The sequence below is a fragment of the Martes martes genome, assembly GCF_963455335.1.
Source record: "Martes martes genome assembly, chromosome: 14".
NCBI lineage: Eukaryota > Metazoa > Chordata > Mammalia > Carnivora > Mustelidae > Martes > Martes martes.
In genome coordinates this window covers 86,210,729-86,354,606 of record NC_137902.1, presented here as the reverse complement: position 1 = coordinate 86,354,606, position 143,878 = coordinate 86,210,729, and the positions used below count along the sequence as shown (strand labels likewise).

General features: G+C 48.1%; 1 protein-coding gene across 2 annotated transcripts; it reads left to right on the top strand.

Annotated features, from left to right (window-relative positions):
- The first annotated feature begins 52,771 nt into the window (after window positions 1–52,771).
- On the top strand, window positions 52,772–131,436 carry NID1 (nidogen 1). 2 transcript variants are annotated; one of them, XM_080822693.1, is made up of 20 exons: window positions 52,772–53,108; window positions 77,759–78,058; window positions 79,590–79,816; window positions 82,002–82,351; window positions 84,730–84,879; window positions 89,475–89,726; window positions 91,940–92,140; window positions 94,461–94,706; window positions 95,566–95,709; window positions 100,659–100,784; window positions 105,440–105,589; window positions 106,596–106,718; window positions 115,451–115,669; window positions 117,771–117,943; window positions 121,522–121,648; window positions 125,251–125,422; window positions 126,322–126,479; window positions 127,592–127,715; window positions 128,370–128,482; window positions 129,418–131,436. In XM_080822693.1, the coding sequence occupies exons 1-20, from the start codon at window positions 52,896–52,898 to the stop codon at window positions 129,537–129,539; spliced, it is 3,690 nt and encodes a 1,229-aa protein (XP_080678819.1). In that variant the 5' UTR covers window positions 52,772–52,895; the 3' UTR covers window positions 129,540–131,436. The 2 variants fall into 2 exon arrangements, with proteins under 2 accessions (XP_080678819.1, XP_080678818.1); XM_080822692.1 differs by having other exon boundaries at window positions 91,940–92,164.
- The last annotated feature ends 12,442 nt before the right edge of the window (window positions 131,437–143,878 follow it).

Here is a 143,878-nt window from a genome sequence, read left to right as displayed (position 1 = left end):
ACATCGAGATCCAGGACACGCAGAGAACCCCCAACAAAATCAACCCAAGTGGATCCACACCAAGACACATAACAATTAAAAGGATGAGAAGTAGTGATAGAGTTTCAAAAGCAGCAGGAAAAAAGAAAACAAATTACATAAAGGGAAACCCCATGAAGCTATCAGCAGAGTCTTCAGCAGAAACTTTGCATGCTAGAAGAAAGTAGCATGATATATTCAAAGTGCTGAAAGAAAAAAAAAGAAAAACACTGCAACCAAGAGTACTCTACCTATAGCAGGGCTGTCATTCAGAATAGAAAGAAAGATGAAGAGTTCTCCAGACAAATAAAAGTTAAAGGAGTTCATGACTACCATGCCAGCCATACAAAATGTTAAAGGGAATTCTTTGTGTGGACGAAAAAAGACCATAATCAGGAGTAATAAAGTTAGGATAGGATAGGAAAAAATTCACAGGTAAATGCAAACATAATAAACAAGGTAGATTAATCATTTACAATACCACTTCAAAGGATGAAACATGAAAGCAGTAAAACCAATTGTATCTATAAAATCAGTCAAGGGATTCACAGAATAAAAGAATGTAAAGTATGATACCATAAAAACATAAGAAGGGGAATAAACATGTAATGCTTTAAGAGTGCGTTCAAACTTAAGTGACCATCAATGTAATATAGACTGTTAAATGCATAAGACGTTATATATGAACCTAATGGCAACCACAAACAAACACCTGTAATAGATGTACAAAAAAAATAAAGATCCTACCATATCACTAAAGAAAGCCACTAAATCACAAAGGAAAAGAATGAGAGGCGAAAGGAACAGAGAATAACTACAAAAACGATAGAGCAAGTTACAACACAGCAGCAAGTACACGCCAATCAATAATCACCGTGAATGTAAATAAACTAAATGCTCCAGTCCAAAGGCAGAGTGACTGAAAGTAAGACCCATCTACGTGCTGCCTACGGGAGACTCACTTCAACGTAAAGACACATGCCTACGGAAAATGAAGGGATGAGAAAACCTTTATCATGAAAATGGAAGCAAAAAGAAAGCAATATTTATATCAGACAAAATAGACTTTAAAGTCTATTTGTCACAAGAGATAAAGGACATTATGTAACTACAGTCCAACAAGAAGATATAACAATTACAAGAATCTATGCACCCAACATGGGAGCACCTAAGTATATAAAACAACTACTAACAGACACAAAGGAAGAAAATGACAGTAATACATGATAGTAAGGGACTTTAACACCCCACTTACATCATCCAGACTAAAAATCAGGAAGGCAACAGTAGCTTTGCATTTGGACCAGATGGACCTAACAGATATATCCAGAATATTCCATCCCCAAATGGCGGAATACATACTCTTTTCAAGCACACATGGAACATTCTCCAGAACAGACCACATGTTAGGCAAAGCAAGTCTCAATAAATAAAAAAATATTGAAATTACATCATTCTTCTTTTCTGAACAAAATAGTATGAAACTAGAAATCAATTACAAGAAGAAAATATGGACAGGACACAAATACATAGAGGCTAAAAAACATGCTGCTACCTAACAATTTCTTTCAACCAAGACATCAAAGAGGAAATCAAAAATACATGGAGACAGATGCAAAAGAAAACACAACAGTCCAAAATCTTTGGGATGCAGCAAAAGCTGTTCTAAGAGGGAAGATTATGGCAATACAAGCCTACCTCAAGAAGCATGAAAAATCTCAAACAAACCACCTAACCTTACACCTAAAGGAGCTAGAAAAAGAAGAACAAACCAAACTCAAAGCCAGTAGAAGGAAAGATAAAATAAAGATTAGAGCAGAAAAAAATGAAATGAAGACTTAAAAAACAACACAACATGAAAGCAGCCCGGGAAAAGAAGTCTGTAACATACAAGGGTAAAAACATTAGATTGGCAGCGGACCTATCCACAGAGACCTGGCAGGCCAGAAAGAACTGGCATGATATATTCAGAGCACTAAACGAGAAAAACATGCAGCCAAGAATACTATATCCGGCTAGGCTATCATTGAAAATAGAAGGAGAGATAAAGAGCTTCCAGGACAAACAAAAGCTGAAAGAATTTGCAAACACCAAACCAGCTCTACAGGAAATATTGAAAGGGGTCCTCTAAGCAAAGAGAGACCCTAAAAGTAGTAGATCAGAAAGAAACAGAAACAATATACAGTAACAATCATCTTACAGGCAATACAATGGCACTCAATTCATATCTCTCAATAGTTACCCTGAATGTTAATGGGCTAAATGCCCCAATCAAAAGACACAGGGTATCAGAATGGATAAAAAAACAAAACCCATCCATATGCTGCCTACAAGAAACTCATTTTAGACCCGAAGACACCTCCAGATTTAAAGTGAGGGGGTGGAAAACAATGTACCATGCTAATGGACATCAGAAGAAAGCTGGGGTGGCAATCCTTATATCAGATCAATTAGATTTTAAGCCAAAGACTATAATAAGAGATGAGGAAGGACACTATATCATACTCAAAGGGTCTGTCCAACAAGAAGATCTAACAATCTTAAATATCTATGCCCCTAACATGGGAGCAGCCAACTATATAAACCAATTAATAACAAAATCAAAGAAATACATCGACAGTAATACAATAATAGCAGGGGACTTTAACACTCCCCTCACTGAAATGGACAGATCATCTAAGCAAAAGATCAACAAGGAAATAAAGGCCTTAAATGACACACTGGACCAAATGGACATCACAGATATATTCAGAACATTCCATCCCAAAGCAACAGAATATACATTCTTCTCTAGTGCACATGGAACATTCTCCAGAATAGACCACATCCTGGGTCATAAATCAGGTCTCAATCAGTACCAAAAGATCGAGATCATTCCCTGCATATTTTCAGACCACAATGCTCTGAAGCTCGAACTCAATCACAAGAGGAAATTTGGAAAGAACGCAAATACATGGAGACTAAACAGCATCCTTCTAAAAAATGAATGGGTCAACCAGGAAATTAAAGAAGAATTGAAAAAATTCATGGAAACAAATGATAATGAAAACACAACAGTTCAAAATCTGTGGGACACAACAAAGGCAGTCCTGAGAGGAAAATATATAGCAGTGCAAGCCTTTCTCAAGAAACAAGAAAGGTCTCAAATACACAACCTAACCCTACACCTAAAGGAGCTGGAGAGAGAACAACAAAGAAAGCCCAAACCCAGCAGGAGAAGAGAAATCATAAAGATCAGAGCAGAAATCAATGAAATAGAAACTAAAAAAACAATAGAACAAATCAACAAAACTAGGAGCTGGTTCTTTGAAAGAATTAATAAGATTGATAAGCCCCTGGCCAGACTTATCAAAAAGAAAAGAGAAAGGACGCAAATAAATAAAATCATGAATGAAAGAGGAGAGATCACAACCAACACCAAAGAAATACAAACAATTATAAGAACATACTACGAGCAACTCTATGGCAACAAATTTGACAACCTGGAAGAAATGGATACATTTCTAGAGATGTATAAACTACCACAACTGAACCAGGAAGAAATAGATAACCTGAACAGACCCATAACCAGTAAGGAGATTGAAACAGTCATCAAAAATCTCCAAACAAACAAAAGTCCAGGACCAGACGGCTTCCCAGGGGAATTCTACCAAACATTTAAAGAAGAATTAATTCCTATTCTCCTGAAACTGTTCCAAAAAATAGAAATGGAAGGAAAACTTCCAAACTCATTCTATGAGGCCAGCATCACCTTGATCCCAAAACCAGACAAGGATCCCACCAAAAAAGAGAATTACAGACCAATATCCTTGATGAACACAGATGCGAAAATTCTCACCAAAATACTGGCCAATAGGATCCAACAGTACATTAAAAGGATTATTCACCACGACCAAGTGGGATTTATTCCAGGGCTGCAAGGTTGGTTCAACATCCGCAAATCCATCAATGTGATACAATACATTAATAAAAGAAAGAGTAAGAACCATATGATACTCTCAATAGATGCTGAAAAAGCGTTTGACAAAGTGCAGCATCCCTTCCTGATTAAAACTCTTCAAAGTGTAGGGATAGAAGGCACATACCTCAACATTATCAAAGCCATCTATGAAAAACCCACCGCAAATATCATTCTCAATGGAGAAAAACTGAAAGCTTTTCCGCTAAGGTCAGGAACACGGCAGGGATGTCCGTTATCACCACTGCTGTTCAATATAGTACTAGAAGTCCTAGCCTCAGCAATCAGACAACAAAAAGAAATTAAAGGCATCCAAATCGGCAAAGAAGAAGTCAAACTATCACTCTTTGCAGATGATATGATACTATATGTGGAAAACCCAAAAGGCTCCACTCCAAAACTGCTAGAACTTATACAGGAATTCAGTAAAGTGTCAGGATATAAAGTCAATGCACAGAAATCAGTCGCATTTCTTTACACTAACAACAAGACAGAAGAAAGAGAAATTGAGGAGTCAGTCCCATTTACCATCGTACCCAAAACCATAAGATACCTAGGAATAAATCTAACCAAAGAGGCAAAGAATCTATACTCAGAAAACTATAAAGTACTCATGAAAGAAATTGAGGAAGACACAAAGAAATGGAAAAATATTCCATGCTCATGGATTGGAAGAACAAATATTGTGAAAATGTCTATTTTACCTAAAGCAATCTACACATTTAATGCAATCCCTATCAAAATCCCATCTATTTTTTTTAAAGAAATAGAACAAATAATCCTAAAATTTATATGGAACCAGAAAAGACCTCGAATAGCCAAAGGAATATTGAAAAAGAAAGCCAAAGTCGGTGGTATCACAATTCCAGACTTCAAGCTCTATTACAAAGCTGTCATCATCAAGACAGTATGGTACTGGCACAAAAACAGACATATAGACCAATGGAACAGAATAGAGAGCCCAGAAATAGACCCTCAACTCTATGGTCAACTAATCTTCGACAAAGCAGGAAAGAATATCCAATGGAAAAAAGACAGCCTCTTCAACAAATGGTGCTGGGAAAATTGGACAGCCACATGCAGAAAAATGAAATTGGACTATTTCCTTACACCACACACGAAAATAGACTCAAAGTGGATGAAGGACCTCAATGTGCGAAAGGAATCTATCAAAATCCTTGAGGAGAATGCAGGCAGCAACCTCTTTGACCTCCACCGCAGCAACTTCTTCCTAGGAACATCGCCAAAGGCGACAGAAGCAAGGGCAAAAATGAACTATTGGGATTTCATCAAGATCAAAAGCTTTTGCACAGCAAAGGAAACAGTTAACAAAACCAAAAGACAACTGACAGAATGGGAGAAGATATTTGCAAACGACATATCAGATAAAGGGCTCGTATCCAGAATCTATAAAGAGCTTATCAAACTCAATACCCAAAGAACAAATAATCCAGTCAAGAAATGGGCAGAGGACATGAACAGACATTTCTGCAAGGAAGACATCCAGATGGCCAACAGACACATGAAAAAATGCTCCACATCACTCGGCATCAGGGAAATACAAATCAAAACCACAATGAGATACCACCTCACACCAGTCAGAATGGCTAAAATTAACAAGTCAAGAAATGACAGATGCTGGCGAGGATGCGGAGAGAGGGGAACCCTCCTACACTGTTGGTGGGAATGCAAGCTGGTGCAACCACTCTGGAAAACAGTGTGGAGGTTCCTCAAAAAACTGAAAATAGAGCTACCCTACGACCCAGCAATTGCACTACTGGGTATATATCCTAAAGATACAAACGTGGTGCTCCGAAGGGGCACGTGCACCCGAATGTTTATAGCAGCAATGTCCACAATAGCCAAACTGTGGAAAGCGCCTAGATGTCCATCAACAGATGAATGGATAAAGAAGATGTGGTATATATACACAATGGAATACTATGCAGCCATCAAAAGACATGAAATCTTGCCATTTGCGACGATGTGGATGGAACTAGAGGGTATCATGCTTAGCGAAATAAGTCAATCGGAGAAATATAACTATCATATGATCTCTTTGATATGAGGAAGTGGAGATGCAAGGTGGGGGGGTTTGGGGGGAGGTAGGAAAAGAAAAAATGAAAAGATGGGATTGGGAGGGAGACAAACCATAAAAGACTCAATCTCAAGAAACAGACTGAGGGTTGCGGGGGGCAAGGGGCATGGGAGAGGGTGGTGGGGAAATGGACATTGGGGAGGGTATGTGCTATGATGAGTGCTGTGAAATGTGTAAACCAGACGATTCACAGACCTGTACCCCTGGGGATAAAAATACATTATATGTTTATTAAAAAAAAAAAAAAAAAAAAAAAAAACAACACAACAGATCAATAAAACTAAGAGCTAGTTCTTTGAAAAATTAAACAAAATTGATAAAACTGTAGCTAAATTCATCAAGAAAAAAAGAGAAGACTCAAATAAATAAAATCAGAAATGAAGGAGAAATAAAAACTCACACCACAGCAATACAAGATATTATGAGAATACTATGAAAAATTATATGCCAACAAATTGGACAACATAGAAGAAATGGATAAATTCCTAAAATCATACGACCTTCCAAAATGAGTCAGGAAGAAATGGAAAATTTAAACAGACCAATTATTAACAATGAAATTAAATCAGTAATCACAAAACTCCTAACAAATAAAAGTCCAGGACCCAATGGCTTCACAGGTGAATTCCATGAAACATTTAAAGAAGAGTTAATATCTGTTCTTTGAAACTATTCTGAAAACATAGAAGAAGAAAGAAAACTTCTAAATTCATTCTGAGGCCAGCATTACCCTGACAACAAAGATACTACAAAAAATGATACTACAAAAAAAGAGAACTACAAGCCAGTACCTCTGATGAACATAGATGCAAAAACCCTCAACAAAAAATTAACAAACCAAACCAAGCAATACATTAAAAAAAATCACTCGATCAAGTGGGATTTATTCTAGGGATACAAGGGTGGTTCAATATTTGCAAATCAATCAACATGATACACCATAGTAATAAGAGAAAAGAGAAAAACCGTATGACTATCTCAATAGATGTAGAAAAAGCATTTGACAAAGTACAACATCCACTCATGACAAAAACTCTTAACAACGTAGGTTCAGAGAGACCACCTCAACGTAATAAAGCCAGATATGAAAAATCCATAGCTAACTTGATATTCAATGGTGAAAAACTGAGAGCTTTCCTTCTAAGGTCAGAAACAAGTCAAAGATGTCCACTTTCACCTTTTATTCATCATAACCCTGGAAGCCCTAGCCACAGCAATCAGACAAGAAAAAGAAATAGGAATAACTGGCAAGGATGTGAAGAAAAGGGAGCCTTCATGCACTGTTGGTAGGAATGCAAATTGGTGTAGCCACTGTGGAAGACAGTATGGAGGTTCCTCAAAAAAATTAAAAACAGAATTACCATATGACCTACTACTGGATATTTACCAAAAGAAAATGAAAACACTAATTAGAAAGGATATATGCACCTCTGCATTTACAACAGTGTTATTTACAATAGCCAAGGTACAGAAGCAACTCAAGTGTCCCTTGGTACATGAATGGATAAAGAGAAGTGGTGTATATATACAATGGAATACTACTCAGCCTTAGAAGAGAATGAAGTCTTGCCATTTGCAACAACGTGGATGAAACGAGAAGCCTCTAGGATTCTAATACTAATGCTAAGTGAAATAAATCAGGAAGAGAAAAACAAATACCATGTAATTTCATCCATGTGGAATTTAAGAAACAAAACCAACGAACAAACAAAGAAAAAAAGAGAAACAACAAAAACCAGACTCTTAAATACAAAGAACAAACAGTGGTTGCCAGAAGGGACATGGGGGTGGGGTGGGGACTGTGGGTGAAATAGATAAAGGGAATTGAAAGTACATTTATCTTGATTTATCTTGATGAGCACTGAAAAATGTAGAGAATTATTCAATCATTAAATATTGTACACCTGAAACTAATATGACACTGGGTTAATTATACTTGAATAAAAGAATAATTTTAAAAAGAGATGCCATGAGAAAACAGCAAAGTAAATCTATGTCCAATGTAGTAATCTAGATGCAGGTCATGGTCACTGGTGAATGGAGCATCTTATCTGTGACAACTGTTTCAAGGAAGAAACTTTTAGCATGTCAACATGTGACACTTAATATGCCCAAACACATATCTTTGGGAGACTTTTTTCCATGCAGAAAAAGTCAAAGATTTACTTTGTACTTATTAGAAGTACTACAGTGAATGTAGACCCCAGTACTCCGAGATTGACCCCTATCAACACTAGAAAGAGAGGATGTTGTTACGCCAGAGGCCATTTGACCAGGAGCTTATCAGGTAAACACACACACACATGCACACACATGCCCGCGCGCACACACACAATCAGGACTTACTGTAGGGGAAGAAAGAATTTTCTTCTACTCATCATAGACTCTCAGATGACACTGTACAAGGACAGACAGGTTAACAAGGCAAAAACAAACAAACAAAATACCCCAAAGCCCAAGTTTACTAACATATATCTCACATCTGCGTAGGAAAGAGTGATTCAAAGAGGTGGCTTAGAACTCTGATTTATATGACTTAAAGAACAATACCTTTATAGAGAAATTAAAGAGAGAGAGAGAGACCACGAGAGGGAATAATCGAGGGTAACCCTTGAGATTGGGGTGGTCAGGGAAGGCTCCGGTAGAATAACATTTCTGCTCTAAGAGGGTCTGTGAAACATGAGCATGATTGTAGGAAAGAAAGAGAAAAGTCATTCCACAAGTCAAAAATCTGTGGTCTTTGAACAACATGTCATTTGTGGATTTCTGTGGGACCCATTGACTATCAAACATGTAGTCACGTGCTCCGCTTGGTATCTAGTGGTTTGGATGAAAAAAGAAGTAGGAAACATTCTCCTTGACCTCAAGAAATTACTGGGTGGTCAGTAACTCATGAAATAATCACAGAGTCAGAGAGACTCATGAGATTGCGTAAGACAGAATGAGGGATGGACCTGGGTGTGATTTGTTTGGCAGATGGTAAGATCGAGAACGCCATTTGAAACAGGTGGATCCAGTTGTAAGAGAGGCAGAGCGTGGTCTTGGGGTCAGGCATGGTTTTGGATACCCAGTTGCATAATAGCGGGTGAGTTCTTTATTTCTCTGATCCTCAGTTTCCTAAGCTGGAAATTAAATTTTATGTTTTCTACTCCTTTTGTGGTTGTGAATATTAAATGAAATAAGATCTGTGTGGGACTTTGGAGAATGAAATGCCTCGCCCATAGCCATCTAGGACATGGAAGTGGACCATCTCCCCAGGATGGCACTTGGTGAATTTCCAGTGTTTTTTTGCTCCTCCTGGTTAATAACCAGGTTGGGGGCTATAGACAGCAGTCCAGATCTGTGCCCCCTAATTAACAGTCTTGACTAAATGATAGGTGGATTTTGTGGAAACTACTCACAACCTCTAAGGAAACCATCTGTGTTTGTAAAAGGAAATCTCCCTGTCTCTCTCTGTTTCTCTGTCTCTCCTTTCCATCTCAGCGGTGGCTCTGGCCAGACCTCTCATTCAGTAGAGCCATCTTTCTAAGAGCTCTTAGCAGGTTCTATCCCATCCAGATGAATCAAAAACATCATTTACCCCAACTCATAACATAAGAAAATAGTTTAAACCAAGAGTGCAACTAAAGTTCCTTCTTTTTTTTGAGATTTTATTTATTTATTTGACAGAGAGATCACAAGTAGGCAGAGAGGCAGGCAGACAGAGAGGGGGAAGCAGGCTCCCCGCTGAGCAGGACCCAATTCCAGGACCCTGGGATCATGACCTGAGCCGAAGGCAGAGGCTTAACCCACTGAGCCACCCAGGAGCCCCAAGAAGCACTTTGAATAAATTGGGCATTTATATCAGCAACAGTAGTGGAGAAGCAGTGATAGCGATGGGCACATGAAGAAAACCTGCGACCACCTGCCCCAGGAGAGGATTCCGCCGTCACTTTGAAGCTCGGAAAATGTGGACCAGTTTAATCTTAAAAGTGTTCAACAATCCCTAACCGCAAATATTTTCCTCTTTCTGAGTTTCAGAGTTGAACAGATCTAAATATCCCGTCCTTTGACACATGAAGGAGGCTCTTGGGCATCATGAGATCATGTGGCCTAGCGTGGCAGACCTAGAAGAAAACAGGACTCGAGGGCCCTGAGGGAGACAAGATCTCTTTCAGCTGGACCTCGTGTGAGCTCGTTTGAGCCAGCAAGCTCTTGTGCGCTGTCGTCTGGAGGTGAGCAGAGCCCCTGCCCAGCCTGGGGGAGGACAGAGCAACACCACTCCCGACCACACACTGCGAGCTCTTCTTCCAGAATGTACAGAGCTCCCGTCAGATGCCAAACTTCATTATTGCGGCGCGGCTCTGTAACACCAGCTGTATTCCTCAACTGGGTTGTTCGTAAAATGTCTGTCTACCCTCATCCAGGATTGTAACCCTCACTTTTTTTATGTTCCTAGGACCACAGAGGGACTGCATCCATTTCCCATCAGCATCTTGTCCCTGGACCTCCCAGGTCGCTCAGTTGTAAGAACGTTTACAGTGGGAAGGGACAGGACTTTTGAGGACCAGGCTTTCAGTCCTAACTGTACCCCTTAATGATTCTGAGATCTCCATCAAGACATCAATCTACTTTCTGGAGCTGCTTATATTTATTAAAATACTATCCAACTATAAGAGATATAAAGAGATGGGGCGCCTGGGTGGCTCAGTGGGTTAAAGCCTCTGCCTTCGGCTCAGGTCATGATCCCAGGGTCCTGGGATCGAGCCCCGCATCGGGCTCTCTGCTCGGCAGGGAGCCTGCTTTCCTCCTCTCTCTCTGCCTGCCTCTCTGCCTACTTGTAATCTCTCTCTCTCTCTGTCAAATAAATAAATGAATAAAAATATTTTTTAAAAAAGAGAGATATAAAGAGAGCAAGCAAGATAGATCCCAGCCCTCCAGGAGATCGCCCAGTGGTAGGAAATAGGGAGCCACACAAACAATTACAACATTATGTTCTAAAATAGAACAACTACACGTATGCAGATGAACCAGCAGCCTGGTTCTCCAACACTGGAACTACGAATAGTTCTATACTGCAGACCTTAAAGGGTGACCGTGAGGGTAGTGTTAGAGATCACTGAGAGTCAGATTAGAAAGAGCATTTGCTATCTAACTAAGGAGGTTAGACTTTATCCTGTCAATTCAAGCCACGCTTGTAGACTCGAGGCAGGATCCAATTTCCCTTTTAGAAAGATCATACCGGTTGGCAGGGCAGGCCCAGAGCAGGGTAACCAGACAGGTGGTTCTGGGAGGGGAGGGGAGTTCCTGAGCCAGGATGGGAGAAGCCAGAAGAAAAGATCCAAGAGGTCAGAGGAAACCCTGGAGAGAGGGTATTATAGGAATTTTGGAAGAGATTAGAAAAAAACAGGATTGTCCAATCCTGCAGACCAGGAGTAACACAAGACCAGGTAGCAGCCCGTGACACTGGGCCACCAGGACGTGTGGACAACCCCAGGCACCAGCTCCCGGGCAGTCGTGGGCAGAAGCCAGATTGCAAGGGTTGAGAAGAAAATGGGAAAGGCCAAGAGGGAAGGAAGAAAGTCTCAGCTTCTCCATCTGACCATTAGGACAGGAGTCAGATGTGGGATGAGACATCCATTCACAATCACTTAAGAGGGGCTGGACGAAAACGTCCTGGAGGTCGGGTTGGGAGGTGGCCTCTGCTCGGAAGCGGCCCGGCTGTTCCCACTCGTCGGACAGGCATGCACAGTCCACTTCATGGCAGCTGGAACTCAAAGCTGCCTTGAAAGTAAGATAAAATGCATTTCTTTAAAAAATTTCTATTTCTGCAACAGACATCTCAGTGAACACATCTCTATCTTTAGAGCAGGTCCTCCGACTGGAATTCCCGCCTCCAGGGTTTTGGTCTCTCCGGGGAGCTGCAGGGAGGGATGCGCACGGACTTCTGGAAGCTCAGTGCGTTTTTCACTCACCAGACTGTTTGACAAGGGGACACGATCTTTTTTTCAACAGGTGCAAAAGTGCTTTAAAATATATTTTGACTCCGTGTTGAGTGATATTACAGAAGAGGGAGAGAAGGCAGAACCACGTGCAAACAGGGCACAGAGAGGCTCTGCAACCACCCGGTCCCTCCGCCTGCGTGAGCCTCACCCGGTGCTGGGGCGCACGCGCACGCCCGCCAGACCGTGCTACAGGCCGGGAACGCCAGACCGCCGGCCACCACCAGAAGCTGGAGAGGCAAAGACGGTTCCTCCCTTAGGAGCGTGGCTGTGGACACCCTGTTTTAAGATTTTCGGCCTCCAGACCGCATCCCCGGCAAACTTACACACTGAGCACTTTTCCTCGCTTTCTTTCTTCACTTCTAACTAGAGCACAGCTGTCCCCTGAAACACTCGTCGCATTTGTCCTTCATGTATCGTTTTATCACTTAACTGACCCCTGCCCTCCCCGTGCACCCCCCCGTTAGGCTATAAGCTCCATGAAGGCAGGGACACCTTTCCCTCCCCAGGGCCTGGGGTGTAACATGGGAACAGTTGGGAATGAATCGGTCACGGGGCAGGGATCCCGGACCTGGCTACGCGCATGTGACACAGGACGTGACTTGGAGTCCGTATGCTTCCACCCACTCGTGGTCCTGAACACCCGGCCATGTCACTGCTCTGGTGACAGTGACACCATCGGGCATTCCTGATTCAGTCTTGGCCGGGTACCAGCTCCTCTGCTAAGCGCTTGGCCGGTGTCGTCGCGTTGACGCCTCACGACAGCTCCATCGAGGCGGTCCCGGCTAGTTTCCGCTCCACAGAAGCAGAAGCTGAGTCTGGCCGAGGTGGCACAGCTAGAAAATAGCAAAGCCAGAACTCGAGCTTGGATTTGTCTGACCCCAAACCCCAGCATGAACACCAAGCACCTCCCAGAGTTCTTGCTTCATTCTGTGGACCGGGCAGGTCCTAACCTCTGGGCTTACCCTCTCTGGTTAGACTTGAAATTTAAATATACAAAAGAAATGTGCAGGTGGGGTTGTACCCAGGCCGGGTCATTTGTCCTCCATCCTGTGTCTAGGATGTGGAGCCATATAAATCAAATCCCTTCATATCAACCACCTGCTTAAAATCCCACAGCCCTTGGGGTCCAATCCCTCAGTTCTGTGCCCATCACCGACTTCTCCTCTGTTCTCAACTCACATACCTGCCCCAGCACACGCGGGCCCTGTTCTAGCTGCCCGGAGCCATCCGCAGTCCCTAAAGGGCCACCTTGACACCTCCCTGCGGCCTCTCTCTTGGTTCCATCACCGTCAGCAGACTCAGGAGGCTTCAAGGGGCTGTCCCTAACCCGGTCGGAGCTGGATGCTGTTTCTTGGTGTCCCCACATTGGCCTTGAGCAATCTTACCATGCTTGCTTGTCTCCCACCAGACATCCAGGACATCTGTGTGGTTGGAAAATAGGGCAACATTGAGGGTGTTGGGGAGGGGAAGCCCCTGGGCTCTGGCAACAGACAGACCTGGGTTTGCGTCCTGCCTCCTCCACTTGCTTGCTGGGGAGGCCTTAGGTAACCATCTAGACTACCTGAGTTTCAATTTCCTCGTCTGTAAACTGAGCATCCTCTTATCATGTTATAAGGCTGTTGGGAGTTTTAATGTATATGCAAAAATAATTGCGTATATTCATAATGCCAGGTATATAGTTAAATTTCATTTCCTGTATCCAGTTGTGTATAGGGGACCACTTTAATAAGGTTAAATCCACTTACAAGTTCCGGCATGATTTTATACATCTTACAAACCTTGGCAAGCAGTGTAGATACACCTAGATCTGTGCTCTCCATGGTTGCCACTGGCCACATGTGCCCGCTGAACCCTTGAAATGTCTAAATTGAAACACCCTCGGTGTGGAATGAACACTGGATTTCAAAGATTGATAGGAACAAAATAACGTAAAATATCTCAGTAACGATTTTCACTATGGATTACATGTGAAAATGATAATAGTTAGAATATATTGGGTTAAATAAACTATATTACTAAAATTACTGTCACATTCTTCTTACTTTTTTAAGATAGGGCTGCTAGGGGCGCCTGGGCTGCTCAGTCAGTTGAGCCTCTTTCTTCAGCTCAGGTCGTGATCTCGGGGTCCCAGGATCAAGATCAAACCCTGGGAGTTTGCTCCCCCCCCCCCGGGCTTTGACCCTCCCCAACACCGGACACCCGCCCTCCGGCACTCGCTCTCACTCTCTCTCAAACAAATAAATAAAATATTAAAAATAAAATAAAATGAAGCTGCTAAAATACCTTGAAATTACATATGTGGCCTCCCTTTGTGGCTCAAATTTTTATTATTATTTCTACTTGACAGGGTTACCCTGGACTCACAGAGAAAACCTGGAAGGTTACATCAATTCATTTACTCTGTGCGTGTGCGTGCGTGCGCGCGTGCGTGTGTGTGCGTGTGCGTGCGTGTGTGTGCGCGCGCGCGTGTGCGTGTGTGCGTGCGTGTGCGTGTGTGTGCGTGCGTGTGTGCGCGTGCGTGTGCGTGTGTGTGTGCGTGCGTGTGCGTGTGTGTGCGTGCGTGTGCGTGTGCGTGTGTTAAGTTTCACGAACGGCCACAGATAAGGGAACAACCAGACTGTAGCCGTAGGTGCCCTGAGCAGGAGAAGCCGGGCGGGACATCAGTCCGAGAAGAGGCTTTAGTTTAAAAAAAGAGAAAAGAAAGAAAGAAAGAAAAGAAAAAGAAAAAGAAAGAAAGTCAAATTCACGCGCTCTGACATTTGGCTCTAGCGCTTTGGGCTTTCCGCGTGCCCAGTCCGGGCTCCCCGTCCTGAGACGCAGCCTTGATGCTCTGGCTTCTCTCACAGCCTCCGGCTCAGATTCGCTCACGCGCGTGAGATCCGACGGGCCGAGGGTCTGTCGGTCGCGGCTGGAAGGGCTTCGGATTTTTCATGATGGTTTCGGTAACAGTCACCTGGTGAGTTAAGCAAACATCTACTTAGCAGATGGAAACGCTGAGGCCCAGAGAGCAAAAGCCTGTGTGTCAGATAATCCTGTACACTCTGTACGAAAAACTCTCACTTCAGCCGACATCAAATAAGGAAAAAATTATTCTGATTCCAGGAATGGTGTTTGAGGAATTATGATTCACCCTTGGAGATTCCTGAGAAAATTAGTTGGTGGAGACCAAAGGGCAAATGTGAGAAGAAGATAATTAAGATGCCTACTGATTGCGATAAAATGCTTTTTTACCTCAAGAGTCTTTCAAAGACAAAAGTCAAAGAATCCAAGCAGCCACTTGAACATTAAAAGAGAGAGAGAGAAAGAGAGAGAAAGTCAAAGAAAAACTAGCATATTAGGGTAATCAGATACATCAAAAAGTCAGAAAGATCCTTAAAGACGAGAATCTAGTTACAGAGCACATAGATTTAGACTAATAATCAAGAGCTCTGCAAACACACCTGGAAAGAGGAAAGAGAATGTCAAATTTGGAAGTCCAACTAATTCAGGTACTTAATTTCTTTGGAACTCAGTTTCCTCATTGTAAAGCTCTATAAGCTCCTTTCAAATCTAAATTTAAGATTTCACAAAATAAATAGATTTAGGTATTATAAATAGTAGCTACAATATTATACAATAATAATATTATAAATAAATAGATTTAGTTATTTATTTTATGAAATCTTACATGTATACAGGCAATATTTGTAGAAAAAGTAAAAATAACGTCTGAGCAAGAAAAATCAAAATCATCCATCTTACCACCTAGAAAAACCTACTGCAAATATTTTAGTGTATATGCTCTCAGATTCACATATATACATGTGGAGATAATTTTGTACAAATCTGGTTATGACATGTTTCCAGTCAACGAAATATTTCGAGGGTGTTTTCTTGTCCCAGTTTTGTTTGCATCCGATCATTTGTGACGGCTGCCACGTATTACCATTTAAACGAAGGCGTCAGAGTACAATGAGTTGCAGGTTGTATCACAGGGCAAATGGGAGTGTGTCCAGATTAGGAGGGATGCAGAAAGTTGAGAAAAAAGATAACAATGTGTGATGCCCTCTAATTTATAAAGGACTTTTGCACAAAAGCCCACAAAGTATTTTTACATCTTATGACTGCCCAGCTAACACACTGTCTCGCAGAGAGGAAACCTCAATAAACATTATTGAATAAGTGACAAAATATATATGATGTATTATCTTATGTATTCCTCATAAAACCAGGATGAGACACACATCATCATCATTTTACAAATTTTACAGATTACTCCTGCACCTTGATGAAATCCATTATGATTTATGTAGCATTTTACACAAATCCATCTCAGTAGAGCGTAGGATTTCACGCCCGTTAAAGGAAGATGGAAACTGAGCCCAGGGTCAGATGGTCACCATGCGGGAGAGCTTGACCTTGAACGCAAACCTGCAACACTCTCCATCGCTTCCCAGCCTCGAAATGTCCTGTCCCCTTTTATTGAAGGCGTTTGTGCTGTGAGACATACCTTCTGTGTGCTGGTGAATGGTTAACACTCAACTCTGGGGGAGGGGGAGTCCTGATCTGTACCACTTACTGATTTCTTTGGTGTAAATACTCCCCCCAGGGCTGATCTGAGGCTGCTGACGAGATGTTACTGAACACAGATGTGGGACATGTCCACGATTAATACTCACAAGCGCCAGCCGGCTCTAATGTGCTCCTGGACACGATAATCTTTCCTTCCACCCAATTATTAATTCCTGGGGACTAGATCTCTTTTCAGTTTTCACCATGCCACATACCTAGACAGTAATTAATAGATGTTTAGGCTTAGGGTACCAGGGTGGCTCAGTCAGTTAAGCGTCTGACTTGATTTCCGCTCAGGTCCTGATCTCCAGGTGGTGGGATCAAGCCCTGCACCGGGCTCTGCCCTCAGGGGAGAGTCTGTTTGAGGACTCTCTCTCCCTCTCCCTCCACCCCTCCCCCTCACCTTGATTGCTCATTCTCTCTCTCGCTCTTTCTAAAATAAATATATACATCTTTTTAAAAAATAGATGTTTAGGCTTGGCGTAAATGTTTAGCCTCGCTTTGCAATTTCAGTTTCCCATTCTCTTTGATTTCCTCACCTGTACAGGCCTTTTCCCCAGACTTGGGAGAAGGCATAGAGACAATTCTGCCACTTGGATGGTTGCCCTTTCTTTAATCCCGACGTGTGCCTTTGTCATGGCCTGGGACACAGTCATGACCCTACAGAGAGATACAGCAGCCATGGGGGCTCAGAATCTCCAGGTTTGTATTTCCAGTCTTTTAATACTGAGTTTAGAGTCTCATTCTGCCCGGGGGTCCCAGTACCTCACGTTAACCAAAACACCTGGTTTGTTGCTTCAAAGAGAGCAGTGGGAGGTGGAGGTGGCAAACAGGAAGTGAGGCTGACCTCGCTGGTATATTTCTTCAAACCAAAATTGGTACAAAATCCATAAACAATTCAGAATCAGAATTCAGAATCCCAGACGTTGTTAATGACACCAACCAAGGCTACAGCTCTTGGGCCATTTCTTCCCCCTCAACATCTTACTGGTAATGTTTTGTTGTGCATCTTAACTGGAGTTGGTCTGTGCTGATACAGAAACTTAATTTTCCGAGAGTGAAACGTGCGGACTCTGGAAACAAGAAGAATGAGGAGCAAAGTGGAGAAAAGACACACGTTAGCACCACCTTCTGGAAGCTTCTGGTTCTCACATGCCGTGTATGAATTTAATAAAAATGAGATAGATATTTTGTATTCTGTTCTCTGATACACGGTCAATTTTGAAATTTTCTTAAAAGAAGAAATGTGGAAAACAAATTTAATAAAACATTACTTAAATACTAACTTCTCCCATACTAAAATATTTATCAAATCTGCTGTTAGACTAGATTTTAACTCTATGTTTTTTAATATTTTATTTTTAAGTAATCTCTGTTACCTAAAATATTTCTTTTTTTTTTTTACTATATTACTACACTATTACTGGGGCTTGAACTCACAATCCTGAGATCAAGAGTCATGTGCTCCACCAACTGAGCCGGACAGGTGTCCTCGATTTTTTAATTTTTTAATTTAAATTCAATTGATTAACATACAATGTATTATTAGTTTCAGGAGTACAGATCTGTGATTCATCAGTCTTATATAATTACATCATGTGCCCTCCTTAATGTCCATCACCCAGTTACTCCATTCCCCAACGCCCCTCCCCTCCAGCAACCCTCAGTTTGTTTCCTATGATTAAGAGTCTCTTATGGCTTGTCTCCCTCTCTAGTTTCGTCTTGTTATATTTTTCCCTCTCTTCTCCTATGATCTTCTGTTTTGTTTCTTAAATTCCACATATGAATGTGATCATATGATAATTGTCTTTCTCTGATTGACTTATTTTGCTTGGCATAATACCCTCTAGGTCCATCCATGTCATTGCAAACGGCAAGATTTCCTTTCTGATGGCTGAGTAGTATTCCACTGTATACGTACACCACATCTTCTTTTTCCATTCATGTGTCGATGGACATCTGGGTTCTTTCCATAGTTTGGCTATTGTGGACATTGCTGCTATAATATTGGGGTGCAGGTGTCCCTTCAGATCACTACTCTTATATCTTTGGGGTAAATCCTTAGTAGTGCAATTGCTGGGTCGTAGGGTAGCTCTATTTTCAACTTCTTGAGGAACCTCCATACTGTTTTCCACAGTGGCTGCACCAGCTTGTATCCCCACCAGCAGTGTAAGAGGAATCCCCTTTCTCCTCATCCTTGCCAACATCTGTCATTTCCTGACTTGTTAATGTTAGCCATTCTGACTGGTGTGAGGAGGTCTATCATCATGGGTTTTTTAAAAAGATTTTATTTATTTATTTGACAGAGAGAGACAGCAAGAGAGGGACCACAAGCAGGGGGAGTAGGAGAGGGAGAAGCAAGCTTCTGGTTGAGCAGGGAGCCCAATGCAGGGTTGATCTTGACCTGAGCCAACAGCAGACGCTTAACTGTTGAGCCAACCGGAAACCCCTCATCATGGTTTGATTTGTATTTCCCTGATGCCGAGAGATGTTGAGTGTTTTTTCAAGTCTATTGGTCATTTGTACGTCTTCTTGGAGAAATGTCTGTTCATGTCTTCTGTCCATTTCATGATTGGATTATTTGTTCTTTGGGTGTTGAGTTTGATATGTTCTTGATAGATTTTGGATACTAGCCCTTTACCTGATATGTCATTTGCAAATATCTTCTCCCATTCTGTTGGTTGTCTTTTAGTTTTGTCTACTATTTCCTTTGCCGTGCGAAAGCTTTTTATCTTGATGAAGTCCCAATAGTTCATTTTGCCTTTGCTTCCCCTGCCTTTGGAAACCTGTCTAGCAAGAAGTTCTTGCAGACGAGATCATAAGGTTGCTGCCTGTGTTCTCCTTTAGGATTTTGATGGACTACCGTCTCACATTTAGCTCTTACATCCATTTCTTGAGTCCATTTTTGTGTGTGGTGTAAGAAAATGGTCCAGCTTCATTCTTCTGCATGTGGCTGCCCAGTGTTACCAACACCATTTGTTGCAGAGACAGTCTTTTTTCCATTGGATATTCTTTCCTGTTTTGTTGAAGATCAGTTGACCATAGAGTTGGGGGTCCATTTCTGGGTCCTCTACTCTGTTCCATTGATCTATGTGTCTGTTTTAGTGCCAGTACCATACTGTCTTGATGACTACAGCTTTGTGATGGAGCTTAAAGTCTGGGATTCTAATGCCACCAGCTTTGGTTTTCTTTTTTTTCAACATTCCTTCAGCTATTTAGGGTCTTTTCTGGTTCCATACAAATTTTAGGATTCTTTGTTCCAGCTCTGTGAAAAAAGTTGATGGTATTTTGATAGGGATTTCATTGAATGTATAGATCGCTCTAGGGAGCATAGACATTTTAACAAGATTTGTTCTTCTAATCCATGAGCCTGGAACATTTTTCCATTTCTTTGTATCTTTCTTAATTTCTTTTATGAGCATTCTAATGTTTTCTCAGTACAGATACTTTGCCTCGTTGCTTAGATTTATTCCCTGGTATTGTATGGTTTTTGGGTGCAGTTGTAAATGGGATCAACTCCTTAATTTCTCTTTCTTCTGTCTCATTGTTAGTGCCTAGAAATGCGACTGCTTTCCGTGCATTGATTTTCTATCCTGCCACATTGCTGAATTCCTGTGTGAGTTCTAGCAATTTTGAGCTGGAGTCTTTTGGGTTCTCCTCATAGAGTATCATGTCATCTGCAAAGAGTGAGAGCTTGACTTCTCCTTTGCTGATTCAGATGCCTTTTATTTCTTTTCGTTGTCTGGTTACTGAGGTTAAGACTTCTAGTACTATGTTGAACAACAGTGGTGATAGTGGACATCCCTGTGATGTTTCTGACTTTAGGGGAAAGCTCTCTGTTTTTCCCCCATTGAGAATGATATTTGCTGTGGGCTTTTTGTATATGGATTTTATGATTTTGAGGTATGTTCCCTCTACCCCTATACTGTGAAGAGTTTTAATCAAGAAAGGATGTTGTACTTTGTCAAATGCTTTTTCTGCATCTATTGAAAGGATCTTATGGTTCTTGTCCTTTCTTTTATTAATGTACTATATCACATTGATTTGGGAATGTTGAACCACCCTTGCAGCCCCGGAATAAATCCCACTTGGTCGTGGTGAACAATCCTTTTAATGTACTGTTGCATCCTATTGGCTAGTACCTTGGTGAGAATTTTAGCATCCATGATCATCAGGGATATTGGTCTGTAATTCTTTTTGGTGGGGTCTTTGTCAGGTTTTCTGAGCAAGGTAATGCCTGCCTCATAGAAAGACTTTGGAAGTTTCGTTTCCATTTCTACTTTTAGAAACAATTTCAGAAGAATAGGTATTAATTCTTCCTTAAATGCTTGGTAGAATTCCCCAGGGAAACCAACCAGCCCTGGACCCTTGTTTGTTAGAAGATTTTGGATGACTGCTTCAATTTCCTTGCTGGTGATGGGTCTGTTCAGGTTTTCTATTTCTTCCTGTTTCAGTTTTGGTAATTGATACATCTCTAGGAGTGCATCCATTTCTTCCAGATTGCCTAATTTGTTGGTGTATAGTTGTTCATAATATGTTCTTATAATTGATATTTCTTCGATATTGGTTGTGATCTCTCGTCTTTCATTCATGATTTTATTTATTTGGGTCCTTTGTCTTTTCTTTTTGATAAGTCTGGCTAGGAGTTTCTTGATCTTGTTAATTCTTTCAAAGAACCAGCTCCTAGTTTCGTTGATCTGCTCTAATCTTTATGAATTCTCTTCTCCTGCTGGGTTTAGGCTTTATCTGCTGTTCTTTCTCCAGCTCCTTTAGGTGTAGGGTTAGGTTGCATATTTGAGACCTTTCTTGTTTCTTGAGAAAGGCTTGTGGTGTTACATACTTCCCTTCTTGGACTGCCTTTGCTGCATCCCAAAGGTTTTGAACAGTTGTGTTTTCACTTTCATTTGTTTCCATGATTTTTAAAATTCTTCTTTAATTTCCTGATTGACTCATTCATTCTGTATTTAGCCTCCATGTATTTGAGTTCTTTCCAAATTTCCTCTTGTGATTGAGTTCCAGTTTCAAAGCATTGTGGTCTGAAACTATACAGGGAATGATCCCATTCTTTGCTACCAGTTGAGACCTGATTTGTGAACCAGCACGTGACCTATTCTGGAGAATGTTCCAAGCACACTCAAGTAGAATGTGTGTTCTGCTGCTTTAGGATGATCTGGTCCAATGTGTCATTCAAAGCCCTTATTTCCTTGTTGCTCTTCTGCTTAGATGATCTGTCCATTGCGGTGAGATGGGTGTTAAAGTCCCCTACTATTATTGTATTATTATTAATGGGTTTATTTAATTTTGTTATTAATTGGTGTATATAATTGGCTACTGCCATGTTAGGGGCATAAACATTTATAATTGTGAGATCTTCTTGTTGGATAAACCCTTTAGTTATGATATAGTGTCCTTCCTCATCTTCTATTACAGTCTTTGGTTTAAAATCTAATTTGTCTGATAAGGATTGACAGCCCAGCTTTCTTTTGATGGCCATTAGAATGATAAATGGTTTTCCATCCCCTCACTTTCAATCTAGAGGTGTCTATGGGTCTAAGATGAGTCTCTAGCAGACAGCATATCAATGGGTCTTACGTTTTTTTATCCAATATGATACACCATGTCTTTTGATCGGGGCATTTAGTCCATTTAAATTCAGAGTAACTATGGAAAGATATGAATTTAGTGCCATTGTGTTATCTGTAAAGTCCCTGTTTCTGTATATTGTCTCTGTTCCTTTCTGGTCTATGTTACTCTGGGCTCTCTCTTTGCTTTAGGATCCCCTTTAGTATTTCTTACAGGGCTGGTTTAGTGATCACAAATTCTTTCAGTTTCTGCTTGTCCTGGAAGATTTTTATCTCTCCTATTTTGAATAGGAGAGATATTTTATCTCTATTTTGAATTGATATCCTAGCTGGATAAAGTATTCTTTGTTGCATATTTTTCTTATTTAGCACCCTGAATATATTATACCAGTCTTTTCTGGCCTACCAGGTCTCTGTGGATAGGTCTTTTGCCAGTCTAATGTTTCTACTCTTGTAGGTTTGGCTCCCTTGTCCTGAGCTGCTTTCAGGATTTTCTATTTGTCTCTGAGATTTGCAAGCTTCACTATTGTATGTGAAGGTGATAACCTATCTTTATTGATTTTGAGGTGGGTTCAATGTGCCTCCTGGACCTGGATGCCTTTCCTTTCCAAGATTAGGACAGTTCTCCACTAAAATTTTCTCCAATATACCTCTGCCCTCTCTCTTTTTCCTCTTCTTCTGAAATCCCAATTATTTTAATATTGTTTCATTTTATGGTATCACTTATCTCTTGAATTCTCCCCTCATGATACAGTGGTTGTTTGTCTTTCTCAGCTCCTTTATTCTCTATCATTTTGTCTTCTACATCACTAATTCTCTCTTCTGCCTCATTTATCCTAGCAGTTAGAACTTCCATTTTTTATTTCATGTCATTAATAGCCTTTTTGATTTTGATTGATTAGATCTCAGTTCTTTTATTTCTCCAGAAAGGGATTCTCTAGTGTCTTCTACAAGTCAAGCTAGTGTCTTCATAATCATTATTCTGAACTCTAGTTCTGACATCTTACTCACATCCATACTGATTAGGTCTCTGGCAGTCAGTACTGCCTCTTGTTCCCTTCTTTGAGATGAATTTTTCCATCTTGTCATTTGTGCAGAAAGTGGTTGCTTTTCTATTTGTAGTGTTGCAGCTATTATTTTCTTAGATCTCCTACTGAATTCGCAGGTGTTCAGAATAATTTAATGGCTATCTAGCTGAATCCCTGGGATCAGACAAAACTGAAGTTTCCTATTCCTCTGCCACCTGGGACTACTAAGATGTCCTGAATTTTGACTGTACTTACTTTCCTTCTCCAATCTACTCTCCCTTCAAATACTAACATCTAGTAGAATAGCCAAAGGCTAGCAAAGGGAAAATAAGAAAAGCAAAGTCCACTGGTCTGATGAAATTGAGAAGTGATTCTACATGCAAAGCCAGGACAACCCTCTCCCTCAGGAGAGAAATGTACCTCCAGCAACTACTAAAATCAGATAACCATAGCAAAATGAAAATAAGAAAAGATATGCGAGCTGCACGCAGCAACAAGCCGCACACCAAGCAGCAACATGAGAACTAAGGAAGTAATTTCAAGGGTTTGGAAGTAAACTACAGTTCCCATTTTTATGTTACAGGCTTCACTGAGGTTAATAAAATGTTCTATATAGGAGAAAGCAAAATCATACCTGTCTATGGTCTGTGAACGTTCTATCAATTGGCATCATGATCACAATGATTTTATCTGGGCCTTAAGCCAGGGCCCTCTAAACAGATCATGGAGGTCCACTGCTGCCTGCGGAGTGCTGGTTCTGAAAGTGTGCTTTGGGGTTTTGGAATTCTCTGTGGATGTTAGTTGGAAAGCAAGAGGTCAGGCTCTTGAGAGAGATTTTATCCTCACTCCTCGCTTCTAGTTTCGATCCAAAAATTAGACGAGAAGCAGAATTGAAGTTCATTCATTCACTTGACAAACATTTATTTTACACTTGCACTGAGCTCGCCTTATATTAGGCATGAGAAATAAATATGTGATTAGAACCTGGTCCCTGCCCTATGAGATAAGATACATAATAATAAAAGTGCATTTAATGCGAGCTCAGAGCTCTTCAATGCGTGGTTCCCTGTCTTACTATTTTCCATCCCTTGCACTTAGCACAGTATCTGAGATTTAAGAAAAGGAGCTCAGTAAGTCTTTACTGAATGAGTAAGAGTCAATGATTAATCATCTACTTGCAACAATGGCAACGTGTCCACTTTAGAGGAGAGGTGGCAATGGTAGGTTGTCAGCAAGGACTCTATGGTAACATGCAAATAAAGGAATTATTGCTACAGCTTATTAAAGAAATAAAAAAGTAACATAGGCACGGAGGAAAGAACATTTAATTCTGCCTAAGAGGGCTGCGATGTTGAAAGGGGAAAACTCATCGTTTCTCCTTTATTTACCACTCTACTCTCAATATTTCTGGCAACAAATGTTGGAGGGAGGAGAGGGGTGGTTCGCACACCAAGCCATTGTCCAGCACCAGCTGGATGTCCTACAATTCAACTCAATGCTGACACTGTCTACCTGGAGATAGTATCAGATCCCACAGGTTAAGGGCTCCGTCCCACAGGACTGCCCTCACATCAGACGTCAGTTGCAAGCCCTCCTCATCAGCTGTACTACTGATCAACCATAAAATGAGAAGTTCCCACCACCCCCTTCTCAAGTTTGATAATTTGCTAGGATAGCTTGAACAATAGGAAAACAGGTCGCTTATTATATTTCTGCTTTATTCTAATAGAATACAACTCAGGAACAGCCAGATGAAAGAGATGCTCAGTACAAGGTCTGAAAGCTTCCGCGGCCACTCTAGAAAGGCCACCCTCCCAACACCTCCAACCCAAAAGCTCTCTAAATGCCTAGTATAAGGCATGTTCAGGGCAAGTATTAAATAAACATTTGTCAGATGAATGAAGGAACACTAATTTAGGCATTTTTATGGAGGCTTCATTATGTTGACATGATTGATTAAATCACTGGCCCCTGGTAATTAATTCAACCTCTAGCCCCACTCCCATCCCCAGAGGTCTGAAGAGGGGAGTGAAAGTTCCAACTGTAGTTATAGTTGCTTGCCCCGGCATCCAGCCCCCGATCTTAGGTGCTTTCAAAAAGTCACCTTATTAACATAAACTCAGTGGAGTTCAGAGGAGTTTATTATGACTAACAAAAGAGATCTTTATGGCTCTATCACCTAGAAAATTCCCAGGGTTTTAGGAGTTCTGTGCCAGGAACTGAACTTTTGCAGTGCCAGGAAAAGACCAAATCATATTTCTTGTCATAAATCACAGCATCACAGACGTCTTCATAGGGAAGTTGCCATTTGAGCTGAATTTTTTTAAAAGATTTTATTTATTTATTTGGCAGACAGAGATCACAACTAGGCAGAGAGGCAGGCAGAGAGAGAGGAGGAAGCAGGCTCCCTGCTGAGCAGAGAGCCTGATGCGGGGCTCGATCCCCGGACCCTGGGATCATGACCCGAGCCGAAGGCAGAGGCTTTAACCCACTGAGCCACCCAGGTGCCCCTGAGCTGAATTTTAAAGGACAAGTAGAATTCACAAATGTCTAAGGTGGAAAGGCCAGTCCCCATTAAAGAACAACATGGACAAAGTCCCTAAGAAATGAAAGATCATGACCCATTGTGGAAGAGATGGTTACAGGATACGTGTGGGCAAGCAGAGAGGTGGTAGCAAAAATCTGGGCATAGGGTTTTGTTTTCCCTTTGCCATGCTTAGGAGGTCCGGCTTTCTCCTACAAACAATACCAAACCATTGAAAAGTTTTCAAATTCACTGTGCTAGCAACATGAAGACACAGGCTAGAAGCCACAGACAGCAACAGGGGGTAGCATTCGTCCATGTGAGAAATAACACAGTACCCAAAGGGCCAGTCCAGGACAGGGGGCTGGAAAGATGCAGAAGTGAGGAATGTTTAAGACGTATGATCAAAGGTGGCACTCAAAGAACTCAAGCTTTAGAATTGAACAGATCCAAGGTCCAGTTCTGCTATCTATTCATGGTATGATCTCGAGCAAGCAACATGGGCCTCGGTTTCTACATCTATAAAACACGGCTGAGAGTACCTACCTCATACCGTTGGTACATTCAATTAAAATATTAGGGATTCGTATAACGTCTGGCACATAGGACCTTCTAAACAAAAATTAGCTATAATTATTACTACTGATTAGGCATGGGGTGGGGGGAGATGGAAGAAGAGGAATCGAAGACGACTTGGGTTTCTAAACAAAGCAAGTAGGGAACGTTGGTTTCGTGGATCTAGATAAGGAAGCATGAGGAAGAGCCACTTGCAGGAAAGAATTTCGATTTCCAGTTTTGGAAATGCTGAATTTAAGATGTCTGTGAGGGGCACCTGGGTGTCTTGGTGGGTTAGCATCTGCCTTCAGCTCGGGTCATGATCCCGGGGTCCTGAGATTGAGGCCCGCATCAGGCTCCCCACTCGGCAGGAGGTCTGCTTCGTCTCCCTCTGCCGCTACCCCTGCTCTGCTCTCTCTCTCCCTGTCTCTCAAATAAATAAAATCTTAAAAAAAAAAAAATGTGTCCATGTGATAGCAGTGGAAATGTCCATTGGGCATTCAGTAGAGGGATCTGGGCTGGAACTGGAGATTTTGGGGATTCACGGCATAAACAAGGACACTGAAACCAGTAGAGGACATGCATTCATTTGTAGGAAGAGGAAGAGAGAAGAGGAGAGACTCGTTCGTAGGAAGAGGAGAGAACTCAGAGGATACCAGCAGGCAGAGGGGATACTAAGAAAGGCGCCCGAAAAGGACCCTGGGAACTTTAGCAGGTGGCAGAGGAGGCTGTCCGCCAACGATGCTCCCATCACGCAGAACCCACCGGGTGCCTGCTTTCTGCGGAGGAGCTCACAAAGGTAAGTGAGACACCAGCTTGGCCCTCACAGAACTTACGAGAGAGCTCCAGGAGCTTCAAAACACTACCTGTAATGAACTACGATTCTGTCTTAGTTACCTCTTTCCTTTCTTCTTTATGAATAAATAATTTTCCCTTGTAATTTCTCTGGCCACCCCTGCCTTTGCTTACAGGGTAGAGGCTGTGCGATCCCAGGGTTTCAAGCCCTGTGTAGACAGCAGGCCTGCTGAGACGTTATTTTGGCCAGGCCGGGTCAGACCAGATGTCCCGTGTCGCCGTCCTGCGCTGCGGGGCTTCCTCCCACGCTGCCCTGGCACCTCGCTTGGGCCAGCCGGTCCTTTAAGAAGCGAGTCAAACCCTCTGGCCAGGAAGGAAGGAAGTGTTGGAGGTTGCAGCTACTTTAACAATCTTGGGCTTTGCCAAAGATACGTGCATTTCAAGGTAACTTTAAAGCATGTCTTGTTCTGCAACAATGTGCTGTACACGTCAGGGTGTGCAAGAAGCTGTATCTGTGAAATTCCACGGATCAAAGAGAGCCACATGTTGGAAGACCGAGTGGGAACTAGTGGACGGGCACACAGTATTTGTCCACACTCTCGGCTCAGTGTAGAGCTGTACCTCCGAGGCCAAATCCTCCCCCACTGTGAGGAAAGGGCACAACGGTGCAAATCTGCAAACAATGCTCCCAACAGCTCCCTCTATGGATTAGACAACTTTGTCCCAGAATCAAAAGCTGGGGTACTTGCCCTAGGATAGCTCTTCTCCCCTGTTCTCCTGAGGCTACCTACTCTGTATATAATCAGGACAGTTATTTTTGGTACCAGGCAAGAAAATCCGAGTGCCAGTGAAATCCAGTTTAGTTAACTTATAGGTACACAGTGACGAGTGATGAAGATGATCGTGAAGGGAGAGCAAACACAACCCAATACTCAACGGACCGGACATGGTTTTAAGTAGTTTACATGCAGTCACTCAATCCTTGCAAAAACCGTGGAAGGTGAGTGTTATTATTAGCCAATTTAACAAATGAGGAAACTGATACAAAGCGGCTGAGTGGAAGACTGGATTGACTGTGGGGAGAAAAACCCACAAAGGATCTTTCGGGAGTGTTGGAAATGTTCCACAGCATAATGGTGATAGTGGTTACATGATTGTATCCATTTGTTAAAATCTGCCAAATCGAATACTTAGGGTCGGTGAATTATACTGTATATAATACGTCAATAAAGTTAATTAAGAGAAGGGAAAATGAGGAACGCTTCCAAGAAGAGGCAGCAAAGAGAGGGGAATGAGGCCTTACTAGCTGGTGAACTCGACAAAGTACAGAACAGCTCTATGCCTCTATTTCCGTACATATAAGGTAAGATGATAATACCTAATCTGCAATAAATATCAGGTTTCTTCTTTCTTTCTTTTGTCCCTGTTCCATGCTCTCCAACCGAGCCGGCTATAAATGAAGCCTGTCATTTACGGGCGAGACAGGGGTTCACGCTACAACCCTTCTCCCCGAGGTTGTCAGACGGAAATAGTTTTCCCTACAAAGGAGAGTTTTCTCCTCTGTAGATAAGAAGACTGTCATACATGATTGAGGAAGCCCAAATGGACACAATGTTTTCAGAGTGGAATTTTATAGCATGTAACAAAGTTTAAACCCACATGTTTTGCCTTAAGGACTCACTTCTATAAACCTACGTTGCAGAAGCGTTGGCAAAAAATTGCAAACACACCTCCATAGAAGGGTGCACATGGGAGCTTTGCAAGGACAAAATCAAAAACAATCTCGGGTTTCGTCCGGTGAGTTGTGAGACCTCCATTCCCTGGAGTGCGAGGTGCTGACGGGCAATGTAAATGGGACGTGCGCATGCTGACATAGGGCGACCCACCCCATATGTGGCTAAGAGAAAAATCTCTGTGTGAAGCAATATGCATGAAGTGATGCCATTAAAAAAAGAAAGTGTGCGGACGAGCTTGCCAGTTGTTTTTCAGTATCCCTGCTTTATTTCATTTGGTGATAGAATTCTGGCCTCCTGCCCCTCCTGTCCATTCTAAGTGGGCACCTAAAGACTACATTAGCTTGGGTGGGTAGGAAGACCCCAAGGGGCAACGTAGTTCAATCCTACATGGACATGGACAGCCAGAAGCTCCTTTTTAGCCAGGTTTGGCGGGGGGGTCCAAATTCTGGACAATGCGATGTGAGCACAAGCAACACGTGCAACTAAATGGTCACATCCTTCAAAAGGAAGTTTGTCGTCATTCTCGTCCCCTGTTCCCTTCCTGCAGCTGGACCCCAGAGATAGCATTTTCATGCAGACAAGGACCCCTTCTAGGAGATGAAACTTCATGGAAGGGAAGTTACTTGCCCAGTCCTCTCACTGCTTCTAGAAAGAGAAAGAAACTTCTATGCTGCTTGTGCCATTGTAGTCTGGAGTTTCTATTATAGCAGCTAATTCTAGATCCTAAGTAGCACAGTATGGGCGTATAGTCTTACCACTACTGTTAATCACAATTGTCACACATCGAGTGCTTATTATGTGCCGGTCACCGTTCCAGACACTTCACATGCCATAACTTGTTTAATCCTCACAACGACCCTCTAACGTGAGTTCCATAATTGTCCCTATTAAGACACCAGGAGGTCAAGGAACTTGCCCAAAGTCTTCCAATGAAAATGGCAGAGTTGGGACATGCACTCCAGAGGCTACGATCCTAATGTAAATCCCCAATTACCTCTGGATATGGAATATACACATGGGGAAGGAGAAAGTTTCCTTTTTATATTATACATTTCTGAATGTTTGAAGTTTTTATAACAGTCAAGCATTATTTTTCTAATTTATAAAAGAAAGGATTTTTTCCTAAATCTAGATATTTTGGTGAAAAATTGCCACAATGAAGAGTGGTACCATTAACTTAAAACACAACTTTAAAAAAAAGAAAAAAATTCACTTTTCAGGCCTAATTGCTCAGCCTCAGAGAGAGCAGGAAAGCTGCCGTGTGGTGAGGCCTACCATTACAAGACAGTGGGAAAGGATGCGTTTGATGCAAAGATAGCAGAATAGGTCTGAAAATACTCTGCAGATAGGCCAAACTAGCCAGCCGCTGCTGCTGTCCGAACAACCAGATGGACACATTTCTCATTTTTCATCATTTGTTTTGCCATAATATATCTTCAGTGTAAACCTAGAAAGGAAAAAGGACCCTCTCCGTCAGCCTCTCCTCCCTTGAGAGGGTCTCAGGCGTACAGTCTCTCCTTACATTTGTAAATATTTAGCCCTCTAGTTCCTGGAAGAAAATGAGTCTTGACTTTCGTAAACCTTCCTGCTCTGCCTAACAACCCTGTGGGGGTGTGCGCTGAGCCAAAATGTCGCACCATATTTGAACTGAAATGAGCGGCTTGCGGACTGTTTCAGTTTCCGCTCTTGCACCCGGGATGAAGGGTATCGGGTCTACGCGATACACGGTTTGCAAGACTAAAAGGACTCGGGAGTTTCTGTCCATTTACTTATCCCGGAGATCCCAGGCTTAAAGGAAATGTGTGTGCATTACACAGAACCCCGCGCAAGCCCCGAAGCCGGCAGACTTCAAGTAAAAAGTGCATTTTGCACCTCAGGCCACTTATAGAAAGTATTTTCTTCCGTATTAGGTTAAAAAAAAATCTACCCATAATACATTATGTCCCATTTTTATTTTTTTTCCATTTTTAAAAGTTTTTATTTATTTATTTGACAGAGATCGCAAGTAGGCAGAGAGGCAGGCAGAGAGACGGGAGGAAGCAGGCTCCCCGCCGAGCAAAGAGCCCGATGTGGGGCTCGATCCCAGGACCTGGAATCATGACCTGAGCCGAAGGCAGAGGCTTTAACCCACGGAGCCACCCAGGTGTTCCAATTTTTTTTCCATTTTTAAAGATAATATGTTATTAACAGTTTCATAACCGCAATATTTTACTCATTTGCTTTTTTTCCCTTTTAACAATATGACAACCAGCTGTGTTTTTTTTCTTAGTATTATCTGTGGAACGATGTCTTCTGAATGAATGAAGACTCCATTTTGTGGGCAACCATGAAAAATTGTGCTTGTTTTAAACATGTGTCTATAGCTATCATTTCCCTCCCAGGACCTTTTTGAAAACAGAATAATGATGTTATCTTCCATGTGGTATTTGATGCTAATACCCCAGGTTCTGTTATCTAGTTGGTTCATGTTCTCATTAAGGAGACTTTGCTTTGTTGTGCCCGAGTTTTCACGTCCGAGAGACCACCAAGGAGCCAACACCGATGCAGTCGCATGAGGGTTTATTTGACATGCTTAAGCTTGGGCCCAAGTACACCCGACGCAGCGGAGTAGGGACTGGGACCCTGAACCAGACTACAGTCAGAGTTTTTAAAGGCAGAGTAGGGGTGGACTCGGCGGTGGGCGAGGACAAAGAGGGTGTTCAGAAGGGCTGTCAGGGTAAAGAAGCCTGTCAGAATATTGGAGGCCTGGTTATTATCAAGCCAAGGCCGTTTTCCCTTTAATGAGGCACTAACATGAAGACCGTTGGGAGTTTCCTGGTGGAATGTCACATTCCTCCTATCAAAGCGTCCTTGTTGGTGAGATCTAGCACTGGGACATTTGTAAACCGAGGGAGACTCCTGTCTTGCAGGATTGTGATTTCTACAAGTTAACTCTTTGTTCACACATATTACCGAGGGGAGGGGAGCGGGTGGAGAGGGGGTGCAAGGTGCCAGCTTTTGCTTTCCAAGATGGCTGTCCTTATGTCAGGGCTAGACTCGAGGCGAGTACAGCCTTGTTTTTCTTGGCCTCCACGGCTTTGAACAGGATAGCTTTTGCCCAAAACCGGCTGCTTTGTAAGAATTTCACGAGCACCTACTATGTGCTTTGTTCTGTGGTAGGACCTAGAAGTAAACCAGGAATAGTGAGTCTAGTAAGGAAGAAGGACTCTCTTTTTTTTATCACCACAATGACAAAGATATAAAAGTGATACTATTCCAGGGCATGACTGATAAAATCTGTCTTTTTCCCCATCTTTTAATTAGTTTATTCATGTAATTTAAAATAGATGCTGATGGTTTCCAAGTACTATCAAATTCAGATTTCTCTCATTACTTTTCAAAGAGTCATGTAACATTTTAGAATGCCAACATTTATGGTACTCTGGATGTTACATACTTTGTTACTATATACATTTATTATCAAAGCTTTATGGTTATTTTCCTTTTGTTTTTACAGAGAAGATCAACTTGTATTTTATTTTGTCCAAAAAGGGGAACAGAAATCACCTTAATATAACATTGCCTTTCCTGTCCTTGCGGTCACCGTCCATCAGCAGGCCAGAAAAGTCATCCCGTTCCTGAGGTAGGCACTTGTGAATGGGGAAAGGGGGCCAATCTTGTGGCCGTAGCATCAAACAGCCTCTCTGATGTGGCAGGGCTGGATGACACCGCTGTTCAACCTCAACACCGCAGGCCACAGTGCTCTTTTTTCTTTGGTTGGTTTTAGCTGACTCTTGTCCAGCACTCCCATTCCCTAGGGATCCTGATGTGGTGTGGGGTGTTTTTGTTTGTTTGTTTTTTGTTTGTTTGTTTGTTTTCCTGAGTGCTGCGACCCAGATGATGGAGCTATTGGTGTAGGAGGAGGTGTGTTCTCAGGAGACTCTAGGATTCATACAAGACCCCCCAGCAGAGTTGTGATACTGAGTGAGGGTTGCAGAATGGCATGTAAAGGGGTCTCCTGCCTTGGTTACCATGCCCTGCCTCACAAGAAGAGACAAGCCCACGAATTGTGCCACTGTTTCATTTGCAAAATATACCCAAAAAATGTGCAATGAGGTACGCAGTTTTGTATAATTGTTTTTTGAAGTATGCAGGCATCCCATTACTTCCAGGTTGTGAAACACAATAGGTTCCAAACATGCATATTTTTTTAGAAGATTTTATTTATTTATGTGACAGAGAGAGAGAGATCACAAGCAGGCAGAGAGGCAGGCAGAGAGAGAGGAGGAAGCAGGCTCCCCACTGAGCAGAGAGCCCGATGTAGGGCTCGATCCCAGGACCCTGAGATCATGACCCGAGCTGAAGGCAGAGGCTTTAACCCACTGAGCCACCCAGGCACCCTGAAACATGCATATTTTAGATGATAAAGAAATGATACCCAAAAACTAGTCATACTGTAAAAAAGAAAAAGCTCTTTGTTCTAACATCCTCGAAGAACGTTACACTCATATAAAAGCCTTAATGCCTGACTCGGGACGTAGGTTCCCACCCCTGGTGACACCTCGAGGTGCTCAAAAGCAGCACCAAGATGGGAGGGAGGAGGAGAGGCCTCGCGTCGTGCTCCGCGAGGTCCTCAGTTGGTTTGGGGGTGTCAGCTGCTTGCCGTCCTCACGTGTACGGAGCGCGCCGGTGCCCACTGCGCAGGGCTGCGCCGCTAACGACGGAAGGTCCGTGCGCGTTTCTCGGTGGCCAGTGGACTTGGGCCAGCACCGCCCGCCGAGCCGGACAGTTACCGCCGGGAGCTCCGGCCCGCGGGTTGCGGCCGCGTCCTCTCACCGCAGGCGGCCTGGGGAAGGGGCGGTTCGGGGGCAGCTGGGAAAACCGAGGGCATTTGCGTGGCGGCGCGTCCAGCGGGGGCGGCCGTGCTTGCGGCTCGCGGGTCTGCCCCAGGCGGGCAGCGTCCCGGGGAACCGCACCCGGCGGCGGCGGCAGGACCGGACAGGCCCTGAGTTTCCCGGGAAGCGGGTCCAAAGGCCGTCGCTTCGCGGGGTTGGGCACCAGCCATCCGCCTGGACGGACACGGCCCTGCCGGTCCGCGGTAATGTCGCGGGCGCGAGGTCTGAGCCGTGCGGATGCAGGCCTCGGCGCTCTTGGACTCGGCCCGAAAGCCGCGGGTGAGACGCGCGCTCGGGCAGGACCGCCGGACGCAAGGCGCCGAGACCCAGCCGCCCCCGACGGGACGCGCAGGCCGGGAGAACCGCAGGCCCGGAGCGGCCGCCGCACCGTGGACGTCGTCTCGTCCGCGGAGACACACGGAGGTTTCCGATCGCCTAAGGGACTCCTGCCACGCGGCGGGAAGTTTTTGGTCCTACAAGGTTCTTGCCAGAACGGTCATGGCTATCTCCCCCCGTGGGCGGTGGAGACCACAACATAAACAGAGTCTAACCAAGCCACCGGGCACCTAGGACAGAGGTTGGAGAGGAGGTTGCACGATCTGCACCTGCGGCTCTTTGTCTTTTAGGCCTGGGGTCTTGGAAGCCGCAAGACCATGGTGTTGAGGGGTCTTGGAAGCCACAAAGTCAGAAGTTGTGTCCCCGAACTACTACTGTGTAACCTCTTAATCGCCATCCTTGCCTGCAGCTCGTGTCTAATTGCCTGCTCCGGCAGTAAGATTGTCTAAGAGCAGGTGCGTTATACTTGCATATTATATGCATACGAGCACAATCTATAATTACACTTACAAATATGAAGTGAATTTTGTATAAGGCATATTTATATAAAGTGAGTTTTTCATAGATAATCACGTTCAATTAAACCATTTTTTATTCTGAAACTATGTCACTCCTACATTTTGGTGTTAAAATGTCTCATCGTTAAGCAATAGTAACAATAAAAAGTTGGCAATTCAATATAGGCCCCCTCAATTTTTACTTAAAATCTCATGGGTCTAGGGATTCCACAGTTCTGGGAGTCACTAAAAGAGACAAGAGAGGGGGCGCCTGGGTGGCTCAGTGGGTTAAGCCTCTGGGTCGGCTCAGGTCATGACCTCAGGGTCCTGGGATCGAGTCCCACATCGGGCTCTCTGCTGTGGGGAGCCTGCTTCCCCGACTCTCTCTGCCTGCCTCTCTGCCTACTTGTGATCTCTCTCTGTCAAATGAATGAATAAAGTCTTTAAAAAGAGAGAGAGAGAGAGAAAGCGACAAGAGGGAATCGGACTGTCCTTTCTGGAAGTTCACACAGGCAGTAGTTTGGAGGATGGGAGGTAGCAGGCCCGCTGGAGAGAACCGGGGATCGAGACGGGACTTACGGAGGCCTGCCTCCCAAAGTCGATTTCTATTTCTATTTCAGCACGGAATGCACCGTCTTCAGCCTGAATTTTGGCAACCCAAGTCACAGCTGACCTGGATATGCCTGAGGGCGCCCTAGAACGGAGTCACCTGCATTCCCTTCCTGATTGGGGGAGGGTGGGGAGGAAGTGCTTTTTTCCGTTCTTTCCCCAGGAAGTGCTTTATTTTGCAGTAGAGATCCTGAAAACAACCATCCCAAATATCCAGCCCTTTCTGATGTGGTCCTTTCAAAGCCGGAACCTTTCAACGCTAACAGGAAAGCCTTTATTTTTTTCCTTCCTTTCAAATCTGAGAGGTTACCCGAATGTGCTAGCGGAGTTTTCAGTTCTCCCTGAGAACCAAGGCCATGAGCTGCTTATCAGCCTGTATTCCTATCTCTGGTTAGGAGCAGTGGCGGACAGCAGTGACAGACAGACTGACAGCAGTGGCAGGCCAAGACTCAGGTGGAATGACTCTGGACAGGGGCTGAGAGCAGATCCTTTCTGGTTTTATTGGGAGGAACAGAATGGAATCAGGCTCAGGACATGAGGCGGAGTTCAGGGACCAGGGGATGCCCCTGAACTTTCCTTAGCAACAGCTGCTGCTTCCTCATATCCCAAACACCACACAAGTGCACATACACATGTACAACATACAACTACACACACTGACCCCACCTACGGCTCCCCTCTCTCACTCTGTCTTTAACCCCACTGGCCACTTCACATACAGGCATATTCTGACCTCAGGACCTTTGCACTGACTGTTCCCTCTGCCTAGAATACTCTTCCTCTGCACAACGTCATGGATCATTCCTTGACTTTCTTCTAGTGTTTGCTCAACTGACATCTTTTTCATCGGTGCTTTCCCTTACCACTCCTCCTTCCCTCCCACCATGTCCCCACTTTCTTACATTTTCCCCGCAACCCTAAGCCTTTCTTGCAGATCAGGTAATTATATGTATTTTCTGTCTCCCTCGACCACAGTGTAAGTTCGGTGACGGAAGGAATGTACATCTATTCCATTCAGTGCTGTATGCCCAATGCCTAAAACCAGGAGTCAGCAGACAACAGCCCAGGGCCAAATCCAGCTCAACCTTAGTATTTGTGTAGCCAACAAGCTAAGACCGCTTTTCACATTTTAAAATGTGAAAAAGCACCCCAAAACCCAAAAATCATTACTAGCTTTTTGGCGAGAGAAGCTGCTTTAAGAGTTTATGGGGAGTTTATGAGGACCTTTCTAGGGCGCCTGGCTGGCTCAGTGGAGATACAGCATGTGACTTTTGATCTCGGGATTGTAAACTCAAGCCCCACACTGGGTGTAGAGATTACTTAAAAATAAAAATCTTTCTAAGAAAAAGAGTTGAGGGGCACCTGGGTGGCTCAGTGGGTTAAGCCTCTGCCCTCGGCTCAGGTCATGATCCCAGGGGCCTGGGATCGAGCCCCGCGTCGGGATCTCTGCTCCCCAGGGAGCCTGCTTCCTCCCTTCTCTCTCTGCCTGCCTCTATGCCTACACGTGATCTGTCTGTCAAATAAAAAATATATAAAAAAAAAAAAAGAAAAAGACTTGAGAACATTAGTTCTTGGTCTGCAAATCCTAAAATATTTACTATTTGGCCCTTCACAGAAAGATTTTACCTGTCCCTCCTGAAAACAATGTCCAGCACATAGCAGACCCTGAAGGAATAAAGGAATGAACGAGTGAATGACGACCGCTTCACTTTCAGTTGGAAGAACTCAAGTCGGAACTGTGTGGCTGTGTTTAGGAAGAATTTAATTGTCAGTGTTATGTGGACTGAAGGGGAAGTACATGGGTTTTCTCTGGTTTATCACAGGATATAGGAGGAAAGAGAAGGTATACATAGGACAAAGTAAAAGGAAAACTAAAATAGGGAATAAATAATAGTGATATTATTATTTACTGGCAAGAGGGCAAGGAGAAGTGAGAAGAAAGTAGGAAACCAAGGCTTCACTATTCCTCATGGAGGTTGGGGTGAACAATTCCAGCAAAGAGAAGCGTCTACTCTGTTTGGTCTAAAGACATTCCTTCATCAGCTAATGTGTGCAAGACCCTACACCAGTTTCTAGAGGAGAACTTAGAAACGATCGCCCAAACGCCATTTGACCAGAGTCTTATGGACATATGTAGGGGGTCTCGGACTCTGGCCAGCATCAGGATCCCCTGAGGGCTTGTTAAAACACAGATATGGGGCCCACCCCAGGGTATCTGATTCAGTAGGTCTGGGGTGGTCATGAGAATGTACATTTTAACAAATTCGTAAATGCTGCTGACGCTGCTGGTCCCACATTTTCAGAACCACTGGGCTAGTTTCCTGTCATTAGAGAGGTCTTCCTCAAGTGGTTGTTATTATCAGATGGATGCAGAACGGGGTATAACAAGCAAATGAGCCACATGAGAGTCATGTAACTGGTAGGGACTCCAACGGGAGTTTGTGTTGGCTATACCCTGCAATGGCCACACAAACATGGGTAGTTTCAAAGGAATCCTTAAGCTCTACTGCATTCCTTCTTTTTATTCTTTTTAAGATTTTATTTATTTATTTGGCAGAGAGAGAGAGAGATACAGTGAGAGAGGGACACAGCAGGGGGAGTGGGAGAGGGAGAAGCAGTCCCCACTGTGCAGGCCCCCCCCAACGCGGGGCTCGATCCCAGGACCCTCGGATCATGACCCAAGCCGAAGGCAGACGCTTAATGACCGAGCCCCCCGGGCGCCCCTATTGCGTTCCTTCTTTAAAATGATGCACCTAGGAGGGCCTGGGGGGCTCAGTCAGTTAAGCACCCAACTCTTGGTTTCAGCTCAGGTCGTGACCTCATGCATCATGAGCTCACGGGTCCCATGGGCTGTGAGATCGAGCCCCGTGTCCGGCTTCACGCTTCGTGGGGAGTCTGCTGGATGATTTTCTCCCTCTGCCCCTCCTCCCACTCAGTCTCTCTCACTCTCTCTCCAAAATAAATAAATACATCTTTAAAAAAATAAATAAATAAAATAATCCTCCTATTTCTTGTGCGTCTCACCTATTTCAAAATAAAAGTGATTGAAAAATGGGAAAAAGAATAGAACTATGTCACGTTCTTAAAATAGAGGATACAAAAGTCATTTGTGATAGAATCATCCTAATGCATGTATCGTTAGCATGTTTCTGACTTCCTTCCAGTCTTTTTTTGCCTGGGTGTGTGTTCCTACATAGTCATAAACATGATGCACAGACTTAAAAAGAAAAATACGGCTGAGAAAACTCAGAAATCTGAGGCGTCCCACTGTGCCTCGGTCTACTAGGGTTACCACAACAGAGTACCACGCACTGGGCGGCTTGAACAGCAGACGTTTACATCTCACCGCGCTGGAGGCTGGATGCCCACGTTCACGGCATCCGCGGGGCTCGGTTCCCCCCGAAGGCTTTCTCCTTGGCTTAAAGATAGATGGCTGTTGTCCTGATGCCTTCCAACTTGGTCGTTTTTTTCAGTGCGTGTGCACCCCTGGTATTTCCTGTGTGTCCGGATTTCCTCTTCTTATAATGGTCTATCCTAATGGCTACACTTCAGCTTTTTTCTTTAAAGGTCCTGTTTCCAAATATAGTCACATCTGATGGACGGGCGCTGAGGACTTCAACATATGATGTTCAGGGAAGATACAATTCAGCCCACACACCCTGTTGTCCTTTTCTAGCAATCTTTTCAAAAGTACCCCCCCCACACACACATACACACTTTACTAAAGAAATGCATTCCCCTCACCCAAACCAAACCCTGCTTGGGGCATTGACTGGGAGCGTGGACACCTTCTAGGCGCGCTCGTGGGGTGTGGAGAAAACCGGCAGCTTCTGCTACAGACAACAAACCCATTTGCCCACCAAATGGTTTCTGATTCTTTGGTAGAGGACGCGCTTCTGCTGTTCCCCTGACATCTTTCTTCCTTCCCCTCCCAACACCAAAAAATACCTCTTTGCCCTCCATACATCCTTAAGGCTCCCTTGTCTTTATGAATTATTTTTTTCTTTCAAACCTGCCCTTGAATTTCATATTAATCTGATTCCGTCTGTAGTCAGACAATGAAAAGAAGGCTCACAGATATGATTTGAGGAGCTTTACAATTAAAATTACAACGCATTTCAAAATGGAGAAGGAGAATAATATAGAGGGAAGTAGAGGATCTAAGAACGTCAGCAAATTGCTTTCCACTCCACTGCCTCCAACAACTTGGGGAAAACTAACCAGCAGTGACCTTTTCAAATGACTTACGCTTATACAAACATTGTTCAGGGTAAAAATTATCTAAAGCAGAATTATTCACTCTATCTAGACTAAACGTTTCAATTAATATACATATCACACCCATAAAATTCCTTGGGGTATAAGTTGAAAGTCCATGCTACCCAAAGTGTGGTCTACAGACCAGTGCTAGCCTGTGGATTAATACAGACTCAGCCAGGCAAGTACAAAATCTGAGAGCATCTGTGATTAGAAAGTTTTATAGCAGTCTGATAGAGTGATTTTATGTCTGTTCAATCTAATAATTAGATAATATGAGATTTAGCATTTCGAAATTTTTAATTTTAATTGTATTTTTCATTTTAATTTGATTTTTAATAGGATTTTTTTATTTTTTTTAAGATTTTATTTATTTATTTGATAGAGAGTGAGAGAAAATGACAGGGAGAAGGTCAGAGGGAGAAGCAGACTCCTCATGGAGCTGGGAGCCTGATGCGGGACTCGATTCCGGGATTCTGGGATCATGACCTGAGCCGAAGGCAGTCGCTCAACCAACTGAGCCACCCAGGCGTCCCTTAATTTGATTTTATAAAAGTATCAGTCCACGACAAATTGGGCGAAATCCTTCATGATGGGCAGATTGAGAAGCACGCCCCCAGCTGGCACCTGCACTAGAATGTTAGTGATGGTGTAGGTGTAGAGTCCTCTCTCCCGTACCCTCGTTCCAGACCGGATCCTATATAAGGGCTCCTGTCAGAGCGAAGTCCAGATCCAACCAACCTGCAAGCATTGGAAAAGCAGGGAATCCGGGTGTACCCTGCTGGGGAGGCTTGCGCCATCAGCTCAGAGGGCTTGGGGTATATCCTGTAGAGGTAGTCTCTGTGATGGGTCCCCTGTGCTGTGCTTGACCCTTCACGATGATGCTTCTCTCACATAAGAGAAGTCTGGAGGTCACCAGTGGGGGCAGTGGGGTAGCTCCATGAGCTCCTCGGGGCCCTTGCAGAAAGCTACAACACTCCCTGCGTGTGCCTCATGGTTTCAGTCAACTGCTGAGCTCTGGTTAACACATCTGCATCCCAGGCAGCAGACGAAGGAAGAAAGGGGAACTTCCCAGGAGTCTTTCCCTGTGTATATATAAAGAATACTTTTAAGACCCCGTTGGTTTTCATATTTATTGGCATGCACGATTTCTAGGCCAGTCCTTTTCCCACCGGGCCAATCAGCCATGTGGAACACATCTCTTCCCAGGATTATAATGAAGAGGGATTGAAATAACCTTCCTTGATCTGCTTCCATTGTATGGGTTCAAATTTTCTTTATTCTTATAAATTTGTGTGTGTGTATAGGAATGAAGAGTTTGTACCCAGAATTAAATGGTCTGTAGTCATATCAGATGAAGGGCTAGTGTCCAAAATCTGTAATGAACTTATCAAACTCAACACCCAAAGAACAAATAATCTAATCAAAAAATGGGCAGGAGACATGAACAGACACACTTCTCCAAAGAAGACATCCAGACGGCCAACAGACATATGAAAAGATGCTCAACATCGCTCGGCATCAGGGAAATGCAAATCAAAACCACAATGAGATGCTATCTCACATCAGTCAGAATGGCTAAAATTAACAAGTCAGGAAATGACAGGTGTTGACAAGAATGTGGACAAAGGGGAGCCCTCCTGCACTGCTGGTGGGAATGCAAGCTGGTGCAGCCACTCTGGAAAACAGTGTGGAGGTTCCTCAAAAAGTTGAAAATAGAGCTACCCTATGACCCAGCAATTGCACTACTAGAGATTTACCCCAAAGGTACGAATGTAGTGATCCAAAAGGGCATGTGCACCCCAATGTTTATAGCAGCAATGTCCACAATTGCCAAACTATGGAAAGAACCCAGATGTCTATCAACAGATGAATGGATAAAGAAGATGTGGTACACACACACACACACACACACACACACACACACACACACGAATATTATGCAGCCGTCAAAAATGAAATCTTACTTTTGCAATGATGTGGATGGAACTGGAGGGTATTATGCTAACTGAAATAAGTCAATCAGAGAAAGACAATTATCATATGATCTCACTGATATGTGGAATTTAAGAAACAAGGCAGAGGATCATAGGGGAAGAGAGGAGAAAATGAAACAAGACAAAAACAGAGAGGGAGACAAACCATAAGAGAGACTCTTAATCTTAGGGAACAAACTGAGAGTTGTTTGGGTAGTTGGGGGATTGAGGGATGAGGTAACTTGGTGATGCACATTGGGGACGGTATATGTTGTAATGAGCACTGGATATTATATAAGACTCATGAATCACAGACCTGTACCCCTGAAACAAAACATTTTATGCTAATTAAATTTAAATTTAAAAAATAAAATAAAACACATAAATACACACACACACATGAAGTTCTGCATATAGGAAATCCCACTGTATGGGAATTATCCTGAATGGAACCAGGAACCAGATGAGCAAACATGATCGCAGGAACAGTTGGCAAAACTTAAATTTTGATCAATGATTCTCTACCTAACCAGTTCACCAGGTTATCTTTTAAATTGCAAGCTGTACTTGCCTCCCCACCCCTTTCCCAGATCCTGTCACCCCACCCCACCCCCAGGGCTTCTCAGAATCTGTGAAGGCGATTCTGACTCTCGTCCCCTCCTCCCTGCCTCCCACCTCTCAGTCCTCCCTGTTGGGAATCACTGTTCTTGTCCCTGTGGGGTTTCTGAAAGCTGAAGAGGCTGCCGGCCGCTTAGGGAGGCTGTGGAAGGAAATCAGCATTATTTCAAAAGCCAAAATAAAAAGTTCACCATTGATGGGAGTTGTCCTTTTATATCTCTGTAATGGAGAGGACCTGTGTTTAAGTACCTGGTCTTGCCTCCTGCTCCTTCAGTGTCCTTGGGCAAGGCATTTACTCTGACTCTCAGTTTCCTTGTCTATAAAATGGGGATTAAAAAATACCGCAGAATAAATGAGATTGTACATACACTTTGCAGACCAGACTTCTCCGCCCAGATGAGATGTTGTTAAAATCACTGACAAATAGGGTATAGGAAAGAGATGAGTTCTGCTGGGGGGATCTGGGAAGGATTTTTGTAGGCTGTCCACGGGAGCTGGATCTGTGGAAAGGTGAGAAGACGTGCAGCTCATTTCTCCAGCGCTGGTGATTTCCGTCCACGTCCTACCTCTCATCTCCCTTTGCCTTCGCTCCCGACCCTGACATACCAAGGACCATGAAAATGTTCACATCCTTATTACAGCTTAAATTACTTATCAAGTAATAATAATAAATTATATTTTAATAAACGTAATTCACATTTTAATAAAGTTCATTTTTTTAAAAAAAGATCATATCCTTTGACCCAGTGATCCCACTGTGGGGAAGAGGATTTCAGGAAATAATCCCCTGAGAGGAAGAGCGATATTCACTGCAGATGTGCAAATAGCCAAAGAAAAATTAGAAACAACCCAAAGGCTAACAGTTGGGAAACGGTCCGATTAATTATGCTCTCACAGATGCGGTGCAAAGGAAATAATTATGAGAACTATGTCACAACATGGAAAATCATGATACCATAGCATTAACTGGAAAAAGGTGAATACAAAACAGTGTATAGTACTTCAGGGGCAACCGTTGTATAGAAATTTGCATAGAATAGCCGCTTAACGAATGCTAAATAGCTGAGGACGCGCACATACCACAGCACCTGCGGCACCTGCCCTCGAGAAACATCTGGAACTTCGGTGGAAGTGTGTGCCCTGCTCCCAGGCCCAGTGCCAGGGTGGGAGAAGATGAGAACAAAAAGGAGAAAAATGAAAGAAACTAGATAAAGCAAATCAGGAAACAGGGAAGATACGAAGGAGGCGAGGCGGGAGTCAAAGAGAGGGTCACCGGACCCGAGGGCTCGCGGAAGGGGCTGTTTGCAGGTTCGTGTAAGGGGCGACAGAAGTATGTGAAATTGGACAGAAAGTCGGGCGAAACCCCAGATGGGGAAGGGCGTGGCCCACCGTCCGGGCGAGGGCTGCGCTTGTGTGCCTCCCGCACATTCCCGCATGGCTCAGCTCAAGTGGGTGCCGTGCTCTGGGTTCACCTAGTGCTTCTCGAAGGCAACATTTTGCACGCGCCAAGTGCAAAAACGCGTTATGCTGCAATTGTTCGCTGGTATTTCGTGTTGGACAGTTCTGCATTTTCGAAACAAGCACTACAGCAAAAGTGAGCATACCTAATTCCATGAGAAGACCACAGAATTCTACTCTTTGTACTCATACCTTTCCAATGATGATATCTCATTTAGTCTCACACGGGAATCATTTTCCTTCTTGGCTCTCTTGCACTAGATTCGTTCCATTTTCAATGTTTTCCAAAACCAGAGGCAACCTTCTAGTTCCGTGATGGGAATATTCTGTTAATTTGGTTGGTTCCTTCCGGTTTCGATGAGCCTTCTGAATGACTTTCAGGTGCTTGCTAACCGTCAAAAGCTCTTACTCTGGTGAGTAGGGGCAACGGGTCTACCCCTGCTCACCCAGCTCTACCCACCCGCCCCTGCTGGTCTTGAACAGAGGGAGCCCATTCTTGCTGAGGAACTTTATATCTGTGGTCCCCACACCCTGAATGCAGCCCCCGGGTTGACCAGACGTCTACTTACAATGCTCCTTCTTCCCGTCCACATATGGCTCCCTCACTTCTTCAGGCCTCTGTTCCAGGGGAAAAGGCACTGATGAGGACTGCCCTGATCTTCTATAATAAATAGAATGATTCTCACACCCACCCACATCACTCTGCTTTTCAGTTTTTTCCTATTTATTTTTATTCATAGCACTTCTACCCATCACCAGTTCACACAACATCTAATTGCTTATTTGTTCCCTTATTGTCCATCTCCCCCCACCAGAAGATTTTTTTTAAAGATTTTATTTATTTTTTTGACAGAGATCACAAGTAGGCAGAGAGGCAGGCGGGGGGCGGGGGGGGGGCGGGGAGAAGCAGGCTCCCTGCTGAGCAGAAAGCCCGATGCGGGGCTCGATCCCAGGACCCTGAGATCATAACCTGAGCCGAAGGCAGAGGCTTAACCCACTGAGCCACCCAGGCGCCGCCCACCAGAAGATTTTGTTCTTGGGTGTGTCCCAATGCCTAGAACAGTGTCACGTACATAGTGGGTATTCAATAAATAGTAATTGATGACTGCGTGATCAGTAGAGGGTTACTGAAGGTATAAATATAAATGCCAGATAAAATTATTGAGGGGTCAATTAACCCACCAAAAAAGTCGAGCACCAGATATGTGCCCTGTCTTGGATACTTGAATGGGTGACCCCAGGGGGATTGTGAAGTGGACCAATTGTGTCTTAAGGATCCTGGTTTTCCCAATCTCTTGCAATTTTTCAGTCTTCAGGTGTATCCTCCTACCTCTTCTAGTCTCCTAAAATTTCTCTCCTGTAGCAAAACATGCTTTTATGTAACTCACAAACTAAGGTGCCCTCTGATTTTAATTGGAAGAAAAACCTGAAGTCAGACAAAATCAAAACCAGTGGGTAAATCAGTTGAAGAAGTCTTTTGTATCCTCTAAAATAATCCTCTAAAGGCAGTTGTCTAATCCACTTTACTGAAAGGTAAAATATCCAGAGACACTATCTAATGCAACCTAGCCCCAGAAGGTACAGATTCTAAGCACAGCATTTAAGCACTAAGAGGTGACATGCAACCTATTCCTCTGGCCTAGATCGTCTGAAAATGTTTTAGTTCAACATATTCACTTACTTTATCCTGCTAAGTGCACTTGATCTCAGAAAGATCTTAGAAGTAAATGTGTTACAATTTTTTTCTTAATTTTGGAAGATCTGGTCCTTACCCACTTTGTTAAGTGGCTAGTGGGTCTCAGCATCAAACAGCACCAGAAGCCAAAAGATGGCTATTGCTCAATCACAGAACAACAACGAAATTTTTACAAATACAGTTTTGTAGATACTTGTGATCTAATTAGTTAAGACAAAGTAATGAGTCATCATGGTCTAACAACCTTCTTGCTATATGACTAAGTGCGTTCAGTTATAGTGATGTACATTACAATCAATCAGTTACCACAATTTATGCTGAATTTATTTATTTATGCAAATTTGACGTGTTCAAGTTTCGTTACACTGAATTTGCCATGTGGGAATAAGACTTGATGAAGATTAAAAAAAAAAAGACTTGACGAAGATTTGATAACAAAATAAAATTAAGAAGGGTGCCTGGGTGACTCAGTCGGGTAAGTGTCCAACACTTGATCTCAGCAGAGGTCTTCATTTCAAGGTTGTGAGTTCAAGCCCTGTGTTGAGCTCCATGCTCGATGCGGAGCCTACTTAAAAAGAAAATTAAGAAGAAATAATACCTTTATTTACATTTGACTCAGATTGAATGCTTTTTGACAATCTTAGGCCATGTGTATGACCCATCACAAATCTCTATTATTTTCTATTTATTTGTTTTTTTATTTATTTATTGAGTATAGTTGACACACAATATTACATTTGTTTTGGGTGTACAACTTAGTGATTTGACAAATTTATGCATTATGCTGTGTTCATCACAAGCGCAGCTACCATCTGTCCTGTTAAATCACTATTACATACCATTGACTGTATTCCTTATATTATGCCTTATTTCCATGACTTATTCATTCCATAAACAGAAGCTGGTATCTCCCTCTTCCTTTCACCCATTTTCCCCAACTCCCCATCCCTCTTCCCTCTGGCAACCATCAGTTTGTTTTCTGTACTTATAGGACTGATTCTGCTTTTGTTTGTTTATTCATTTGGGTTTTTTTTTTTTTTAAGATTCTACTTATATGCAGAATCATATGGTACTTGTCTTTCTCAGTCTGACTTATTTCGGTTAGTATAATATCCTCTAACTCCACCCATGTTGGCTCAGATGGCAGGATCTTGTCCTTCTTTATGACTGTATAATATTCCAGCATGTGAATGGGTGTTACATTTTCCTTATCCTTTTGTCTATTGATGGACCCTTGGGTTGCTTCCATATCTTGGCTATTATAAATAAGGCTGTATTAAACATAGGGGCACATATATCTTTTCAAATTAGTGTTTTTGTTTTCTTTGGACAAATAGCCAGTAGCGGAATTATTAGATCATATGATAATTCTATTTTTAATTATTTGAGGAACCTCCACGCTGTTTTCCACAGTGACTGTACCAGTTGACATTCCTATCAACAGTGCACAAGGGTTTCTTTTTCTCCATATTCTCACCGACACTTGTTATTTCTTGTCATTTCGATATTAGCTTTTCTAACTGGTGTAAGATGATATCTCATTGCAGTTCTATTTGCATTTCTCTCATGACTAGTGGTATCGAGCATCTTTTCATGTGTCTTGACCATCTGTGTGTCTTCAGAAAAGTGTCTATTCAGATTTTCTGCCCATTTTTAAATCAGATTTTTTTTTTTTTTTTGGTGTTGAGTTGTGTATGTTCTTTATGTATTTTGGATATTAACCCCTTTTCCGATAGGACATTTGCAAATATCTTTTCCTATTCAGCAGCTTGTCTTTTTGTTCTGTTGATGGTTCCTTTTGCTGTGCAAAAGCTTTTTATTCTGGTGTAGTCTTGACAGTTTAATTTTGCTTTTGTTTCCCTTGCTTTAGAAGACACGTCTAGAAAAACGTTGCCACGACTGATGTCAGAAATTGCTGCTTGTGTTCTCTTCCAGGGTTTTTGTAGCTTCAGGTCTCACATTTAGATCTTTAATTCATCTTGAGTTTATTTTTGTGTGTGGTGTTTAGAAAGTGTTTCTCTTTCATTCTTTTACACGTAGCTCTCCAGCTTTCCCAGCCCTATTTATTGAAGAGATTATCTTTCCTCCATTCTATATTCTTGACTCCTTTGTCATAGATTAATTGATCACATAGTCGTGGGCTTTATTCCTCGGCTTTCTGTTCTGTCCCATTGATCTATATGTCTATGTTTGGGTGTCCACACCATCTTGTTTTCATTATTACAGCTTTGTAGTGTATGTTGAAACCTGGTATTGTGATACCTCCAGTTTTGTTTTTCTTTCTGAGGAGTTCTTGACTACTCAGGGTCTTTGGTGGTTCCATACAGGTCTAGGGGTTTTTTTTGTTTGTTTGTTCTAATTCTGTAAAAAATACTGTCGATATTTTGATAGGGGTTGCATTGAATCTGTAGATTGCTTTGGGTAATATGGACATTTTAACATTATTGAGTCTCCCAATCCACGAGTATGGAATATTTTTCCATTGTTTGTGTCATCCTCAATTTATTTCATCAGTGTTTTATAATTTTCAGCATATAGTTCTTTCACCTCTGGGTAAGTTTATTCCTAGGTATTTTATTCCTTTTGGTGCAATTGTAAGTGGCATTGTTTTTAAATTCTTCTTTCTGCTACTGCATTATTAGTGTATAAAAATGCAACAGATTTCTGTATATTTATTTTATATCCTGTGACTTTACTGAATTAATTTATCAGTTCTAGTAGTTTTTTGGTGGAGTCTTCATGATCTTTTATATATAGTATCACATTGCCTGCAAATAGCGGCAGTTTAACTTCTTCTTTACCAATATGGATGCCTCTAATTTGTTTTTCTTGTCTGATTGCTGTGGCTAAATCAGTATTATTTTCAATGAAAATTCATGTGAGGCCTCTAAAATGAATATGGGTTACAATATCAAAAATCTTTGCCGGGGCGCCTGGGTGGCTCAGTGGGTTAAAACCTCTGCCTTCGGCTCAGGTCATGATCTCAGGGTCCTGGGATCGAGCCCCTCATCGGGGTCTCTGCTCCCCAGGGAGCCTGCTTCCCCCTCTCTCTCTGCCTGCCTTTCTGCCTACTTGTGATCTCTGTCTGTCAAATAAATAAAATATTAAAAAAAAATCTTTGCTATTCTTTCATACAGGGAGAGTAGAATGGTGGTTGCCAGGGGCTGGAGAGTGGAGGAAATGGGAAAGTGTTGGTCAAAAGGCACAAAATTTCAGTTTATAAGATAAATTCTGGGGATATAATGTACCACAAGGTGACAGGAGTTAATAATGCTGTATTGTATGTGTTTGTGTGTGTGTGTGTGTGTGTGTGTGTAAGTAGGCGTCATGCTGGGCATGAAGGGGGCGTGAACTCAAGATGCTGAGATAAGACCAGAGATGAGACCAAGAGTCAGATGCTTAACCAACTGCCATCCAGGCAACCCACTAAGATAGTAGATTTTTTTTTTAAGATATTATTTATTCATTTGTCAGAGAGAGTGAGCACAGGCAGACAGAGAGGCAGGCAGAGGCAGAGGGAGAAGCAGGGTCCCTGCTGAGCAAGGAGCCCGATGTGGAACTCGATCCCAGGACCCTGGGATCATGACCCAAGCCGAAGGCAGCCGCCCAACCAACTGAGCCACCCAGGCATCCCAGATAGTAGATTTTAAGTGTTCTCATTGCACACACGAAAAATGGTAACTATGTGAAATGATAGATGTGTTAATTACCTCGGTTTGGGTAATCATTTCCCATATATATGTCAAATCATTACATTGTACACCTTAAATGTATACAATTTTTATTTGTCAATTTTACCTCAATAAAGATTGGGGAAAAGTGATTATCATATGAAAATCCATTGTTAGAAAAAGATAATTAAGAATAGGAGCTGAGTGTGGGGCGCCTGGGTGGCTCAGTGGGTTAAGGCCTCTGCCTTCAGCTCAGGTCATGATCCCAGGGTCATGGGATCGAGCCCCGTGTTGGGCTTTCTGCTCAGCGGGGAGCCTGCTTCCTCCTCTCTCTCTGCCTAACTCTCTCTCTGCTTGTGATCTCTCTCTCTCTGCCAAATAAATAAATAAAATATTTAAAAAAAAAAAAAAGAATAGGAGCTGAGAAGCCATAAATATAAACTTTTTGGATCAATCTCCTAATAGTTTCCTATGATATCGCCTTGCAATGAACATTGTTTTGGAACCTGATATAGTTACAGAAATACTCTCACAAATAATTGTCTTCCTTTGTTAGAGGATGGTTATTTCATTTATGTCGTCTTTATCTGGGATAAGAATTGAGGTTAAATTGTTTAAAATAGTGATCATCTTACTCACAAATTAGGTGAATTTCCCCGGAATTGGAACACTAACAAATTTATTTCTACATAACATCTAGTAAATAAGGGAATCCTCCGTGACCATATGTGGTCAGTGGCCAAACCTCACAGGAGAATGAGATTACAACAGATGTCTTTTTCAGTGAAACAGCTAGTTGAGCTATTTCCCCACTCAGTTGCCTGGACTTTTGTCTGAATAAGCTACACAGAAAGTTTACCTTATAGATATAGCTTGCTTCCTGAATTTTGTCTTCCTGTCTCATCCGGAAGATAGCACTCAGTGAAGAAGTACGAGTCTCTGAAGTGCTGGGTTTAATAAAAGATAATTTAAAACCCCTGGCGTATTATGTCCCTGTGGGTACGTATGCTACGCCAGATATCAAATGTCTTTTAAAAGTACTACTGAGTTTTCAAACTGTTAACTTTTATCAACGTGAACACAGCATTAGATGAGGTTGTGTGAACTCTGGAAAAGAACAGAACACGCGAGCCTTCCCCCAAAGAGCTTATATGGGGTGGTGGGGTGGCACATGAAACAACTAGAGAAAAACACATAACTATTATATACATTTAGAAAATGACCAGGGCACGACATAAAATTAAGTATTCTGTGATGAAGATTTTGTATTTAAATGTATGTAAAACTAGAAATCCTAAAGGAGTGGCTGGCATCCAGCCCACATTGTCCCAGTCAGAGGCACAGTGTAGATGTCACATTCCCCAGTCCCAAGTGACGTGCAATGAGTGCGGGCTATAAATAGGAAAAGGCAGACAGTTTACACTATATACTAGACTTAGTTGAGCAAGATCATTCTGATGAAATAAATGAACACGTAAACAGAGCATGAACATAATGTAGAAACGACAAAGTCGATATAGCTTTGGATGGAAACTGAGGGAGAAACCTCTCCTTTTCTAGAAAGTCAGAAGGGTGTGGCAGAAAGACTATTAGCTTTGGTTTCAGGTACAGTGAAATTTGAAAACTTTCAAATCCGGGCTCTTGCACTAAGTACAAAACTGGGCACATCATCTAACTTCTGCAAATCTCATCTCCCCACATCTGCTTGAGGCTACTAACCTCAGCAGCTGATACGAGCATTAATTCTGTTAAAACGAGTTAACATCTCACCATGTTACTGTTACGTCTGTCTTCTTCAATAGACTGGGAGCTGCTCGCAAAAGGGATTTTGTCTTAATGGGCTTGGTGCTTTGAACCAGGACACTGGAGAACTGCTCTCGCTCTTGCATGAGCCGAGGAAAATTCCATGAGCCAATAGGAGCTTCGGAAGCTGTCTGAGCACCAAAAACGGAGAGAATTCGTGAGAGGGGTGAGAGCATTCCAGGCCCAAGCAACAGCTTCTGCTTCGGCAGCTCTGAAGCGAGACAGAAAGTGGGGTTTGAAGGAGAGGCTGAGGCCCAGGCCGTTAAAGGCTGGTGGGGTGTTCTGGGCCCGCGCTGTGTGCAGGTGAGCACAGAGGATGAAGAGGAGCCTCCGGACAGAGTCCTCGGCAATTTGAAGGAGCAGTGCTGGGGCCTGGAAGCCCAGAAATGCGGCAGTTGAGGCTCGGGATGGCATGGAGTACAGTCAGGAAGTGCTTCTGGGGCGGGGGACAGGGGCTCCCAGCGCTGCAATTCCGGGAGGAAGTCGAAGGAAACAGATTGCGGGCAGCTTTAGTCACTTTGTAGCAAGAGGAAAAATGCAATACAAAAGCCATTGAACGTAGTGGTTAAGGTGGTCCTGGAGCTGAACCATGTGGGTCACCCGCAGGCTTCAGCTGTGTGACCTCAGCAAAATGATTTAAACCTCTCTGAATCTCTATGCCCCTCCTCAGTCAAATGGGGATGGTCTCTGTCTCCTAGGGTTATTAAGGTTGCAAAACAAATTGACACCTGCAGAAACTTAATAAATGTTTTCTGTGCCGGCTAATGAATTTAAAAGAAAAAGACGTCCAGAGTCGATCAAAGACTTTATGTTTCAAGGGTGGATTTCATTTGCTTTTGATGTTTTTTACTGGTTCGGGACTCATGCTCCTTAAATATTATATTGAATTTGCTGTTTATTGGGAGACTTCTTTCAAATTGGGTCCTAGGTCCTTAATTTTAGATGGTGACAGGCAACAGAAGTGTCCTGTTGACCTCTCCCGGTTAAGAGGTCTGACAGCAAACTAGTGAATAGCCAACTCCCACTGCTCCTGGTCTTTCACCCTGACTTCAAAAGACAGCCCGGCGTTGCAATCCTGCAGGCTTAAAACCTTACACCCAATTCTAACTTCTCTCCCTAACCCCCACATCAAAATCATAATCAGGTCTCAGTCTTTCTTTCATTGTAATGGCCCTTAGGTTCAATACTCCTCAATTTCCACCTTTCCTTTCTCAGTGCCCCCCACCCCTGTTTTCCCTCTCAGCAGCCCTCTGATGACCTCCCAAAGCCAAATTAATGATCAACCCGTTAGTTAGGACACCACTGACAAGCCTTATCTCCCTTGGTCGGGCGTTCTCGGGAGCGGCTCTCCGTTCGAGCGAGTTCAGATTGCCAGGTCTGGTATTAAGGCTTCCCTTCCAACAGCCATTCTCCAAATTCTCGGCTGGGGGATGGTGCCTTGCGTCAAGGCAAACCACCCACAGCTCCACTTTCCAGAACGCCCCTTCCCCAGCCTCCTGATGAAATGCCGTCCCTTCCAGAAGACCTCGTTTGACCCCACACCCCCCAGGAAGCTCTCCTTGGCCACTATTCCAGCCCTAATATCCTCTATTACTCGGGGACCCCACCGCACCTCACACCACATCATCTTACACACTCGTGACCTGGTCTCGGAGGGTGGGACCCCATGTTTTGGCCGAACTTCCACGTCACCAAGCAGAGATCTGGGGCTCAATAACGTGGAGAAACGGGCTGGATAAAGGAACGCGCTCCCGGCCCAGCCCCTTCCCGCACACCTACTCCCTCTGCCCGCGAGTCCGACCCAGCGGGTCCGACCTCCGGACGCCGCCAGCAGCACCGGCGGCGACAGTGTTCCTGAACCCGGAGCATGTCCACGCAGCCCGCCCTCCGCCTTATCCCTGACCCGAGGACCGCGGCGCAAAGCCCCCGCCCCGCTCTTCCGTGGCACCCGGGCTGGCTTCGGGCATCGCGGCCACCAGCGCCCGCGGCCCCGCGGGGTCCAGGGCGACGCCGCCGGAGCCGCAGGGGGAGTCGGCGGCGCCCCTCGCCCTCCCCCGCGCGGCCATTGGGCAGCCTCGGCGGCGCGCCCTGTGGACGGGGCGGGGCGCTCGCATCTCCCCTCGCGCCCTCCCCTCGTTCCCGGGGTGGGGACGCCGGAGGCGGGAGGCGCGTAGGGGCTGCCGAGGGTCCGGTTACGGCTCCGCCTCCCGCAGACTGGCCCGCGGAGCCGCCCGCTTTGCAGGACTTCGGTTCGGGAGCACGCTGGCCGCGATGCGCCGGAGCGGGGCTGCGTGGACGCGGGCGCTGCTGCTGCAGCTGCTGCTGGCCGGGCCCGGGGGCTGCCTGAGCCGCCAGGAGCTCTTCCCGTTCGGCCCGGGACACGGGGACCGGGAGCTGGAGGCGGGGGACGACCGCGTCTCCCCAGCCCTGGAGCTGAGGCAGCCGCTGCGCTTCTTCGACAAATCCGGCGTCGACGCGGTCTACGTGAGTGCGGCCTCCGGGCCGGGGGCGGCGCGGGGGGAAGGCGCGGGGCCGAGCCGCCGTCGGAAGGGAGGCGGGAGCCGACGGGGACGCCCGCGGGCCGGACGGACGTGGGCGTCGGGGGCGGGGGCGCGGGGCGCGGGGCGCGGGGCGCGGGGCGCGGGCTCCCCCGGCCCTCGCGGGCTCCCCGCCTCCCCCGGGCGGCCGAGGTCTCCGCGCGCCTGGCCGCGGCCGCCGGAGGAGCGCGCGGGGGTGGGGAGCTCGCCCCGTCCCCGCGGCCTCGCGCGCGCCCTGCCCGACCGGGAAACGCAGGCGTCGCGGGACCCCGGGACCCCGGGCGGAGTCTCCCCTCCCGCAGCTGTGGGCGGCACCGCCGCCGGGAAGTCGGGCCTCGGCTCGCCGCCGTCCTGGGCCTGCGGGGACCGGACGCGGCCCGGGAGGAGCCCGGCGCGAGCGCGGAGCCTTCGCAGGGCAGAGGCCGGAGCTGGGTCCCGGGCGGCGCGCGGGCCCTGGGACTTCCGAGGGCGCGGGGCAGGGAACGACCGCGGGAGCCGGCGTTTGCGTGCGGACCCCGGACCTGCCCCGGCCGCGAGTCCGCTCCCCGCTGAGCTCGTTTTAGTCCAGAGTTTCGGGCTGGGAAAGCGGGGCGACCCGGAGGTCCAGTGTCCTGTAGCGGAGCGTTGTCACCGTGGGGGGCCCCGCCGGGAGCGGGCCCGGGGGGCCTTTAGCTCTTCGGAGGCCTCTCGGGACTGGCCGGGCCCGGGGACGCTGTCACCTCGGTGAGGTCCTTCGGTGCCGCCGCCTTCCCCAGCCGCGCGCCATGCGGAGTTCACGGAACGCGGAGCGCGGTCCAGAGGCGGGGCGGGGGGGGGGGCGCAGACGGCGGCTGGAGTCTGTCCTGCCATTATGTTTTTATTTTTTTTATTTTTTAAAGATTATTTATTTATTTATTTGACACAGAGAGAGAGATCACAAGCAGGCAGAGAGGCAGACGGAGAGCGAGCGGGAAGCAGGCTTCCCGCCAAGCGGAGAGCCTGATGCGGGGCTCGACCCCAGGACCCTGAGATCACGACCCGGGCCGAAGGCAGAGGCTTAACCCGCTGAGCCACCCAGGCGCCCCCTGCCATTATATTTTTAATCACATAAACTAAACTAAACATAAACTAAAATCTGCAGGATTGCCCAGGAAATCATTATGTTGAAATCCAGATAAAAATATTAAAACAAAAAGGGCCTGAAATAATAATATACGTGCTTACTTGGAAAAAAAAAAAGATCTTACTTTTTATTTGAGAGAGTGAGCAAGAGAGAGAGCGAGAGCGCGAGCGAGCGCAGTCAGGATCGGAGGAGGAGCGGAGGGAGAGGGAGAAGCAGCCTCGCACTGAGCAGGGAGCCGGGTGCGGGACTCCATCCCAGGACTCCCAGATCATGCCCCAGGCCCAAGGCAGACACTTAGCCAACTGTGCCACCCAGGCACCCCATATGTGCTTATTTCTAACGTTATTAAGTGTGTGTCACAATGTGTCCAGTGGGGGGTCACATAATTACTGAATTTTCAACATTGGACAGTAAACAATATTTGAAGACACCTGCCCCTGACTAAAATGTGACATGCGAATATCTGGGACTTCTCTTTGTGGTGAGCTCATTAAGAGTTACTGCTATACTTTGTTGCCTGCATTCATAATGGAAGGAAATGCTAAATACCAGTTAGGGGTTATTGAAAATAAAAAGAATTTCTTTTCCTTCTTAACAGACCCACTGAATTCTATTGTTAAATTTGGGACCTCCTCCCCCTTTATTTGTGGCATCAGATTAACCACATCACATTCTAAAAACCTAGAAAAATCTATTGCTAAAAAAGGATTTCCCGTCCAACCATACCTTCCTGGTCCCCGTAGGTTTAATCTGCATTTCAATGAGAAAGAATCCCAGAGCTCTGTTGGATGTTCTGTCTGCCACGGGTTGGGTTGCCAGGAAACTGGGTCTGAAATGGCGATCAGCAGGCAGGTTATTTCATTGGGAGGGGTGAGCACCTCACATCCACCCCTCTGGAGGGGAGGGAGGTGCAGAGGGACTGATCGGCTGACGCTGAGTGGCTGGCAGTCCTGGCACAGGTCTCAGCCAACCCCTGGGAGCTCTGAGGTGCGATGGCTTTCCCAAGCTTTTAGGTCTGAGAGGACTCATGGCGCCTCACAGTGATCAGTGGGTTGATTAGTCAGTCCTTGGGTAAGGGTTGCCCTGGAAGGAAGTGTGGCCCCGGGCGAGGCAGTCCTCAAAAAGGGCTGAGAAGGGAGGGCTTCATGAGTCCAGGGGGACCCAGTGCAGTAGCCCAGAGTGAACAGGGGAATGGATGGGAATGTGCACAGGAGCTAGGTGGTCTGTGCCATCCCGGGCATTGGCTGAGAGAATGAATGGTCCCTGAGAAGGAAAACAATTATTGGGTGAATGTACCTCCGTGTGTCAGGGACTTGTTAGTTTTAGGTTATTTACTCCTCAAAACAACCCACCCTTCTTTTCAGATGAAGAAATAATAATAAACACTGGTCCCAGAATTCCAAAATCCTACCAGATGTTTCCACCCAAATGCCTGTCTGGTCACTTGAGGTTCCGCGTGGCAAACCGAGAAGTACTCATGTCCCTCCTCCCCTCAGCTACTGTCACTGCCACTTGCTTTTCCTTGCTTGCGGTGCCTTGTGAGGGTTCTTACATTGCCTCGAGGCTACCTTATGCCATCCCTTTATCCATTTATTCTGCAAATACTTATCAAGAGCCAGGTACTATTTTAGGCACTTAAAATGCAAGTGACCAAAACAAAGAATCCTATCCTCAAGTAGCTTACGTTCTAGCAAGGGAATGGGACCAAGAAAATAAACAGCAAACACAATAAAGTAAATTATATAGTATTTTAGTAGGTGATATACCACAAATGTTAGGGGTCTGGGATGGAGTGGGCAGTTGGGTAGGAGTCGGGAATTTAGAAGAGACTCCTAGACTTTGAATATAAACTTGGAAGTCCTTGGCACATAGATGGCATCTAAAACAAGAGAACTAAATGAATCCCACCACGGGAGTGTATGTAGATAGAGAAGGTCCCAGGGGGCCTCCAACAGATCAGGGAGAAGAGGAGACAGCAATGGAGGCTGACAGGGCATGGCCAGGGAGGTGAGAGGAAATTCAACGAGGAGGAGTCCTGGAAGCCAAATGAGGAAAGTGTATTGAGGGGGAGAGAGTGAACCATCATGTTAAATGGGCCCCCAAGGTGAAGACTGCGAGTTGCCCATTGGCTTGAATAACATGGTGCTCGGTTCCCCATGATGCCTTCACGTTCGTGGCAGGCCCTCTCATCTGTATCTTTCTTGTCCTGTCGGCAATGACACAAGAAGCTCCCCCCACCCCCACCCCCATCCTGATTTCAGAAGACCATGGGCTCTTTGGCTTGGGAGCAGAGCCTCAGCCTACCATTTGGCTTCATTTCTAGCTTTGCCTTAACCCTTTGCAGAGAGTAAATTACGCCTTACTTTTGCCTTTTGCTTATTCTTTTATTCTTCCACTTAATTTACCTCTTAGCTCTCAGATTCTCTGCCATTCTCTCAGAGTCAACGTAAGTGCTTCTTCCTTCCTACCTGACTCGAGCCAGCGACCGCACTCATCTCTCAGTCCTTAAACTCTCTGAACGCTGGTGCTGTCTGATTTGGAGCTTAACATATTGACAAATGGTTCGTCTGTCTTCATTTTCATTTTATCTGTTCACCTGGAGTATCAGTAGGTGATGTAGAAAAAGGGAGGTCTCTGCAGCCCGATATGTGTGGTCTTGACTCTCCCTTCTGCCACTGACTTGTGGATCCGGGATAAGTTATCCAACCTCTGAAAGCCGTGGTTTGTTCATCTGAAAAACAGAGACATCACTGCCTTTCTCGTGGAGTTTTGAATATCCCTGAATTCATGTATTTAAACAGCTTATCATGTGGTAATGTGCTCTCAAACTATGGGCTTTCTTCTTCATTAATAGCTGAGAGTGAGAGAGAGAGAGAGTGTGTGTGTGTGTGTGTGTGTGTGTGTGTATAGTCAAAACCTTTATTCTCTATTTTATTCTTGTAGTACTTTGGTGCTATATTTTTCATGTAACTTTTGAGAAGGACGTTTCGTATGTAACAGGCTCACGCTAGCTCTGTCAGAGGCTTCTTTACAAAAACATGCCTCTTGTACTTTTACACGCAAATGTGTAGAACCATGAAATCTGTCAAGGTGAAAACTCCCTGGATTTTTTTTTTTTTTAAGATTTCATTTATTTATGGGGCACCTGGGTGACTCAGTGGGTTGGGCCTCTGCCTTCGGCTCGGGTCGTGATCTCAGGGTCCAGGGATCGAGTCCCACATCGGGCTGTCTGCTCGGCAGGGAGCCTGCTTCCCCCCTCTCTCTGCCTGCCTTTCTGCCTACTTGTGATCTCTCTGTCTGTCAAATAAATAAATAAAATTTTAAAAAAAATTTAAGATTTTATTTATTTATTTTTTGAGAGCTCGCGTGTGGGTACATGAAAGAGAGCACAAACATGGGGAGGGGCAGAGGCAGAGGGAGAGTCAGCCTCCCACTGAGCACTAGGAGCCCAACATGGGACTCCATCCCAGGACCCTGGGATCATGACCTGAGAGAAGGCAGAGGCTTAACCCACTGAGCCCCCCAGGCGCCCCAGCTCCCTGGAATTTCTTAATGTATGGGGACGTACAGCAAGGCAAGAGAAAGCATCCTGTACAAATAGTGTTTCGGCTTTCAGGCCGTACACTGTGTTCCTACTGTAACTGGAGTGCAACTTATCTATATAAACACAGACCGGAAGCATCAGCTCTTTAAATTACTCTCGATCTCCTAAATGAGACAGTCTGTTCCATGGAGGTAACGCTAGTGCTCGTGGCACCTTGAACCCCCAACCCCGAGATCAGGAGTCACGTGCTCTCCCAACTGAGCCAGCCAGGCACCCCGTTGTTCAACTTATAATTGAGGTCAGATCCCTTCATGTCTCACCCTCTTGTTTCTGGCCTTGTTACTTATAAAATGGAGAGGCTTGACAAGGTTAGCTCTGAGCCCCATCTAATTCTGGATTTTTTTTTTTTTAAAGATTTTACTTATTTTTTTGACAGCAAGAGAGGGAGCAGAGGCAGGGGGAGCGGCACCTGGGTGGCTCAGAGGGTTAAAGCCTCTATCTTCTGCTCTGGTCATGATCTCAGGGTCCTGGGATCGAGCCCCACATTGGGCTCCCTGCTCAGCCGGGAGCCTGCTTCCTCCTCTTTCTGCCTCTCTGCCTACTTATGATCTCTGCTGTCAAATAAATAAAATCTTTTAAAAAAATTAAAAAAAGTAGAAGCAGGGGGAGTGAGAGACGGAGAAGCAGGCTTCCTGCTGAGCAGGGAGCCCAATGCCGGGCTCCATCCAAGGATGCTGGGATCATGACCTGAGCAGAAGGCAGATGCTTAACGACTGAGCCACCCAGGCGCCCCAGATTTTGGATTTTTCATATTCTTTGAGTGACTTGGTGTTGAGTAGTCACAGGCACTATTTCCAGACACTGGATATTATTTCTGGTAAGATGCGGTGCAGTGTTAGCAGAGGCCACCTATTCACGCAGCAAACACTTCGTCTGCCGCCTGCTGTGCCGGGCACCGTGCGAGCTTCAGAGATGCGGACTGAAACAACATCGGCTTGTTTCCGCGCTCACAGGGCTGTCAGCCCGCTGGGGAAGACGGACATTAAACCGGTAACTATACCAATAATTGGCCAGTTGCCCCTGTGAGGTGTGCTACGAGGGAGAAGGCCGTCCTCACATTGTGGTGGCACCTGAGCTGGCTGGAGGGGTCCAAGCAGACCCTTCCCAGCCCAGCTGGAGCTGCGGGACGAGTAGAGCTGAGCCCTGGCTCAGGACTGTGGTGCAAACGGGGGGAACGTCACCGGGTATGAGACCGTGGGTGTCGAGAGAAGGAGCCTGGGACATCACAGGAATGACACGAAATCCAGAGTGTGACGGGGCGGGCCTGCAGAGGGACCCGGCAGAGCTAAATGAGACTTTGTCACCCCGGGTCGGAGCCCTCCCCGAGGGGCACTGCGCAGGGCAGGGCTTCCAGACTTCCCACCGTGCCCCCAAAGCCTCACGTGGCCCCGCCCAGCTGGTCCCCGGCCCCCACCCCTCTCTCGGTTCCCCTCGCCAGCCAGGCTCCAGCCGCACCAGCCTGGCCCCCCCACCCCACAGCCAGCTTGTCCCATCTGGGCCTTGGTACTCGGCTTCCCTCTGCCTGGGACACGTGGCCCTGATGTCCCGTGGCCGCACCTTCCTGTCATGCGGGCTCTGCTCACACGCGGACCCCCTTTGTGATTGTTTTTCCGTCGTGCCTTATTTTCATCATGGCACGCATCCCTTCCTAAAAACCAGGCCGTTCATTTATTCGCCTACCTGTTTGTTGGCTCTCTTTTCCCCTAGAGTCTGAGCCCTAGGAAGGCAGGGTTTGGCCATATTTGCCCCCGTTCCCTGGTTTGCTAGCAGCCCGTGGCACACAGTGGGCGGCTCTGTTACGATTTATCTAATGAATGAATGAGTGAATGAATGCTAGGCATTTTTCATCTTATTCTGTTAAGCAGTGGGCTACCATTAGAACTTTCTAAGTAGAGGAGAGACATGATTTATTTTGAGAAGATTCGACTTTCTTCAACAAAAAAATGGCATGGGAGAAAAAGGAGGGAGAACCCCTATCGATTAAAAGAGATTTAAGAAGCATGTTAACCAAGTGGCCCTTGTTGGGTCCTGACTGAAACAAAGTAGCCATGAAAGGACATCTTTGAGACCCATTGCTTTTCTAGAAGAGATGCCTAGGGAAAGATTGACAAGTGAAATGATTTGATGTCCGAGATTTTATTAAATAAATAAAATAAAATTTATTTATTTATCTATTTATTTTAAGATTTTATTTATTTGACAGAGCGAGATCACAAGTAGGCAGAGGCAGGCAAAGAGAGAGGAGGAAGCAGGCCCCCTGCCGAGCAGAGAGCCCCATGCGGGGCTCGATCCCAGGACCCTGAGATCATGACCCGAGCCGAAAGCAGAGGCTTTAACCCACTGAGCCTCTCAGGTGCCCCTAAAATTTATTTTTTAAATAAAATCTAAACTACTTCAACAAAGGAAAAATAAACATGCACACGTGTGGGAGGGATGGGTGGATCGGGAGCGGGAGGTTATTGGTAATCGCAGGAGCTGATGGATGAGGGGCCGGGTGTTCGGCTGCTGGTCTCCTTTGTGTGTTGAAATTTTCCGGTGTGAGTCGTCTGGTTATAAAAAGTTTTAGAAATTTATGCTGTCTCCCCGGCGGAGGATTTGGGGGGACAGAGTGGAGGAGGAAGAGAGAATCCAGATGAGAGGTGGTGGCGGTGGTAGGTTCCAGACCTCTCTGGAAGGTGGGAGCAAGGGGTCTTGCTCGCGTGTTATCCCATCTGAGACCCACAGCAGCCCTGCGAGGTAGCTCAGGCGGGTCATGGGATGAGCATCCTATAGTAGAGCAGCAAAGTGACCTGCCCAGCTAAGGGACTTGTCGGAATTCTCCTACCGAGTACGGGCTGGCGCTCGAACTCTGATCCTCTGGCTGCCAGTGCTGTGGTCTTTATACTGTGCCACATTGGATAACACTTTCTTCTTTTCCTTTCTTTTTCCTTCCATTCATTTATTTATTTGATGGTATCTTAGGAGTCCCCGTTCTGTACACGCTTCTGGGCTGGGATTGTGGGGCTGCAGTGCTGAGGGGCATTGCGCAATGGTCTCTGAAGGTCACGCGCGCATCCACGGCTCACGACTGCACGAGAGGACCCGCCAGTGCATCAGACGCCTCCCCACGGCATGACCCGCGCCCCCCTCCGCGTTGCGTGTGAGGGAAGCCGGTTCTTAGCCCCTTGGGAGGAGGTTTCATAACTGCTTTTGTCTTCAAGTAAATTTTTTTCTTCCATTTAGTTTTTTTTTTTTAAAGATTTTATTTATTTATTTGACAGACAGATCACAAGTAGGCAGAGAGGCAGGCAGAGAGAGAGAGAGGAAACAGGCTCCCCGCCGAGCAGAGAGCCCGACATGGGGCTCGATCCCAGGACCCTGGGATCATGACCCGAGCCGAAGGCAGAGGCCTTAACCCACTGAGCCACCCAGGCGCCCCTTCCATTTAGTTTTTAATTATAAATGTTTCGAACACACACATAAAGGGGAGAAAATGATACCAGGAGCGCCCACAGGCACATTACCTAATAGCGGTTGCTTTCAGTTTCCATATTTGTTTCATTAATTTCCCTTTGCTGGTGTATCCAAGGTAAATTTACAGTCTTCGTGATTTACATCACTAAATGTTTTAGTATGCAGTCCTAAAATAATAAGCATTTCTCTATATAACCAGCCTACCACTATCACACATAACAAAATCAATAATAATTCCCTATTATCAGTTTATGTCCATTCCGTATCAGAGCTCTGCAGTCGTCCCGAAGCTGCCCTTTACAGCTAGACTTATTCAGACGGGTCGAAAGAAAGACAAACATTCCATGGAACTATGTCTCTTTAGTCTGTTTTTTGTTTTTTGGTTTTTTAAAAGATTTTATTTATTCAAAAGAGACAGAGAGCATGGACGCTTGTGCACACCAGGGGGAGGGCAGCGGGGACGGGAGGAAGGATCCGAGGCGGATTCTGCACTGAGTGCGGAGCCCGACAGAGGCTCCGACTCACGACCCTGAGATCACGACCTGAGTGGAAACCAAAAGTAGGAGGCTCAACTGACTGTGCCACCCAGGGGCCCCTCTTTAGTCTGTTTTAATCTTGACCTCCCCCATTTGATTCATCGGTTTATTTAAGAATCACTGCCTGTTGTCCTGTAGGATGCCCCACCTTCTGCATTCCACTGTTTCTCTGGAAGGGGGTTTGGCTTGTTAATTCCATCTCTGTATTTCCTGAAAACTGGCCATCTTGAAAATATTCAGGTTAAACTCTTTTTTTCCTTTAGAAAACACTTACAATTTTGTTTTATTACTTTTTAAAAAGATTTTATTTATTTACTTGACAGAGATCACAAGTAGGCAGAGAGAGAGAGAGAGAGAGAGAGAGGAGGAAGCAGGCTCCCTGCTGAGCAGAGAGCCCAATGCGGGGCTCGATCCCAAGACCCAGAGACCATGACCTAAGCCGAAGGCAGAGGCTTAACCCACTGAGCCACCCAGGCGCCCCCTTGCTATGATTTTGATTTGCATTTCCCTGATGGCTGGTGAGGTTGAGCATCTTTTCATGTGTTTATTGGCCATTTATACATCTTTGGAGAACATTTTCAAGTCCTTTGCTTATTTCTTATTTGGGATATTAGTATTTTTATTACAGAGTAGGTTAAACTACTTAGGATACTTTATGAGTGAAGTCACATATGTTACAACATCGGGAAACGAGTGATGTCTGGTTATTACTGTACTAGCGGCTCCTGCTGATGAGATGACAGCCGGATCGTGTCTGTCATGTTTTCCCCTTGCGAACCCCGAGCTGTGGGATGACACTTCAGCCTTACGCAGCGGTCCCTTTCCCACCAACCTTTGAATTAATCTTAGTATCCATTGATGACTTTTGCTTGAATCAATTATTAAGTTAAGTGCTGCCAAGTGGTGTTTTAGTTTGTTTTGTGGTTAGCTTTTTTGTTTCTGTCATGATTTCTACATTTATTAGTTGCTGTACTTCTGTAAAGGGAAGCTTGCCCTCATCGGCTGGGGCTTTTGGGTGATACTGACACGCGGCTCATTCTGGAAAGGCAGATGGAGACTTAATTCTTTCTCTGCAATTTCTAACGTTCAAATGAAGGGATTGGTGTTCAATTTAAGTAGTGGTGTAATCCACATTAGGGGAGTTTCTGGGGCTCCACTTGGTAAACTTTGGATATCTACCTCCAAAGTGCCAAAGAGGAGCCTGCTTCTCCCCAGCGACTGAGAGTTTAGACAAGCCCTTCCTCCCTTTCCCTGACCGGCTTTTGTTCTGGAATCCTGAGGGACATTTCTCCCCCCTTTTTGATAGACGAACGAGAAGTGGACGTTTAAAGACTCCGCCGTTTTTAAATGTTGGAAGGTTCCTCAGGTAATGTCGCACAGGAGAGATGGGTGATCGATCCAAAGTCTCTCATTAGGTGTTAACTGGATTAAGTTAAAAACACTGACACATCTCTTAACTATTACCCCTAGGTTGTCCCTTGTTTTTATACGCTAAGACTTTTGTTTTTATTTCTAATTCAAGCCAGAGCCATTTCTCTGGCTCTGTGGGGTTAACGGAAAAAAATTGCAATTCGGACTCAAGAGTTTTGTTCTGGCATTTCTAGTGTATGATCTTAGGCAAGACCTGTAAACTGAAACTCAGTTTTTCTGAAATGGAGAATGAAGATGATATTAATGCCTACTTTACTAGATTGAATCCAATACCTGGAATAAAGGTGCTTCATAAACTGTAAAGTACCTCGAAAGTGGGTCAGGGCCCAGGTCCCTTAGTTGTCCTAGGCTTGAAATTTCAGTCAACTTCTTTCTTTCTTTCTTTTAAAAAGATTTTATTTATTTATTTGACAGAGAGAGGTCACAGGCAGGCAGAGAGAGAGAGTAGGAAGCAGGCTCCCTGCTGAGCGGAGAGCCCGATGCGGGGCTCGATCCCAGGACCCTGGGATCATGACCTGAGCCGACCCAGAGGCTTAACCCGCTGAGCCACCCAGGCACCCCAGTCAACCTCTTCCTTGATGGTATTATGGACCTGGCTGTTTCCTGGGCTTCTTTCCCAAGCTTTTTTTTCCTTGGGCCCTTCTAGTTTTTTCATTGTTTCTAGCTACCCAGGCTTTCCAACGAAACTTTGCAATTTCCATGACTTTGGCTCAAGAATCTTCCGCACTAGCAGCCAAACATAACAAAAGAGGGGGAATGGGTTCAAATCTTGGTTGCGTGGCTTGCTGGCTATATGACATTAGGTCAAATTGAGTGTCATTTCCTTGTCTTTTTTATATATGTGAAAAGAAGGCTGCTTGTATTCCATTTTGAACAAGGCGGACCGCGTTAGTAAAGGACCTCGGGCTCAGCAGCCTCGTAAATGTTTGTTGCCTTTCCGTTCTTTACCCCAACTAATTTTACCTTAAATTCCTGCTTCCCCCCACCCGTGGAGTTTGCTTTTGCAACAGCAGGCGATTTCATTGTCTTCTCAGCAGAGCCGTTTGCGTTTGTAAAAACGACCCCATTTGTTTCTTATTTGTGCCTGCGTCCAGTATTCTGAACCACATCTGTTTTGAAGAATCCCCCACTCTTGCTGGCTGCTTTCTGCCCTGGGCACTGCTACTAGACTCACTGAAGCCTACAAAGAGGGTCGTTTCTACGTCCGCAGAGCGCACGGGACATGTAAAGAGTCTAACGTGCAATTTACTGAGTGACCCCCCCCCCCTTATCCCTGCCGTCTTTAAGGATGATCAGGAAACACTCCCCATCACGAGTTAGTTGCTCTGTCCATCCTCCTCACCACGTCAGCTGAGTTCAAACAATGATACGTAAGTGGCTCCAGCTGGCAGCTGTGGGGGGCTGGGCATTCCCCCGCGGGTGTTTTGTGACAGGAGCGACAGGAGTGACGTGTTCTGCCCTGTGCAGCCGGATGCACGGCCTGTTGTCTGGTGTGTTCCTTGCAGCGAGAGAATAGGTATGTGCCTTCTTTCTTTTATTTATTGAAAGTAAGCTCTACACCCAACGTGGGGCTCGAACGCACAACCCTGAGATCGAGAGTCGTCAGCCCCACCGACTGAGCCACTCAGGGGCCCCTCGCTATGTTCTGTAAAGGGCGCGTTAAGCTGTGCTACGAGCACACTGCACTGAAGTTTAGTTTTGCCAAAGGAGCGTCTTTTTCCCCGGTGTAAACTCTAAGTAGGATTTCAGGGCAATATTTACATTGGTCAGTGGACTGGAAGTAGCTGTTTTCAATAAAGAAGTGGTGTAGACAATAATGTAACATTATTATTATTATTATTATTATTCTCCTCTCAATATTTCAGAAAGGCTTCCTCGGGAATACGTTCAATCCATAACAGTTCTGTGGTGTCATCTACAGCAGAGAGTGTGCGGGACCATTGGGAGTCAGGGCACCTGAGTCCGGGCTCCAACGTACTAATCGCGAACTGTTGTTAAAATATGAACTGAGGGGCCCCTGGGTGGCTCAGTGGGTTAAAGCCTCTGCCTTCACCTCAGGTCATGATCCCAGGGTCCTGGGATCGAGTCCCGCATCGGGCTCTCTGCTCAGCGGGGAGCCTGCTTCCCTTCCTCTCTCTCTGCCTGCCTCTCTGCCTACCTGTGATCTCTGTCAAATTAAATAAAATCTTTAAAAAAAATGAACTGAGGCTTATTAAAAACTTTAAGGGTTTACTCGAACAAAAATCAACTCTAATTGGGCAGTATCCAAAGTAGCAGGTAGAAATGAGCTCCGAGGAGCTGTACAACACAGGAGACTTTCATAGCAGAAGGGAGAGGGACAAGGAAGTTCCGCTGTGTACAAAAGGGGGTTGGTGGTTGCAAGGCCCCTCTCCTTGGGACGTTGGGAAGGGTCTGTCCGCCAGATCTCTGGCTAGTGTGGTCAGGCGAGTCCTGATTGGTTTTAGAGTCCATTTTTGGGAAAGCCAAAACTGTACTTTAGTTAAATCTTGGTTCATAAGAGACTCTTAACTATACCGGATGGGTGGGGGGGTGGGGTAACCAGTGATGCGCATTAAGGAGGGCACATGACATACTGAGCACCGGGTATGATATGAGACTGATGAATCACTAACGTCTGCCTCTGAAGCTAAAAAAAAAGGTAAGTCTTGGTTTGGGTGATGTGGAGCCTGGCATAAGCGACTCCATTTGGTCGTGTTATCTTGTGGGGATTTGTTTTGTTTTCAGCAATTCTCCCCTTGATCAGGCTCTCAGCGTAAGAGATGTGATCAAAACTTAAGGCATTAGTCCTTTTCCCAGCTCTGGAGTTCTTGGTTGTTTTTTTTCTCATCCTCTGTATGGTATTCACAGATTATTATGTCTTTTTGCTGAATCTTTCCAGAGTATTTGCAGGTCATGACCTTGGGTTTACATTCTTTAAGTCAGTTGTTCCCTTTGCTTCTTTTCTGATGAGTTAGTCTTTTTTTTTTTTTTTTTTTAAGATCTTACTTATTTATTTGACAGAGAAGGAGGGAACACAGCAGGGGGAGTGGGAGAGGGAGAAGCAGGCTTCCCGCTGAGCAGGGAGCCGGATGCAGATGCTGGGCCAGGACCCAGGACCCTGGGATCATGACCTGAGCCGAAGACACACGCCTAATGAATGAGCCACCCGAGTGCCCCTCTGATGAATCAGTCTTAAGAAGGTCATTTGCTTGGTGGTTAGTGGCTACAAACGTAACATTTAAAGCTTTAGAGAGAACACCAGAGTGTTTCAGGGAGACCACCATGATTATTACAAGCAGGATAATTCCCAATGTCTAGAGGGCACTTCGGAGCGATGGCATCCGAGAAGCAAACCAATTAGCATCAAGTAAGTCAAAGAAATACCCCCTTGAAGGAGCCACTTTCTTAAGCCAAGTGCAGCAAGTGATGTTGGCCATGGCACAGACACCTTCTTGCTCAGCTAAAAGAGAATCAAGGGCTGTCCTCTTACCAAGAACAATTTTGGGGAGAGAGTCTAAGGGTTTTGTTGGGTAGGCGCTACTTTAACAACACATTCAGAGACAGGCACCACACTTCGGAAGCATTGCCTTCCCATGCATTCAGAGAGAAAACACGGTGATGAAAAGGAAAAAGGAATAAAGACTTCATATTGGCGATGAAAATCTTTTTTTTTTTTTTTTAAGTAGACTCCACACCTAGCGTGGAGCCCGGTGCAGGGCTTGACCTCATGACCCTGAGATTCAGACCTGAGCTGAAATTAAGAGTCAGACACTTCACTGACTAAGACAAAAAGGCCCCCCAGGAGGTGAAGATCTTGATCCATGACCTTGGGAGGTCTGTCCACCTCAAGATGCCATCTGTGTCCCTTGTTGAAATTAATTTTATATCTCCAGCTGGGGTGCAGTTCCAAGGGTCTGGAGGAACCCTTTTTAACTGGGAGACCCGTGGTTCAAGTCCCTGAAGTTTAACTGCTCTCTTGGCAGTATGGAGGACCTGGTATGGTCCCTTACAGGGATATTCAAAGGCAGTCTTTGTTTGTAGTGATTCCAAATCAGAAGGGGGAGAGAAGATTGGAAACGTTAGTCCAGAAGTGTAGCCAGACATTTGAAGAAACACAAAGAATCGAGGATTCAGTCCAGTGTACAGGGATGTAGCAAATCCTCAGACACAATGAACAAGAGTAGAATGTGACATCCACAAGGTTGTGTTACTAGTTTGTCTGAACCAGTCACCCTTATTTCTATCAAAGGTAATCATGCAAACTAAACTGTTTGCAAAATAAGTTGAAAAATTAAATTTGACCAGATTATTTGTGTTAAGTGCAGCAAGAAAAGTGATTGACTCTATTGGCTCTTTTTAAATCTGCTTCGCTGGAACTTTTGATTGTTGTTGTTGTTTTAAGATTTATTTATTTATTTGAGAGTGAAAGCTGGCTCCCGTGAGTTTGGGGGATGGCGAGGCAGAGGGAGAGGGAATCTCAAGCTAAGTCTACACTGAGCACAGAACTCAAGGCAGGGCTTGATCTCACGACCCTGAAATCATGACCTGAGCCTAAACCAAGAGTCAGACACTTACTTAACTGACTGAGCCACCCAGGCACCTCTGCTGGAACTTTTCATAAGGAATCTTAGGTTGGACTTTTAAAAGCCTTTCCAGAATAAGAAGTCAGGCTAAGGACTCACCGTCAGACTTAGCCTGAAAATACCTATGGATTTGGGTGAATTTCTCTCTTCAAGAGGTCCCCAGGACATCCTGAGTTTCCTGGGGCTGCCAGCAAGTGACTGTCCTTAACCACCCGGTTGGGCTGTCACTTATTTGACGATGAACCCCATGTACTTTAACATACCAAGTAAACCTAAGCAATTTAACATCTCTCTTTTACAAGGGGAGAGACAAATCCTTTGAGATTTGAAAGGGACCCTCTGGGAAATCTTAAAATTACTTTGGGGTCAAAAAAACTCCATTAAGAATTTGGTTTTTAGAAGATATCAAAAGTCTTGAACATCTGATTAAGTAGGATCACAGATCATTATGATTTAATACTTCATTATTATTATTTTTTTTTAAGATTTTATTTATTTACTCAACAGACAGATCACAAGTAGGCAGAGAGGCAGGCAGAGAGAGAGGAGAGAGAGAGGAGGAAGCAGGCTCCAGGATCCAGGAAGACCCCAGGATCATGACTAAGCCATCCAGATGCCCCATAAATTTGCCAGTGTGGCCTGGAACATATTTACAAATAGAACTAAATATCTTGAGTTCCTCTGTAAAAGAAAACCGCAGGTAAATAAACCTGGGTTCAGTAATTAGTTTCAGTATTTCCTTTTATTTGAAAGTGATCTAGAGAGTCATTATTTAGCTCTTCTCAGTATAACTAAGGTTTCCAGTTACCAAAAAGATTTTAGGAACTTTTTTTTTAATTAGAGAGAGGGTGTGTGCACCCATGCCGTGAGGGAGTGGGAGGGAGATTAAGAGGGGGGTGAGCAGAGGGAGGGAGAGAACCCCATGCGGGCTCCGTGTTCAGTGCAGAGCTCCATGCAGGGCCTAATTTCTCTTTTTTTTAAATCGTTGACATTTTATTTATTTTTTTAATTTAAATTCAATTGATTAACATACAACATATTATTAGTTTCAGAAGTAGAGTTCAGTGACTTGTCAGTCTTTTTTTTTTTTTAAGATTTTTTTATTTATTTGACAGACAGAGATCACAGGTAGGCAGAGAGGCAGGCAGAGAGAGAGGAGAAGCAGGCTCCCCGCTGAGCAGAGAGCCCGATGCAGGGCTCGATCCCAGGACCTTGGGATCATGACCTGTGCTGAAGGCAGAGGCTCTAACCCACTGACCCACCCAGGCGCCCCTCGACAGTCATATAACACCCAGTACTCATTACATTATGCGCCCTCCTTAATGTCCATCACCCAGTTACCCCCAGCCTCCCACCTCCTCCCCTCCAGCAACCCTCAGTTTGTTTCCTATGATTAAGAGTCTCTCATGCATCTTCTCCCTCCCTGGTCTCATCTTGTTTTATTTTTCTCCTCCCTTCCCCTATGATCCTCTGTTTAGTTTCTTAAATTCCATATATGAGTGAGATCATAGGATAATTGTCTTTCTCTGACTGACTTATTTCATTTAGCATACTACCCTCTAGTTCCATCCACGTCATTGCAAATGGCAAGATTTCTTTCTTTTTGATGGTTGAGTAGTATTCCATTGTATATGTACACCACATCTTCTTTATCCATTCACCTGTCGATGGACATCTGGGTTCTTTCCATAGTTTGGCTATTGTGGACATTGCTGCTATGAAGATTGTGGTGCAGGCTTCCCTTCGGATCCCTGCATTTGTATCTTTGGGATAAATCCCTAGTAGTGCAATTGCTGGGTCATAGGGTAGCTCTATTTTCAACTTTTTGAAGACCCTCCATACTGTTTCCCAGAGTGGCTGAACCAGCTTGCATTCCCACTAGCAGTGTAAGAGGGATCCCCTTTCTCTGCATCCCTGCCCCCATTTATTGTTTCCTGATTTGTTCATTTTAGCCATTCTTACTGGTGTGCGGTGGTATCTCACTGTGGTTTTGATTTGTATTTCCCTGATGCTGAGTGACGTTGACCACCTTTTCATGTGTCTGTTGGCCATTTGAATGTTTTCTTTGCAGAAATGTCTGTTCATTTCTTCTGCCCATTTCTTGATTGGATTATTTGTTCTTTGGGTGTTGAGTTTGATAAATTCTTTATAGATTTGGGATACTGGCCCTTTATCTGATGTGTCATTTGCAAATATCTTCTCCCATTCTGTTGGTTGTGCTGGTTTTCTTGACTGTTTCCTTTGCTGTGCAGAAGTTTTTTATCTTGATGAAGTCCCAACAGTTCATTTTGCCTTTGCTTCCCTTGCCTTTGGAGACCTGTCTAGCAAGAAGTTCTTGCAGACGAGATCATAGGGTTGCTGCCTATGTTCTCCTCAAGGATTTTGATGGATTCCTTTCTTACACTCAGGTCTTGCATCCATTTGGACTTTATTTTTTTGTATGGTGTAAGAAAATGGTCCAGTTTCATTCTTCTGCACGTAGCTGCCCAGTGTTCCCAACACCCATTTGTTGAAGAGACGGTCTTTTTTGCATTGAATATTGTTTCCTGCTTTGTCAAAAATTAGTCGACCATAGAGTTGGGGGTCCATTTCTGGGCTCTCTATTCTGTTCCATTGATCTGTGTGTCTGTTTTTGTGCCAGTACCACACTGTCTAGCAGAGCTTGAAGCCCACCAGTTCTCGTTTTCTTTTTCAACATTTCTTTGGCTATTTGGGGTCTTTTCTGGTGCCATACAAATTTTGAGATTGTTTGTTCCAGCTCTGTGAAAAAAGTTGGTGGTATTTTGATAGGGATTGCATTAAATGTATAGATCACTCTAGGGAGAATAGATGTTTTAATGATATTTGTTCTTCCAGTCTGTAAGCATGGAATGTTTTTCCATTTCTTTATCTCTTTGATTTCTTTCATGAGCATTCTATCGCTTTCTCAGTACAGATACTTTGCCTTGTTGGTTAGGTTTATTCCTGGGTACCTTTATAGTTTTGGGTGCAATTGTAAATGGGATCAACTCCTTAATTTCTCTTTTTTCTGTCTTATTGTTAGTGTATAGAAATGCAACTGCTTTCTATCCTTCCGTGATGCTGAATTCCTGTGTGAGTTCTAGCAATTTTGAGGTGGAGTCTTTTGGGTTCTCCAGGTATCATGTCATCTGCAAAGAGTGACAGCTTGACTTCTCCTTTGCTGATTCAGATGCCTTTTATTTCTTTTCGTTGTCTGATTGCTGAGGCTAAGATTTCTAGTACTATGTTGAACAACAGTGGTGATACTGGACATCCCTGTCATGTTCCCGACGTTAGGGGGGAAAGCTCACAGTTTTCCCCGCATTGAGAATGATATTTGCTGTGGGTTTTTCATAGATGGCTTTGATGATATTGAGGTATGTTCCCTCTATCCCTACACTGTGAAGAGTTTTAATCAAGAAGGGATGCTGTACTTTGTCAAATGCTTTTTCTGCATCTATTGAAAGGATCTTATGGTTCTTGTCCTTTTTTTTTTTTTAAAGATTTTATTTATTTATTTGACAGACAGAGATCACAAGTAGGCAGAGAGGCAGACAGAGAGGAGGAAGCAGGCTCCCTGCTGAGCAGAGAGCCCGATGCGGGACTCGATCCCAGGACCCCGGAATCAAGACCTGAGCTGAAGGTAGAGAGGCTTTTACCCACTGAGCCACCCAGGTGCCCCATGTCCTTTCTTTTATTAATGTACTATATCACATTGATTTGGGGATGTTGAGCCACCCTTGCAGCCCAGGAAAAATCCCACTTGGTCGTGGTGAACAATCCTTTCAATGTACTCTTGTATCCTGTTGGCTAGTATCTTGATGAGAATTTTGGCACCCGTGTTCATCAGGGATATTGGTCCGTAATTCTCCTTTTTGGTGGGGTTTTTGTCTGGTTTGGGGAGCAAGGTAATGCCAGCCTCACAGAAAGACTTTGGAAGTTTCCCTTCCATTTCTATTTTTTGAAACAGTTTCTGAAGAATAGGTCTTAAATTCTTCCTTAAGTGTTTAGCAGAATTCCCCTGGGAAACCAACCAGCCCTGGACCCTTGTTTGTTAGAAGATTTTGGATGACTGCTTCAATTTTCTTGCTGGTGATGGGTCTGTTCAGGTTTTCTATTTCCTTCTGTTTCAGTTTTGGTAATTGATACATCTCTAGGAATGCATCCATTTCTTCCAGATTGCCTAATTTGTTGTCATATAGTTGCTCATAATATGTACTTATAATTGTTGATATTTCTTCGGTATTGGTTGTGATCTCTCGTCTTTCATTCATGATTTTATTTATTTGGGTCCATTCTCTTTCCTTTTTGATAAGTCTGGCTAGGAGTTTCTTGATCTTGTTAATTCTTTCAAAGAACCAGCTCCTAGTTTCGTTGATCTGTTCTACTGTTCTTTTGGTTTCTGTTCATTGATTCTGGTTTAATCTTTATAAGCTTTAAAAACATTTGGGTTAGTTTCTATATTTCTGACAGTACACTTGATTGATATAATGCATGTTTGTCTTTAACCAATTAAATAGAGCTCTTTACAAATTCATTTTGGCATTACCATCTGGAGGTAGAAGACAAATCACACACTTGTAATATACATACATAAACATGCAGACAAATGCACACAGAGATCTCCCAGCTTTTATTTTAAAATTTTAGCTGTAGGACTGGTATGATACTGCAGAAGTCACTAGTTTATGGAAGGACAGTTGGATCCAAATTTTGTTTCTGGCAGATGGAAAGTTTATCTGGTCAGACAGCAGGTGGCTAACGCTTTTTAGTAATATTTGTGGAAGAGACTTCAAACTCGTATTTGTCCTTGGCAAGTAATCTTATGGAGGCTGTGGGCTAGATTTGGGGTGAGTGAGATTTTTTAGGTGTTTATATTTTGAAAAAGCCTCCTTCTGCCCACCTTTTCTCCTTCAGTCTCAGGTGAATGTGGGCTGTGTTTTATATTTCAAGGACGAGGTAATATTTTCATCTTCTAGGGACAGAGAAGAAATGCAAGTTTTCTTCTAGGAGTTTTAGGGTATATTTTTCTGTTATCAGAAGTGTAGGGCCTTTGCTATTTAAATTTTTCCTTCATTTTCTCTAAAGCAGATGAGTTCTTTTTTCCAAAGTTCTGATCTTCTACAATATCTGCAGGCATTCAGAGATGAATAGGGAGTTTTGGGGGATGATAATGATAGGTAAACTTGGATTGTTTCTAGAGCTTTGTTGCTGGTTTTGCAAAGATTTGTGAGATAAGGACAGTTGCTCTTAATTCCGCAAACAATTGGGATGCCTTAAAGATATCAAGGGGCTGAACCTCCCATCTATATACATTACCTTCAGTTTGCTTCTTTATATCAGGGTGAAGGTCTTCTACCAACATGAAAATCAAAAGGTTCTCGTGTTCTAGATTTGGAGCTGCAGTAAATGCTTCCACAAAAGACTTCAGAATGTTTTTCTTTTCCTCTGGGTCCATAGTTTGATTTTAGCTTAGGTGAGAAATCCTAAAAACATATTCCTATCATCTCTGGATATCAGCTTCTCTCTCGGCCAACTTCTGACCATAGAGCTACTTAAAAAAATCTCTTCCAGTATCTCATCAGGTTTCAGCCAGCAGAAACAATATTCCTGGCAGAATTGAACAACCCCTTGGATGTGAGAGGCATCCCCCAAAGCGGGTACAAAGAATACTACCTCCCCAAGGTAATTCCCCTAGCCACTCCCAAAGATAACCAAAAGAAAGGAAGACTTAGACAGTTCTCCCGAGAGTTGGCAATAGTTGACAGGACCCTAGCCGCAGATGGAGGGCAGCACACATCTCTGTCTGGCCAGCTTTGGGGGGCCCCCACCTGACACAAAACCAGATAAATAAGAAGGCCCTAGATATTCCTTAGAGAGACAAAGCATCAACAACCAACGGGTACCCAAAAGTAAATCTGCAAGTCACAATTCAAAGACCTAATTGTTACAAATGTTTTTGCCTGCCAATCTGAATCTGGAAAGGAAAGGAAAACATGAAATTTGACCTTCCTCTCTCCGGCGGGCTGTGCAGATAGAGATCTGGGAGAGCTGACTTTGGCAAGAATTCTCACCCTTTGCCGGCTTTTGCCAGTTTTCCCAGGATCCCATCTGCATGCTCTGGAGCGAGTGGGGGGTCCTGGCAGGTCACATCCCAGTCACCAGAGGCGGGAGGGCAGGAGAAATCATTTTCTCTCTACTTTCTATGGTGAGTGCTTGGCTGAGACCCCTTTTTCTCTAGGATACCTCATAAATGGCTAAGCTTATCTAGGTTAAAAGGTCTGCACTGTGGCCTTTGTTTCAAGATTATCTTTGGTAGGGTTAACCTGTTTGTTCAGCCTTAAAACAAAATTTTATTCACTCAAAGCCTCCTGCTGGACCCAGTCCAGCTTACGTCGGATCCAGTCTGACCCGGGACCCAGATCTGGCAGATAGTTTTCTTAGGACTTCTTAAATCTACAGGTCCCCTTCACCACCTTTTTTCTGGAAATATATTTATTGAAGAAACTGTGTATTTGTCCTTCCCCATGTCCCGTGTTCTGGGTTTGGCTGGTCATGTCCCTATAGTATCACTGAACATGTCCTTCTGTCCCCTCTATTACGTGTAAACTGGGAGTTGGATCTGGAGACTTGCTTGGGTTTGAGCCATCGGGTCATTATGCGGACTCTGTTTTAGTGATCGGCGTGGGGCGCCAGTGGGAGGGAGCCGTGATACATAATGCTGGCATCTTCCATGAGGCTTATGAATGGAGCTCACACATTTTCCGGCTCCATTTCTCACACAGCCTTGGTATTATTCTGTCTGCACCTCCGCACCCCCATCTTCTGGAGGTCAGGAAGGACGGGGACTAACGCACACCAGGTGGTGTAGAGGCTTCGCAGCTCCAGCAGTGACGAAGGTGGACGTGGTCCCAGCTTTCGAAGGGACATACCGCCTGGGGGGGCAAGTAGCGCGAGCCGGCCGACGAGTCAATAAGGTCATTACGCGTGGTGGTCCGCGCTCGGAGGGAGACAAACAGGAAGCGGAGACGGAAATGGGGCCTCAAGGAGTGAGGGAAGGGAGGAGGGGTGAGCAGGAGGAGCCCCGCTGGGTGGACTTCACCGGGCTGGTTGCGTGAAAGCGTGAGGCCCTGGGGAGCAGGTGCCGCTGGCCGTGGGGGTGCAGCAAGCGCCAGGGGCCTCGGAGGTGGGACATACAGGACATGGGGGGAGAGAGGGAGTCCGTCCTCCTGGCCTCCTAAGTATTTAATGGGCCCTTCCCTTCGTGCTCCCCGTGCTTCTGCCCATTTGCTCAACTTTGAGGAGATGGAGAAAAGGAGCAAGACGGCGGGAGCATCACGCGCTCGACAGATGTGTGCGGTGGGATTGGCCCCCAAGTGTAAGAGTCTTACTAACGTCAGCCGTGCTTTTGGTCGATCTCAAACAAACAACTGGACACTGACGGGGGCAAGTGTAAAGCTCAGAGTCGAGTGTGTTCAGTCCGGGTGTTCGGTCTCTGACATCTGTCTCTGCCGCCGTCTTTCTTTATCACCAACAGCTGAGTTGCAAATGCCGTAAAAAAAGGCTGGAAAATAATTTTCCAGCCCTAATACCAAGGAGGGAGATGTGGTCTGTGTCCAAAGCATTTGCTTCTCGGTACGTGTCTCAAAACCCGATTCCCAAAGCATTCCTTGTGAGAAGAGGCGCGGTCCTGTGCCCCGATTCGAAGTACTAAAGGACACCCGTGTTTTCAGGACGGGTGAACTCACTTACATCTCACTGGAAAACAGCTTTCTAAAAACCGAGTTTTCCATCTGTGGCCTCCGTGTGCTCGCTTCCCACCCGTGGCCGGACGGCCAGCTTCTGCCGGGCTGGGAATCGAGCTGTTTCCCACGCCCCCGCACAGCAGCCCCGCTGGGATGTCCCCGCAGCAGGGAGAGCTGTGGATGGGCTGGTGGGACTTGGGTGGGGGTGAGGGGAGTGGGGGGGACTGGGGGGTTGGAGCAGGCCGAGCTCCTTCCCTGACTCCAGGAAATCGCCGCCCGCGGTGCTGGGAGCTGTGCCCCACACAGTTAACAGCCCGGGAAGACGGGTGGGCAGGGAGCAGGGCTTCTGCTAAGTCCCCACACCGACCCCGCAACTCCCCGGACTCTCGTTCCTTTCCCTTCCCCGGGCCAGATCCACGCCGCCCCTGGAACCTTGTCACCCAGTTCTTGGCCTGTTGCAGGGTTTGCTTTAGGTTCCTCCTCTCTGTGTCCACCCCACCCCGTCCTCCTCTGAGGATGAGGTCTGAAGGGAGGAGGGAGAGGGCTGTGGGGGAGGGGCGGGGACGCAAGTAAGTGACCTGGGAAACCCACAGGCCCTCCACCAACCGCTGCACAGGAACGAGCCCCTTTTCCGCTTTCATGTTCTTCGGATCCTCCGCCTCTTAAAAGTGCAGGCCAGGGGGGCCGTTTGCAAAGTCTCTCCCATTTGATTTGGGCTTTTTTTTTTTTTTAAATTCACAGATTCTCGAAGTAAAAGGGGCACTGAAGTGGTGTTCTATGTCATCAGCGGGTTGTGCACTAGAAAGAAAGGGGGGGGGATCAAAGCCTCATTCTTAGCATGGCTTTGTAGGGAACCCAAGTACCCCACCCCTGAGTACCCTCCAACAATCAAGGGGGTCTTGTCCCCTTCCCTTTTTCCCCAGCAGTGTGGGGGTTGGCTGGGTGAGAACACCAATCTCTTTTACAGGCAGTTAGAACTGATTTCGAGAAGGTTGTGTGTACTGATTAAGAGGCCAGCTTTGGAGTCCGGCTCCCTGGGTTTGAATCCCAGTGCTGGCAGTTACTGGTAACTTTGGATAAATTTAACTTACTTAATTTTCTCCATCAGGAAAATGTGGATAATCGTCGTTTCTAGTCTTCTGAGAATTAAATGCTAATAAGATGCCTGCAACTTGGTAAACGTTCAGTGTTAGCTCTTATTCTGACACATTAAACTATTCACAATAAAATGAGGCCCTAAGGCCCCATTCAAATTTACTTCCTCCTTTTAACAGATGCCCTTTCAATTTATTTACTTATTTATTGTTATGATTTTAAGTAAGATCTACACCCAAAGTGGGGTTTGAATTCACGACTGTGAGATCCAGAGTCTCATGCTTTACCACCTGAGCCAGCCAGGTGCCCCCAAAGTGACTTCCCGACCCCGTTACTCATTATATCATCATCTTTGTGTGTCAGTCCTTTCCCATAGTCTTCTGGATTGTGGGTTCCTTGGAGTGAGAGACGTGTACTGTCCATCGTGGGACCCACACCACGTAGCACAGCTCTGGTTTGTAACGGTTATCAGCTTGTTGGGTAAATTAGCGAACGCTCTATTTATTTGTTTTTTAAAAGATTTTATTTATTTATTTGACAGAGAGAGAGAGACAGCGAGAGGGGGAACACAAGCGTAGGGAGTGGGAGAGGGAGGAAGCAGGCTTCCAGCTGAGAACCCGACGCAGGGCTTGATCCAGGACCCTGGGATCGTGATCGGAGCCGAAGGCAGAGGCTTAACAACTGAGCCACCCAGGTGCTCCTAGTGAAGGCTTCAGTAATGGCTTGGGTTTGAGTGGTGCTTTGCATGTAAAGCAGGCACACATGGGAAACCCAAGACTCGAAGTTCAAGACACATATCCAAGGTCCAGTGATGGCTGTGTATGTGCCAGAGTCAGGTCCTATGACTGTTGCCCCACGCCCCCTCCACCAGCCCATCCTGCGTAGGAGAGGAGCTGAGTTTCATAATTCAGGATCATGTCCTTCTCCAGTTCTATTGTATCTGACAGACTGGGGGTACGTGTGACAGCATTCTGTGCGTGGGAGCGCAGAGTCCCCAAGAAAGACATTTTTTCCCACTCTCCTCTTAACTGTGCTTTGTTTTGTACAGGTCACCACAAATGGCATCATTGCCATGAGTGAACCCCCAGCCAAAGAGTCCTCTCCGGGCTTCTTCCCACCAACCTTCGGAGTGGTCGCACCTTTCCTGGCGGACTTGGACACGACAGATGGCCTCGGGAAGGTTTATTATCGGGAGGACTTATCCCCGTCCGTCACTCAGCTGGCTGCAGAGTGTGTCCAGAGAGGGTTCCCAGAAGTCCCTTTCCAGCCCAGTAGCGCGGTGGTTGTCACTTGGGAATCTGTGGCCCCCTACCAGGGACCCAGCAAGGACCCCGACCAGGAAGGCAAGGTAAGGCTCTCCCAGGTACAAGAGCAAATAGTCGACAGGTTGGTTTTGCATACTTTGGTCTTCCTTGAAGGAAGGGAGACACTTGAGTAGGTCAAAAAGTCATCTCTAGGTCTAAGGTAACTTTCTGGGACATGCCTCTCTTTCTCCTTAGAAAAAACAATTTCACTCCACCATTATTTAATTTTTATAGTATTACAGAGTAGAGAGAAACTGGAAAGGGCCAAAAGCACTCCATTTAAACAGAGGGTGTTCTAGGTTTGGGACAGGGGTTGTCCCAAGGTGGGTACCACAGATCACCAGTCCTACAAGATAGTCCTTGAAAAAAAGCCCTCCCATGCTCAGAGAAGTTCGGGAAATGCAAAACTTGATCTCCCCCTTGATGACTCACTCTGAAAAGCCCTGCAATAAAGAAACCTGCTTAATTTTAAAGAAAAAAAAAATTTAGCCATCCCCAAACCTTTTGGCCATACTCTTTTTTCCCTCCCTGATGAGATACATTACGTCCCGCAGAGCACCCTTTGGGAAAGCCTGTTATGGGCCTGCAGGACACATCTTGCTTTTTTATCTGTCTGATGCTCTATTTGAAAACTGCTTAATACCTTCAATTTCCCGGGGCACCTGGGTGGCTCAGTGGGTTAAAGCCTCTGCCTTCGGCTCAGGTCATGGTCCCGGGGTCCTGGGATCGAGTCCCACATCGGGCTCTCTGCTCAGCAGGGAGTCTGCTTCCCCCCTCCCTCTCTGCCTGCCTCTCTGCCTACTTGTGATCTCTGTCTGTCAAATAAATAAATAAAATCTTTAAAAAAAAAAAACCTTCAGTTTCCCAACCGTGTGTCCCTTCTACTCGAGTAGTGAGGACCCAGCCCCGTGCACAGAGCCCTTGCCTCCCTCTTGGGCTTCATCTCCCCTGACCCTTCCTTTTCTGCACACCCTTTGCCATAGCTGTAGCACACTGTCTGCAGCTCTCTGGTCAGGAATCCGGCCCCTCCCGCCCCCCGCCCCCTCCCGGCCCCAGGATCCCGCATTTGCTGTCCTCTCCGCTTGCAGCGTCTTCTCCCTGACCCCCCACTACTGGTGTCCAACCCATACTTGATCCTCTAGACTCGCACAACCTCCTCTGCTCCCACCTCCCCGCTTTGGGCACTGACTGTATGTTGCTTGGGCTCAATAAATGTATGACAGATGGTGAGTGGTGTTAATATGTTTAATGGCCATGGAAACAAATTCTGAGGGTAAGAATTTGCTAAGCGGCATGAGATTTAGGCCACCGTCCAGAGGTACCATCTCTAGAATTTTTGGCTACCCTTCACGCAGAAGGTGATTCACTAAATGACTGGGAAATTTCATGTTGGCAAAGCCTTAGAGATATTTAAGTGGAGCCGTCCTGGAATACCTGGTCCTTGCTACAAAAGTACTTCTAGAATGAGGTGAGACGACTGCCACCTCTGGGCTTTCTCTGTATAGTCTGGTGAGTCGAACGATTTAACTCTGTCGATGTATTCCCGAGTAACTGAATCTCAACTCATCTTCACAGAGAAACACATTCCAGGCTGTTCTGGCCTCCTCTGACTCCAGCTCCTATGCCATTTTCCTCTATCCTGAAGACGGTCTGCAGTTCTATACGACGTTCTCGAAGAAGGACGAGAGCCAAGTTCCCGCTGTGGTTGCATTCAGTCAAGGTGTACAGGGATTATTCTGGAAGAGCGAAGGAGCTTATAACATATTTGCTAACGACAGAGAATCAATTGGAAATTTGGCCAAGTACGCTTTCTTTGTTCTCCAGTAGATTCTCCCCTTAATGATCATTTTATTGTTAAGATGATCATTTTATTATTTTATGAAGGATGATATAATGGGCGCTAAAGAACATTACCTAAAAATGTTCCCACAGATCTAAATGTTGTATATAGTTTTTATATTATGTAGTGCTTTTTTCCTGGTGAGCTCAAAGTAATACACTCTCAGAATGAACAGACATCCCCTTTTTCAGATACCATGCTCGTCTAGAAGTTTCTACCAGCTCCTCTGTGAGTCTACAGTTAGAAATAAGCACTATTCAAACCCTGTCTCCTGCTGTGAACCCAGGCTGAGAAAAACCTTCTCCCCCCACATGGACTAGGGGAGAAATCCTTACGACAGAATTAGGGTTCTCTTGGGCTATTTTGCAGAATCTCGGAAAAGTGGGGAAAGCTCGGACTGCTTTCTTCTAAAACTAGAATCTTTCCCCTCCCATTGTGTTTTAAAAAGTGAAGAGAGAACACCCTCCCTCCCAATTTCATATAGTCTAAGTCTAAAACCCGCCTGCCCTTGACTTAATGGTATGCTTAGCAAGGGGCTCTGTGGGGACGGGGAGAGCCCTCGTCTCCGGGGCTTGCCTGTTTCGTGGTGTGATCACTCGTCGCCGGGCCAGGTGCCAGCTTCACGTGTCGCTTTGCTCCGCAGGAAGCTGAGATGAGAACCGTTCTTCACACCACACAGATGCAGTAGACTTAACTAACTTCCAGAACACAGATAATAGTAAAATAATTCAGTGTGATGAGTTTCAAGTGTTTATGGCCTTCGTTTTTATAATCATTTGTGGGATTGTAAGTTTCTGTGATTTAATTTTTTGCAGTGGCTCTGTTTAATAACTGGCTTGCAAAATTACTAAAACGTAGCTGTTGGATCTCTTGAGCTGGCTAGCGGGTCCCTGCACACCACTGCCTTTTCCGGGGTCCTTGGACAGGCAGACTGAGCACACACCACCCTCCTTCTGCAGGGCTTTCTCGATTCCTCCTCCCCTGTCCCACCCCTGATGTTTTGCTCAGGATTCTCCTCTGGGTAAAGTCTGTCCCCTCTTTTCCCATGTAGAAGCTGGTCATTTTCCATAGTTTGCGGGAGGAGAGCTTCCAATCACAGACACAGATGCACAGTAAAAATGGTGGAGAAGTTAAGGAGAGATTAAGGTCATTCTACTGTGGTTTTTAATTGCACAAGGCCTTTCGGATCTGAATCTCCTTTGCACTTCACTATTAGGGACAGGAAAAGGTAAACTGAGACTCGTCCAAGATTCCACAGCTGATAGAGCTGGCATTTCTGATAATCCAAGTCTGTACTGTGTTCACTCACAACACTTCTGACACCACGTCGATGGGGTTTTTTCCCAATACCTACCGATCCTCTCGCTCTCCGGGCATCCCTTCGCTGTCCTACAGTTCAGCTGGGTTCTGATGCAGACAGCCCAGGCTGAGCACAGACCCCACGAGACTGCCCCCACTTTGGAAGCCAGCCCTAAGCTCCAGGTACTGTACTTCCTGCACATCTGGTCTGCCAGCTGTAAGTTAGGGGTTTCTGGAACACCCCCCACCCCAGATTCCATAATTTTGCTGGCGTGGCTCACGAAACTCAGGAAAGCACTTTTCTTACTATCACCGGTTTATTTTAAAGGGACTCAGGAACAGGCAAATAGAAGGAATACACATGACAAATACTGGAGGGAGAGGGGGCTTAAACCTTCCGTGCCGGCTCTGGGCACACCATCCTCCTGTGCTCACCAATCGCAGAGCTCTCCCAACCTCATCGTTTAGGGGTTTTTATTACATAAGCATGATTGATGGACTCCTTGGCCATTGGCTGTTACCTCCGTCTCCAACCCCTCGCCCATCTCTGGAAGTCAGGTCATGGGGCTGAAAGTTCCAACCCTCTCATCGTGCCCCGCTGGATGGAAGTGGCCATCCAGCCTCCATCCTGAAGCTCCCTAGGGTCCCAGCCACCTGTCATCTCATTAGCATGCGAGAGACGGAGATTACGAGGACTTTAGGAACTTATCTGCCAGAACCAGAGACCAAGACAAAGTAGGCAGTGAGTTTCAGGCTGACACCCAGATCCTGGGGACTCCTCCTGCTTGCGTAGTGGGGGCGGTTTGTGGGTTGGTGGCCCGTTTCTGAGAAACCTGTCCCTCCTCCAGGAGCAGCAACTCGGGGCAGCAGGGCGTCTGGGTGTTTGAGGTCGGGAGCCCCGCCACAGCCAGCGGCGTGGTGCCGTCCGACGTGAGCCTCGGACTGGACGACGGAGCGGAGTACGATGACGAAGACTACGAGTCGGTGACACAGCTGGACCTGGAGGACGCGAGCACGACACCTTTCCCCCACGAGGCCCGGGGGAGGGGAGACCCAGGCACGCACAGCACGGCCCGTGTCCTCGCCCCCCGCCGCCTGCCCACCGAGAGGACCAGGTCGTTCCAGCCGCCCGCGGAGACATTTCCCCGGCAGCCCGCGCAGGTCATAGACGTGGACGAAGTCGAGGAGACGGGAGTGGGTGAGGCCATTTACCGCCCAGCGGGTCCGTCCAGGGGCAGTTGGGTCTCCCGACGGGAGCTCTGCTGGAGGGTGTCTGTCGCCTTACAAGACGGTTTGGGAGGATGAGAGCTGGGGACGGGGGGGGGGGGCCCTCGCGGCTGTGGGCTTCGCGGGACGGGCCTGATGGCTTCAAAGACTCCGAGGGATCTTTGGGGATCAGGGCTGCGGCTACGAGGCTGCCGAGCGGGCGCTCTTTCAAGTGTCTCCTGACTCCCTTTTGGTCCTGTTTTAAAGAGAAAATTGCTTTGGAGTTACTTTGAAAGTCAGATTTTCTTGTTTGTGACTTCTGGGATCAGAAATAGATTCACCCACCTGAAAAAACAGTTTAGAAATTTCTTTGGCTATTTACGCCGTTTATCTTTGACATTTGTTTCCTCTTGGTTTTGGAATGAGAGTGGTTGATTATTTTTTCCTCCAGGTCCTGTCGGCTTCGGAGTTGGTTTGTGAAGATGTAAAAATACAAAACCAATGGAGTTACCCTTTTAGAGATGCCTTTTTTTGAAAGATATTTTTAAAATATAATCTTTTCTTGTCAACCATATTCTGTCGGATTTTTGTTACATTTTTGAGGGAAAAACCATTGGCGCACCAGCGTGTTTTGATTTGTCTTATAACAGATGTTCAAACTGAGCTGAAGGACTGATTCAGCTTCAGGCTGACCTGTAACCTCTGACATCCACGTACGTGAGATGGTCCAAGCCTCCACATGATGCTTTGATTCTAGGACGAGGTTATGAGGCCCCCAGAGAAATCAACTCCATCCACAAGATTCACTCAATTTGTATTTCTCTTTACTACTTCTGATTTGCTTCACAGCAGTCATTCTAAATGTTTGTTCTTCTTTGAGTATCCCAAAGCTCAGACAGGATCTGGTGGCCCCGGGAAGTGTGCTTGCTCAACGTCCAAGGCACAGGCGTGGAGAAGTTACCCTTTATGGCATGGGGAGGACATGGGTTCACGGCTCAGAGCTCCCCTCCACATCCCGGATTTCCTGGGGCGACGCTAACAGCTCTCAGCACACAGTTCTCTGCCCTTAAATAGCTGGTTCCAGACTAATCCCCCCCAGATATGGGGAGTATGTTGACTCGCCCATGTGGAGTCTGGAGTCTTATTTGGCTTTTCCCCTATCTAGGTGTCTGTGGGATTCTTATCTGTGAAGCCATCGCTTTGACATGAGACCAGAGCTAGCACTCACGACTTAGGGAGGTATATAGATAGTACTTGGTCCTGATAAAAGCCGAGATTTGAACCCCCAGTGTGTCTAAAACAGATGTTTTTCTGTTCCTCTGTCCCATGGCTTTCTTTCACTGTTTTTATGAGAAAGGTCGGTTTTCTGTAGGCAGCGGTACAGTCCTGGTGTTATTTGAAAAGTCAGCCACAGGTTCGCAGGCCACGAGGGACCCGCGGGGAGCCAGGCCGCAGCGGGAGCCGAAGCCGTCAGTCACCTCGTGTGCTCAGCTTAGGGCCCAAGTGTTCCCAGCGCCAAACGCCTCCTTTATACACGCTGGAAATTCCCGCCTGTGTAGACGAATCCCATCTCCCTGAGGTTAAACTTTACTTTTTTCTTCCCTCGTAACACTCAATTATAAATTGGATCATTATCCCCTCGGAAAGCCCGTTTCCCCCCTCTGGCTCCTTGTGCTTTTGAACTTCGTTCTAAGTTAATTTGCTCTGGATTATTAAATTTAATGAGATGATTCCTAATTCTAACAAAATGAAGCCGGGAGGCAGGAATTTGAAATAGAAATTCTTTTTGTTTCTTGGGTCAAAGAGCTTTAGACCAAGTGTGACTAGGGAATTATTTCTAATCAGCTTCTGCCTGTAAGAGCTTCTGAATTTCCCCCTGGGGGAGAAAAAGGGGAAAGTTTTAAAATATTTTCAGGTCATTAAAATGACAAATTTTAAGATATATGTATATATACATATAATTATTTTTAACCACAATTAAAAGATAGTAAAAAAAAAAAATTTCGAGCTCTGTCCCAAAATGGGAAGCTAATCTGACCACATTACACGGATACCATATTAAGGTTGATACTGGGTGGCACTGACCTAGTATCGATACAGTGATAATATGGATTCGGTGATCCAACCCATTGGATTATAGCATTTTTAAATAATACCACTGTGATTTCTCAGATTCCTTTTAGATCCCTTTGCCTTGGTGGTTGGACTGCAGGAGCCACCGAGGGACCTAGGTGGCCATCGGCCGTGAGCCAGGCCCAGAATCCCCCTCGCAGATGGGGATTCCTGCAAGGCTCGAGCACGCACAGGACAGGGAAGCCTGGCCCACGGCCGTGCAAAGTGCTTACGGTGCGCTGTGTTTTCTCCCGACAGTGTTCAGCTACAACACGGACTCCCGCCAGACGTGCGCCAACAACAGACACCAGTGCTCCGTGCACGCCGAGTGCAGGGACTTCGCCACGGGCTTCTGCTGCAGCTGCGTGGCCGGCTACACTGGCAACGGCCGGCAGTGTGTTGCGGAAGGTAATTGGCTTTGGGGGCGCCTGGGGGGCTCCGTCCGCTAACAGTCCCACTGCTGGTTTCGACTCAGGTCATGATCTCAGGTTGTGAAATTAGGCCCAGTGTTGGGTTCTGCACTGGGCGTGGGGCCTGCTTTGGATCCCCTCTCTCCTCCCTCTGCTCGCTCGCTCTCTCTCTCTCCCTCTCTCAGGGAAGGAAAGAAGGCATTTGGCTTTTATGTGTTCCATTTGTGCGGGCAGAAGGAGGGAGTGGAGTTTTTGTTTTGAGGTTTGTTTTGAAATGTTGGCCTTTACCCAGCTCTCCAAAGGGGAAGTAGTGTTTTTCGTCAATACTAGATTTTAAGTGATATTTAATCTCTCGGTACCGCTCCTTCTCATCCTTCTCTAAAGCCCGTTTCTCAGGGAATGCCCGCTTTTGCACTACGGTGAGTCTCTTTCTTTCCTGTGCTCTGTCCTTGACCGTCTTGGAAATGACTGCCCGTGGGCGCCCAGCTTCACAGCTGCCCCTCGCGTGTGGGACGAAGGCTGAAGTGTTGAAAGAACGCAGCCCCGACCAGGCATGGTCAATGCCTCTCGTTTTCATCTGTTTCTTGCCAGCCTCCTCCGTGGCATTGTTAACAGACCCGAGAGCTTGTGAAACCCCAGCGGGGCCACAGTGGGCAGGCGTGGACCAAAGTTCGTAGTGGGGAAAGTGTTTGCAGCACCCTTCCCCTCAGGCTGTCCTCTCGTCGTGCCCCTGAAGTCACAGCATGATGATGGCGGGACTAAGGGGTGCGCCAGTTAATTCTGGAGCACCAGACCCATTGTGGGGCTGACGCCAAAACCCATTCAGCTGTAGGTCGGCATCATTCCGAGCTTTGCCCCCAAGAGGACCAACCAGTGTTGATGCTCTCGGGTGAGCAGGAGAATCTGGGTGAAAGCCTAGAGGGTCAGGATAATGATACTCAGAGAGTGAGACCTCTGGGAGCCTGGGGCTATAAACTAAAATTAAAACAAGAGCAACAAAAACCCGACCCTACTGAACTTTTGTCCCCTCAGACACCAAGTCACCTCACTTGTCACTCACTGGTCATTTTCCTCGTGTTGAACGAGGAACCTCAACTGTTCTGCAAAATTTGACTAAATAAAACTCAGTCGGAGGAATGGTTTCTGTTTTTCACATCGCCAGCCATAGCTGTAGTTAAATCAGTTATTTCAATTTGCTAAAAAAAGTTTCCTTCTGGGTCACAGTGAGATAAAGTGAGTTTTGCTAAATACCATCTGAAGAAATGAAAGAAAATTATGTCTACTTTTCATGTAAATTCGGGGGAGTGTTCTGAACTTCTGTAAATATGTTCTGTTTTCTTTTAAATCCCACCACCCCAGGTATGATGTGCCTTTGCTTCTTTGTTTCAGGCTTGGCTTTTGTACTTCTCTCACCCTGAGAGAAGCTTCCAGAATCTGCAAGGAGAGCTCATTCTCAAAGAGCAACCTCCTTAGCTCTTCCCACGCCAGTATCAGAGCTGGAAATGCCAAGCAGTTTGTTTGGTGGCAAACTCAGATATAACAGACTGTCCAGCTGCATATTTTGACATTATATACACGCCCCGTAATAGTTCTGTGGTTTAAATATTTGTTGGATTCTTGCTACTTTTGAAACTTTTTTCTGGCTCAAGGTTTGGTGGAAAAAATTTGTTTGGTTTCCTTTGCTTGGCTTTCCTGCTTATTTCTGTAATTGTTTGGGGGATGCATTTTTTCGATATTAGTCTTCCAACTGCATAGCACTCCCCAGTGTAATGACACAATCTGTGTGCAGAAGTACTGTGTGTATCGAGTATGCCTTGTCTGGTCGGTGACCCTGCATAATGGCTTGGGTGTACTGAACACAGCAAAAGATCTGCACATGGGTGATGGTGCTCAGGGGTGAGCCTGTCTGTCCAGTGTTACTCAGCAGACTTTACTGGGAACTTACTGCATTCCGAAAACTCTGCTGAGTCCCAAGGGAAGGAGCCAGGCATGCACGTCCTGTCCTGGCAATCTAGGAAGAGAACCAATGTATGTGCAATCGATAACTGAGTGAATTTAATTCTGCGTCAGACCTGAACAGCCCAAGGTGACTTATTGACCTCTTCCTTCAGTTTTCTTTTTTTTTTTTTTAATTACGTTTTTTTTAAACTAACATATAATGTATTATTAGCCCCAGGGGTACAGGTCTGTGAATCGTCAGGCTTACACACTTACAGCACTCACCATAGCACATGCCCTCCCCAACGTCCATAACCCGACCACCCCCCCACCCCCCAACCGCCCCCCCCCCCGCAATCCTCAGTTTGTTTTATGATATTAAGAGTCTCTTATGGTTTGTCTCCCTCCTGATCCCATCTTGTTTCATTTTTTCCCTTCCCTACCCTCCAAACCCCCCACTTTGCCTCTCAAATTCCTCATATCAGGGAGATCATATGATAATTGTCTTCTCTGATTAACTTATTTTGCTCAGCATAATACCCTCTAGTTCCATCCATGTCATTGCAAATGGCAAGATTTCATTTCTTTTGATGGCTGCGTAGTATTCTGTTGTGTATATATATATATATATATACACACCACATCTTCTTTATCCATTCATCTGTTGATGGACATCTAGGTTCTTTCCATAGTTTGGCTATTGTGGACATCACAAAAACAGACATATAGATCAGTGGAACAGAATAGAGAGCCCAGAAATAGACCCTCAACTCTATGGTCCTTCAGTTTTCTTAAAAATATTATTAACACCTTTGTTTAAAGCATAGAGTTTGCTGGGTTTCGGGCTCTCACTCATTTGGGCAACTATCACTTCTGTTTGGTTGTAGAACACTTTTATCAGTCCAGAAAGAAACGCTGAATCCACTAGCAGTCTTCCCCATTTCCCCCAGGTCCCCCGCCCCTGTCTGCAACTGATCTACGCCCTCTCATGATGGGTTGTCTTCTTTGGAAACCTTTCCATTTCATTCCACGGAATCATACAGTCTGTGACCTTCTGAGTCCGACTTCTTTCACTTAGCAGGTGTATCCAGGGTCCGTCCGTGTTTTGGCCTCCGTCAGTATTTGGTTCCTTTCTTCTAGCTATGTGTTCTGTTGCGCGGTTGTACCAAGCGATGAGCCTTCTGGCCATGATGAACAAGGCTACTAACAACATTTGTGTACAAGTGTTTGTGTGGACCTAGTTTTCCTGTTCTTTGGGGAATATATCTAGGAGTTGGAACTTCTGGATCATATGGTAACCTTCAGTTTTCTTATTTTTTTAAATTTTTTGGGAAGATTTTATTTATTTATTTGACAGACAGAGATCAAAGTGGTCAGAGAGGCAGGCAGAGAGAGAGGGGGAAGCAGGCTCCCCGCTGAGCAAGGAGCCCCATGCGAGGCTCGATCCCAGGACTCTGGGATCATGACCCGAGCCGAAGGCAGAGGCATTAGCCCACTGAGCCACCCAGGCGCCCCACTTCATTTCTTTAGATCTGACATTTTCCTGATTAAACAGAAACGTATGCAACTCTTAGATCTTCATGAAACATAGAGGCATATGTTATAGCAAATGAAAGTTTACTGTATTGCCCTGAGCTAACCCCTGCTGGCAGTTTTGTGTATATCTCTTCCGGTATTTTCCCCCAGGTACATGCTGACATTATTATTAATGTGTTTTTTAAAACAAAAATATTATTCTTTATATATTATTTGGTAATTTATGGCGAAAGCTTTTAAATTTCCATAGTAGATTGCATATCTTTCCCAGTTGTTTGACTGGAACAATCAGCCATGAACACGCCCCAGCCTACAAGCTGCTCCTGGGCCACTGGCCACATTCGTGTGGTGCACGACATCTGCGGTGCCTATGGCTGTTGGCGCTTGGGCCGACGGACAGTCCTCATGCTCAATGAGAAGACCATAATTGAGCCCGAGCTGTGTGTTAAGATGTGTGATCGATCAGGCTGCCAAATGTCCCAGGTCCCCAGGACCATCCATTCTGGCCCTCTGTCCCACCCACATTACTCATTCTGTCCCTTAGACGCTCAAAAGTGATCAGTGATGGGATCACCTAGTTCTCCATCACCTGTGACACTGTTCTTCTCCTGAGATTATTTCACTTGTCCCCGAAGTTCCTCCATCACACGTGGCTCCCGTCGGAGCTCCTTCCATGCTGTCTGTTACCCATCAGCATGGGAGAGAGGCGGGATGCTGGAATTTCTAAGGCTCACAGACCGTTGTATGTACTGTCCTCTTGAGGACAACTACTTTGACTTAATCCAAAGCCCTTTACCCCAATGCTGTTCTGCCTCTTTGCTTTATAGGTACAGGTCCAGGGCGCCTGGGTGGCTCAGTCTGTGAAGCGTCTGCCTTCAGCTCAGGGCATGATCTCAGGGTCCTGGGATCGAGCCCCGCATCGGGCTCTCTGCTCAGCGGGGGGCCTGCTTCTTCCTCCTCTGCCTGCTGGTGCTCGCTCTCTCTCTCTGTCTCTCTCTCTCTCTGTGACAGATAAATAAATAAAATCTTTAAAAAAAATTTTTTTTTAAATATAGGTATAGGTCCTACCAGGCACGTTATTCTTTTTGAAAAGGCTGGCCTCTTTCGTTTCTTGCTCAGGCTCCCCCCAGCGAGTTAACGGCAAGGTGAAAGGAAGGATCTTCGTGGGGAACGGCCCGGTCCCCATCGTCTTTGAGAACACCGACCTCCACTCTTACGTGGTGATGAACCACGGGCGCTCCTACACGGCCATCAGCACCATTCCAGAGACCGTTGGCTACTCTCTGCTTCCCCTGGCCCCTGTCGGAGGCATCATTGGATGGATGTTTGCGGTGGAACAGGACGGATTCAAGAATGGGTTCAGCATCACAGGTACGCTGTCTCGGACATTCCAGTCCGTGGGCCGCCCGGGGGTGCCTGGGGAGCCTGGGCGTGAGTGGAAGGGGAACTCCAGGTCTGCAGACAACTTACTGATGAGCATTTTGGGGCTCCAGAAAGAAGATGTCGAGGTAAAATCATCATTAGTTTTTTCATTAGTATGTACTCACTAAGGCCATCTAGAATTGCATTTTGATCAGGGAGTGATTTCGTGGTGCTTTTAGAAGTCTCCAGCGGGGCAAATGAGGTCATCTCATCCAGCCGCCCACCCCGAAGTGTTTCTCAAGCCTCCGAATTCCCAGCCAACCTGATCTGATATTTGACATTGCTTCGGTATCTGCCTGGAGAAAAGGAACTTTTCCTTTCTAGCTGGAAAATTAAACCTGAGAAACACAATCCTCTCAAGTCTTAGAAAACCTGACTTTCCTTGGAGCTTTTTAGAGGCTCGGCCCTGTCAGGGACAGCTCAGTCTTTAGTAAACACGTGGACAGATGGTCAGGTGGGGGGGGTGCATTTCCATAGTGTGGCCGTGGCCTCTCCCACGTTCTGCTGAGGCCGGCTCCCCTGAGCATGCTGGAGGCCCTTTCCTGGAACAGCTTGGATACCAGAGACTGTGTCCTCCCTCTCTGGCCGCTCCCAGGCCCTGCAGCCTGCGCTGGGTCACAGGTGCTCGCCGCTGCCTCTGAGCCTCTCAGTCTGTTGCCTCCCCACCGCATCGCCGGGCCGGAGCCTCCGCCAGGCTTTATCGCAGAGACACCGTGAGGCAGGGTCTCTAGGCTTTGCAAGGGTAACCCTCCAACAGCTACAGGGGCTTCCGGAAACATGACCATTTTTAGAAAGGAGAGGATATATATTTGGAAAGGGGGACACCTACCCATAAGATAGCAAATGCATGGCCCGATATTTTTCCCCGCTCTCCCCCAGGCGCATATATCCTGAGTATTATGACTGAGTTCCTGTTCTCATGCAAACACGCTCCTTCCTTCACACACACAGCGGAGCTTTGCAGTCAGACCACAGATGCGGCTTCTTCCTGCACAGCTTTTCAACGTGGTGGTGCTTTGTCTGTGGGTTCATTTAAACTGGCCGTATTTCGTAACAACTGTCGTCAGCCGCGTTGAGGGAGACTTGACAAGTTCCCTGCCACGGCAAATCTGTGTCACGACAGTGGCTCTTAACTGCCCCGGGACCTGGATTAGCACTTGGATATCTGCCTGGGACTTGGGTCCTTATTATAAAGCAGGGGTTGTCCCATTCTCTGCCAAGGGGCAGATCGTAAATATCTGCTTTGTCTAAATACACTTGTCTATACGTCTCCGTTGCAACTCGGGAGCAAAAGCACCGTAGCTAGTATGTCAATGAGTTAGTGTGGCTGTGTTCTGGTGAAACTTTGCTAGTGGGCACTAAAACTTAGTATTCATATAATTTTCACATATTATATATGTGAAATATGTATGATAATATACGTACTATGAAACGTTATTCTTTTGGCTTTTTAATACCATTTAAAAACGTAAAGATCATTCTTGGCCCTAGGGCTGCCGGCCAGAGTTTGCACCGGGGCCGCAGTTTGCCAGCATCCCCACCGTCCTGGGGATCTGCATATGTGGAAAAGGGAAGAAGCTGGTAGAAGGGCAAGGGTTTCTGCTGCTGTCTGGGGCGGAACGGGCTGAGGGGAGTTGCTGCGCCAACCCCCTTTCTGAGTGCTCCCCGGGCGGTCTTGGGGATGTGATGGTTTGCGGCGCACTGAGCTGTTCCAACAGTTGTCACCACCACTTGGCATCTTGGAGCCCTTGACATTTGACAGAGCACTTTTGTAACACGCTTTATTTCCTCTAGTCTCCACAAGGTAGCCTGTATCAGCCTTTACCGTCAAGACACGGAGGCTCGGGGGTTGGGTAACTTGTTCCAGTTCGCTCGGTCAGTAGCTGGGAGTCAGACTCCCGTCCTTTGCGTCTCCCAGCTCTGTCCCCGAGCCCGCCGCGTCCCAGAGGCTGGTGTGGGGCTGGGAAGCAGCTTCTCTCCTCTGTACATGTTCAGCGGGGAGGTCCCGGCTCTGCCCTCAGCGTCACCAGCTCTGTGTCTCCCGACCCAACTGAAGCGCTCATGGAGGAGGTGCGAGTCTCCTGCACGAGCAGCACCCCCGAGCCTGGGGCTGGTCTGAGGGGGACTTCCCAGACGGTAGAATGACGGACCTTGCTTTCCAGGAGGTGAGTTTACCCGCCAGGCGGAGGTGACCTTCGTGGGGTCCCCGGGCAAGCTGATCATCAAGCAGCAGTTCAGCGGCATTGACGAGCACGGACACCTGACCATCGACACGGAGCTGGAGGGCCACGTGCCCCACATCCCGTTCGGCTCCTCCGTGCACATCGAGCCCTACACGGAGCTCTACCACTACTCCCGTGGGGGTGAGCCGCCAGCGCTGCACGGGGGTGAGGGGGGATGGGGGGTAAGGAGATGGGGGGAGGGGGCGGGGGCGGCGGGGAGGGTTGTGGGGACAACCCCAGCTCCCCACTGACTCCAGACCCACCCACGGCTCCAGCGGCCCTACGCCAGGGTGGTCCCCTGGGCTTCCTAGCGGGAAACAGACTGGCGCTAGCTTGTTAAAATCACCTTTTCCTCTAATTACAGACATAATGCACAGACATAATACAGACATAGAAAAATAGCGCAAAAAAAAAAACAGAAATTACGCAAAATGGTAAAACTGGGGCATAATTATTATTAGGTTTAAATTATTTCCTTTCAGCCTTTTCTCTATTTATATATAAAATACCCCAGCAGAGGCTCCTGGCTGTCTGGGTGGGAGGTGGGGGGTGGAAGTGTGGGACTCTTGATCTTAGAGTGTGGATTGGAGGATTTGAGCCCCACCTTGGGTGTAAAGATTATTTAAAAATAAGAATCTTAAAAAAATACCCCATTATAAATAAATATATATATATAATATTTCAGTATAGATCTTATAAGTCCTAGGAATATAACGTAAAGCATGGCTATTGTATCCGTATGTAAATATATGTACATATGTATATATGTATACACCTATATTTTAATTTAGTATTTCAGATAATTTCACACTTACATAAGCGTTGAAAGTAACACAATTTCCACCTGCCATTTACCCAGTTTCACCAATTGTTAAGATTTTGCCATATTTATTTTATCATTCTCCTACATATATATATATATATTTCTGCAAATAATACGTTTTTGGAAAGTAAGTTGTAGTCATTGTGATCGTCCACCCCCTGATTAAGTCCCCCGTTTTTCTTAAGAACAAGAATATTCTCTTATGTGGACACAGCGCAATGATCACCGTCAGGAAACTTGACGTTGATGCAGTATTATCATGTTCTCTGCAGTTGGGTATATAGTTTTTTATTTAAATAGAATCGCAGTGGTACCCCATTATGATATCTTCATTTTCCAGTTAATTTCAAATCCTGAATACTTTATAGTTCATTCAGTAGGCTTTGAAAATCCTTCTTAATGAATCGGCACTACTCTCTTATATGGCCATTAATTTAAACCATTCTCTTCTCTAAATCTTGCGTTATTTCCAATTTTCTCACCCATAATGACTTCCAAGGACCATCTTCACCCGAAATCTTGACCAAATTTCCGATTCTTTCCTAAGATTCAATTCCTAGAAGTAGAGTTGCTGAGCCAAACAATAGGAACTTTTTGAAGTCTCTCATTAAATTGCCATCCAGCGACGTTGTACTAATTACCACGGCTTGTGGCCTGATCGGGCTCCCCTGGAGACCACGCGGCTTGGTAAATGGGAGCTGGAACGAGCCGCGGGACCCCGGCTGCAGTCGGCCTGTGACCAGCTGGTGTTTCTGGCAGCGTCGCACGTGGGAGCTGGACGAGAGGCAGCTTATACTAATCTTTTATTTATCCTCTGGCTTTTGTTATGAACTACAGCAGAGCACACAAATATAAAGAGCCTTTTATTCTTTCTTTTTTTTTTTTTAAATAGGAAGTTGAGAGTTTCATCCTATGGGTGAAAATCAGGCTCTCTCCTGAGCGGGGAAGACTGTCTCTCTTCTCCTCTCTTGAGGTTTGCTCACAGTGTTTTAGTAATTTTCCAGAAACTGGCTACATGAACCCCACTTAGTGTCTCCTTTTTATTTATTAATTTTTTGTATCAGAGAACTGCTTTATCTAGGGTGAGACATAGCAGCCACTATTTGTTGAATCCCAGTTGCGATAACCTATAGAAAGCCGCCAGCTCTCTGTTAGTCACGAGGTCAATGCTCCATAAATGGTAGTTTATCTTAGTAGTGTTAGCCTGCGTGGGTCCAGAAATTTGACACACATTATCTCATTCTCACCCCAACCCACTTGTAAAATAAATGGGGGCTAAAGAAGTTGTAAGTGGCCCACGATGGCACAGTTTGCGCGGCTGGTGTAAGTTCAGGGGAACCTGCTTTCCCGCGTGTGCCCTTCCCACCAGACTCGATCTCTGGGTTGATTCTGGGTGACTTCAGAAGTTACAGAGAGCCCTCGAGGAGAGAAAGCGGGAAATATTACCAGTGCCAACAAGACCATAACAGTATGGGAGACCGAGGTAGTGCAAGGGGTCCCAACACAGAAATAAATGGTCTTGGGTCCCTGTTCCATCCGATCGCTCATCTGCGCCGGGGCTGCTGCCCGCGGTTTGAAAGCTCGACTGAACCTCTTGCCCCATTTGTTGCCTTGTCTCCCTTCTCCGCCCCCCCGCAGTGATCACGTCGTCCTCGTCCCGGGAGTACACGGTGACGGGCCCGGAGCAGGACGGCGCCGCCCCCTCCGACATCTACACTTACCAGTGGCGCCAGACCATCACCTTCCAGGAGTGCGCCCACGACCCCTCCCGGCCGGGCCTGCCCAGCACCCAGCAGCTGTCCGTGGACAGCGTGTTTGTCCTGTACAACCGCGAGGAGAAGATCTTGCGCTATGCGCTGAGCAACTCCATCGGTCCCGTGAGGGGTAGGAGTGGCAGCCCGGACCCAACCTCTCTCCTCATCCTTCCGTGTGGGGCGGAGCGGACTGTTCAAGGCCACGGCCGGCTTTGGCAGGGCATTCGAGCGTGCTCGTGCTCGGCCGTGAAAGGAGCGTGTGCTCAGGGTCTGAGGCTCCAGGTAAAGCCCGATGCAGGTCCGGCACGGAGCCTCCGCACCCCCGCCCCGTGGCAGCATGTCACTGGCTCTGAGGTCCGGTCTGGGGCTGCTCCGGGCTGCATGCGGGGAGCTGGCATTGGGAGAGTTCCCATGCCGTCTACGTGTCACACCTCACATCACCCAAATCTTCCAGCCCCACGGGCTCTATATGCTTGGGGTCCGGCGTTAGGCCGCTCTCTCTCTTCATTCTTTTCGGTGCTCCCTGCATACCCAGGCCCCCTCCCCAGCCGGCCGTGGTCGTCCTTGCTTAGCTCTACAAAGCAGGAGGAGGACAGGTGTCTTTCTCCCTCCTGTGACAGCTGGGCCCTGGGCATTGGGGGGTGGTACTTTTTTTTTTCTTAAAAGGCTCCGCATTAAACATTCTAGGCTTTGCCAGCCCTGTACTGTCTGAAGATCTCAGTTCTGCCATGGTGGCACAAAAGCAGCCATAGACTATTTGCAAGTGAATGGATGCGGCTGGTTTCTGATAGAACTTTCCAAAAACAGGCGTGGATCTGGAGGGACGTGCTTTGCCGATCCCGCCTGAGGGTCATGGGAATCAGCTGGTTTCTGGTTCCAGGACCTCCGCCGTTCTCTGGGTCATCAGCTGGGCCTTGCTCTCTGTGGAAGGAGGAAACCCGCAGGCATCCCTGGATCACTCACTTGGCTTCCGTGTCTCTCCCTCACAGATGGCTCCCCGGATGCCCTGCAGAACCCTTGCTACATCGGCACTCACGGGTGTGACACCAACGCCGCCTGTCGCCCTGGCCCTGGGGTTCAGTTCACCTGCGAGTGTTCCATAGGCTTCCGAGGGGACGGAAGGATCTGCTCTGGTACAACCATCCCTTCTGACTTGTGGGGGCTGGGGAAGAGGCCAGGAGGAGGTGTCCGAAGTCTGCAGACCGGAGGGCTGGGTGAAGAGAGGGGGCAGAGACGAGGGGGGCACCAGGGCATGTGCCAGGCCCCACACCTGGGGTTCTTGTGCTCATCTTGCAGAACCGAAACTGTCCCCATTAAACAACTCCCCATTCCCTTGTCCCCCCAGCCCCTGGCCACCGCCATCCTACTTTCCGTGAATGTGACTCCTTACATACCTCATAGAGTGGCCTTACGCGGTCCTGTCCTTCCGTGACCGGCTCAGTTCCCCGAGTATCGTGTCCTCAGGGCCCACCACGTGGTAGCCTGGGTCCCCATCACTCCCTGCTTAAGGCGGGAATCGATCCCGTTGCCTGCGCTCACGGCCGTCTCTTTAACTCCGTCTGTCTGTGGGCCCTTGGGTTGCTTCGGTGTTTTGGCTGGTGTGGGGGATGCCACTGTGAACCTGAGTGTACGAAACACCTGTTCGGGTCCCTGCTTTCAAGTCTCCGGGGCCACACTCAGAAGTGGAGTCGCTGGACCCCAGGGCGATTCCCCGTTTGGCTCTTCCAGCACCTCCACAGCTGTCCCCGCCTCGGCCGCTGTCCCGTTTCACGTCCCCACCGGCAGCGCGCCGGGGCTGCCCTCGGCCACGTCCTTGCCACACCTGTCATCGCAGTTTATTTATGTCTTTACTTTGACACTGGTGGCAGGTTCGTTCCTTTTTCTATAGCTGAGAAATGCTGCGGCTCATCCGAGTGAGCCGGCGACCCCGGAACGCTGGAACGGGGTCTGACTCACGCGCGGGGGTTACGCTCCCTGCCGTCTCACCGAACTTCCTTGATTATGAATACGAATATGTTCTTTTTTAAAGACTTTTTAAAAAGATTTTATTTATTTATTATTTGTCAGAGAGTGGGAGCAGCGGGCAGAGGGAGAAGCAGGCTCTCCGCTGAGCAGGGAGCCCGGCGCGGGACTCGATTCCAGGACCCTGGGATCATGACCTGAGCCGAAGACAGACACTTAACTGACTGAGCCCCTTAGGCGCTCCTGATTATAATATAATTTTGCATACTTACCCATGTGTTTGTGACTAAGTTTCAGGGCACTACCGAGGGTCCGTTAGTTGATTCCTAACTCAGTGACGAGTCCATCCCGCAGAAGCAGGCAGTGCAGGAGTGTCAAGCACTTCGATCAGAGCTGCCTAAGTCTGTAGCCGCGGGCTCCCTAGCAGGTGTCGCAGATGCTAGAAGGATGGCCCCCCAGTGAAAGAGTGGCATGCACCTGTATGTTTGGCCAGAAAGATGAGCAGCCCCCTTGAAGGGCTGGGGTCTGAGACTCTGCTGAGCCATGAAATCGAGGGGTGATGCCAGGGGTCTGGCATCCAGCCCTCTGACGAGTGGCAGATTCCGTGTGCTGATTGAACGTGAAGGCTGGCAGGTCCTACTGTCAGTATGTTCCTGTATTTGGCTCAGAGTGAGGTACTCACTGGGGCATCTGAAATAATGGGGAGCAGGGACACGTGCTTGCAGGAACAGGCCGTGTAACCGTTTAGCCAGCCTGCTGATGGCTTTGTGCAGGTGGTAGAATCCAGTCCGATGCTCTCCTTCCTTGTAACAGACGATCGCGAAGGGGACAGAGTTCCTATGTGCCTCTAATCATCAGAGTGTCCCAGAATTTCCCCCATGTAGCCCAACAGTCCTACACGGCTGAGCTGGCTCAGGCCAGTTTGAAGCAGCTGGTAGTTGGGGGGTCGGGGGCAGAGCCCTCCCAAGGCCAGGAAGATGGTTTTGGACACCGTGCAATGAAGGGGCTCCCTCACTTCTCTGCTGGAAGCATATGCCTCCTCAGTCTTTATGTGGCCCTACCTCGACTTCGTAAGACGAGCACATGTGAGTAAAGCATGGAGACACCCCAACCCGCTGCTGCTGATCCATGACCTCCGGCTGGTGCGTCCGCTCCCGGCGCCCGAGCGGATCGTCGTGGCGATGCTTGCTTCGCCTCTCAGCTCACGACCCGGGCGTACCTTCCCTACGCTGTTGCCATCACAGAGAGCTCTCGATGTGCTCGCTCAGGAAGACAGGTGGTCGTGTGTGGACTCGCTTTTGTTCTCTGGTTAGTCCTTGTTTGGGAGGATTAGCACGATGGAATGTGAGCATGTTCCCGGTCAGGCTACTGTTTTGTTCAGGGTCACTAGAACATGCCTCGGAGTGTTAATGCATCGAGACGTGAGGCTGTTGGTAGGAAATTGCATTAGGCAAATCACGGCGTGTGTTATTTTGACCTGGAGAGTGACTTAGAAGAGAATGAGAATGAGCCTTTGTAACTCAGTTTGTGGAACACTGACATGATGATAGAGGACGTCCCCAGCAAGCCCGGTGTTGGCTACACGTTGCATGGTGTCCCTCCAGCGTGGCTTGGAGCCGACGAATCGCAGAGTTCTGCTGCCTTTCAGGACGACTCCCATACACTCCTCAGCCAGGAGTCTGTGGAGATAGTCTTGGACGACCTCTCTCCGGGTAATTTCGGGCGCACACAGGCACGTAACAAATCAGTCCTGGGACACTTCTCCTCAGAGAGCCTGGCCCTCACAAAAGGGGCAACTTAGATTTGCTGAAAATGCGTGAAAAGTAGCCACTCTGAAGAAAGAAGGGAAGCAGTAATTACACAAATTATCCAGGACTTTTCTGTTGGGCTAAAGAGAAAAACAACAAACTTGAAGGAGATTTCGTGATATGTTACGAGGGGGTGGTTAGCACCAGTTCACTGTTTCCACTAAAGGAAGGTTTAAAGTCCTACCCTCAGTTTACAGAAGGGAGGTTTTAGATGAGACATTCGGAAGAATTCCACTATAAGGACGAAAATCCTAGAGTCTTGCTCTACAGAAAAGGCGTCACCCTGTATAGAGAGAGGGGGACCTTCGTGTGCCAGGGGACCATGCCCTCCCTCACCCCGCGGGCCCGCGGGTCCTACTGGCCAGCAGTAGGTAGGGGCTAAGGGAGTGCTCACCCTCCTGATCACCCAAGTAGCTTTTTGGAAACACGCAGCACCCCTGTCCACAAACCGCCGGGGGAGGACTGGAACTTGGAACGCTTCCCCGGGTGATTTCGCCCTGTCCCTTTGACTGAAAACTGTTGTTCTGGGCTCTCGGGCTTTGGCCGTGGAGTCCGAGCTCCGGAGCCGTGCAGTCTGAACAGGGCGTGCAGACATCTGTGCAGAGAGTGTCCTCGGAGAGTCAGGGCACAGAGACCGCGGAAGCCGGACCGATTTTTTTTTTCTCGCTGTGTTGTCGGAGCGGCAGCTGGCGGACGGGGCCGTGCTGGGTATCCCCGCAGCCGCACGCCAGCTCCAGTCGGTGGAAGAGGCCGCTTCGGGGGGGGCTGTGTGCTGTGACCTCCCACCTGTGCCTGGTCCTCTGGTGTGAGATCTCGTATCTTAAACATTGCACAGGAACGTGACATTGGCGGTACATATTTAAAAAGCTGAATACCATTTGGTTTGGGTGTTTGCACGGGTAGCGGTCAGGCTCTGGGACAGATGTGGCAGAAATGCCTCTCTTGGGCAACGTGGTCCGATTGGCCAGAGGGTATATGTCTCACCAGGGAAGAGACAGGTGAGGCCGGCCATTGGAGGTGGACGCAGGAGGCTTTGTCTTCCAAGTGTGAAAGTTCCCGTGACGGCGTTGGAGGAGGGTGAGAAGAGGAGGGAACTTGTATGATCTCAGCCCACCATGAAATGACGTCCCCGTGTCTCAGGGTTCTAGAAATGCCGGCGTTTCTAGAATACTCATACTCAGCATACTCTGAGGATGAGGCTGGCATAGGAAAGACCTCGTGTGATTGTGTTTACTTCAGCCCATTAGTGGACAGGTAATCAGGGCGATGACACGTTAGCTCCGCTTCTCGTCTGGGCCAGCCAGCCTTGCTGTGGGGTTAGCTGCAGATTGGACCCCGAGGCCTGGTGGCAATCTGAGGGCCATGTCCCTCGATCGGCCCAATCCATCCCCGCGGCTATAGGATGAACCCCTAAAAATTACAGCAATAGCTACGTTTCTTGAGCGTCCTGGGCGTTCCTCTGGCTTACATCCAACTCCTGTAGTCCTCAGAAGAATCCCTCAAGGTCAGTCATACGGTGCTTCACTTACCAGCGGGGAAACTGAGGCTGAGTAGTTGGTAGCTTGCCCGAGACCACGCAAGCTGGTAACGAAAGGAGGCAGATTGGAGCGTAGCTGTGTCTAGCTCCAAAGCATATGGTTTTTTGTGATGGCTTTGGTGTTGTCATGAGAGGACATCACCCTACCGGTTCATTAAGCTCTAGACGACATTCATAAATTCACAGTTAGGCCTGACATTGTTCAGCTCTGCTTTGTACCTGTAAGTGGGGAAAGGTAATATTTTTGAGGAGCGCATTTAAATACGCTCTGTGGCCTCAGGAGCCGTGTTCACAGTCTGGACGCGTGTGCACCCAGCTTTCTGACGTGTACGGGCCAGTCTGGTGTTAGCGAGCCCCAGGCTCAGCGGCTGCCTCCGGGACAGGCAGGGGAAGCACGCGGTTACGTAGGAGGGCCTTGGGGTCACTCTCGAAAGTGACGCGCAGGAAGAAAACTCTCACTGGGGCGCCCGGGTGGCTCAGCCAGTGAAGCGTCCGACCCTTCGTTTCAGGTCAGCTTACGATGTGAGGGGGACTGAGCTTTGCGTGCCGCGTGGCGTCTGCTTGAGGTTCTCTCTCCCTCTGCTCTCCTCCCGATGACGAAATAAAAAAAATAAATAGGAAAAAAATCATATTCATGTAACTTTTGGACCATAGAAGAGTTTGTCTTAGAATTGATCCATGTGTAGGCCAAAATACTCTCTATTTCATTGTATTTACCCATATTTGAAGTGTTGTTTTTTTTTTAACTGTGGATTTTTAAAAAAATGTGTTGTAGATATCGATGAATGTTCAGAACAGCCCTCGGTGTGTGGGAGCCACGCCGTCTGCAATAATCAGCCTGGAACCTTCCGCTGCGAGTGTGTGGACGGCTATCGGTTCTCGGAGGCGGGAGCCTGTGTGGGTAAGTTCTGCGGGCGACTTGTCACACTGCTTGGGCACGCGGGGTGTGTTGCCCGCCGTCTGAGTGCGGGCGCCGCCCCGTCGTCATCTGGCTGACGTGGGGGCGCCGCCTTCTGTTGTCCGGGGAAGCCGTTTACGAAGACGAACCCGACTTCATCCCTTCCCTCCACCTACCCGAGGGTCCCGCACCTAAGGCAGAAGCAGTGCTACAGTAAGCCACGAGCCGTAGCAGAACTTCTTGGCCTTGTCGGAGGAGGTGAGGAGAAGCTCCTCGTGGGGCTCACCGAGCTGCAGGCCGGTGCTGTGGGGACTGGTGCTCGTGGGCCAGCCCCAAGGGCCAGACTGTTGAGACGTTTCCGCTTTTTTCCTGCTGCCGCACTTGGACCTGGCGGGGGGCCAAGAAGTTTAAGTTCAAAGATTCTCAGAGACGGATGTCCGGGTCTGGAGGGCAGCACGCTGAATGCGCCTCCGAGCTCAACTTGTCCTCCCAATTTTATTTATTTTTTTTAAAGATGTTATTTATTTATTTGACAGACAAGTAAGCAGAGAGGCAGGTGTGGGGGTGGGGGAAGCAGGCACCCGCTGAGCGGAGAGCCCGATGTGGGGCTCGATCCCAGGGCCCTGGGACCATGACCTGAGCCGAAGGCAGAGGCTTAATCGACTGAGCCACCCAGGTGCCTTGTCCCGGTTTTAAAACAGATTCTTCTTGTGTCTCTTGTGTCGCATCGGGGAGCCGCCTCCTTCCTGCTGCTCGCTGGAGCCAAGCGCGCTCCGTTCGCTCCGCCCCGACGCTCAGGCGAGGCTGCCGAGGCTGCCGAGGTCCCAGGGCGAGGTGACGGCCCGAGGGCGGAAGGGAACAGGCCGTTCTCGGGTGTTGAACATGACCCAAACATCTGTGCGTTTTGGGAAGCCGGTCCCCTTGCACGGAGTGCAGATCCCAGCCCTGCTAAGGTCACTTTTTTCTTTCTCGGTAGAGAACAACCATTCCTGTGTGTTTGGCCCAACTTCCTTCCCTGCTTCTTTGAGATGGAGGCGACTTGAATGTTTATTTTTCATGAGGGCACCGGCGTTTCCATTACAAGGACTCAGCCCTGGCAGGTGGGGGGATGCGCCTCCGGGGGGTCGGTGGCCCTGAGGCGCGACGTCCCCCTGCCAAGCGCTCACCGCAGGGCAGGTGGGGGGGGGGGCAGATGTCTGCTCCGAGGCATTGGATTTTGAGGAGGACACCTCACGTGTCTGGACCTCAGGTCCTCAGTCTGGGTCATGGGCTCACGGGGTCGCCCAGAGCCCTCGGAGGTCCCTCGGGAGCTGCCGGGAAGGAGCCATGGGAGCCGGGGCCATCTGTCCCCCGCCCTGACCTCCAGCCTTTCCTTTCTCTGCATGTCACGTTCTGGGTGAGATTTTGTCTGAACCGGGGATCCCCCTGCTCAGGAACACATGTGACAGTCACCCGAAGCCGTGCCACCAGGTCCGGGCCTCGTGAGGCCTCCCAAGTCCCCCGCTGCCCGCAGGCCCGGCCGCCAGCCCCCATCGCCCAGCTCCTTCGAGAGCCGCTGCGCGGAGAGGCGGCTCACGGGGGAACCCACGTCTGCCTAAACGCGTTCCAGCCAGTCACTCTGGCTTGTGGCCGGGTCACCCGATGGGCCGTTTCACCTCTGCCGAAATTCTCCGTCACAAGCGTATGCTGCATGGAAAGCCCGGGTTGGAAAGATTTATCCCAGGTCGCAGCGGGAAGGGAGAGAAGAGAGTTGGGCCAGTCGAGGAGGCCGGTGCCGTGGTCGCCGACGGTGAAGGGCTGGGGCTCGTGCAGGGGCTGTGGGCTGGCCGGGGGTCATTACCTCTTTCCATGAGGTTCGGTTTCCCGTGGGGAACTGCCTCGTGGACTTCCATGTTTGGCATTTCCTGTAAACCTGCGACCTTTCTCTTTTCCACTGCATGCCAACTTTTACAGTTAATTAGAATGTGCAAAGTAAGAAAACAGCCCATACGTCACCTTTATGTGAAGACACAGACAAGCCCCCTCTGCGTGGCCATAGCCCTGGGATACGCAGCTCTGTGTGTGGAATGTGGGGAGATTTGAGGTTCCATTGGCCCCCTCACGTGGGTGTCTTTGTGCAGTGCACAACACCATGTACCTGCCCATCCCACAGGCCAGGAAGAGGGCTTGCTTCACCCAGGGTTCTCCCTTCCCTGCCTATCGTATTGTTGGGGAAAATTAATGTGAAACATTCACTTTTGTGACCTTATGTTCAGAACTTAAAAGTAACTAGGGAAGCCCCCTTCCTTAGAGCTCTTTACACCCTGTACAGCTTTCCCTCCTTCTAACCCGTGACTTCTTACCCTCGGTTGTCCGTCCTTCTTGGCATCTCCCCCTCCTCTCCCGTCACCTCATTTCCAGCCCAACCAGCCTGCAGGTGTTTCTGGGGGACCGCTGCCCGGAGGGGGTGGGCAGCGGCTCAGGACCCGCTTTGCTCCTTCCAGGTCAAGGAAGGGTCCTTTTCCGTGCTTCTCTTCAGAAAAGGCCGCGCTAGGGAAGCACAACCCCAGCTTACAGTCTGCTTGGGATTCTAGTTAAATTTTAATTCTCATTTGAGCCTGGTTGTCTCTCCTTTCCGGAATGCACCCCTTCCTCTCAGCTTGTAGTTTCCCACTCGTGGAAGGGGGGGGATCAGAGTTGTAGAGAAATCGCCAGCTCGGCAAGGTCAGGAGCCTTTGAGGAGAGCACAGTGGGGTGCCCCGGTGTCCCCTCCGGTGGCTTAGACTCTGGGGGCAGCCGCTGTCCTCCGTGACCGTCCTGACCCCTCTCTGAGTGAATGTTGCCAGCAAAGCCATCTAGAAATTCCAATTGTGTGAGAACTGAGGCACACTGCCAGGGCTGCGGGCTGTGTGCTCGTTGTCAAGAAATGTAGAAGAGACTTTCCCTCTTAACTGACGTGAAACCTCCCTAAAAAATGCCTCACGTATTTTTGAAAATGAAACAGGTCAGACTAAACTGTTCGGAATGGCATAGCTGGCTTTGAAAACTTCTTTAAGAAGCAAATGGCTTTGGCATGGAAAAGTGGTCTTCCATTAAAAAAAAGGTGATGTAAAAAAAACGCAGTTCTAAATTGCCTTTTTCTAGAAATGATTTGAGGATTATAGAAACGCGTGTGTGACAACGATGGCCGGGAGGGAATGTCGAGACCTACCCGTGCTTGTCCCATACGGACGGAGGGTCTTGTCTGTTAATTAGGGTGGAGCCAACGAAGCCGTGAGCAAATGTCGCTTGTCAAATGGCCACCTACGAGGTATAAATGACATAAATATGTGTCGGGAGAGAGAGAGAAAAGAAAGCTGAGTGAGACTCGTTTCCTGGTGGTTTGGTTTTTTTTTTAAAGATTTTATTTATTTGACAGAGATCACAAGTAGGCAGAGAGGCAGGCAGAGAGAGAGGAGGAAGCAGGCTCCCTGCCGAGCAGAGAGCCCGATGCGGGACTTGATCCCAGGACCCTGAGACCATGACCCAAGCTGAAGGCAGAGGCTTAACCCACTGAGCCACCCAGGCGCCCCTTCCTGGTGGTTTTGTCTGCGGGTACTTTCTCTACCTTTGAGGGACCCTAATTTGTTGAAAGTCGGGCAGCTAAGCTGAAGGAGTTGGCGGGGAGGAGGGGGACCCTAGAGAAGAGCGTTAGAGATGAGGGGACGGAAGAGAAGCCCTCCTTGCTTGGGACAGTCCTTGAAGGGAAGGGAAGGAGCATCAGTTCTGAGGGACAGAATTCTGTCGTGGGTCTTATAGCTTTAAAAGCAGAAGCTAAATGGTGCCTTGGGAACCCCAGGAACCCGCACCCGCCGCTGAAAGTACCCCCGAGACCTCAGCCCTTGACTCCCATCTTGAGGCAGGAGTGCAAGACGGTATTACCGGCCACCCCCTTGGTCACTCACCCGCTTCCCGAGCCCTCGTTCTGGGGGTTCTGTCTTTGGGACCCTGTAAGAATGACAGCTCATCCACCGGCCTCCCCACAGAGGAAGAACGTGAGACTCTGAGAATTGACGTATCCAAAGCCATGCGGCGGACACGTGTGTACCTGGTAGACACTCGGGGATAGTCACACCCCAGAGCCCACAGTATCTCTGCAGCACCTGTCTCACCGCCCTGGAAACATTCACTTCTCCTTCCGTCACGGGAAATGCCTTCAGCGTTTGTAGTCGGTGCTCGACCTGCCTGGGGGGCCAAGGGTCAAACCAGCGTGCGGCCGTCTCGGGTCCTCGGCTCCAGGTGCCCCAGCAGTGTCGCCGCAGCAAGTGTGTGCATACACCCACACATGGCCACCTCCGCGTCTCGGTGAACGGAAAGTTGGGTCTGAGGGAGCCGGCAGGGAGAGTGGCCTGAGACAGAGCCCCGGGGTTTTGCCCAGGTTGAGTACCAGGCGGGATGAACAGCCATGGTGTCCGTCTCGGAAGACTGATTGGAGGCAGGTGGCAGGAAACAGAAAATCCAGGGGTACTAACCCAGTCGGGGGCAGAGGAGGAAGCGTGACGGGATGTCTGGAGGTCTGGGGTCTAGGCACAGTCCCCTCAGTGGACTAAACCACTGATGCAGAGGGAACTTGCTCAGAAGGTTACCGGGACCGCCTGGGGCCTCTCTCCAAATACTGTGTGTCGACCTTTTGTTTGAAGCTGTCGTGGACCAGCGCCCCATCAACTACTGCGAGACTGGCCTCCACGACTGCGACATCCCCCAGCGGGCTCAGTGTGTCTACATGGGAGGGTCCTCCTACACCTGTTCCTGTCTGCCGGGCTTCTCTGGGGACGGCCGAGCCTGCCAAGGTGCGTGCTTGCTCTGATTTTTCTCTTCATGGACCCTGAAAGAAAAATCCCATCTGCCAATCACCAACTCACCCTGAAATTAGGAGAATTATTCTTTCAACTCTGTTGAGTATAGGGGCTGCGTTTTGTCAGCCTGCGTAGTGTGAACCATGCGTTTTCCTTTGGGGGCTGTTGACGCTTAGCCTCCCCCTGCTACTTTGTTCTACATGACTTGCTCACTCAGGCAACAATTAGACTCCTGTTGTCTACTAGGAACTGTGGAGATTTTCTTTCGGGAAAAGACAAACAACTCTTGGACACATGAGGCTTGAGGTCCTGGTTTCTGTTCAGTAAGATACATATAAACATATAAATGTGTGTATATAATTCACCTGGCCCGCTCTCACCTTCTGCTCCGAAACAAGCCCAGTCTCCTTATTGAATAAATGATTACCCAGAATTCTTTTAGACCTGCAGTCAGTCCTCCGTTGGCTCCCAAGATGTTCCTAAAGATTATTTCAGGAACGAGAACTATGAGAAAATTACCCCCACCCCTTGATTTGCCAAATTGCTTAAAAGCACAGCCAACAGTGTTCCTGAAAAGTCCAAGCTTTTCTAAGATCATAAATTCTGAGATACTTTTTTTTCATTACTGAACACATGCATTTTCACTTATCTCTGAGGTTTTTCTCTCCGCCCTTACTGATGTCTCCAAACTCTCCGAGGTTTTTGAAGCCGTCTCTTGTGACAAGAAGCCTCATTTTGTAATGCAAACGAATCTTCTCTTTTTTCCTTTTACATGCCTGATTTTCCATGAAAACACTAGCATTGGAGTGAAACACATTTATAAATACACTGGATAGAATTTGGAGAGTTCGTGTTTTAATGAGTTTTAATGAATTTTAAATTGCTATTCCCAGATCAGAAATGGAGTCCCCCAGAGTTGAGCAAGTGGTTTAAATTACTGTGTCAACTATGAATTCTGAAGAAATTTCACTGTCCCCTGGGCTTGGTGGCTGTTTTGCAGATGTGGACGAGTGTCAGTCAACCCGATGTCACCCCGATGCCTTCTGCTACAACACTCCAGGCTCCTTCAAGTGCCAGTGCAGACCCGGTTATCACGGAGACGGCTTCCATTGTGTGCCCGGAGGTAAGGTGTCGGAGACATCTGGAGCTCGCGGGCCTTGCCATGTTTCTAATACTGAGCACATGGCCCTGGGAGAGGCGCTAAGGTGGGGAAGTTGGAGTCTGTATGGAAAGTCTTAAGGGATGTTAAGGGGGGAGATGAGAGCACAGCTGCAGGGTACAACCGGTTGTTCACTGCACAACCCTAGGGGGTACCACGCAGACCATAACTATACTGGCAACCTCGAGTCTGGGCATCTTTGTAACTTGAGCAAGCAGTTCAGGGTAAGAATGGTCTGTATAAGTCAGGGTTCTCCAGAGAAACAGAGCTAATAGGATGTGTGTGTGCATGCGTGTGTGTGTGTATGTGTGCATGCACGTGTGTGTGTGTTATAAAGAGATTATAAGGAATTGGTTTTCCCAGTTATAAAGCCTTGCGAGTCCAAGATCTGCAGTTAGCGACCTGGAGACCCAGGACAGCCAATGTTTCCATCTGAGTGTGAAGGCGGAGGAAAGCCCAGGTCATTGATCATTGGGAAGGGTGGATTCTCTCTGACTCAGGGGACGGCCAGCCTTTGTGTTCTAGTCTGGCCTTCCACTGATTAGATGAGGCCCATCGGCTTTCCTCAGCCCATGAAGTTAAAGGGTCCTCTCATCCAAAACGTCCTCACGGAAAGACCTACAGTGTTTGGCCAGATATCTAGCATATCTCTACCCTGTGGTCCAGCCAAGTTCACACATAAAATTAAGCCATCCCAGCTTCCTGGGAGTCGTGGGGAATAGAGCTCGGGCGGGGCTGGGGAGCAGGGGCAAAGGGCCACCACTGGGGGAAAATGCTGGCTAAGGACCCTGCAGAATTGCCCACGTTGCTACTGATTACACCGGGACTGTGTGGTCTCGGAAGTTCCCTGGTGACCCGAGGCTTGTGTGGTGTCTCATTAGACAATAAAGATAATGATAGTCCTAGGTCCGTATCTGGAGCCCGTCGGGGAACTTAGGAGGCACTCCACAAATGCTGCTGGATGAATACACGTACCTGCAGGCCGTTCGTGTAGGTGCTTCACCTGTACTGTGTCACATGACGTTCGTAATCATCTTTTCTTTTTCCGAGAGAGAGAGAGCAAATGGGGGAGGGGTGAGGGAAGGGGCGAAGGAGAGAGAGAACCCCAAGCAGACTCCACGCCCAGCTGGAGCCTCACGAGAGGCTCGGGCTCATGACCCTGAGATCACGACGGATCCGAGATCAAGAATCAGATGCTTAACCGATGGTGCCTCATGATCGTCTTTTTAAAATGAACACAATTACAATCTCCATTTACACCGAGGATACTGATGCTGAAAACGATAAAGATGTAATCAGCTTCCCACTGGTAATAAGTGCTGGAACCAAGACCCAAACCCAGTTCTGTCGGATGGACTCCAGCCCGGATTCAGTCCCCGAAACCACACGCTGTTCTGTCATGAGATCAAGAATATGCTGGACGCCTCAGCCTGGAGTCATGTGGTTACTTATTTGTAATTATTGCCGCTGTTACTGCCAGACGTATTTATGCCACTGTAAATATGTCCTATATATGCACGATTACATAATGTTTCAACAAAATATCCATTTTACCACCACCTTTTTAAGCAATTAGTAAATATTTCAATGCCTGTCTACACTAGCCTGTGAGTGTAGGCTACATATGCGTTTTACTTTTTTTTTTTTTAAGATTTTATTTATTTATTTGACAGACAGAGATCACAAGTCGGCAGAGAGGCAGGCAGAGAAACAGGGAGGAAGCAGGCTCCCTGCCGAGCAGAGAGCCCGACGCGGGGCTCAATCCCAGCACCCTGAGATCATGACCTGAGCCGAAGGCAAAGGGTTAACCCACAGAGCCGTCCACGCACCCTGCATATGCGTTTTATTCCCATATCCCCAATATCCGGTGGAGGACGTGGCCCATGTGGCCCATGACGATGCTCCCCGATTTATTGTTGTTGAAGAATCAGATGACTGCACCAGTCTCCCCTCCTACTAGCAGTGTAGGAAAGTATGTATTTTCCACCCTCTCGGCAGGGCTAGGTGTGACCAGTTTTTAGGATAGTCGCCCATCAAAAAGAAAAATAATAGGTTTTTTAAGGTTAAAGGTTAAAATTTGGGCATACAATACTATACGTTTCTCCTCTACATTGTTTTCTTCTGATTAGAACAAGGATCTGCGTCCTGTCATTTGCTCGTCAAAACTGGCCCGGCTCCTGTTTTTGTAAATGAAGTTTTATTGGAGAACAGCCAGGCTCGTCAGCTTATGTAGAGCCAATGGCTTCTTCAGTCTGACACAGGCTGAGTTCAGTAGTTGTGGCCAAGACTATGAGGCATACGAAGCCTGAAATCTCTACGGCTTGGCCCTTGACAGGAAGTGTTTCCCAACCCGCAGCCAAGATGAACCGAGGCAGAGCCAGTCTTTTGTTCTTGAAGTTGTGGTAAAAACCATCTCGCTGCCCATAGATTCTGATAAGCAGGTTACGCAGAGAAGAATTCGTGATAATCTCAGTCAAACATTCCAGCAGCTACTAAAAATGACTAACGTTCGTTGTTTCCCTAGACTTGCTTCGTATCACCCGTTTGAGAAGCAGCAGATATTTCATTGTTTGGTTTTTGGTTTTTATTTTTAACCTCGTTCCTTGCCCCTTCCCTAAGGCTCTGTTCACTAAACAGAAACAAATTCAGACCTGCAGGCTGGGATAGGACGATGCGACAAGGACAAAACCCATCAGAGCTCTCTGCGAGGGTTGCTGATGGACTCAATCCCGTTCTCTTAAGAAATTCAGCGTCTAGTTATGTCGTCAAGAGAGGAGTGCGCCAGCAACGCACGTGAGTGTTCATTGAGTATCGTTGGTAACCACGACAGCAACAAACCAGATGACCGTCAACAGGAGGGCTGGACCAGGGAGTTTTGGTACAGTTCCTACAATGAAGTAATGTCCAGCAGTTACAATGAGTGAGCTAGAATCAATGGATAATTCTCAAAAACATGGTAAGCAGGAAAAAAAGTGACAGAAGGATATATACAGCGTGATGCCGCTTGTGCAAAACATAACACTGTATGAAAATAAAGCCACGTGTGTGTACATCCGTAAGAAAGCTACAAAATGCATATATAGGAATGAAAAACAAGAACTCGGGGCTCAAGGTTGCCTGCGTGGTGAGAGACAGGAGGTTGGGATCGAGGAGGGCTACAGAGGGGCAACTTTTGTATTCCTAATTTTTTTTTTTCAGCTGGAAAATGAACACAGAGGTTTTCATCATATTTTTCTAAACTTTGACTAAAATATTCTGTGAAATATTAACAGAGAAAAATAATGTCTGTGTCATCCCAACTCCTATCGCCAAGCACAGGGAGGTGCAGGGAAGCAAACAGTCAGCACTTAGCTTGGTACCCACTGTATACAGCGGGGACAAGTTTTATTTATTTATTTATTTATTTTTTAAGATTTTATTTATTTATTTGACAGAGAGAGATCCCAAGTAGGCAGAGAGGCAGGCAGAGAGAGAGGGGGAAGCAGGGTCCCTGCGGAGCAGAGAGCCCGATGCGGGGCTCGATCCCAAGATCCTGGGATCATGACCTGAGCCGAAGGCAGAGGTCTTAACCCACTGAGCCACCCAGGCGCCCCTGGGGACAAGTTTTAAAAAAAATCAAACGAAACTGGCTTTGAGGGTGAGTCAGCCTGTTAAGGTCACGGCTACGGCAGTGTCATCCGATGACAGGCAAGATCGATTTGTCCCCGCTGCGCCTCTGCGCTCTTGCCCACAACCCGTGTGTGGACTGTGGGATCAGTTCAGCAGGCTGCTGTCATCTTTCCTTTCCAACGGGATAGAACAGAAGACAATCAGGAAAACAACCGAGTAGGTGGAGTGTGCATAGTAGGAAAAGTGCCGTTTGGTGAAATGATGCTCGTCTCTATGTGTGGATGAGTGTGCATGCGCATAAGTGTGTGTGTGTGTGTGTGTGTGTGTGTGTGTGTATCGAGTTGCTGAGTGAGGTGTATTCCTGTGGGTCATGGGCAGAAAGTTTGAGGACCACCTTATTACAGTTGACTCTTGAACAATGTGGGGTTAGGGGCACTGACCCGCCCCCCACCCCACCCCACCCCCCTGCAGACACGGACCGTTGAAAGTCTGTGTATAACTTTTGACTGCCCAGAAACTTCACTACTGATAGGCTACTGTTGACCGGAAGCCTTGCTAATAACATAAACAGTCAATGAACACATAGTTGGTATGTTATATACGTCGTATATACTGTATTCCAACTATAAAGTGAGCTAGAGGAGAGAAAATGTTATTAAGAAAATCATAAGGAAGAGAAAATACAGTAAAAAAAAAAAATCCAGTTCAGGGTGCCAGCATGACTCAGTCGGTTAAGCGTCCGGCTCTTGGTTTCAGGTCAGGTCATGATCTCAAGGTCGCCGGGTCGATCCCTGCGTCGATCTCCACGCTTAGCTGAGTCTGCTTGAGATTTTCCCTTTCCCTCTGCCCCTCTCCGCCACTCATGCGCTTTCTCTCTCTTCCAGTCCCTCCCCTAATCTCTCTCTCTCTCAATAAATCAATCTTAAAAAAAAAAAAAGAATCCACAGTTCAGAGCTGTGTTGCTCAAGGGTTAACGGTAGTTATCTGTTGTGTTGTAATAAAGGATCCCCCGAGTTCGCAGCTGAAGACATAGACGTTTATTATCTCACAGGTCTGAGGGTCAGGAATTCAGGGGCAGCTTAGCTGGGTGGTCTTGGTTCAGGGTCTCTCATTGGATTGTCGTCAAGGCATTCGCTGGGGCTCTGGTCTTCTCTGAGGTTCACCAGGGGCTGAGGGATCCATGTGGTTGCTGGCAAGCCCTCGTGCCTCACAGGCCGTGGCACTGAGGGCTGCAGGTCCTCACAGCCTGGGTCTCCCACAGGGCTGCCTCAGTGACTTCAAGACCTGGCCGCTGGCTTCCTCCAGAGCAGGTGATAAGAGAGCGCGAGCGCATCCAAGATGGAAGCCAGAGTCTTTTGTAACCTCATCTGGGAAGTGACGGGCTGTCCCTTCCGGTGATACTGTTAGTCACAGGGCAACCGTCGGACACTGTGGAAGGGAATTGCCGAAATATGAGAATGCCAGGGGGCAGGAGACTGGGGCCATCTTGGAGGCTGCCTACCACAGCCGCCAGCCTTGTCTGGGGGAATGCGATTGTCTAGAGTGTTGCAAAGTAAGAGACTGGATTAGTAGCAGATCGAAGAGGCATCTACAAAGTCCTGGCTAGAGTCGTAAAGCCTGGTCCTTAAGGGCACATACCACGCCTGCCGATGTTGGATTGCGTCTTCACGCTGGGCACCCGTCACGCTTACCAGCGTGCGGCACCAGCAGACACAGTACACATCTTTAGACGCAAAGGAATTCAGGAGTTCAGAGAGCAGGGCTTCAAGAAAAGATAAAAACATTTAGGGTAATACAACTTAAAGAAAACTGAGAAACAACTTAATGGACACTTTTTGTTTGTCTGTGTCTTATCGTTTGTTTCCCTGTGCACTTTGCTTCAAACAAACCCAGTGTTAGAAAACTTGAATTTCCCAGTGAGAGCTAGAAGGGGCTCTAGAAATTCTATAATTCCTCTCCATTGTTTTATAAACAAAGAACATGAGGCCTGAATAATTTTTTGGTTTACAAAAAGTTCCTTGAACTCCTTATATAAGAGAATTTTCTATGGTAGTTTTTTTCAAAATTGAGTAAGACCTTTAAAAAAAATTCCTATGGTCTCTGGTGTTAGATTATTTTTATTATAGATAAATCCATGTCTGGGGAAGAGCCCCTAGGAGTAGGTGGCTCCTGGTGGGGGCAGAGTAGACAGGAAGAGGCTCCATAAGGAAAGCCCCCCCAAAACGAGTTCCTCCACCCCGAGTATATCAGAGGCTACACTAGTTACTTATTTTGGATTAACATGGAGAAAGAAATTTAATCAGGCAAGGAAATGAAATGCAACTGAGAGATTTAAAAGGTGCTTTTTTTTTCTTATTTCTCTTTATCATTTTTCTCTCATTTTCTTTGTCCCCAACCTTGAGAAAGTCACCCCAGACTTCCTGCTCGTCCCTGGATAAATATCGGGTCTTGACTGCTTGCTCAGACCAGATGAGTAAAAAGAACCTTGGCCAAGTTGTCATTTTATCAGGCAGGAACAGGGCCAGGAAATGTGGCTTTATTACCCCTCCCATCCCGCCCGCAATGGAAAATTCCCCACGGAGGGCCGAGACCCTCAGCAGCGGGCTCCCACGGGGGCTGCTCCCGCCAGCCGGGCTGGGAAACCATCCCAAGAAACCCAGTGACATCGCAGCTTTCGGTAAACACACTCGAAATTCCATATCCCGAGTCCCGATGGGTAATTCTCTCCTCCTCTTTATAAGTTCAAGATACAGCAACTTGCAAGTTCCTCTGTAAATTGTAGATCACTTGAGACTCCGTATGTTGGCCAAACACCATGTCCACAGGAAACTGTCAGCCACATAAAATGGAGTCACCCCTACTTCCTTCAAAGTTGGGTGTCGTTGACAGCGCACGCAACACCGGGCCGGTTCTCTAGTTGGAAAGGCAGCGCTGTATACAGACGCCGGTGGAAGGAAACGGAGTCTGTGGGCCACAGATAACTTCAGTGCGTGCGTTAATCTCACTTGTACGTATCACCGATGACATAACACGTCTGGTGTTCGTGAGCTGTTCTGGGCTCTGGGCTTGTGGGTGCAGAGGGGCTGAGCCAGGAATCCAAAGACCCAGGCTCTAGCTTGCGCTGAGGCCCTTCCTAGAGCTGTGGCCTGGGAACCCCCTCACCAGCCTGAGCCTTGGCTCTCCCATGTGGTATAAAAATGGAGTTGGCTGTTGCATACTGTTCCGGTAGAGAATTAAATGAAACACGTGTGAATGGAGACAGTTGATACGGGAAACTTGCAAACCCTGTGTACGTGCAAGATATTGAGGAAGGAACAAATTCTACACCCAAGAGCCAACAAAACCCAATATCTTATTCTCAAGCAGATGGCTTATTTGTATCTTCACTTGGCTCTTCCTACATCAAATATGTTGTTTGTTTGTTTGTTTGTTTGTTTGTTTTTTAGTATTAGCCCCTAGGATAAAAGGGAAAGCACACCCACCCTTCCCTTGCCAGGTCCAACACACACTTTCCTGGCCTCACTCACTGCTTCTGATCATGGCAGCGACCCCATGAAGCAGGCCAGCGTGAGAACTGGCAGCACAGACAGAAGGTACTTTACATATTTGCTGGCAGCACGCACACAGTGTCACCGTGGAGGCCGTGTTGCAGTGACAAATGAACATTTGAGTGTGGAATTTCAAATTCCGTCTGTACGCGTTGTCCCGTCCTATTTCCCTTCCTCCTCACAATAACGCATGAGATTAGTTACTGGTGCCATCGTGGTCCTACGGGAGGAGTGTGGCACATCCAGCATTGCGGACGCGCCCGAGATGACACCAAAAATGGTGGAACCGAGAGTCGAAAACACTTTTCAGAGACGAAGTTCTGTGAAGCAGATTATTATCTATTATGTTACACTGTATCTTATTACTAATATATTATATTAGTTAACACGTATTAATATGTGAGTGAGCATATTTATATAAAATTTCTCCCTAACATAACTAGTAATGCCCTAGAGTACAGGTTGATAGCTGCCATCCCCACAGGCCAAATCTGGCCCACTGTCTGTTTTTGTAAATAAAGTTTTATTGGAACTCTCATTCATTTACGTATTAAATTTCGCTGCTTCCGGTGCCACAACTGCAGAGCTGTGGCCACCCTCCAGCCAGTGTGGAACCAGCTACAGCTCTGCGTACTGGGGGGTCGTTGATTCCGGGCCATTTCCCACAGATAGAGAAGGATTTCCTTACCTGGGGATCCTAGTTGCACAGTTAAAAGGCCATGTTTCATGCCAAACACAAGGTCATCTTTGAAAGGAAGCACCGATTTGGAAAATGTGCCCTGGGGTGTTTGGTCTCCCAGATCTTTGATCTCGACTCAGCGTGGATAATCAAGAAGCTCGAGATGATACAAAGGGTGAATTTCAGAGAAACGAAGTCTCTTAAAACAAATTTCTGTGATGCCCACCAAGTGATGAATGGATAAACAAGATGGGGTCTAGCCATCTCGTGGAACACTGTTCAGGCATAAAAGGAAATGACACACGGCTGGATCCTACACTGTGAATGAACCCCGAAAAACAGCTGAGTGAGAGCGGCCAGGCACAATGGGTCATGCGCCGTATGCATGACCGTACGTGTCACGTTTACAGGAAATGTCCAGGAGAGGCAACCCATGGAGACAGAAGGCAGGTTGCTGGCTGCCAGGGGCGGGGAGGAGGCGGGAGTGGAGAGCATGCTGCTTCTAGGTGTGAGCTTTCCTTTGGAGCCAAGGACGGTGGATCAGAATCCCATAGAGGTAGTGGTTCGATGTCGTACATGACTGTACTAAATGGCACTGAAGGGCTCACTTCAGAATAATGAATGTTATGTTCTGTCCGTTTTGCCTCAATGTTTACAAACTGAAAACAAATCTCTTAGGAGTGAAAAGAAAATGTAAATATCATCTTCTTGACAGTGACATCCATTAAATAACATGATATTTTAAATCTTAGAAAATGAACACAAAACCCAATGATCAGTTGTCACGGGTCTGCGTCCGCCATGGGGCTCCCGCCCGGCGACCCAGCTGACCACTTCCCCTGTGCTTGTCTCTGTTGCAGAAATGGAGAAAACCCGATGCCAGCTGGAGAGAGAACACATCCTCGGGGCAGCGGGGCTGATGGTCCCACAGCGGCCTGGCCTGTTTGTCCCTGAGTGTGACGAGCACGGGCACTACGTGCCCACCCAGTGCCACGGCAGCACGGGCCAGTGCTGGTGCGTGGATCGTGACGGCCGGGAGCTGGAGGGCACCAGGACCAGGCCCGGGATGAGGCCCCCATGTAAGTCGGAGGGCAGCACTGCGCTGGGCTTGAGTCTGAGAAGGACCTCAGGGACCAGAGTGCATTTGTGAGCATCCCTAGGGGTCTTGCCCGGGACACCGGCGGCACGTTCTGTCTACCCTAAATCCTGCACTGCTCCGCCAGCCCGGACCCTGTCCCCCCCGCCCTCTCTGCCCTCTGCACCTCTCTTCTCTGTCTCCCTGGTCATGCACCCACCCCCTCTCTCTCTCTATCCCCACCACCCCCCATACCCGCTCTCTTCCTCTCTGCACACCTGTCGTGTACAAATGCTGGTGGGACCTGCTGCAGCCGTCCTGCGTGGGTAGCACAGGGTAGGTGTGCCGTGGATCCCCAGGGCACGCTCCCTGCCGTGGCCGCCTGGCTTTCGGGCTGCGCGCTTTGTGGCAGGCTTAGAAGAGGCCCCCCGAAGGCCTTCCCTGGGAGGTGCGAGGCCGGGAGCAGCGTAGGGGAGTGTGAGGCCAGCGGGTCTGTGCTGCTTGGGACCTCTCAGCCTCTCTTTAGGATGGATCCCAGCTCTAAAATCCTGCTTCTATCTCAGATGTAGGAGGTGGTCTTTGTTGCACGTAATTACAATCAAACACAATCAGTCCTTGAATCTCCATTCTGAGTGCAGCTAGTGACCGAGGATCGGTCCTCTCCCAGCTGTTTTCCCAAAGCTGCTAAGAGACCAAGTGCGTAGGGAGTGGTCTCTAGTTCATGCAGCCGACGTTAACTGAGCTTCCAGTGCCGGGGTCCGTGCCTGGGGGTCCGTGCCTGGGGGTCCGGGGGGTAAGTCACAGCGCCGGCCCCCCAGAACCTGGCGGGACAGGGGAACAGGGGCGGGGCCGGGGGAGGAGCTGAGCAACGCAGAGGGTTATGTGGGCGGTGGGCCGGTTGGGGAAGGTGTTGCGGAGCCCACAGGTTACCAAGCAGAGGCAAAGGTAGCAGCTCAGGGCGGGGGTGGGGGGGTGCTGGGGTCGAGGGGCCTGATTCAGGCAGCAGGTGCAGACTGAGAGGTCAGAGAGAGGAGGGGAGCCTGGGGGAGGGCCTCGGATGCCCAGCAGAGGGCCTGGGCTTGATCCCAAGGGCAGCCGGGAGCCTGGGGAGGGTCTCGAATAGACATTGACGTGACCAGGTTCGGGTTGTGGAAATACGGCGGCTGGCGGGTAGAAGCCGAGCTGGAGTGAGTGGCCCCGGCAGGTGCCTAACAGGCGAGCGAATGACCAACCGGCAGGGAGTCTGGAGAGGAGGGATCGATTCCAGAGATAGAAGAGGTCAGCCAGCCTGGTTCAGGTCACTGACTGGGTGCAGTGGGCAAGGTAGGCAGGCAGGAAAAAGAAGGGGAAATGGCCCCAGTGAGGGCCGGTCCGGCAGGCCCTGGCAGGCCCACGGCCGGGCCCCTCCCCTGTAGCCGGGGCACCCCGTCCCTCCTCAGGACATTCTCTCATCCTGGGGGAGCCGGGAGTCATGCCGGCTTCAGGGGCAGCACTTAGGAGGCGATGCTGACCCTAGGGGAGAACGGGCCCCTGACCAGCGTTCTGTTCCTGAAAGGCCGGGCGGGCTGTGTGTCTGCCCACGGGGCTGGGTCCGCGGGGGCGAGCAGGGCCAGCTTGCTCTGGGAGGGAAGCCCAGCACCTTCCCCTGGGGTGTGAGCTCCCCGGGGCAGGGGGTTGGGGGGGCTGTTCTTGCTGTCCTTTTGGTTCATGTGTCCAAAGCAGGGCAGGATCGGTTACAGTATTTCTGTTCCTAAGGGAAGGCTAAGCCCTTGCTTTGTTTTCGCTTTCCACGTGACCTTTAATATGAACCTCAGGCCTTGCCTTATCTTCACAAACGCCCTCTGTGGTCTTTCTGCTCCTTATGTTTTTTTTGTTGTTGTTGTTGTTTTTTCTCCCGCTCCTTATGTTTTTAGAGGTACAGTGAGCATTGTGTGCTTGTGCCGTCTGTGGTGCCACGAAGGTGGCGTGACCCCGGGCGTGCATGCGTGTGTGCATGTGTGGGTATGTGTGCGTGTGCGCGGGCGTGTGTGCGCCCACACGCGTGCACTGGAGTGTGTGTTCCTGCTGCACGCAGGCCTTGCTCGCTGACCTCTCCTGCCACCCAGGTCTGAGTACAGTGGCTCCCCCGATTCACCAAGGACCCTCCGTCCCTACCGCTGTGATCCCCCTGCCGCCCGGGACCCACTTACTCTTTGCTCAGACGGGGAAGATCGAGCGCCTCCCCCTGGAAGGAAGCAGCCTGCAGAAGGCCGAAGCCAGGACGCTGCTGCACGCCCCGGTGAGTGCCGGCTGCCCGCCCGGCGCGGCGGTCGGCTGCAGGGACCTGGCAGATCAAGCCCGGGGTCGCTTGACCAGCCCCAGGCCTGGGCCCCTGGACTCGGGAGCCTCGTGATTTCCGTGGGACCGCGGGTGCCATCTCTGGATGGGGCCGCCGTGTGTCTGAGCCGCTCGCCCGGGAGGGGAGGGGGCAGAGGCGGGAAGGCCTTCTGGAGACCGCTGCGGCGTCTGACCCCTGGCATGGGGCGTCGCAGGGGTTGGTGTCTCGACTGGGTGCCTCTCCCAGGTCCCACCTTCCTGTGGCTGCCGAGTTAGTGCGGTGGCTCCGGTTTGACACGTCAGCTCTAGAGCGTCGTATCCGCCCCGACGCAAAAACGGCTTTCAGCTCTGAGCTTTTCAAAGCATCAAAGATGCGTTTTGTGAGGGGGGACTTCTGTCTGTTCGAGGTTGGACACTGCTTTTTTTTTTTTTTTTTTTTAAGATTTTATTTACCTATTTTTGCAAGAGAGAGAGAACAAGCACACGCCAGAGGGGGTGGTGTAGATGGAGAAGCAGGCTCGTCACTGGGATGGAGCCCAAAGTGGGGTTCGATCCCGGGGCCCTGGGATCAGGACATGAGCCAAAGGCAGATGCTTAAGCCACTGAGACCCCCGGGCTCTCCGGGGTTGGACGCTTCTAGAAAGCCATTTAGTTTCATCTGCAGTCCTGACCACCCCCTCGGCAAGAAACCCGGCCTGAGACCTGGGGGCTTCCGGCACAGCTCGGTCAGGGTTGCCAGGGCTGAGGGGGACCCTCAAGTCCCATAAGGAGTGAAGAGGCTTTTCTCAAAACCTGTTGTCATTAGCCTTGATGGGATTCATATTCCTGCCCTACACAAAACCCTCTGATGGGTTCTCCCTCCACCCGGAATAAAACCCAGTTCTTCCCATGGCCCCCAGCCATTTCTCACACCCCATTCCCTGTCACGTCCACCCCTGGCCCCCACCAGCTTCAGCCGTCCGGCCTTCTGTCTGGTCCAAGACACGCCGCACACATCCCCGTCTCTGGGCCTTTGCACTCACCGTGCCCCTGCCTGCAGTCCTCACCCTCCCGGGCACTGTGCAGTTCCGTGCCTCGCCTCATCCCACTTCTGTTGGCACGGCACCTCTCTGGGAACCTGTCTTGGCCCTGTCCACACTGCTGTCCCCCTGTCCTGCTTTGTCTTTACCTTAGCACTGCTGGATACGTTGTACAACAACATACATGTTCTGTAGCTGATGAATCTGTTCCCACTAAGAAGCAAGCTCCCGACACCAGCAACTGCTGTCTCTTTCACGGACATGCCTGTTTCCCAGTGCCGGGTCCTAGAGCCAAAACAGCGCTTGGCGCTCGGAGACTGTTTGCAGAATGAATAAGTGATCGTTGTGTTCTTCTGCTGCCTCTGGGAAGCATAAATCTCTTCGGAGGCAATCATCATTCTTTCTTCGTGTTCTCCGGCGCACACGCTCGGGTTGCGGGAGGGGGTTGAGCCCCCTGTGACAGTCATGGTCGCCCAAGACAGAGGCAGAGCCCAAATGTCAAGTGAGGCTGGGAAAAGCAAAACACTGAGGTAGGACAGGTGGAGGGGAGGGCCCTGAAACAACGGAATCAGCATTCACTGAGTTCTTTTAATGTACGTGTCTTTGGTGTAGTGTTACCGTTTTCACCGCCTCACCGCGATGATGCAACCGGCATCCCCATCCACCCCTCGTCCCACAGAAACACTGTCCCCATTAAATAATAGCCCCATCCTTCACCAGCCCCTGGCAACCACGAGTCTACTTGTTGTCTCTGTGGATTTGACTCCTCTACAGTGCCTCATGCATTCAGAATCCTACGGTATTTATCCATTTGTGACCGGCTTAGTTCGCAGAATGTCCTCAAGGTCCATCCATGGTGTGGCAGGTGTCAGAATTTCCTTCCTTTTTTTTTTTTATTTTATTTTATTTATTTATTTGACAGACAGAGGTCACAAGTAGGCAGAGATGCTGGCAGAGGTGGGGGGAGGCAGGCTCCCCACTGAGCAGAGAGCCCGATGCGGGGCTCGATCCCAGGACCCTGAGATCATGACCTGAGTCGAAGGCAGGGGCTTTAACCCACTGAGCCACCCATGCACCCCGAATTTCCTTCCTTAAGCTGAATAATATTCGTGGCACAGACCGAGCTTGTTGTTACGGAGTGGTAGGAGTTCTTTGTTTACTCACTTTGCATTTCCATAGATATTTTAGAGTAAGCTTGTTTCTATCAAAGCGGGAAGAATGCCTGCTGGGATTTTTATCTCGATGGCACTGAATCTCTAACTCTGTTTAGGAAAACAATGATATCTTAGCGATATTAAACCTTACAATCCATTAGACTAATTTTTCTCTTCATTTATTTGAGTCTCCTTATTTTCAGTCTGTGATGTTTTATAATATTCAGTACAGAATCTTACATATTTAAAAATATTTGTTCTTAAATATTTCCGTGCTATTTTTTTGGTGCTATTATAAACATTACTTACTTTTTGCTACTATGTAGAAATACCATTTTATATTGACCTTGTGCCCTGCAACCTTGGACTGAATTCAACTGGTAGTTACAACAGTTTTATAGATTCCCCAGGATTTTCTACATAAACCATCAAATTGTCTTAGAGTGGTTTCACCCCTTCCTTTCCAATATTTCTGTCTTTTTTTAAAAGATTTTATTTATTTATTTCAGAAAGAGAGAGTGTGTATGCACACGTGCACAAGAGAGAGAGAGAAAGAGTGCATGAGCAGGGGAGGGGGCACAGTGGGAAGCAGACTCCCCGACGAGCAGGGAACCCACCTCAGGGCTCAATTCAAGGACCTGGAGATCATGATCTGAGCCAAAGGCAAACACTTAACCGACTGAGCCACCCAGGTGCCCTATTTGTGTCTTTTTTTAAAATGATCTTTAGGTAGGTAAAAATTTCTTAGATGATATATAAAAAGCATTAGTCATAAGAGAAACAATAATAAATCTAAATAAATATTTTAAACTTTTGTTTATGAAGAATGCCATTAAGAAAATGAAAATAAAACAAAACAAAAACAAACAAGAAAGTGAGAAAACAAACTACATAATGAGTGGAAATATATATACACCTACACACACGTACATGTATATGTATAATGCAAAAGATTTTCATCGGAACTACGTAAAGAACTCCTACACCTCAAAAATAAACATTTTCAAGTAGACTAAGGACTTGAAGACACTTCATTAAAAAAGGTGTCCACGGGGCGCCTGGGTGGCTCAGTCAGTTGGGCATCTGCCTTCAGCTCAGGTCATGATCCCAGGGTTCTGGGATCGAGCCCCACGTTGGGCTCCCTGCTCAGTGGAGAGACTGCTTTTTCCTCTCTTTCTGCCCCTCCTCCTGCTTGTGCTCACTCTCTCCCTCCCTGTCTCTCTCTCACTGTCTGTCAAATAAATAAATAAAATCTTAAAAAAAAACCAAAAACGTCCAGATGCCTGTAAGCGCATGAAAGATTCCCACCATCGTTGGTGACTCAGGTGCTAGTGAGTGGGCCATTCTTACGCTGTCTGTACTTCCAGGATAAAGTCATCATTGGACTGGCCTTCGACTGTGTGGACAAGATGGTTTACTGGACCGACATCAGTGAGCCTTCCATTGGGAGAGCCAGTCTGCATGGTGGAGAGCCAAGCACCATCATTCGACAAGGTGGGCAAGCACACACCACTCTCCCTTCTTGGTTTGGCTTCCGGCAGCCCAGGTGGTTCTTGGGGAAGAGCAGAGGGGTGGAGTGCGTGGTTGCATACAGGATACAGGGATTTGAGTGGGCCTGGGGTCTTGGCCTCAACACCACGCTTTCCAACCTTCTCTAAAAAGTCCTCCAAGGACTCATCATGCAATCGTGAACACCTTAGCTAGGATTTGTTGCTAGCCTAAGAAGAATAAAATTAAAACTGGCTGTTGAGCCTAGAATTGATTCTCAGAATGTCTGCCTCATGGTATATGCTCCATTAGGCAGCTGCGTCTTAAAGGTGGGAGGATTACAAGCATATTGGCAAACATTATCCCTGATAGTTGTCTCTTCCCAAGACAGTTTTCAAGTCAAAAGTTATCACTTAAACCTGTGACATCATGGTGGGGGGGGGGGCTTTTCTCCCTATCCCCATGGCACTCGCTCAGACTGCCTGTGACCGAGTACAGCAAAGCAGGCTGAGCTTTCATAGATACTCTTCCGTTTTTAGTTGCATTACTGATAACACAGTGCCTAACACTTTGGCACAGCCCACCCCTCAACATTTAACCTCGATTCCTTAACTTACAGAGGTCGATTTAAGTCAAGGACTCGGTGCGTTGCTGTAATGTCCACTTTCAACAAGTCATGACTATTTTATGTGGATATGTTTTATCAAGATTATAAAGACCCAAGGACCTGTATAAATTCCCCTTTACTGAAAAGGTCAAATGTTACATATTGCTAAGTCAGTAACTCACCAGCTGACTTGCAGTTATTTTCAATCAAAAGACGCGGTCATGCCAACGATAGGTCTTGTATAACGTCATCTCGCTTCCCTGCAGAGCACTCAAATCGAAGATATACCTTCAGAATGTTTGAGCCTCATTTGGTATTTCTTTCAGCTTGGGGCTGAATGTTACTTGCCCAATTTCCAATTTAATATCTCCGTAAAAATTGCTATTCTGGAAGGGTCCCTGTGTCTGTGGAACAGCCTGCGCGGCAGTTTCTTTTGTTTTGTTTTTTTCCTTCCTCGGCTCCTTCACAAAAGTTGATGCGGCAGGAGCAGGAATCCAGCTGAGGTTGAGTTAAACACGTCTAGCTTCAGACATAGAGCCCGCATCCTTTTCTAGAAGTCAAGGTGCCGCTTAAATCATGTCTGCCAGTTTTCATGGTTTGGCTTAATGAGCAGAATTTTGAAAACGCCTTTTTGTGTGTTCTCTCTCTCTGTTAAAAATGTTTCTGTTATCTTTGGTTTGACTTGCGAACCCAGTGGAAGAGGGGGTAGGTCATCACTGCTATTTCCTGTTGCTTCTGGAACTGATAATCATCCAAGAAAGCTTTCAACTCAGTAAGAAACATTCCAGGCAGAAGTCCACTGTGAAAATAAAGAATGAAACTAGAATGTGACCTTTGTAGAGGAAAGATCACTGGGGATAAATTTTCTTTTACTTAAAAAGAGAGAAAGAAATTTCCACATCAGTACAGGTTGGTGCCTCGCCAGTGAGTGAGGGTAGAATGGGGAACTCTTATTTCTTGCTGTCCGAATGCTAAGCATCTCTCTCCTTCCTTGAGTTAAACGAACCAAATATATTTAATAAGTCTCGTAATCTGTTCCCTCTTGATGTAAGCAGTACGGAAAATACCGCCTGCTGTCTTGCCACCTTGCACAGTAAAGGTTGAGGTTTTCCAGACCCTTCTTTGGCATGATAGTTCAGAAGGAAGTATTTTCCCGGGTCTATCTGGGTGGCTCAGTTGGTTAAATGACGGCCTTTGGCTCAGGCCTGGGTCCCAGGGTCCTGGGATCGAGCCCCGTGTCAGGCTCCCTGCTCAGTGGGGAACTCGCTTCTCCCTCTCCTGCTCCCCCTGCTTGTGTTCCGTCTCTCACTGTATCTCTCTCTGTCAAATAAATAAATAAAATATAAAAAAGAAGAAGAAGAAGAAGTATTTTCCTGGTTGGAGGAGGAAGTTTGATTGCTCTTAGGTTCGGAGTCGGGACCAGAGCTGTTGATAAGGAGACAAAATGAACAGGGTTTCTGGGAGACCCTGGGTGTCTTGTGAAATCGTGCCGTTGACTAGCCTCCCCCCCGACTCTTCTGTGGGTCTGAGTGCACCAGTGTCACTGGCAAAGGACATACTCAAGCCGGATATACCCCGGAATGATTTATTCTGGTTTTTGTCTGAAAGACACAAGAGGTCTGCAGAGGTCAGACTCGCTGCCCCTTGTCCCCTAGGGATGTGGGAAATATTGTACTAACTCACAGATCTCTACTTCTGGTTTGAATAATAAAAACCTTGTTCAAGGGCTGTTTCTCATTCTTAATAAACCTCCCCTGGCAGGGGTCCTTTCCGGGGGGTGGGGCTTTGGTGTTTCCAACGTCCGCAATCAAGGTCATGTTAGGAGTCGAGGGAAGGCTGCTGTGAGCGCGCTGAGGGTCGGAACCCCTTACACATGGACGAAGGAGCACATGATTCCTCAGGTGCTGGGGGAGGATTTCCTCCAACCCAGTTCCTTGGGTTAGAGCAGCTCCACCCTCGGCCTCTTCCCCTGGTCGGCTTCCAGTCCTACAAGTGACCTTTAGCTCTCGAATCAGTAAGAGGACAGAATCCTAAGTGACAAGTAAAACCCTGGATTGGGATCTAATGTTCAGTTTGCTTGTAAACATCGTCCGGGAATCAGTGCAGCCCGGAACGTGTGCTGAGGTCAGACGGGCACCGGGGGCTCGTGCTGCAGCCGGCTTGTCGTGTGGCGACCCTGGCTGGAAAGTCAGTCACTGACGAGCTAGTAAGGACTCTGGGAGTGTTACTTGTGATCACGGACGCCCCTTCTTTGTACTGCTAATACTTGCAGAAAGAAAGAACAGCTGTGACTTCTTGCTTTACTTCTCTGAGATGACCCTTTTCCCCCAATAACAATGACTAAGGCAAATCTATTTTGTTCCGTTCTCCTCTTCAGATCTTCATATGCCTCCCCCACTTTGCTGGTGGGGTGAGCTCTAAGCTCCTTACCACGAGCGTCCGAAGTTCATCTCGGACAGTTCTCCCACGCCCATGGACTCCAGCCATCCACGATTACATATAGTCCACTTCAAGCCGTGTCCAGTCTTCCTTTATACTCATGTGCTGGGCCCTCTGTCTGGCAGCCCTCATCTAGGATCTTTGCCTGGCAAACTCCTACTGGTCCTTTGGGAGCCAGCCTCACGTGTCACCTCCCCTAGAAATCCTTCCTTGGTCTCCCCAGGCTGAGCCCGGTGTCTGTCTCCATGTTCCCATATAAAACCAGAACTCCGTCGGAACTGCGAGAGCTTGCAAGCTCCCGGAAGCCAGGGCCACAGCTGAGGTGTGATAGTGGGCTTGGTTCCCAACGTGGTACCCAGAGTAGATGTCTGCCAAGTCAATGAGCGACATTTTTTAATTCATCACTTTGACTGTTGGTTAACTTATCACAACGAGCGTTCCACATTCCCTTTTGTTTTCCAAAGTGCAAGGGTTGAACACTGCGTGAAATCATACCGAGTAATCAGAAAAACCGAATCTCACCCGCTGAAAAAACCCAGAAGTGTCCTGTGTTTGGTTCTAGATCTTGGAAGTCCAGAAGGCATCGCCCTTGACCATCTTGGCCGCAACATTTTCTGGACGGATTCTCACTTGGACAGAATAGAAGTTGCAAAGCTGGATGGCACCCAGCGCCGGGTGCTGTTTGACACCGACCTGGTGAATCCCAGAGGCATCGTGACCGACTCCGTGCAGGGGTAACATGGTGTAAATCTGGGCGTCTAGTCTGTCTGCTGCTGCTCTCTAATATAATCTCAAGCGTCAGTCTCTAACTCTGGCACTGCTCTCCTGACATGAAGGCCTCACAGGACAAACAAGTCCCAGTGGGTGGCTTAGAGATATGCACAGGGAAATGCCAGGACACTGATCCCAGTTCCCCGCGACTATGGACTTGATCCCATGCTCCACCTCTAAGTCTTTTAGGAAGGGACTCCGTAAGTCGACAGCTCAGAAGTTGGTTATTTCCATTTGAGTTGGTTGTGGATCAGTACCTGAGTTGTACCAACCCCGGAAGGGTATCAAGGAGCATACATAGTCCTGGGGCTCAGGCCGACACACCCTGGACCCTGGAAGACCCCTTCCCAGGTTTTGTCATCCCATCGATGCTTTCTCTGTTTCTTACAGCAAGCTCTGAATCTTACACACCAGGCCCTCTGCGCCTTCACACTTCGATCCCTTCCCTGCGAGGCCACATCCCTAGTTCTGTGGCCCCGTGGCCACCTCCCTAGTGGCCGGTGCTGTGCCACCCTGTGTAGGGGCAGCAGACAGGAACTCCCACGTGTTTGTCTCGGTGGTGGTGGTCTGTTTTGTGCTCTATTTTTGAACTGCTTTAACCAGATTGACGTGAGATGGAACATGTTGGTTATGTTGAAGGGAAGGGAAGTCGCCAGTAACGGAGTATCCAGATCCAAACAAAGAGCCGAGTCCAAGTCTCTTTGCAAAGGACCTGTCTTACCGCCTCCAGACCCGTTTTCGCCATCCTGTGTTTGAACGTCTGCTAACGTCTTCGTTGTGGTTTCTTTTAAACCTGCTTCCGTAAACGTCTCACCCACCGTCGTTACACCCCTGCCTCTTTCCCTTCCTTTTCCTCTTCCAGGAATCTTTACTGGACGGACTGGAACAGAGATAGCCCCAAAATTGAAACTTCATACATGGACGGCACGAACCGGAGGGTTCTCGTGCAGGAGGACCTGGGCTTGCCTAACGGGCTGACGTTCGATGCCTACTCGTCTCAGCTCTGCTGGGTGGACGCAGGTGACCAAAAGCCCCAGGCCTGACTCCTGGGGTTGGAACAGTGCTTTTTTTTTTTTTTTTTTCTTTAAACACGTATTCTTACCCACTATGGGCTGGTGTCTGTAACGGGGAAGACGGTGTGAGAGCGCTCTTTTCACTCCCCACCAGGAATTGCTTCCCATCTTTGCTCTGCAACATATTGTTTCTCTAGGCTTGACGCTCACTGTCTAGGGGGAGTTCTCAGTCTTCTCCGTCGGGGGTTAGCACCTCTAGCCCGCAGGCCGGATCCAGCCCACCACCTGCTTTGGTACCACCCGGGTCTTATAAATGGTTTTTACACTTTTCAATGTTACATTTCAAGAGGTTACATAAATGCCTCCGCCGTGTCCTCAATTTTGCCTCTTGGCCCACAAAACCTAACTTAATTACCATCTGGCCCTTGGAGAAAAAGTGTGCTGACCCCTGGAGCCTGTCCTCATCCTAATGTTATGTTACGCAATTCATGACTTACATTCCTCTCCCTCGCATCTGTCCCTGGGGACTCAGGCAGGACTCAGAGCCAAGGAGGAGAAAAGCCTGCGGTCCTGCTTTCCGCCCCGGCCCTGGGGTGTCCCTCAGGCAAGGGATGTGGGCGGGTGCTCCATAGGGGTGCAAGGTCAGCCGTCCCCCGTCCCCCACGTGTCTGTGGAGCTCCTGCACTGTTCGCAGCACTGTCAGCGGCCATGGGGGGGGCGGTGCGAGGAGGGCATCTTGTGCCCGGTGCAGGGGCTCGGAGGGCGAGGAGGGAGGGCCTGGGAGGCTACAGGGGGCAGGGGTGTGAGCGAGAGCTGGGGGGTGTCATCAGTCCTACAAAGTCCCCAGGCGCTCCGGGAGTGGGTGGGAGCAAGGAAAGGCCCCTCGGCTCCAGCCCACGTCAGAACCAGATCTCAGTGCCCCCCTGCCCCCCCACCGTAGAGGTGGGGTTGACCAGGGCAGAGAGAAAGCTTTCCACTGTCGAAGAGCAGGTCACATGTGTTCTCCAAGATCTGTCATCGTCATGCTGACTCCTCTCCCCCCCACCCTCCTTACTCATCTTGACACAAAGGGGCAATTTCTCGTGCACACAATGAACGCCTTGTTTTCGCTCCGCACAGGCACCAATCGGATGGAGTGTCTGAAGCCCGGCCAGTCGGGCCGACGCAAGGTTCTCGAAGGGCTCCAGTACCCTTTCGCGGTCGCCAGCTACGGGAAGCATCTGTATTACACGGACTGGAAGACGTATGTCAGCGGGGGCCGGGGAGCCCGCCCTGCCACCCTGCTCTGGGAGGCCAAGCCCTCCCCGGGGGACCTCTTAGCGTGACCTTCCAGCCTCCAGAGATGCCCGTCCTGCCTCACCCTTCCAGCTGTCAGGAGAGGAGGGTGAAGGAGAGTGGGGGCTGAGGGCGCCTTGGGGGCAGGAGGTGCCCTTTATCGTCTGTTTGCTCCTGGATGGGCACCTCCTCAGGCTTCTGTTCTGTCCCTCACGAGCTGGCTCGGGGTCCCCCGGCGGGTGGGCTCCATGCCCCCGCCGTGCCCCTACTTCATTTCGCTTCTTAAGCTGCAGTGTTCCCACAGCCCCTGCTCGCCCACCCCTCCCTGCACAAAGGAGGGGTCGGACCACGCCAGCGGCTGCGGCCAGGGCCATCTGGAGAGAAAGCCATTTCCCCAGCTTGGAATTTAGAGCTGAGGGGAGAGCTTCGCTAACCTTTGTCCCTTTTTAAGCAGCCGGAGAGACGCAGCCTTGTCCCTCCGCAAGAGGAGGAGGGGGGATGGCTGGGAGGAGCTCAGGCCAGCGTGTCCCCGTGTGGCCTCCGGCTTGTCCCCAAACCACAGAAGACAGAAGGTTCCAGCCGGCAGATGTACCTTTACCTTCCGCCTTTTGGTGTTCCGCAGGAATTCCGTGGTCACCGTAGATCTTGCGATTTCCAAGGAGACCGACACGTTCCAGCCCCTCAAGCAGACCCGGCTCTATGGAGTCACCACGGCCCTGTCTCAGTGTCCTCAAGGTAACCCGCGCGGGCTCTTCCTGTTCCGGCGCTGGGAGGGCCCTGGGCTGCTGCAAGCCCACCGCCGCGGCCGCTGCCTGTCTGGCCCCTCGCAGCCCTGACCGCGGGGCAGGGGAGACCCGGTCCCTTCCATCACGGGTCTTCATTATTTAGTGGCTGAGCCGTGTAGAAAACGCTAGGGGACGAGGTGGGGACGGTGGACCGGGGGAGGGAAAGCGCGCATCTCGGGCTGGGTCTAGAGGTAAGTGGTCTTCGGGTTCCAGACAGGAACACCCGTGTTACCCTCTCTCCTGCTTTAAAAGTCCGTCCGCGGGGCCCCCCAGCCGCGGTACTCATCGCTGCTCCTAACAACCCCGAACGCGCCCAGGGAGCTTGGTGCCAGAGCCGGGTGCCCCGCGCACGGCAGCCCTGTGTGCTCAGGCCGGGCCCTCCTTCGTTCCCTTGTCCTCGTCGCAGCCCCGCGAGGCGGGCACCAGGCTTGTGCCCATTTCATGCATAAGGAAAGCCCAAGCCACGGGCCAGAGGCGCGGCTCACAGAGGCACGGCGGGGGCTGAGCTGGGCGGCCCGGCTCCAGAACCTGCTCCCCCCGAGCTCGTCCTCCCCGGCTTCCCACCGCCGCGCCCCCTCCACCCCACCCCGTGCAAAGCCGAGGGGACTAGAGAGACACGGCGCACTTTGTGCTTTGAAATCCCAGCTCCGTGTTACAGTCTGAGCCGGAGAAGCCTTCCCGGGGCCCGTTCAGCGGCTTTGGTGGTAAATCTGCCGGTCCCCGGCGCAGGAACCGCGAAATGATAGTGTCGCCCACGTGGCAGATCCTAGTGAGGATTCCCCGTGCCTGCGGCAGCCACGCGCTCGGCCTCCCGGAACCCAGAAGGGGGCTCATAGGGAGGCTCCTCTCTCAGGGGGCGGGTGAGCTGATTGCTGCCTTTTCCAGGTCACAACTACTGCTCAGTGAACAACGGTGGCTGCACCCACCTCTGCTTGGCCACCCCCGGAAGCAGGACCTGCCGTTGCCCCGACAACACGCTGGGGGTCGACTGTATCGAGCGGAAATGAGGACGAGAGAGCCTTATTCCCTCTGGCCGCATTCAACAGCCTGCTTGAAAGGGTCCAGACTGAAAACTCTCTGACCTGGTGGCCACCACGCCCAGGTCCTACCCAGCCTGAGCCCCAACAGTGTTCCCCTCGTTGTCCCCCAAAACATATGCCCTGGGCTTCTGGAACGGGAAAGCCTCTTCCCCTACACACAGACAGAAGACCCGCCCGAGGGAGGACTATATGCCCCTCCCAGTGCTGTGGAACCTCTCCCCAGCTTAGCACCCCAGTGGTGAGCGGAGCCTCCCCAGGCCTGAACTGCCCTCTCCGTGGCCTTATGAGCTCAGCCTCACTCTGACACGCCTGCCATCCTGTTATCTCCCTGACACACCAACCAGGGCCACCTAGGCGAGGCTGTGAATGAAGGAGGGAGTTAACCCTCCCCCTCTTTGCTCTTGGTGCTCTGATTTCCCTCCCCACACCCCTAGCTTTTCCCTGGTTCTGTACCACCTGCATCCTGCCCAAGGCCCCCATCACCGCGAGCAAACCTTGCCCTTCGTTCAAAACCCACCCTGTCTTAGGGCCGCGTGGACACTTGTGGGCCCTAAGGAGCAGCCCCTCCCAGATCAGTGACTGGCATTTCAGCAGTAGCCTCTGGTAAGCAAAGCCTCAGTCAAAAGAGTAGCTGGGGGTAGGAATTTCAAGGTGTAGAGTCAGGTGTTTGAGGGTGAGGATTGTTTGGAAGAGCTTAAGTTACACCCGTGGTGACCAGCGTATTCCTCTTTGCGCAAAGCACTTGGATCCCAGCATCTGGTCTCTTGAGTGGCCTGGCCCCATGGCTGGCACCGATTCCCCTCCCTCACTTCAGGCATAGCTGGGGGCTGGTACCAGGGATGACCTCCCCCCAGACCTTCCCCACCCTCCCCCCCTGGTGAGAGCTGACCGCCAGTCACCATGAGCTCACGTCTCCTTTGTTTCTCCCTCACTCATGGCCCTTGCTGGCGGTCTTATCATGGAAGAGGACCAGATCGTGTATTTATACCCGTGACCCAGACCCTCGATTGCTCGTTGGTGTCATTAAAGGGACCACTGCCATCTGTCATGCTGGTGTGTTTAAAAACATCTCCAGGCCAGATGAGTAGCTAATATTACCTTTTATCAGCTGTTTCCCAGAGTTGCAAAATGACAGGAATTTTTAATTGAAAGCTGGACATCAGGTGTCAGAGTCAGGAAAGATTAGGGTAAGGGAGTAGCGAAGGCACAGCGGAAAGGTCTCACAAAGAGATTGGTCAAGAGGAAAGAGTAGAGAGGGCTATTTAACAACAGCAACGAGAAAAGCTCCTTAATAATCCCAAAGAGAAAATGGTACCTTTTGCCAAAGAACACTTACACTTGAGGACATGGAAGAATTTGTTTGTTTTTCTCCTTGGGGCAGAGATCCTTCCCCTTATCTGCAAAGCTCAGCGAGCTCATTCCTCCCCGCCATCCCTCCTCCCCACATTGTCCTCATCTGCTTCAGCAACGCGGTGGCACCTGGATGGGGAAAGAGCCTTTCCCTGAATGATTGGAGTTTGTTATGAGAGCCAAATATATCCCCCCGAATCACATGATTTGGGGAACACATGGGTCTTCTAACCAGCCCAGCTCCCTGAATTAGTTTTGCTTTTTTTTTTAATGTATTTATCATTCCATATCAAGCCCTCTATATCAAATGTTTGTCATGATTTTGTATAGTTTTTATAACTTTTATTCATTTTACTAGATTTATTCTAAAAGTTTCAAATGGTCAATTCTGAAACTGTGGAACCCACTGAAGGTGCTTTTTAACTGTTCCCCCAGATTTATACAAGTATTGGATGATTCCTTAAGTTTACAGTTGTACAAATATCAGTACAGAAAATTAAACAATTTTTTTGTTAAAAGAAATCTTTATCTTGTTTGAATGAAAAGACTTACTGTTGGGTGATTTGCGATAAGATGATAGCCGTTTAATAATCTGAATATAGAATTACCGTATCCAGCAAATTCCACTTCTAAGTCTACAGCCGAGGGAACTGAAGTCGGGCTCAAACAGCTACTCGTCCGCCAGCGTTCACAGTGGCATTTTCTCATAACCGAAGGTAGAAACAGCCCAGGTGCCACTGATAGACGAAAGGATAAGTAAGTGTCATACTCCTGTGATGGGACATTCGGCCATGAAAAGGAAGGAAGTCCCAGCGCGTTGCAGCACGGATGAAATCCAAAGTTGCTGTGCTGAGTGAGATACGCCAGACACCAGGAGCAACCACGACCTGATTCCGTGTACGTGAGGTCCCTCGATTAGGCAAGTTCACCGAAAACGTTCACGGAAACCAAAGGTAGACTAGATGTCACCGGGGCTGGGGGCAGGAGAAGGGGGAGATATCACTTAATGGTTTCAGAGTTTTTATTTAGGGTCATTGGAAGAGTTTGGGATGTAAATGGTAGTGATGGTTGCACAGCATTGTGATACTCAATGCCACTGAAACGCACACTCAAAAATGGTTAAAATGGAAAGTTTTATCATATGTCACATATATGTATTCTACCACATCTTTAAAAAATTAAGAACATATATTCTTAATATATATGTTAATTATATATAATTATACATTAATTATATATAATTATATATATAAATAATATAATATATATTCTTAATATAATATATACAATATACCAAGAACTGTTAAATATGCACTTTAAATAAGTCAATTGTATGGCATGTGAGGTATACCTCAATATAGTTCTTTTTTTTTTAATCACTATAATTAAAAAAAGAAAAAAAGCTTGTGACCGAAGATTGGCCAAGTGCTGATCACGTGGTAGTTGGCTACATTCAAAAGATTCCAAGATTCTGGTCCGGGTACTTCTGTGAAAGGACTTCACAGATAGAATTAGTTATAGTTATTAGTTACCTATAGTTATTAGCGACCTAAAAACAGGGAGATTTTTATCCCGCATGAGGCAGGTGGGCCCTGACAGCCGGAAGAGGAAGGCAGAAGAATCAGTTAAGGCAAAAGCGTAAAGCAGGCAAGGTAAGGCTGAAGGCTAGAAAGGACGCCACCGGCCCCCTGGTGTCTTGAGAATGCAGCAAAGCAGTTGAGAGCCAAGGAGCAAGGTCACCTGTACCGGCTAGAACAAGTCCTGGCCAACAGTCAGCAAACAGACTTCAGTCCTACAACCACAAGGAACCAGGTCCGGCTACCACCTGAATGGGCCTGGGAGCGGGTTCCTCCCCAGAGCCTCCAGGAAGGGGCACGGCCCTGCAGATCTGGTGATCTCTACTTTTGAGTATGTTTGTCTGTAGTTTTGTTTAAAAAAAAAAAAAAAAAAGGTAAAAAGCTACCTCGTAATCATCTCACATATACTTGTATCCAGTTAGGATATTGTTACAGCATAACTGGTAGGTGTGACTTGTACAGATGTACACAAAATGTACCCCAAAAGTCTCGTTTGTTCCATAGCTCATTTTGATTTGCGGACTCGGAGCCCTGCACTGGCAGACAACTCACTCTGGGGCGATTCTAGGTCCATGCAGTCCTTTCTTAGTCACTGTGGGTTCAAACTCAGTCATGTTCAGGAGTCCTGTTGAACCCCCTCCTTCCTCAGGGTTCTCCCCCAGGCCCGTATCTAAACCGTCTACAGCTTGCGGACCTGCTGCTTAGGACGCCCCCAGGCCAACACCCCCCACCCCCAGTCTCGGGCTGGCCTTCCAGCCGCAGCGGCGGTGGCCGTGCTTGGCGGCTCATTTTACAGCGCGTCTCTCTGTGCGTCTTGGAGTGTTTGGTCCTGTGGTCCTCACGGGTCACTCTGCAGCCTCCTCACCCCGGCCCCTTGGCCGACAGGGGCTACGGTGTTTCCGTCACCACTAGTGCAGAGGGGTAAGGTGCAGCTGTCCCTCCATGCCCCAAGGGGGACAGGGCAGTCAGTGGGCTGTCCCCTTCTTCCTTTCACCCCACCCTCTCCCTCGGCTCTGAGCCCCCCTGGGGCTCCTCCGCCCACAGGCGTGGCCCTGCACTTGTCTTCCTGCTCATCCCTTGTTCACCAGCACCCCAAGGACATCCCTCCTGCGAACATGCGGGAGCCTCCGTGGCCGGTCTCTCAGGGTGGGATGGAGAGAGAAAGGACATCCCAGAGGACGATGCCTCAGATGATCAGTTTACCTAACACATACACATGCATAATTTAAGAATCCAAAAAAGAAATAAAAACATCACAGGGATGAAAAGTACCATCAATAGTGTGATAACTGTGTTGACACACGGTGACGGCCGGCAGCTACGCGTATCGTGGTGAGCATTTCGTGATGTATATGGTCGTCGAATCATTATGTTGTACACCGGAAAATAATAAATAATAAGGGCATAACTGATCTAAAAAGGCTTCTCAGAGGGAACAGATGGTGGGTCTTGAAAGGCAGGCCATGTAAATGCCATCGATCCGGCCAGTCGTCCTAAAGTGAAGTGGATCTCAGCTGTCACCTCGGCCATTTCACGTCAGTACTCTCGGCAACTGGGTTTTCTTAACTGAGGAATTGAAGTCTTGGGGGTCTGTCTAGTAATCCCAGCCCAGCTTCTCCTGTTTCGCTCATCCACTCATGGATTTAAAGAACCATCACCACAGGTGCCTGAGTGGCTCAGTGGGGTACGTGCCTGACTCTTGGTTTTGTCTCAGGTCCTGATCTCAGGGTGGGGGGGGGCGGGGATCGAGTCCCCCAAACCCCCACATTGGGGCTCCTTGCTCAGCATGGAGCCTGCATGAGATTCTCTCCCTCCCTCCGCCCCTCCCCTGCTCCCTCGCAGTCTCTCTAAAATAAATACATCTTTTAAAAAAACCCCAAAACCACCATGCATTGGTTCTCCTGACTCAAAAACCGTAAACAGTAAATCTAGAATGTTTGACACGGAACGCGGTGGGAAGCGGAGTGTCTGTTCCCGCCCCCAGGGTGTGTGCACCGTCCGGACACGTCGGTGCTGCGGCCCAAGGGGCACCGGGCGGCCGGTGCTCCCGAAGGGCGGAGAGCGGAGGGGGTGCTCCGGCCTCTGCGGTCAGCGCTCCTTCCAGACCCGACGCGCGGGCAGGGGCCGCTCCCTCGCGTTAGCCCGGCAGATGCAGGGAAGGGGCTGGCGCGAGCCCCTCGACCTTCCGTACGGCGGGCGCTTCCCGCCCGGGCCAGGGGTGGCATCCGACGTCGGTGCCCAGTTGTCCAGCCGCCGCCGATCACGTGGGTCTGTGCTCCCGCGGCTACGCGGGGCCGCCGTGTCCCCCAGGCTGCCGTCGTCCTTCTCGGGGGCTCCCACGGGGAGGGGCAGCGTGCGCCAGAGCTTCTCCCCCCGAGACCCCACGTCCCGTCGCGGCGGAGCCTCCTGAACGCGCGGGGGCCGGAGCAGGGCGCGCCCTTGGCACCGGCGAGGCGGCCCCGCGCGCCCCACCCAGCCCGGCCGCCGCGCGCGCCGCCCCGCAGCCCCTTCCTTGCCGTCCGGTCCGGGGGGGGCCTTCGGGGGGCCTGAAAGGCTCCCCAGGACGGAACACAGGACGTCACGGGAACGCTCGACGGGGCGGGGCGACGAGGACCGGCCGACGCCGCGGGGTTCCTCGGGAGGGCCGGGCGCCCCTGGCGCCGCCGCGGTTTGCGTCCCTCGAAGCCGACGGGCCGCGCGCCGGAGCTGCCGCCCTGCGGAGCCGGCGAGCCTGTGGCCGGGGCGCGGCACCGACCTCGACCGCGCCGGGAGGACACGGGGTCTGGACGAATTCCCGCGGCGGGGGCCGAGCGAGGCGCTCCTCGGGGGCCGCGGCTCCTCCGGGCTCCGCGGGTCCCGCCCGGGCCAAGCACCTCACCGCGCGGGGGCCGCCGGGGCCGCTGTGGAGCCGCAGCAGCCGGAGTTCAGGGACGGAGGGGCCGGCGGGGCTGGAAGAAGAGGCTCTCGGCGGGCCCCGCGGGTGCTGAAGCGACGTCCGAGGCTGCTCTCCGGCCGGCCTTGTCGCAGGCGACGCCAGAGGCGACCCCTAGAGGGCGGGGACGCTTCCGGTGCCTGCTGGGCGGGGGGGGGATGGGGGGGGAGATGGAGATGGGGTGGGGGGAGATGGGGGGCGGGGGGGTGAGGCTCCCCGGCCTGAAGGCCCCGATGACGTCCCCAAAAGCCTTCGCCTAGGCGTTCCCGTCGCTCTAGCACGTCCCTAACGCCGGCCACTTGCCTCACCTGCTACCGAGGGAGTCGAAATGTCACAATTTCTCAGCGTCCTCAAGCCTCTTAATGGCAGACCCCCCCCCCCCGCCCCGGCCCAGCGCGCCTCCTCCCAGGCGTGTCTTCCTCAGTCGGGGTCTGCGGGTGTCCGTGGCGACCCTGCCGCACGGCCCGCGTTGGGACGACCGCCCCGAAGCACCCCCACGTGTGCTGGCGTGTCCATGGACGGGCCTGTGCGCCCCTCCGGAGCCCAGGCTCCCCGTGCCTCCAAGTGGAGGCCGCCACGGAATCCCAGAAACCGCGGGAGCGACGCCAGGGAGACCCCGCGAGCGGGACCGAGTTGCTTGGGAGGTGTGAATGCCTGGGGCTGCAAAGCGACGGCTCGAATGCGAGGTAAGGACCCTCCGGGAAGACGCTCTCGTCGGATGAGGGTAAATGCGAAAGGGGTGCCTTCCTCACAATAGTCTTGTGAAGCAGAGTTCATTGTGCCCATTGCACAAGGCAGGAAGTTGAGGCCCAAAGTGCCGAAACTCCCCCAAGGCCAGTCAGTAACTGTCAGAGCAGAAGGTGTCTCTGCATCTGGTTTGCTCTGCAGGCCACACTCAACACATCCTTCCCACCTCCCTTCTTATAGAGCATGTTAAGTAGAAATTAGAGATTCATTTTTACTGTATTTTTTAATTTTTAAAAAAGATTTATGGTATTTTATTTCTTTGTGCTTAACACATTTACATTAAGAAAACGGGAAAGTCAAGGTTAAGTACAAGAAAAAGAAATCATCAGAAAGCCCTCTATTTAGCAATCATCCCACTAATACATTGTTATCTTATCCCAGAAATGTAAACAGACACATACACATACAATCGTGTTATGTGTATATTGTAAAATGTATATAACAAAAAATGGGATCCTGCTTAATATACTTTTAGGTATTTTGTTTTCCATTTAAATAAATGTGCATATGAACATCACTTTTAATGCCCGTAATGGTATTATATTCTATGAATGGACAATCAACTCTCACAAACTCTCTTATTGACAAACATTTAGAATGTTTCTTTTCTCTCTCTCTCTCTCTCTGCTATGGTAAATAACAGTTAATAAACAACATTGTGCTTCTATCAAAATGTCCTTATTCACTTCTCTAGAATAAGACTCAATATTATTCAAAATGTTAAAGATTTTGTTATATACTGTCCAGAAGTTTGTACCAACTTATACTCCCACCAGCAGGAGTGTCCGAGAGCACCTACTTCCCTGGGTTTTTATTCTTGAAGAGTTCCTTTTTCTTTTCATCTCTGCCAGCCAGACACATGAACATCAAGGGGTGGTTGTTTAGTAAAGCTTACATTCTCTTAGTTGAGTTCAACTTTTAAATGTATATTTATCACTGTAAATTCTTCTATCAATTGCCTGTACACGTTTTTTTGTTTTTTTTTTTAAATTGGAACAATCTTATTGACTTATAAGCACCCTATCCATTTTTTAAAAAGATTTTATTTATTTATTTGACTGAGAGAGAGATCACAGGCAGGCAGAGAGGCAGGCAGAGAGAGGGGGATGCAGGCTCCCTGCCAAGCAGAGAGCCCGATGCCGGGCTGGATCCCAGGACCCTGAGATCATGACCCGAACTGAAGGCAGAGGCTTTAACCCACTGAGCCACCCAGGCACCCCCACCCTATCCATTTTTAAGTTAATTAGCCTTTTGTCTCATATATTGCAAATAATACATCCCAGGGATTTTGGGGTTCGGGATTTCTCTACCTTACAGGAGGCTTTAATCTATACATAGTGGGAGGGGGAGAAGCAGGCTCCCTGCTAAGCAGAGAGTCCAACATGGGGCTCGATCCCAGGACCCTGAGACCATGACCTGAGCCGAAGACAGATGCTTAGCCGACTGGGCCACCCAGGCGCCCCGCATCCCACATATTCTTACAATTTTGTCTTGGTGTGATGTTGACATTCCTCCCACCGAGAAGAATGCTTCTGTTCCTTCCTTTGAATCTAAGGGGGCCCGTGACTAGAGAGGGGCTACCTCGTCGTGCTTGGGCTAGACTGTGCGAGATAGAAGAGTTTCCCGGTCGCACTGGATTCGCTCTCTGGCATCCTGGCCTCCACGATGTGAGGAGGCTCAGGCCGCATGGGGAGGCCACGTGGACGTGTCTGGCCTGGTGGCCCCGCTGAGACCCCAGCCTACAGCAGGCATCGACCACCAGACATTCAGGTGAGGAGACCTCCCAGGTGACTCCAGTCCACGCTACTGTCTAACAGCAACCCCGTGGACGCAGTCCGGTGACCCTAGTCAGCCCTGTGTTGCCCAGGCCAGCCCCGTTTTAAATCAGAGCCTCGGAGGCCAGGAGCAGCCATCAGTATTCTTTTGAGCTCTGCACGAGTGACTCTGGTGTGCGGCAAGGTGAGAATCACTGAAAGAGTTTCTGGGGGGAAAAAGAACCTTACGCGATGTTGATAGGGAGCTGGTTGCATCCATAGATAAATCGGGGAAGAATCATTATCTCTATTTTTCCTTTAAAGATTTATTTTCGAGAGAGCCTGGAGGGGGAGGGGTACAGGGAGAGACTCTCAACAGACTCCCCACTGAGCGTGGAGCCCATGTGGGGCTGGATCATTTGACCCTGAGATCACCACCTGAGCCGAAACCAAGAGTCAGATGCTCAATGCACAGAGCCCCCCAGGCACGGTGAGAATCAACGTCTTGATAACACCGAGGCTTCCAATCCACCAATATGGAAAGTCTCTCCATTTATTTAAGAAGAACTACAATTCCTGAGCAATTAGGACACTCTGGTCCTTAGCCTAAATCATGTATATAATCATATTTTTATGGATGTGTCACCTGGGCCCAGAGAGGTTAAGACATCTCCAAAGACCACACAGCTAGCGTGCCAGAATTCCGAGCTTGATCTGTCTAATGCCCTTTCTCCTTCAATCTGCTGCCTCTTCTCACTAGTAAGGAGGCAGACAGCCCTCAGCGAGTTCTGGTTTAGGGCATTTTATTGGTATAATCAATTGCCTTTAAAGAGAGATGAGGGATTGATAAAAACGAAAGAGAAATCAGGTTATCTAGAGTAACATGGAACTATGTCCAAAATGCCAAGCTAAGTGAAAAAGGAAGTCACAGAACACTGGGTATCCTACTACCCATTCTGGAACAACCAAGCACATGTATTTGCACGTGGGGAAGGCCTGGAGGGGACACGAGAAATTCTTCACAGTGGCTCAAGGTGGGGGGATGGTTGGGGGCTGGTGGGGTCAGCGGGGTTAGTGAGAAGGATTTTAACTTTCCATTGTAGACTATCTTCTACTGTCTTCGGAGTGCTTTATTATAAGCATGAGTTACCTTTACAATTAAAAGAATTTCTAGTTGTGAGAGATGGGGAAGAGGGTCCCCATGTTGCCAATTGCAGAATCTTGAAAATGAGAAGCTCCTCGGTTCCCCTTCCCCACTGTGGTGACCGTGGAGTAACTCCATCCTTCTGAAGGTCCCGGGTACGGGCTGCGCCTGGCACGGGCGGGGGCGGGGCAGGCAGGTGTGTACACCCGTGGGAACAGACCTGTCCCTGTCGTGCCCCGTGCTCCCCCGAGAGGCAGGCTGGGCGTGTCACTATAGCCGCTGCCCGCGGGATGAGGCTGTGGGCTGTCCCCGGGGTGCGCGCCGACCGCTGACCCCAACCCCAGAGCCGCTCGGCCGTGGCTCGCGAGGCCCTTGCAGCAGTTCCTGTCCACGGACGAGGGCACCATGTGGAAGTGACAAAGAGGAAGCTGTGGCTTATCAGCCCGTGGCTCTGGGGAGGGCCACCTGCTCCTCGCCCTTTGGGGACGAAGGGCTCCTGACAAAGGCTCAGCAGGACAGGCCATGCCCCCGAGTGCAGCCTCGGGGGTCCCCGGAGACCCAGGAGCGGATGAAGTCTTCACCCTGGCTCGCTCTCTCCCTTGTGTCGTCACCCGCCGCCAACTGCACCCAACAACTCGCCCTCCCCAGGGCACTTTTCACACAGCACTGAAATGGCCTATTTCTGTGTCCACATCCCGCACTGGCCTGTGAGTGTTTTGAAGGCAAGAATTCTGTCTTACTCCTCTTTGCTTTCCTGATGCCTGGAATCCTGCAGGTAAATACCAGGGACATAACAGGCGCACCCTAAGTACTGCATGGAGGGACGGAGGCGCGGATGGGGCTAACGCAGGGGAAGCTGACTTATCCCCACCAAAATGAATGTGCCTCCACCCCAAACTCTCTCTTGTCGCCTAGATGTGGCCCCCCACACACCAGCCTGCTGCCCCGTGAGTGTGGGCCCGAGAGGTGCATCTTGCTCCGCACACACAACACACCCCAGAGACACTGGGTGTCTGTCCTCACCGGTGCTCCCGGGTGTCCAAGAAGAGAGCAGCCTTATGAAAGCTGGTTTGCAGAGCCCCAGGTGGCGCAGGTCGGCCGTGAGCACTGCTGGTCACTATTTCCGGGGGGGTCACTAAATGGGAAACAGATGCGGGGCAGGTGCAGGCTGTGCAGGCCCAGGGCCGGGGAGTCTGCCGTGGTGCTGGCTGGTTCCCGAGTCACACCTGCATCATCGCAGAGCAGAGCTACATAGACTGAGCGCAACACGAGTCCTGAAACGTGGTCTGGGGTGAGCCTCGGGAGTTGAGAACCCGGCTTTGGTGACCGAGCCTGGTGAGGGAACAGCGCGGCCACCGCCTGTTCAGGGGTGATTTGACCGACGATGTTGGTTCTTAACACTCGTGGGAGCCTCCCCAGTATAATCTGGAACTGGCCCCCACACACGGAGGTCGGGGGAGGCTGAAGGAAGAGGCAGGCTACGCCGGGTCGGTGGGTGAGAGGTGGTTTTTTTTGGTTTGTTTTTTTTTTAAGATTTTATTTATTTACTTGAAAGAGAGCACAAGCAGGGAGAGAGAGAAGCAGACTCCCCGCTGAGCAAGGAGCCCGATGCAAGACTTGATCCCAGGATCTTGAGATCATGACGTGAGCCAAAGGCAGATGCTTCTCCGACTGAGCCAGCCAGGCGCCCCTGGTGTCAGGTTTAATACACGAAGGGAACTTGCATACAAGGCTCATCTTGGGCAGCAGCAAGGCCAATGGATCCTACACCTGCTCACCAGATCTTAACAGTTTCTGTAGGGAGAGGCCCTAACTGGGGTCGGTTAAGTAGACGGGGCAGGTGTTCTCAACACCACGTCATTATCTCGAGGCTGCGTCCTTGGAGCCGCCTCTAGGAGCAGGAGAGGCAAGCAAGACCCCCATTCCGAGGACGGGGGAGGGGCCGAGAAGCTTCTGATTGCCTGGGCCTGGTTCGGGTCAACGGTGGTCACGTCTTTTTGAAGACTTCCCCCAGAAGGCGGGCACCGGGGCCCTAAGCGTAAGCAGATGACACTTTCTGCCCAGAGGTAAGCGGACATGTTATTTTAGGACAAATGATTCTATTTAATGAATATGAATATTTTATACTTCTCGTCTTGCCAAAAAGAAATTGAGACATCTGCCCACATCTTCAGGGAAGTGGGTTTTGGTATGTTAAGGAGCTCTGTGTTCTGGAAGGCTTCGGGCTTCGCTGAAAGGCTTTGTAGACATGTGCCTGTGAGATTCCTGTGACCCTGGCTTGAAAGGGAATGTGGGGAGTCAAGCAGCCTTAAGCCAAGTGAAAGTCTCAGGCGGAACGTGGGGTGCCCAAGGAGCTGGGAGGAAACAAACGGCCGCTGTGGGCGTCCCTCCTCCGCGGGTCCTATGGTCCTGGTGGAGGGTCAGGTCACCGAACTGCCCTCTCCAGAGGCCAGAAACTGGCCGCCCCGTGGAGAAGCCGTATCTGTTCATTTCACTGCGATGTTATGATCATCCCAGCCCTGAGCTTAGTGACTCCTTTAATATTTTTATTTCCTTCGCTCTCCCTGCCATTGACATACCCTGGTGATACAGCTGAGGAATCATTCCTCTATTTTGAAAAGCTAGAATTTGCTGGTCACCCATTTCATTTTTTTTTTTAATAGTATTTGCTTGTGCATCTGGAGTTAAAGCAAAGATAAAAGTTCCTCTCCCCAGGGCAGTGTATCACGTGCTCATTGTTAACAAATACGTTGAACATGTAGGAGAATCGGGACTTTAGCGTGGGGTTAGTTAGCGATTAGAGCTCCTCTGCTGTATTCTTTTTGTATTATTCATTCACTACTCAAAGATCCACTCCGTGCTTATATGTTGCTTACAAAACCCCATGGCTATTTTTAAAAATTCCTTTTTTTTTGAGCTATACTTGACAGATAACATGGTATTAGTTCCAGGTGTCCCCCATCAGGATTTGACACCTGCAGACATGGTGAAGCGATCACCGCAGTAAATCTAGATAACATCCATCACCATACAGAGTTGCATGTTCTCTTCCTTGTGATGAAAACTTGCAACATCTCTTATCAACTTTCAAACGTGCAGTACGGCATCGTTGACGCTAGAGTCAGCATGGCACACATGACAAGCCCGGGACTCATTTTTCTCATTTAGTAAGTGGAAACGCACACCTTTTGGCCCCTTCACAGTTATTTAAATTCCCAACAACGTGTATTGTTTGCTCTACAAAACTGTCGTTAGGAGGCATCCACACTCCCGGCGGGGCTGGGCTGGAGGAACCCAGCACTTGTGGGTGCTTACTCTCCGTGCCCAGTGCTGGTGCTGGAGAGCCTCGGCCCGGCGCACCCCTAAGCCGGGAACACGACAGGACTGGGGAGGCTGTTCTCGAAGCTGGATCGTACGGGTCGTGCGGCCTCTGCCGGGACTGAGTCAGTCCATCACGGGGACAATTCCACCTCTCTGCGATCGCACTCCAGGGAGCCAGTCTGTCCCGCAGCCGTGTGTCCTCCTTTATAACTGAGGGACCTGCCCGCAGGAGGGCAGCCGGCGGAGGGCGGGACTGTGTGCGCCCCCAGTGAATGTTAACTTGTTAACCTCACACACAGGCTTATCTCTGCAAAACAGCTGATGGATCGCTGTCCTGGGCCACCCGCCTTCGCTGGGGTGTTGTCCACAATCCTCCTCTCTCTCAGCGACCATGACCTGCGTCTAGAGGGCAGCAGCGACCCACGGGTTCCAGCCTGAGCAGGTCCAAGAACACAGCCGAGGGCAGCATCGCGAGGACAGGTGAGCCCAGCCCAGGCTGCTGATCCCCGGCCCGGGTCACGGAATTGCCGGAATTTCTGGATGACCCGCTGAATCCGAGGGGACAAGCCCCAGCGGAGAGGAGGAGCTGGGGTGGGAGGACTGGGAGGACTGGGTCTTCGTCGGGTCGCAGAAGGCCTGGAGTCTCCGCCCAGCCCTGTTGCAACTCGATCTTGGGCAAGGCCGAGCGCCTTGATGCAAAGTGACGCTTCCCTGAAGGGACAGGCGGGCAGGAATTCTCTGCGGACGGAAAGCGGAACTGAAGCGCCGGTCCCTGCGGGTGAAAGTCCAGGCCACGAGCCACCCCCCTCCCTGTGCCTCTGCGTGTTACCAAATCAGCCCAGGCCACAGGGCCACCGCACAGCGGGTGTGACCCAGACTCCCAGGGAAGTGCGCCGGCCTTCCCCCGTGTGAGTGACCTTTCTGCCCTCGACACAAATCCTAATTTTTGTAAGCAGACCTCACCCGTCATTTGAAAAACATCATTCTCGGGTCTCAGGCCTAATTTTCTCAATTTATGGTATTTTTCCTTTAGGCTCAGTGTAGCTGCTTTTTCCAGACCTCAGCTGTGAACGACCCGTTCTCACCCCCGACGGCCTCAGGCTTTGGCCCAGGCTCCTCACCACCCTCCTTGTCAAGCCTCCTTGTCCTCCCGCAGCCCCGGAGCGTATGCGTGGGTGTGCGGTGCGTAGAGTGTGTGTGTGTGTGTGTGTGTGTGCGCGCGCGCGCGCGCGTGTGTGTGTGTGTGTGTGTGTGTGTGTGTGTGACGTTCCCCCATGAGGCAGAAGCCAGTAGATGGGACAACATCCAGTCAGTCAGTCAACAAACATGATTAGGAACTTCCGTGTGCGTGGCCGAGGGCCAGAGCAGTGAGAGGACAAAATCCCTGTCTTTCTGGGTCGCTAAAACCGGAAAAAGGCGAAGCGGCCTCGAGCTGACCCATCCCGGGAGGGGCTCGCCGTCCGCTCCGTGCCCGCAGGCCT

What these genes read in the sequence shown, in the direction of transcription:
- NID1 (XM_080822692.1), top strand. Translation starts at nt 52,896, where the DNA reads ATGCGCCGGAGCGGGGCTGCGTGGACGCGGGCGCTGCTGCTGCAGCTG. An exon ending in GCCGCCAGCGCTGCACGGGG is followed by an intron (nt 92,165 to 94,460) that starts GTGAGGGGGGAT and finishes GCCCCCCCGCAG; the next exon opens with TGATCACGTCGTCCTCGTCC. An exon ending in CTTCCATTGTGTGCCCGGAG is followed by an intron (nt 106,719 to 115,450) that starts GTAAGGTGTCGG and finishes TCTCTGTTGCAG; the next exon opens with AAATGGAGAAAACCCGATGC.